Source organism: Malania oleifera, chromosome 1 (genome assembly GCF_029873635.1).
Source record: "Malania oleifera isolate guangnan ecotype guangnan chromosome 1, ASM2987363v1, whole genome shotgun sequence".
Lineage (NCBI taxonomy): Eukaryota > Viridiplantae > Streptophyta > Magnoliopsida > Santalales > Ximeniaceae > Malania > Malania oleifera.
In genome coordinates, this window is record NC_080417.1 from 71,105,227 (window position 1) to 71,249,405 (window position 144,179).

The window sequence follows — 144,179 nt, forward strand, 5'->3', positions numbered from 1 at the left end:
AGCTTGACAGACCCTAAACCCTAAACCCTAAATCCAAAAAAAAAAAACCCTAAACCTAAAACCATAAACCCTAAACCCTAAACCCTAAACCCTAAACCAAAAGCCCTAAACCCTAACCCAAAACCCTAAACCCTAAACACTAAACTCTAAACTCTAAACCCTAAAACAAAAAATTTAAATGCTAAACCCTAAACACTAAACCATAAACACTAAACCCTAAACCCCAAACCCTAAACACTAAACAACAAACTCTAAATCCTAAACCCTAAACCTTAAACGCTAAACCCTAAACCCTAAACCCTAAACCCTAAAACCTAACCCCAAAACCCTAAAACTCTAAACCCCTAAATCCAAAACACTAAAAGAAAAAACCCTAAAACCTAGACCATAAACCATAAACCCTAAAACCTAAACCCAAAACTTTAAAACCCTAAACCCTAAAACCAAAACCCTAAACCCTAAAAATTGAAACATTAAGCCCTAAACCCTAAACCCCAAATCCTAAACCCTAAACCATAAACCCTAAACCCTAAGCCCTGAACAACAAATCCAAAATCCTAAAGCCTAAAGCCTGAACCCTAGACCCTAAAAACTAAACAATAAACCCTGAACCCTAAACCATCGACCCTAAACCCTAAACCCTAAACCCTAGACCCTAAACCTTACACCCTAAACACTAAACAATAAACCTTAAACCCTAAACCCTAAACGCTAAACCCTAAAACCTAAACCCAGAACCCTAAAGCCTAAACCGAAAACACTAAAACATAAAACCCAAAAGCCTATAGCCTAAACCCTAAACCATAACCCTAAACCTTAAATGAAAAAACCTAAACCAAAAACCCTAAAACTCTAAACCCTAAACCCCAAACCCTAAACACTAAAACATAAAACCCTAAACCGTAAACCCTAAATCATAAACCCTAAACGCTAAACCCTAACACTAAACCCTAAACTGTAAACCCTAAACCCTAAACCCTAAACCCTAAACCTCAAAACCTAAACCCTAAACCCTAAACTCTAGACCCTAAACACTGAATAGTAAACCCTAAACCCTAAACCCTGAACCCTGAACCCTAAATCCTAAACCCTAAACTCTAAACCCTAAACCCTAGACCCTAAACACTGAACAATAAACCCTAAACCCTAAATCCTAAACCCTAAACTCTAAACCCTAAACCCTAAAACCCGAAGCCCTAAACCCTAAACCCTAAACCCTAAACCCTAAACATGAAACAATAAACCCTATACCTTAAACCGTAGACCCTAAACCTTAAACCCTAAACTCTGAACCCTATACCTTAAACCCTAAACCCTAAATGTTGAACACTACACCGTGAACCCTAAACACTAAACCCTAAAATCGTAAACCCTAAACCAAAAACCTTAAACCTTAAACCCTAAATCGAAAACCTTAAAAACTAAACCTTAAACCTTAGCCCCAAATCGTCTAAAAAAATGGAAGCCAATTGTACCATCGTTTAGGCATTTTCTACTACCCCAAAATAAAACAAAAATCATCCAAATCGAAGTTCAGAGGAAGAATCTATGCCTTCTTCGTTTTCTTGTAATCTTTAACGTTTGAAAGACCCTAAACCCTAAACCCCAAACCCAAAACCCAAAACCATAAATTGTAAACATTAAACCCTAAACCCAAAACCCTAAGCGCTAAACCCCAAAACTTAAACCCTAAACCCTAAAACCCCAAATTCTTAAACCCAAAACCCTAAACCCTAAACCCCAAACCCTGAAAACCATAAACCTTACCCAAACCCAAAACCCTAAACCTAAACCCAAAATAGTAAAACCTAAACCCTAAAACCTAAAACATAAAACCCTAAACGCTAAACCCTCAACCCTAAACCCGAAACCCAAAACTCTAAACCCTAAAACCTAAACCCTAAACCATTAAACCCTAAACCCAAAACCCAAAACCGTAAACCCTAAAACATAAAACCCTAAACCCTAAACCTGAAACCCTAAACCTTAAACCTTAGACCCTAAACATTAAACAAAAAACCCTAAACCCTAAAACCAAAAAAAAAAACCCTAAAACTCTAAACACTGAACCCTAAACCTTAAACCCTAAAACATAAAACTGTAAACCCTAAACCAAAAATCCTAACCCTAAACCCTAAATCCTAAAACCTAAACCCAAAACCCAAACCCAGAACCCTAAACCCTAAACCCCGAAACCTAAAACTAAATCCCTAAACCCTGGACCCTAAACACTAAACAATAAACCTTATACCCTAAACCCTATACCCTAACCCGTAAACCCTAAACTCTAAACCCTAAACCTTAAACCATAAAACCTAAATGCTAGACCCTATACCCCGAACCCTAAACACTAAACCCAAAAACCGTAACCCTTAAATCATAAACCTTAAACCTTAAACCCAAAACCCTAAAACCTAAACCCTAAACCCTAAACCCTAAACCCTAAAACCTTAAACCCAAAACACTAAACCCTAAACCACAAACCCTAAACCTTAAACCCAAAACGACGAACCCCAAACCCTAAAACATAAAACCCTAAACCCTAAACCCTAGACCCTTAACGCTAAACCCTAAACCCTAAACCCTAAACCCAAAACCCTAGACCCTAAAAAATAAATAATAAACCTGAAACACTAAATGCTAAAAACTAAACCCCAAACCCTAAACCCTAAACGCTAAACCCTAAGATCTAAACCCAAAACCATAAAACTCTAAACACTAAAACCTAAACTTAAAACACTAAAACATAAAAGCCTAAACTTTAAACCGTAAACCCTAACCCTAAACCCTAAAATTTAAAACCTAAACACAAAATCCTAAAAATCTAAACCCTAAACCCTAAACCCTAAAAACTAAAACATAAAACCGTAAACCGTAAACCTTAAATCCTAAACCCTAAACCCTAACCCTAAACCCTAAACCCTAAACCCTGAAACCTAAACCTATACCCTAAACCCTCGACCCCAAACACAAAACAATAAATGATAAACCCTAAACCCTAGACACTAAACATTAAACCCTAAACTCTAAACCCTAAACCTAAAACCGTAAACCCAAAAACCATAAACCCAAAATTGTAAACCATAAACCTTAAACTCTAAACCTAAAACCCAAAAAACCAAACCTTGAACCACAACCCCGAACAGACTCCAAAATCGGAAACCAATCGTACCATCGCTTTAGGAATCTTCACCTACACCAAAATAAAAAAAAATATCGTCCAAATCGTAGTTCAAACGAACAAGTTATGCCCTCTTCATTTTCTCATAATCTTTAAAGCTTGACGGACCCTAAACCCTAAACCCTGAAGCCTAAACCCTGAACCCTAACCCTAAACCCTAAACTCTAAACCCAAAACACTAAACCTTAAACCCTGACTCAAAACCATAAACCCTAAACCCAAAACCCAAAACCCCAAACCCTGAACCCTGAACCCTAAACCCTAAATCCTAAACCCTAAACTCTAAACCTTAAGCCCTAAAACCCTAAGCCCTAAACCCTAAACCCTAAACCTTAAACCCTAAACCCTAAACCCTAAACCTTAAACACTAAACAATAAACCCTAAACCCTAAACCATAGACACTAAACCTTAAGCCCTAAACTTTAAACCCTATACCTTAAACCCTAAACCCTAAATGTTGAACCCTATATCGTGAACCCTAAACACTAAACCCTAAAATCGTAAACCTTAAACCTTAAACCCTAAATATAAAACCCTAAAAACGAAACCTTAAAGCATAACCACTAACCGACTCGAAAACCGGAAGCCAATCGTACCATCGCTTCAGAAATTTTCTACTACCCAAAAATAAAATAAAAATCAACCAAATCGGAGTTCAGACGAAGAAGTTATGCCCTCTTCATTTTCCTGCAATCTTCAACGTTTGACAAACCCTAAACCCTAAATCCCAAACCCAAAACCCAAAACTGTAAACCGCAAACAGTAAACCACAAAGCCTAAACCCAAAACCCAAAGCGCTAAACCCTAAACCATAAACTCTAAACCCTAAACCCTAAAACCCTAAATACGTAAACCCTAAACCCTAAACCGTGAAAACCCTAAACCCTAAACCCTAACCCTAACTCTAAACCCTAAACTCTAAACCCTAAACCTAAAAATCTAAACCCTAAACCCCAAACATTAAACCCTAAAACATGATATGCTAAACGCTAAAACCTAAACCCTAAACCCTAAAACCTAAAACCTAAACCCAAACCCAAAACCCAAAATCCTAAACCCTAAACTCTAAATCCTAAACCTGAAAACTGAAACCCTAAACTGTTAAACCCTAAACCCTAAAGCTTAAACCCCAAACCCTAATATTAAAACCCTAAACCCTAAAACATGAAACCTAAACCCTAAACCCTAAACCTTAAACTCTAAACCCTAACTTAAACCCTAAACCTTAAACCCTAAACCCTAAACCCTAGACCCTAAACACTAAACAAAAAACCCTAAACCTTAAACCCTAAATGCTAAACCCTAAAACCTAAACCCTAAAACTAAAACACAAAACCCTAAAACTCTAAACCCTAGACCCTAAACCCTAAACACTAAAACATAAACCATAAACCCTAAACCCAAAACCCTAAACCATAACCCTAAACACTAAACCCTAAAACCAAAACACAAAACCCTAAAACTCTAAACCTTAAGCTCTGAACCCTAAAGACTAAAACATAAAACCCGTCAACCGTAAACCTTGAAACCCTAGACCCTGAACCCTTACCCTGAACCCTAAACCCTAAACCCTAAACCATGAAACCTAAAACCTAGACCCAAAACACAAAACAATAAACACCATACCCTAAACCCTAGACCCTAAACCATAAACCCTAAACTCTAAAACCTAAACCTTAAACTGTCAAGCCTAAAAGCAAGACCCTATACCATGAACCCCAAACACTAAACCCTAAAATCGTAAACCTTAAACCATAAACCTTAAACCTTAAACCCTAAACCCTAAACCCTAAACCCTAAACCATAAACCCTAAACCCTAAACCCAAAACCCAAAACCCTAAACCTTAAACTCTAAACCCTAAACCCTAAACCCTAAACCCTAAACCCCAAACACTAAACCCTAAAACATAAAACCCTAAACCCTAAACCCAAAACCCTAAAACACAAAACCCTAAAACCTAAACCCTATACTCAAAACCCTAAACCCAAAAACCTAAACCCTAAACCCCAAACCCTAAACGCTAAACCCTAAAACCTAAACCCTAAAACCTAAACCCAAAACCCTAAAACCCTAAACCCTAAACCCTAACCCTAAACCCTAAACCCTAAAACCAAAACACAAAACCATAAAACACTAAACCCTAAACCCTAAACCTTGAATACTAAAACATAAAATCGTAAACTGCAAACCCTAAATTCTAAACCCAAAACCCTAAACCATAAACCCAAAATAGTGAATCGTAAACCATAAACCCTAAACCCTAAGCGCTAAAACCTAAACCCTAAAACAAAAAATTCTGAAACCCTAAGCCCTAAACCTTAAACACTGGAAACCCTAAACCCTGTAAACCCTAAACCCTAAACCGTAGATCCTGAACATTAAATCCAAAACCTTATACGGTAAAACCTAAATGCTAGACCCCATACCATGAACCCTAAACACTAAAACTGTAAACCTTAAGTCGTAAACCTTAAACCTTAAACGCTAAACCTAAAACCCAAAAAAACTAAGCCTTGAACCACAACCCTAGACCCACTCCAAAATAGAAAACCAATTGTTCCATCGCTTTGGAAATCTCCACCAACCCCAAAATAAAAATAAAAATCATCCAAATCGTAGTTCAAACGAACAAGTTATGCCCTCTTCATTTTCCTACAATCTTTGAAGCTTGACGGACCCTAAACCCTAAACCCTAAACCCTAACCCTAACCCTAACCCTAAACCCTAAACCCTAAACCCTAAACCCTAAACCCTAAATCCTAACCCTAAACCCTAAACCCTAAACCCTAACTCTAAACCCTAAACCTTAATCCCGAACCCAAAACCCAAAACCCTGAACCCTAAACCCTAAATCCCAAATCCTAAACTCTAAACCCTAAACCCTAAAACCCTAAGCCCTAAACCCTAAAGCCAAAACCCTAAACCCTAAACCCTAAACCTTAAACACTAAAAAATAAACCCAAAACCGTAGACTCTAAACCTTCAACCCCAAACTCTAAACCCTATACCTTAAACCCTAAACCCTAAATGTTGAACCCTATACCGTGAACCCTAAACACTAAACCATAAAACCGTAAACCTTAAACCTTAAACCCTAAACCTAGAACCCTAAAAACTAAACCTTAAACCATAACCCAAAACTGACTCGAAAACCGGAAGCCAATCGTACCCTCGCTTTAGAAATTTTCTACTACCCAAAAATGAAACAAAAATCAACCAAATCAGAGTTCAGATGAAGAAGTTATGCCCACTTCATTTTCATGCATTCTTTAACGTTTGACAGACCCTAAACCCCAAACCCAAAACCCAAAAACCCTAAATTCCTAAATCCTAAACTGCAAACCCTAAACCCTGATAACCCTAAACCCTAACCTTAAACCCTAAACCCTAAACCTTAAACCTTACCCAAAACCCCAAACCAGAAACCCTAAACACAAAACACTAAACACTAAACCGTAAACCCTAAACACTAAAACATAAAACCTTAAACCCTAAAATCTAAGCCCTAAACCCTAAAACCTGAACCCTAAACCCTAAACCCAAACCCTAAACCAGAAACCCTAAACCCTAACCACTAAAACCTAAACCCTAAACCCTTAAACCCTAAACCCTAGACCCTAAACCCTAAACTCAAAACAGTAACCTAAACCCTAAACCCTAAACCCTTAACCTTAAACCCTAAACCCTAAACACTAAACAATAAACCCTAAACCCTAAACGCTAAACCCTAAACCCTAAACACTAAAACGAAAACACAAAACCCTAAAACTATAAACCTTAAACCCTAAACTCTAAACACTAAAACGTAAAACCATAAACCCTAAATCCTAAACCCCAAACCCTAAACCCTATACCCTTAAACCTAAACACAAAACCTTAAAACTCTAAACCCTAAACCCTAAACCCTAAACACTAAAACGTAAAACTGTAAACCATAAACCTTAAATCCTAAACCATAAACCCTAACCCTAACCCTAAACCCTAAACCCTGAAACCTAAACATAAACTCTAAACCCTAGACCCTAAAGACTAAACAAAAAACCCTAAACCCTATACCCTAAACATTAAACCCTAAACTCTAAACCCTAGACCCTAAACTGTAAAACCTAAAATCATAAACCCTAAAATCGTAAACCATAAACCGTAAACCTTAAACTTTAAACCCTAAACCTAAAACCCAAAAAACTAAACCTTGAACCACAACCCCAAACCGACTCTAGAGTCGGAAACCAATTGTACCACCGCTTTAGGAATCTCCTCCTACCCAACAAAAAAAATCATCCAAATCGTAGTTCAAACGAACAAGTTATGCGCTCTTCATTTTCCTATAATCCTTAAAGCTTGACGGACCCTAAATCCTAAACCCTGAACCCTAAACCCTAAGGCCTAACCCTAAACCCTAAACCCTAAACCCGAAACCCAAAACCCAAAACCTTGAACCCAAAACCCTAAACCCTAAATCCTAAACCTTAAACTCTAAACCCTAAACCTCTAAAACGCTAAGCCCTAACCCTAAACCTTAAACCCTAAACCCTAAACCCTAAGCGTCAAACACTAAACAATAAACCCTAAACCCAAAACCATAGAAACTAAACCTTAAGCCCTAAACTCTAAATCCTATACCTTAAACCCTAAACCCTAAATGTTGAATCCTATACCATGAACCCTAGACACTAAACCCTAAAATCGTAAACCTTAAACCCTAAACCCTAAACCAAAAAACCTAAAAAATAAACCTAAAATCATAACCTCTAACTGACTCAAAAACCGAAAGCCAATCATACCATCACTTCAGAAATTTTCTGCTACCCCAAAATAAAATAAAAATCAACTAAATCGAAGTTTAGACGAAGAAGTTATGCCCTCTTTTTCCTGCAATCTTTAATGTTTGATAGACCTTAAACCCTAAACCCCAAATCCAAAACCAAAAACCAAAACCTGAACCGTAAACCGTAAACCATAAACCCTAAACCCAAAACCCTAAGCGCTATACCCAAAACCCTAAACACTAAACCCTAAAACCCTAAATTCCAAAACACTAAATGCTCAACATAAAACCTCGAAAACCCAAAACCAAAAACCCAAAACCCTACCCCTAAACCCTAAACCCTAAACCATACCCAAAACCCAAAACCCTAAACCCTAAACCCAAAAACCTAAACCCAAAACCCTAAGCCCTGAACCCTAAACCCTAAACCCAATTCCTAAACCCGAAGCCCTAAACCCTAAACTCAAAACCCTAAACCCGAAAATCGAAACCCTAAACTGTTAAACCCTAAACCCTAAACCATAAACCTCAAACCCAAAACACTAAACCACAAACCCCAAACCCTAACCCTAAACCCTAAAACATGAAACCCTAGACCCTAAACCCTAAACTGTAAACCCTAACCTAAACCCTAAATCCTAAACCCTAAACCCTAGACTCTAAACACTAAACAACAAACCCTGAACCTTAAACCCTAAACGCTAAACCCTAAAACCAAAACACAAAACCCTAAAACTCTAAACCCTAAACCCTAAACCCTAAACACTAACACATAAAACCATAAACCCTAACCCTAAACCCTAAACCACAACCCCAAACCTTAAACCCTAAGCCCTAAACCCTAAACACTAAAACATTAAATTGTAAACCGTAAACCCTAAATCCTAAACCCAAAACCCTAAACCCTAACCCTGAACCCTAAACCCTAAACCCTAAACCCTAAACCCTAAACCCTAAACCTTGAAACCAATAACCTAAACCCTAAACCCTACACCCTAAACACTAAACAATAAACCCAAAATCTTAAACTGTAAAACCTAAATGCAAGACCCTATACCGTGAACCTCTAACACTAAACCTTAAAACCGTAAACCCTGAACTGTAAACCTTAAACCTTAAACCCTAAACCCAAAATCCAAGACCATAAATCACAAACCCTAAACCCTAAACCCCAAAAACTAAACCCTAAAACATAAAACCTTAAACCCTAAACCCTCAAACACAAAACCTTAAACCCGAAACCCTATACTTAAAACCCTAAACCCAAAAACCTAAACCCTAAACCCTAAACCCTAAACACTAAACCCTAAACCCTTAAACCCTAAACTCTAAACCCTAAACCCTCAACCCTAAACCCCAAACACTAAACCCTAAAACATAAAACCTTAAACCCTAAACCCTAAAACAGAAAACCCTAAACCCTAAACCCTATACTCAAAACCCTAAACCCAAAAACCTAAACCCTAAACCATAAACCCTAAACCCTAAACCCTAAACGCTAAACCCTAAAACCTAGACCCTAAAACCTAAACCCAAAACCCTAAAGCTCAAAACTCTAAACCCTAAACCAAAGCACTAAAACATAAAACCATAAACCCAAAACCGTAAACTATAAACCCTAAACCATAACCCTAAACCCTAAACCATAAAACCTAAACACAAAACCCTAAAACTTTAAACCCTAAATCCTAAACCCAGAACAATAAAACATAAAGCCGTAAACTGAAAACCCTAAATTCTAAACCCAAAACCCTAAACCGTAAACCGTAAATCGTAAACCCTAAACCCTAAGCGCTAAATCCTAAACTCTAAACCCTAAACCCTAAAACCAAAAATTCCAAAACCCCCAAACCCCAAACCCTAAACCCTGGAAACCCTAAACCCAAAACCCTAAACCCTAACCCTAAAACCTAAACCCTAAACCGTAGATCCTAAACATTAAACCCCTAACCTTAAACCATAAAACCTAAATGCTAGACCCAATACTGTGAACCCTAAACACTAAACCCTAAACCCTAAACCCTAAACCCTAAACCCTAAACCCTGACTCTAAACCCTAAACCTTAATCCCGAAACCCAAAACCATAAACCTTAAACCCTGAACCCTAAACCCTAAATCCTAAACCCTAAACTCTAAACCCTAAACCCTAAACCGTAGACCCTAAACCATAAACCCTAAACTCTAAACCCTATACCTTAAACCCTAACCCTAAATGTTGAACCCTATACCGTGAACCCTAAACCCTAAACCCTAAAACCGTAAACCTTAAACCTTAAACATAGAACCCTAAAGACTAAACCTTAAACCATAACCTCAAACCGAGTGGAAAATTGGAAGCGAAACGTACCCTCACTTCAAAAATTTTCTGCCACCCAAAACTAAACAAAATTCAACCAAATCGGAGTTCAGACGAAGCAGTTATGCCCTTTTCATTTTCATGCAATCTTTAAAGTTTGACAGACCCTAAACCCAAAACCCAAAACGATAAAACCAAAATCGTAAACCGTAAGTCGTAAACCCTAAACCCTAAGCGCTAAACCCTAAACCCTGAACCCTAAAACCTAAAACCCTAAATTCCTAAACGCCAAACCCCAAATCCTAAACCCTAAAAACCCTAAACTCAAAACCCTAAACCCTAATCAGAAACCCTAAACCCTAAACCTGAAACCCTAAAACCGTAAACCCTAAACCCTAAACCAAAACCACTAAACCAAAAATCCTAAACCCTAAAACAAAAAACCCTAAACTCTAAAACCTAAAACCTAAACCCTAAACCCTAAACCATAAACCCTAACCCTAAACATGAAACCCTAAACCCTAAACGCTAAAAACCTCAACCCTAAACCCTAAACCCTAAAACCTTAAACCCTAAACCCTAAACCCTAAACCCTAAACCCTAAAACATAAAACCCTAGACCCAAAACCCCAAACACTAAATAGTAAACTAAACCCTAAACCCTAAACCCTAAACCGTAGATCCTAAACACTAAACAATAAGCCCTAAACCCTAAACCCTAAACCCTAAACCCTAAACCCAAAAATGAAAACACAAAACCCGAAAACTCTAAACCCTGAACCCAAATTCTAAAACATAAGACCATAAACCAAAAACCCTAAACCCTAAACCCTAAAACAAAAACACATAACCCTAAAACTCTAAACCCTAAGACCTAAACCCTAAACACTAAAACACAAAACCGTAAATCGCAAACCCTAAACCCTAAATCCTAACGTTGAACCCTAAACCTTAAACCCTAAACCCTAAAACCTAAAACCTGAACCCTAAACCCTAGCCCCTAGACACTAAACAATAAACCCTATACCCTAAACCCCAGACCCTAAACATTAAACCCTAAACTCTAAACCCAAAACCTTAATCCGTAAAACCTAAATGCTAGACCTTAATACGTGAACCCAAAACACTAAACCCTAAAACTGTAAACCTTAAACTGTAAACCTTAAACCTTAAACCCTAAACCCTAAACGCCAAACCCTAAACCTTAAACCCTAAACCCTAAACCTTAAACCATAAACCCAAAACCCTAAACCCTAAACCCTAAACCCTAAACACTAAACCCTAAAAAATAAAACCTTAAACCCTTAACCCAAAAATATAAAACCGTAAACCTTAAACCCTAATCTTAAAACCCTAAGCCCAAAAAACGAAACCCTAAACCATAAACCCTAAACCCTAAACACTAAACCCTAAATCCTAAACAACAAACACTAAACCCTAAACCCTAAACCCTAAACCTAAACCCTAAACCCTAAAACCTAAACACAAAACCCTGTACCCTAAACCCTAAACCCTAAACTCTTACCCTAAACCGTAAACCCTAAAACCTAAACCCAAAACCCTGAAAATCGAAACCCTAAACCCTAAACACTGAACACTAAAACATAAAATCGTAAATTGTAAACCCTAAATCCTAAACCCAAAACCCAAAATCGTAAACCCTAAACCCTAAACCCTAAGCGCTAAATCGTAAATCTTTAAAGCTTGATGGCCCCTAAACCCTAAACCCTGAGCCCTAAATGCTAAAGCCAAACCCTAAACACTAAACCCTAAACCCTAAACCCAAAACTCTAAACCCTAAACTTAAACCCTATACCCTAACCCTAAACCCAAAACCCTAATCCTGAAACCCAAAACCCAAAACCCTAGACCCTGAACCCTAAAACCTAAATCCTAAACCCTAAACTCTAAACCCTAGACCCTAAAACGCTAAGCCCTAAACCCTAAACCCCAAACCCTAAACCCTAAACCCTAAACCCTAAACCCTAAACCTTAAGCACTAAACAATACACCCTAAACCCTAAACTGTAGACCCTAAACCTTAACCCCTAAACTCTAAACCCAATACCTTAAACCCTAAACCCAAAATGTTGAACCCTATACCATGAACCGTAAACACTAAACCCTAAACCTAAAACCTTAAAAAGTAAACCATAAACCATAACCTCAAAACGACTCGAAGACCCGAAGCCAATCGTACCAATTCGAAGTTCAAACGAAGAAGCTATACCCTCTTCATTTTCTTGCAATCTTTAACATTTGACAAATCCTTAACCTTAAACCCCAAACCCAAAACCCAAAACGGTAAATCGTAAACCATAAACCCTAAACCCTAAACCCTAAGCACTAAACCCTAAAACCCTAAATTCCTAAACCTTAAACCCCAAACCTTAAACCCGGAAAACCCTAAACCAAAAACCCTAAACCCTAAACCTTACCCAAAACCCTAAAAGATAAACCCTAAACCGAAAAAACTAAACCCCAAACCCTAAACCCTAAACTCTAAAAGATAAAACTCTAAACCCTAACACCTAAACCCTAAGCCCTGAACCCCAAACCCTAAACCCAAACCCTAAACCCGAAACCCTAAACCTTAAACTCTAAACCCTAGGCCTTAAAACCTAAACCCTAAACCCTAAACCCTAAACCCTAAACCCTAAACCCTAAACCCAAAAAAATAAAACCAGAGATCCTAAACCCTAAACTCTAAATCGTAACCTAAACCCTAAACCCTAAACCCTAGGCCCCAAACACTAAAGTATAAACCCTAAACCCTAAAACCTTAACACTAAACCCAAAAAGCTAAACCCTACACCCTAAAACAAAAACACAAAACCTTGAAACTTAAAACCCAAAACCAAAACCCAAAACTGTAAACCCTAAAACTCTAAACCCTAAACCTTAAACCCTAACCCTAAACCCTAAACCCTAACCCTAAACCCTAAACCCTAAAACCTAAACACAAAACCCTAAAACTCTAAACCCTAAACCCTAAACCCTAAACACTAAAACATAAAACTGTAAACCGTAAACCCTAAATCCTGAACCAAAAATCCTAAAGCCTAAAGCCTAAACCTTAAACCCTAAATGCTAAACCCTAAACCCAAAACCCTAAACCCTAAAACCTTAAATTCCTAAACCCTAAACCCTAAACCCTAAACCCGAAACCCTAAACCCTACACATTACCCAAAATTCTAAACCCTAAACCTAAAACACTAAAACCAAAACACAAAACCATAAACCCTAAACCCTAAAACATAAAACCCAAATCCCTAAAACCTAAGCCCTAAACCTTATACCATAAACCCTAAAACCTAAACATTAAACCCAAAACCCTAAACCCTAAATCTTAAACCCTAAACCCTAAAACCTAAAACATAAAACCCTAAACCATAAACCCTAAACCCTAAAACATAGAACCCAAAACCCTAAACCTTAAAATCTAAACCCTAAACCCAAAACCCTAAACCCTGACTCAAAACCCAAAACCCTAAACTTGAAACCCAAAACTCAAAACCCAAAACCCGAAACCCTAAACCGTAAATCCTAAACCCTAAACTCTAAACCCAAAACCCTAAACACTAAACAATAAACCCAAAACCGTTGACCCTAAACTCTAAACCCTATACCTTAAACCCTAAATCATAAGTGTTGAAACCTATACCGTAAACCATAAATACTAAACCCTAAAACCGTAAACCTTAAACCTTAAACCCTAAACCTAAAATCCTAAAAACTAAACCTTAAACCATAACCCCAAACCGACTCAAAAATTGGAAGCCAATCGTACCATTGCTTCAGAAATTTTCCATTACCCCAAAATAAACCAAAAATTATCCAAATCGGAGTTTAGACGAGGAAGTTGTGCCCTCTTCATTTTCCAGTAATCTTTAACGTTTGACAGACCCTAAACCCTAAACCCCAAACCCAAAACCCAAAACCCTAACCCCTAAACCGTAAATCGTAAATCCTAAACCCTAAACACTAAACCCTAAGCGCTAAACCCCAAACCCTAAACCCTAAACCCACCAAATTCCTAAACCCTAAACCAAAAACCCAAAAAACCCTACACCTAAAACCCCAAACCCAAACCCTAAACCGTAAACAATAAACCCTAAATCTTACCCAAAACCTGAGCTGTAAACCCTAAACCCAAAACACTAAACGCTAAACCTTAAACCCTAAACCCTAAAACATAAAAACATAAACCCAAAAACCTAATCCCTAAACCCTAAACCCAAACCCTAAACCCGAAACACTAAACCTTAAATTGAAAACCCTAAACCCAAAAACCTAAACCCTAAACCCTTAAATCTTAAACCCTAAACGTTAAATCCTAAACCCTAAACCGTAAACCCTAAACCCAAAAACATAATACCCTAAACACTAAACCATAGACCTTAAACCCTAAAACCTAAAACATCAAACCCTAGACCCTAAACCCTAAACTCTAAATCCTAACCTCAACCCTAAACCCCAAACCGTAAACCCTAAACTGTAAACCCTAAACCCTTGACCCTAAACACTAAGCAATAAACCTTAAAACCTAAACCTTAAACCCTAAACCCTAAACGCTAAACCCTAAACACTAAACCCTAATACAAAAATACAAAACCTTAAAACTCTAAACCCTAAATGCTAACCCTAAAACCTCAAACGTAAAACCCTAAACCCAAAACCCTAAACACTAAAACACAAAACCATAAACCCTAAACCCTAAACACTAAACCCTGACCCTAAACCCTAAACGCTAAAACCAAAACACAAAACCCTAAAACTCTAAACCCTAAACCATAAATCCTAAACAGTAAAACATAAAACCGTAAACCCTCACCCCTAAATCCAAAACCCTAAACACTAAACCCTAACCCTGAACACTAAACCCTAAACGCAAAACCCTGAAACCTAAAACCTAAAACCTAGACCCTAAACACTAAAACATAAAACCGTAAACCCTCACCCCTAAATCCAAAACCCTAAACACTAAACCCTAACCCTGAACGCTAAACCCTAAACGCAAAACCCTGAAACCTAAAACCTAAAACCTAGACCCTAAACACTAACCAATAAACCCCATACCCTAAAACCTAGACCCTAAACCTTAAACCCTAAACTCTAAAACCTAAACCTTAAATTGTAAAACCTAAATGCTAGATCCTATACCATGAACCCTAAACACAAAACCCTAAAACCGCAAACCCCAAACAGTAAACCTTAAACCGTAAACCATTAACCCTAAACCCTAAACCCTAAATGCTAAACCCTAAACACTAAAACCTAAACCCTAAACCCAAAGCACAAAACCCCAAAACATAAAACCCCAGACCCTAAAACCTAAGCACTAAACCCTAAACCCTAAACCCTAAACCATAAACCCTAAACCCTAAACCCCAAACCCTAAACACTAAACAATAAACCTTTAACCCTAAACCTTAAACCCTAAACGCTAAACGCTAAACCCTAAATCCTAAACCCTAAAAAAATAACACAAAACCCTAAAAATCTAAACCTTAAACGCTAAACACGAAACACTAAAACATAAACCATAAATCCTAAACCCTAAACACTAAACCCTAAACCTAAACCCTGTACCCTAAAACCAAAACACAAAACCCTAACACCCTAAAACTCTAAACCCTAAACCCTAAACACTAATACATAAAATCGTAAACCCTAAACACTAAATCCAAAACCCTAAACCCTAACCCTAAACCAAAAACCCAGAACCCGGAAGCCTTAAACCTAAAACCTAAACCCAAAACCCTAGACCCTAAACACTAAACAATAAAGCCTAGACCCTAAACCTTAAACCCTAAACTCTAAACCCTAAACCTTAAACTGTAAAACCTAAATGCTAGATCGTATAATGTGAACCCTAAACACAAAACCCTAAAATCATAAACCCTAAACTATAAACCTTAAACCATAAACCATAAATGCTAAACCCAAAACCCTAAATGCTAATCCCTAAACCTTAAACCCTAAACCCTAAACCCTAAACCTTAAACCTTAGAAACTAAACCCTAAAACATAAAACCCCAAACCCTAAACCCTAAAATACAAAACCCTAAACCCTAAACCCTAATCCCAAAACCCTAAACCCAAAAACCTAAACTCTAAACCATAAACCCTAAACCCTAAGCCCTAACCCCTAAACCCAACACCTTAAAAAACAACTAGTAAAACCTAAACCTTAAACCCTAAACCCTAAACCCTAAACCCTAAACACTAAACGCCAAACCCTAAACCTAAACCATGAAACATAAACCCAAAACCCTAAAACTTTAAACCCTAAACCCTAAACCCAAAGCACTAAAACATAAAACCATAAACGGTAAACACTAAACCCTAAACACTAAAACCTAAACACAAAACCCTAAAATTCTAAACCCCAAACCCTAAACCCTAAACACCAAAACATAAAACCGTAAACCCTAAATCCAAAACCCTAAAACCCAAACCCTAAAACGTAAACCATTAACCCTAAACCCCACACCCTAAGCGCTAAACCCTAAACCCTGGAAAACCTAAACCCAAAACCCAAAACCCTAACCCTCAACCCTAAATCGTAAACCCGAAATCATAAACCCTAAACCTTACCCAAAACCCAAAACCGTAAACCCTAAATCCTAAACCCCAACCCTGAACACCAAACCCTAAGCCCAAAACTCTAAAACCTAAAACCTAAAACCTAAACCCTAAACCCTAGACCCTAAACACTAAACTATAAATCCTATATCCTAAACCCTAGACCTTAAACCTTAAACCCTAAACTCTAAAACCTAAACCTTAAAGAGTAAAACCTAAATACTAGATCCTATACCATGAACCCTAAACACAAAACCCTAAAACCACAAATCCTAAACTGTAAACCTTAAACCTTAAACCATAGACGTTAACCCCTAAACCCTAAACCCTAAACCCTAAACTCTAAACCCTAAACCTTAAACCCTAAACCCTAAATCCTAAACCCAAAACCCAAAACCCTAAACACTAAACCCTAAAATATAAAACCCCAAACCCTAAACCTAAAATAAATAACCCAAAACCCTAAACCCAAATCCTAAAACCTTAAACCCAAAAACCTAAACCCTAAACCCTAAACCCTAAACCCAAATCCTAAAACCTTAAACCCAAAAACCTAAACCCTAAACCATATACCCTAAACCCTAAACCCTAAACCCAAGACCCTAAAAAAATAAATAGTAAAACCTAAACCCTAAACCCTAAACCCTAAAACCTAAACACAAAACCCTAAAATTCTAAACCCTAAAACCTAAATCCTGAACACTAAAACAAAAAATCGCAAATCGTAAACCAAAAATCCTAAACCCAAAACCCAAAACCCAAAACCCTAAACCCTAAACCCTTAGCGCTAAACACTAAACCCTAAACCATAAACCCTAAATCCTAAACACTAAACCCTAAAACCAAAACACAAAACCCAAAAACTCTAAACCGTAAACACTAAAAAAAAAAACCATACACCGTAAACCCTAAACCCAAAACCCTAACCCTGAACCCTAAACCCTAAACCCTAAACCCTAAACCCTAAACTCTAAACCCTCAAACCTAAAACCTAAAACCTAAACCCTAGACCCTAAACACTAAACAATAAAGCCTATACCCTAAACCCTAAACCCTAAACCCTAAACCTTAAACCCTAAACTCTAAACCCTAAACCTTAAATTGTAAAACCTAAATGCTCGAACCTATACCGTGAATCCTAAACACAAAACCCTAAAACTATGAACCCTAAACTGTAAACCTTACACCACAAACCATAAATGCTAAACCCTAAACCCTAAATGCGAAACCCAAATCCTTAAACCCTAAACCCTATACCCTAAACCCTAAACCCTAAAACTTAAAACCCCAAACCCTAAACCCTAAAATATATAACCCTAAACCATGAACCCTAATCCCAAAACCTTAAACCCAAAAACCTAAACTCTAAACCATAAACCCTAAACCCTAAACCCTAAGCCCAAGAGCCTAAAAAGTAAATAGTAAGACCTAAACCTTAAACCCTAAACCCAAAACCCTAATCCCTAAACTCTAAACCCTAAACGCTAAACCCTAAAACCTAAACCCTAAAACATAAACCCAAAACCCACCCTACACCCAAAGCACTAAAACATAAAACCGTAACGCTAAACGCTAAACCCTAACCCTAAACCCTAAACGCTAAAACCTAAACACAAAACCCTAAAAGTCTAAACCCTAAACCCTAAACCCCAAACCCTGAACACTAAAACATAAAACCATAAACTGTAAACCCTAAATCCTAAACCCAAAACCCAAAACCCAAAACCCTAAAACGTAAACCATAAACCGTAAACCCTAAGCGCTAAACCCTAAACGTTAAACCCTAAAATCCTAGATTCCAAAACCCTAAACCCTAAACCTTGGAAACCCAAAACCCTGGAAAACCTAAACCCAAAACCCAAAACCCTAACCCCAATCCCTAAATTGTAAACTTGAAACCCTAAACCCTAAACCTTACCTAAAACCCTAAACCATAAACCCTAAACTGTAAACCCTAGACCCTAAAACATAAAACCCTAAACCCTAAAACCTAAACTCTAAACCCTAAACCCTAACCCCTAAACCCCAAAACCTAAACACTAAACTAGAAACCCTAAACCCTAAAACCTAAATCCTAAACCCCAAACCCTAAAACCTAAAACGTAAAACCCTAAACCCGAAACCCTAAACCCTAAAACATAAAACCCTAAACCCTAAAATTTAAACCCTAAACTCTAAACCCTAAATCCTAAATGCTAAAACCAAAACACAACACCCTAAAACTCTAAACCCTAAACCATAAATCCTAAACACTAAAACATAAAACCGTAAACCCTCACCCCTAAATCCAAAACCCTAAACACTAAACCCTAACCCTGAACGCTAAACCCTAAACGCAAAACCCTGAAACCTAAAACCTAAAACCTAGACCCTAAACACTAAAACATAAAACCGTAAACCCTCACCCCTAAATCCAAAACCCTAAACACTAAACCCTAACCCTGAACGCTAAACCCTAAACGCAAAACCCTGAAACCTAAAACCTAAAACCTAGACCCTAAACACTAACCAATAAACCCCATACCCTAAAACCTAGACCCTAAACCTTAAACCCTAAACTCTAAAACCTAAACCTTAAATTGTAAAACCTAAATGCTAGATCCTATACCATGAACCCTAAACACAAAACCCTAAAACCGCAAACCCCAAACAGTAAACCTTAAACTGTAAACCATAAACCCTAAACCCTAAACCTTAAATGCTAAACCCTAAACCTTAAACCCTAAATACTAAAACCTAAACCCTAAACCCAAAGCACAAAACCCCAAAACATAAAAATTTACACCCTAAAACCTAAGCACTAAACCCTAAACCCTAAACCCTAAACCCCAAATCCTAAACACTAAACAATAAACCTTTAACCCTAAACCTTAAACCCTAAACGCTAAACACTAAACCCTAAATCCTAAACCCTAAAAAAATAACACAAAACCCTAAAAATCTAAACCTTAAACGCTAAACACGAAACACTAAAACATAAAACCATAAATCCTAAACCCTAAACACTAAACCCTAAACCTAAACCCTATACCCTAAAACCAAAACACAAAACCCTAAAACTCTAAACCATAAACCCTAAACCCAAAACCCTAAACACTAATACATAAAATCGTAAACCCTAAACACTAAATCAAAAACCCTAAACCCTAACCCTAAACCAAAAACCCTGAACCCGGAATCCTAAAACCTAAAACCTAAACCCAAAACCCTAGACCCTAAACACTAAACAATAAAGCCTAGACCCTAAACCTTAAACCCTAAACTCTAAACCCTAAACCTTAAACTGTAAAACCTAAATGCTAGATCCTATACTATGAACCCTAAACACAAAATCCTAAAATCGTAAACCTTAAACTATAAACCTTAAACCATAAACCATAAATGCTAAACCCAAAACCCTAAATGCTAATCCCTAAACCTTAAACCCTAAACCCTAAACCCTGAACCTTAAACATTAAAAACTAAACCCTAAAACATAAAACCCCAAACCCTAAACCCTAAAATACAAAACCCTAAACCCTAATCCCAAAACCCTAAACCCAAAAACCTAAACTCTAAACCATAAACCCTAAACCCTAAGCCCTAACCCCTAAACCCAACACCTCAAAAAACAACTAGTAAAACCTAAACCTTAAACCCTAAACCCTAAACCCTAAACCCTAAATTCTAAACACTAAACGCCAAACCCTAAACCTAAACCCTAAAACATAAATCCAAAACCCTAAAACTTTAAACCGTAAACCCTAAACCCAAAGCACTAAAACATAAAACCATAAACGGTAAACACTAAACACTCAACACTAAAACCTAAACACAAAACCCTAAAAATCAAAACCCCAAACCCTAAACCCTGAACACCAAAACATAATACCGTAAACCCTAAACTCTAAAACCTAAACCTTAAATTGTAAAACCTAAATGCTAGATCCTATACCATGAACCCTAAACACAAAACCCTAAAACCGCAAACCCCAAACAGTAAACCTTAAACCGTAAACCATAAACCCTAAACCCTAAACCCTAAATGCTAAACCCTAAACCTTAAACCCTAAACACTAAAACCTAAACCCTAAACCCAAAGCACAAAACCCCAAAACATAAAACCCCAGACCCTAAAACCTAAGCACTAAACCCTAAACCCTAAACCATAAACCCTAAACCCTAAACCCCAAACCCTAAACACTAAACAATAAACCTTCAACCCTAAACCTTAAACCCTAAACGCTAAACGCTAAACCCTAAATCCTAAACCCTAAAAAAATAACACAAAACCCTAAAAATCTAAACCTTAAACGCTAAACACGAAATACTAAAACATAAAACCACAAATCCTAAAACCTAAACACTAAACCCTAAACCTAAACCCTATACCCTAAAACCAAAACACAAAACCCTAAAAACCCTAAACCCTAAACCCTAAACCCTAAACACTAATACATAAAATCGTAAACCCTAAACACTAAATCCAAAACCCTAAACCCTAACCCTAAACCAAAAACCCTAAACCCGGAATCCTAAAACCTAAAACCTAAACCCAAAACCCTAGACCCTAAACACTAAACAATAAAGCCTAGACCCTAAACCTTAAACCCTAAACTCTAAACCCTAAACCTTAAACTATAAAACCTAAATGCTAGATCCTATACTGTGAACCCTAAACACAAAACCTTAAAATCGTAAACCCTAAACTATAAACCTTAAACCATAAACCATAAATGCTAAACCCAAAACCCTAAATTCTAATCCTTAAACCTTAAACCGTAAACCCTAAACCCTAAACCTTAAACCTTAAAAACTAAACCCTAAAACATAAAACCCCAAACCCTAAACCCTAAAATACAAAACCCTAAACCCAAAAACCTAAACTCTAAACCATAAACCCTAAACCCTAAGCCCTAACCCCTAAACCCAACACCTGAAAAAACAACTAGTAAAACCTAAACCTTAAACCCTAAACCCTAAACCCTAAACCCTAAATTCTAAACACTAAACGCCAAACCCTAAACCTAAACCCTAAAACATAAACCCAAAACCCTAAAACTTTAAACCGTAAGCCCTAAACCCAAAGCACTAAAACATAAAACCATAAACGGTAAACACTAAACACTCAACACTAAAACCTAAACACAAAACCCTAAAATTCTAAACCCCAAACCCTATACCCTGAACACCAAAACATAATACCGTAAACCCTAAATCCAAAACCCTAAAACCCAAACCCTAAAACGTAAACCATTAACCCTAAACCCCACACCCTAAGCGCTAAACCCTAAACCCTGGAAAACCTAAACCCAAAACCCAAAACCCTAACCCTCAACCCTAAATCGTAAACCCGAAATCGTAAACCCTAAACCTTACCCAAAACCCAAAACCGTAAACCCTAAATCCAAAACCCTAAATCCTAACCCTAACCCTGAACGCCAAACCCTAAGCCCAAAACTCTAAAACCTAAAACCTAAAACCTAAACCCTAAACCCTAGACCCTAAACACTAAACTATAAATCCTATACCCTAAACCCTAGACCTTAAACCTTAAACCCTAAACTCTAAAACCTAAACCTTAAAGAGTAAAACCTAAATACTAGATCCTATACCATGAACCCTAAACACAAAACCCTAAAACCGCAAACCCTAAACTATAAACCTAAAACCTTAAACAATAGACGCTAACCCCTAAACCCTAAACCCTAAACCCTAAACGCTAAACCCTAAACCTTAAACCCTAAACCCTAAACCCTAAACCCAAAACCCTAAACCCTAAACACTAAACCCTAAAATATAAAACCCCAAACCCTAAACCCTAAAATAAATAACCCAAAACCCTAAACCCAAATCCTAAAACCTTAAACCCAAAAACCTAAACCCTAAACCATAAACCCTAAACCCTAAACCCTAAACCCAAATCCTAAAACCTTAAACCCAAAAACCTAAACCCTAAACCCTAAACCATATACCCTAAACCCTAAACCCTAAACCCTAAACCCTAAACCCAAGACCCTAAAAAATAAATAGTAAAACCTAAACCCTAAACCCTAAACCCTAAAACCTAAACACAAAACCCTAAAATTCTAAACCCTAAAACCTAAATCCTGAACACTAAAACAAAAAATCGCAAATCGTAAACCCAAAATCCTAAACCCAAAATCCAAAACCCTAAACCCTAAACCCTAAACCCTTAGCGCTAAACACTAAACCCTAAACCATAAACCCTAAATCCTAAACACTAAACCCTAAAACCAAAACACAAAACCCTAAAAGTCTAAACCCTAAACACTAAAAAAAAAACCGTACACCGTAAACCCTAAACCCAAAACCCTAACCCTGAACCCTAAACCCTAAACCCTAAACCCTAAACTCTAAACCCTCAAACCTAAAACCTAAAACCTATACCCTAGACCCTAAACACTAAACAATAAAGCCTATACCCTAAACCCTGAACCCTAAACCTTAAACCCTAAACTCTAAACCCTAAACCTTAAATTGTAAAACCTAAATGCTCGAACCTATACCGTGAATCCTAAACACAAAACCCTAAACCTATGAACCCTAAACTGTAAACCTTACACCACAAACCATAAATGCTAAATCCTAAACCCTAAATGCGAAACCCTAATCCTTAAACCCTAAACCCTAAACCCTAAAACTTAAAACCCCAAACCCTAAACCCTAAAATATATAACCCTAAACCATGAACCCTAATCCCAAAACCTTAAACCCAAAAACCTAAACTCTAAACCATAAACCCTAAACCCTAAACCCTAAGCCCAAGATGCTAAAAAGTAAATAGTAAGACCTAAACCTTAAACCCTAAACCCAAAACCGTAAACCCTAAACTCTAAACCCTAAACGCTAAACCCTAAAACCTAAACCCTAAAACATAAACCCAAAACCTTAAACCCTACACCCGAAGCACTAAAACATAAAATCGTAACGCTAAACGCTAAACCCTAACCCTAAACCCTAAGCGCTAAAACCTAAACACAAAACCCTAAAAGTCTAAACCCTAAACCCCAAACCCTGAACACTAAAACATAAAACCATAAACTGTAAACCCTAAATCCTAAACCCAAAATCCAAAACCCAAAACCCTAAAACATAAACCATAAACCGTAAACCCTAAGCGCTAAACCCTAAACGTTAAACCCTAAAACCCTAGATTCCTAAACCCTAAACCCTAAACCTTGGAAACCCTAAACCCTGGAAAACCTAAACCCAAAACCCTAAACCCTAACCCCAATCCCTAAATTGTAAACTCGAAACCCTAAACCCTAAACCCTAAACCTTACCTAAAACCCTAAACCATAAACCCTAAACTGTAAACCCTAGACCCTAAAACATAAAACCCTAAACCCTAAAACCTAAACTCTAAACCCTAAACCCTAAACCCTAACCCCTAAACCCCAAAACCTAAACACTAAACTAGAAACCCTAAACCCTAAAACCTAAATCCTAAACTCCAAACCCTAAAACCTAAAACGTAAAACCCTAAAATTTAAACCCTAAACTCTAAACCCTAAACCCTAAACTCCGACCCAAAACCCTAAACCTTAAACACGAGACCCAAAACCCTAAACCCTAAACCCAGAACCCTAAACCCTAAATCCTAAACCCTAAAAAGTAAACCCCAAACCCTAAAACCCTAGGCCCTAAACTCTAAACCCAAAATCCTAAACCCCAAACCCTAAACCCGAAACCCTAGACACTAAACAATAAACCCTAAATCGTAGACCCTAAACCTTAAACCCTAAACTCTAAACCCTATACCTTAAACCCTAAACCCTATACCCTAAACCCTAAATTCTGAACCCTAAACCCTGACCCAAAAACCCTAAAACCTAACCTCGAAAACCCAAACCCTAAACCTTAAACCTGAAATCGTAAACCCTAAACCCTAAACCCTAAACTCTAAAACCCTAGGCCCTAAACTCTAAACCCTAAACCCTAAACCCTAAACCATAAACTCGAAACCCTAAATCATAAACCTTACCGAAAACCCTAAACCCTAAACCCTAAACACTAAACCCTAAACCTAAAATCGTAAAACATAGAACCCTAAACCCAAAAACCTAAGCCCTAAACCCTAAACCCTAAAACCTAGACCCCAAAACCTAAATCCTAAACCCTAAACCCTAAAACTTAAAACATAAAACCCTAAACCTTAAACCCTAAACTGTAAACCCTAATCCCTAAAAGATAAAACCTAAAATTACGATAGCTTCCCAAGTGGGGGGGTGAATTGGAATTTTAAAATTATTTCAACAACCCCAACAAGTAAATATAAAAACAATTCAATCAGAACCAATCAAGATAATCAAAAACTCAATCTTTGTTTCAATAGCCCTATAATGAATTGTAAAGCACGCTGAATTTATGTAAGCCCTGTGTTTATTCCAAACTCACAAGTCTTCTTTGTGTTTAGCTTTTAAACAAACTTTCAGATTAATAAGTTTAGGTTGATCAACCAACGTAGTCCCTTTCGGTTTCTGCAATCAATGCTGATCAAGCCAAAAAAAAATTTTCCTCCGGTCTATTTAACAACTATACACTCAGAATTAACAATTTAAAACATAGATGCAGATTGTAAGTCTTTGCTGAAAAAGTAAAGAGTAAGGAAGAAGAGAGACACAAGATTTTACGAGGTTTAGCTTATACCCAGCCTACGTCCTCACCTTTGGCAAACCACCAAAGGATTCACTAGTTCAATTCTGTTGACGGGTGTAACAATACCGATTACAAACACTCCTTCTGTTAGGCTAGAGCTCGCCTCTCCAAACGATATTCCCTCGTTTGGTCCAACGATTCTCAGCCCTGAATCATCTACGAATAAAAACTAAGATAAAGAAGATTTTGTGTACAAGAAAACACTCTCACAGCAGAGTAGGTTAGTACAACATTCAGCACAATAATACTTCAAAGTAATTCGAATATAAAAGAATTTGAAGCTCAATACTCAATATAGATCACCAAATATCTTCCAAAATATGAAAGTTTCTGACTTTGAAAGCTTTACTTCGGAGTTTGAATCAGTAGCAATTTAGTAGTTGAACACAAGAGAGTTTGAGAGCCTTTGAGAACTTTGATTGCTTGAAAATTTATTGGTGTCTCAAACCTTTGAAGTATGGGGCTATTTATAGATGTTTAAAAGTAATTCCTTACCCCCAATGTTTCCTTGAAGTAGTTTCCAAGTATTTCAAAATAATAGAGTCCAAAAACTTCATTTAAAAAATCTTCCCATTAAGAGTTTTTAAGCCAACGTTCGATTGGCAGTCGCCTGTCGTAGAACAAATTCACAACACAAAATACTGGCAGTCGCTTGCCAAAACCAAGGTAGTCACCTGGCATGTTCAGGTAGTCACCTGTCTTGCTATTATCTCTTTGAAATATCCTTCGCTTAATTTAGCAGTCGCTTGCCACAATAGGATAGTCACCTGGCCCTTCTGTTTTTCAAAAACTTTTCCTTTTCAAAACCCTTTCTTTTCATTGATTATAAAAGTATTCTCTAGAGTTTTCAAAAAATATTTTTCTAAATTTCTTGAGAGCTTCAAATCAATATATACTTGAAATTAACTTGAAGTACTTACATTTAGAACATCCTTAAAAATTTAATCCTTTGGTCTTCAATCTTGTTCTTCCATCATCTTTTAATTTTTGAAATATTCTTTGAACTTTCATCAAGTTATCTTTAATCCTCATGCTCTTCAAAATCCCCTTTTAATCCATAAGCTTTATCATCCTCTTAAGCTTTGTCACTTCCTTCAAGCTTTGCCTTTTTCCTAAAAAACTTTCACTTTGAACCACATTAAACATATCAGGATTTGTTATCATCAAAATAAGAATTGTAAGCCTTATTAGGCCAACAAAACCATAAATCCTAAACCCTAAACCCGAAACCCAAAACCCTAAACCCTAAACTCGGAACCATAAATCCTAAACTCTAAACCCTAGACCCTAAAACCCTAGGCTCTAAACTCTAAACCCTAAACCCTAAATACTAAACCCTAACACTAAACAATAAACCCTAAACCATAGACCCTAAACATTAAACCCTAAGCTCTAAACCCTATACCTTAAACCCTAAACCGTAAAGGTTGAACATTATACTATGAACCCTAAATACTAAACCCTAAAATCGTAAACCTTAAACCTTAAACCCTAATCCTAAAACCCCAAAAACTAAACCTTAAACCATAACCCCAAACCGAATCAACAAACCGAACCCAATCGTACCATCGCTTCGGAAATTTTCTACTACCCCAAAATAAAACAAAAATTATCCAAATTGGAGTTCAGACGAAGAAGTTGTGCCCTCTTGATTTTCCTGTAATCTTTAGCGTTTGACAGACCCTAAACCCCAAACCCCAAACCCAAAACCATAAACACTAAACCCAAAACTGTAAACCGTAAACCATAAACCCTAAACACTAAACCCTAACCGCTAAACACTAAACCCTAAACTCAAAAAACCCTAAACCCAAAATCCTAATCCCTAACCCTAAATCCTAAACCCTAAACATGAAACCTTAAACCCTAAACCTTACCCAAAAACCTAAACCCTAAAACCTAAACCCTAAAAAGAAAACACTAAACCCAAAACCCTAAATCCTAAACCCTAAACCCTAAACCCTAAACCAAACCCCTAAACCAGAAACCCTAAACCCTAAACTCTAAATCTTAAACCCTAAAACCTCAACCCTAAACTCAAAATCCTAAACCCTAAAACCTCAACCCTAAACCCTTAAACCCTAAACCCTAATCCTTAAACCCTAAACCCTAAACACTACGACCTAAACCCTAAACCCTAAAACATAATACCCTAAACCCTAAACCCTAGACCCTAAAACACAAACTCTAAACCCTAACCTTAACCCTAAAGCCTAGACCCTAAACACTAAACAATAAACCCCAAACCCTAAACCTTAAACCCTAAACCCAAAACACTAAACCCTAAATCCTAGACCCTCAAACAAAAACAACAAATCCTAAAACTCTAAACCCTAAACCCTAAACGCTAAACACTAAAACATAAAATCGCAAACACTAAACCCTAAATCCAAAACCCTAAACCCTAACCCTGAACGCTAAACCCTAAATAAACCCTAAACCCTAGACCCTAAACACTAAACAATAAACCCTATACCCTAAACTCTAGACCCTAAACCTTAAACCCAAAACTCTAAACCCTAAACCTTAAACGGTAAAACCTAAATGCTAGACCCTACACCACGAGCCCTAAACACTAAACCCTAAAACCGTAAACACTAAACCATAAACCTTAAACCTTAAACCCTAAACCCTAAACCCTAATCTCAAAACCCTAAATCCAAAAACATAAACACTATCTCATACCCTAAACCTAACCTCCTAAACCTAAACCCAGACCCGAAAAATACATCCTAGAACAATACCCTAAACCCTAAACCCTAAAACATAATACCCTGAACTTTACAACCAAGACCCCAAACCCTAAACCCTAAACCTTAAAACATAAAACCATAAGCCCTATAACCTAAACCCTAAACCCTAAACCCAAACCCTAAACAAGAAAACCTAAACCCTAAACTCTAAACCCTAAACCCTAAAACCCAAACCCCAAACCCTTAAATCCAGAACCCTAGACCTTAAATCCTACTCCCTAAACCCTAAACCCTAAACTTTAAATCCTAACCTTAAAACCAAAACCTTAAATATTTAAACCCTAAACCCTAATCCGTAAACCCTAAACCCTACACCCTAAAACCTGTAAATGCCCAAAACCTAATACCCCTGTGAATCTCTACAACCAAAGACCCCAAAAACCTAAACCCTAAAACGCCTTGTAAACAGAAAACACATAAAGCCCTATAAACTAAACCCATAAACCTAACCAAAACCTAACACCGAAACCTAAACCCTAAACTCTAAACCCTAAACCCTAAAACCCAAACCCCAAACCCTTAAATCCAGAACCCTAGACCTTAAACCCTAAACCCTAAACCCAAAACTTTAAAACATAATACCCTAAACACTAAACCCTAGACCCTAAACCCTAAAACCTAAAACACAAAACACTAGACCCTAAACCCGAAACTTTAAACCCTAACCTCAACCCTAAACCCTAAACACTAAACCCTAAATCGTAAACCCCAAACCCTAAACCCTAGACCCAAAACACTAAACAATAAATCTTAAACCCTAAAACCTAAAGCCCAAACCCTAAAACAAAAACAAAAAACCCTAAAACTATAAACCCTAAATAGTAAAACATAAAACCATAAACCCTAAACTCTAAACCCTAACCCTAAACCCTAAACCCTAAAACCAAAACACTAAAACATAAAATTGTAAACCCTAACCCCTAAATCCAAAACCTTAAACCCTGAAACCGAAACCCTAAACCCTAAACCCTGAAACATAATACCTATAACCTAAACCCTAAACCCTAGACCCTAAACACTAAACAATAAACCCTATACCCTAAACCCTAGACCCGAAACCTCAAACCCTAAACTCTAAACACTAAACCTTAAACCGTAAAATCTAAATGCTAGACCCTATACCGTGAACCCTAAACACTAAACCCTAAAACCGTAAACCCTAAATTGTAAACATTAAACCTTTAACCATAAACGCTAAACCCTAAACCCTAAACCCTAAGTGCTAAACCTTAAACCCTAAACACTAAACACTAAACCCTAAAACATAAAACCCTAAATCCTAAACCCTAAAATATAAAACCCTAAACCCTAAACCCAAATATGAAAACCATAAACCCAAAAACCTAAACCCTAAACCCTAAACACTAAACCCTAAACCCTAAACCTAAGACCCTAAAAAATAAATAGTAAAACCTAAACCTTAAACCCTAAACCATAAATCCTAAACGCTAAACCCTAAAACCTAAACCCAAAAACATAAACCCAAAACCCTAAAACTTCAAACCCTAAACCCAAAACCCAAAGCACTAAAACATAAAACCATAAACGCAAAACCCTAAACCCTAACCCTAAACCTTAAAACCTAAACACAAAACCCGAAAACTCTAAACCCTAAACGCTAAACCCTGAACACTAAAACATAAAACCGTAAACTGTCAACCCTAAATCCTAAACCCAAAACCCTAAACACTAAAACGTAAACCATAAATCCTAAATCCTAAACCCTAAACACTAAACCCTAAACCCTAAACCCTAACCCAAAAACCCTAAACTCGAAACCCTAAACCCTAGAAACCCAAAACCCTAGAAAAACTAAACCCAAAACCTTAAACCACACCCTAAACCCTAAATCGTAAAATCGAAACCCTAAACCCTAAACCTTACCCAAAACCATAAACCCTAAACCCAAAACACTAAACCCTAAAACCTAAACCGTAAACCCTAGACCCTAAAAAATAAAACCCTAAACCCTAAAACCTAAACCCAAAACCTTAAACCCTAAACCATAAACCCCAAAACCTAAACATTAAACCCTAAACCATAAACCCTATACCCTAAACCTTAAACCCTAAACTCTAAACCCTAAACCTTAAACCATATGCTAGACCCTATACCGTGAACCCTAAATACTAAACCCCAAAACCATAAACCCTAAATCGTAAACTGTAAACCTTAAACACTAAACCCTAAACCCATAACACTGAACCCTAAAATATAAAACCCTAAACCTTAAACCCTAAAATATAAAACCCTAAGCCCTAATCTCAAAACCCTAAACCCAAAAACAAGGATTAGCACTATAATGCTCTCTTAAATGGGTGGAGCAGCACCTATACAACCAGGTCAATTCGAGGGGCTGACCTCAACCGACATGCCTTAACAAGATGACGCACCTAGCTTTCCTAACCGAGTCTAAGTCAATCTGGGACTATTCCACAGGGCTAGTCTCCCTCTTTAGGACCATGCCTAGAATATAACCAATGTGTATAAAAATGTTTGTACATGGAAATGCGCTTCAACACAAGAAGATGTGTGCACCAATATAGCTCAATCAATAATGCAAGCATGAATGATATGTAAATATGCTCAGTGCTCTAATGTGTGCTAAACACTCAATCAAGTATATATTTTCAGTCTAGATCTAGAGTGTATATCTAAGCAAGATTTGAAACACACTATTTGAATATCACAAAATCAGATAAGGGTTACAAATATGCTAAGCAAGATAAATCAAATAAACTCAATAGGATATTTCAATGTATAAAGCACAATCGAGTTGTTTGAAAAACTAGCTTTTTGAGAAAAGATTTTTGCACACAAAATCTAAGTTTAGGTAACTTGCAACAATAATGCAAGAACCAAAAACCCTCAAAGTATTTCAACGCTAGATTTATCAAATGAAATTGGTGGATGAACTTTATGCTATACTCTCAGGTAAAATAAATTAATCAATATATCAAAAGAGAGCATAAGGTAGAGAGATTTAAGCACAATAGCCTTATAGAGATACTCACAATGCTTAGAGAAAGAGAATGAGGAGTATGTGAGTGTTTGCAAGAAATATTTGGTTAATATAGGGGTTTTTAGGGTTTTAAGAGTTGAGAGAATTTTTACCATAATCAAGTTTACTAATCCTTGTTAATTAAGACAAATGAACTAGTATATATAGGCAAGGAGGATTTTTTGACCATTGGGGATACAATGGGTATAATTAGAATTGTTTAAAACATCATTAAGAAAATTAACCCAGTTTACCCCATTTGAAAATCAGTAAAAATTATTTTAACACGCAAGGTTTGAGTGCCCGGCTTAAGGGTCGGATGCCCGAACAGACACAGTCAAGAATTCAATTTTAAGAGGTTCGGGTGCCCGAGTTGAGGATCGGTTGGCTGACACAAAGTCAATAGCCAAATGTCCGAGGTTCGGGTGCCCGAAGCTGAGTTTGGTTAACCGAACCAGGAAGTTTAGTCGCCTGAGCCTTTATTTGAAGGTAAATAGATAATCACCCGAGTAGTTGAAAAGTGCTCTGAAGAGCATTCGGGTGCTCGAGGAAGATACGTTCAAAAGAGGTTCGGTCGCCCAAAGCTAAGTCAACATGTTGACTTGTTCGGTCGCCCGAGCCGCCTTACACGGCATAGGTTTGGTCGCTCGAACCCTCTTAACTTTTTCAATTTTCAGTCCAATTTTAGTCAATTATAATTCCCCTGATATGAATATGATAATGGTGATGTTTTGTGCATTTGTTTAGAGACCTAAGGACTTTCTAAGGTTTGTGTAGGTACTTAAAGTCCAACTATGGTCGTTTTGAGCATACCTACCAACCATGCATGATGCAAGTTATTAAAAGCCATACATGCGCACAGTTCACAATAAATTATATCCCCGAATGAAGGAATAATCAAATGAATACAAAATACAACACATATATCTTCATTCCTCGGCACGAACACCTCACACCTCACACCATCACGATATGTCTTTTAGTCTTAAAGCGTGCATAAGGTGAATCTGCATGCAATCCTCAGTTTTATCGCGACGTCCCAGAGCGCGTGTGCCTCGGGCAGCGAAATAAAAATCAATTTAATTTTCAAGAAAAAATATGGAATGTTGGAGTCGCCACTAACCTTTAGTGTGGTTAGAACACATGATTACTACCCATTAGGGGTAGAATGGGTCTACATTACCAAAGTTGGGGTTGGGAGTTCGGTTACGCGAGGGGAAGGTACGAGCACCCCCTACGCGCCCGTTCTTACAAACGGTACCTAACTAATTCAAAATTATCCCTAAGTCAATCTAATAAGTCTCTCAAATTACCCCTCTATTAGTGAATTTACAAATATACATGTGGTATAAATAAATAAATAGATACATAATACAAAAATATATGTACAATATATATTCCCTCAGAACTAAAGGTACATGAAGCCCGAAGGCTTATACCCCAGCATTAAAATCATAGAGAGAAAATAAAAAATAATATATAGAATGCACTCCCAAAATTTAGAAATCTTATAGGGTTTTTCTAAGTATGAAAATACTAGCTTGGGAGGTTTTGGATCCTATTCGGGATGAAAAGTTAAAAAAAGATTTTCATGTCTCAAAATATTTTTCCAGCTTTTTCTATTTTATTTTATATTTTTCTATATATCCCGAATTTTGAACAATTAAATAATGAAAAGACAAATAATGAAAGTCAAGTCAAAAATATTTTTCGAATTTTTTCTAATTTCCTCCTTTTTATGGTTCTTTTCATAGCTTTCTTGAAAAAAAATAGTATAAAAATAAATAAAGAAAATAATACAATACCCATAACATTTTATAATACTACTATAGTAATAACATTATCAATATGTATATATATATACATATATATATATATATATATATATATATCATAGCACATAATTACTAATAATAAATGCTGCTAGAATAATAATGTGTATACATTATAATATTAATAACAATACAAGCCCTATACAACTTTAATCCGATCATAAACAATAATATACAATAATAAGGAAGTAATCAAACCCTAAAAAGAAATCAATGTGTAACAATATGGAAACAATAAATATAGATATGTGATAATATAGAAATAGTCGAACTATGGAAATCAATATGTAATTAAATGGAAACCCTAAAAATCCAAATAAGGAAACCCTAAAAATAAATATGAAATTTAATACATACCCTAAATACAACAAAAATATAAACTTGAACATTAAAACAAATTTTAACTGTGACACTTCTACAATAATAATAATGATCATTAAATAATATGAACAACCAAAATACAAACAAAAATATCAACTAACAAATGTTAAGAATCCTACAACAATATTATAGATACTTTAATGTGTAAAATAAGAATTTAAATATGAAAACTAAACATATATTACACTAAATAAAACATTATAAGAAGAAAACTCAAAATATTAAATATATCTGCATAAGAAAAACCCAAATATTATATATCAATATAAACCAAAATCAGCAATAAGAAGAAAGAAATAAAGTAAAATAAAATAAAATAGAATCGCATATCTGTGTGTGTGTGTGTGTGTGTTTGCGTGCCTGCATGCAGAAGGGCAGGGGAGTTACCAGAGAGAGGAACTGCTACCGGAGAGTTCACAGCTACCGCGGCTATACAGCAGAGGCCCGGCAGTGATAATTCGTTAGTGATGGAGGTCGTAGCTGGCGGTGATGCTATTGCCGTAGTTGGGCTATGATGATTTTGCCGGAGCTGGGCTGTGATGGTGTTGCCGGAGGCTTAAGAAAGGCTCGGATTGAGGCTGGAGCAGAGGGAGGAGTAGGAGAAGAGATAGAGGAGGATCCAAGTAGGAACGGAGAAGAGAAAGGGAGAACTGAGGGGAAGAACAGAGAGAGGGCTGAGGAGGGGCAGCGTGAGCGTAAGCAACTTGGGGCAGCTAGGTTTTTTTTTTTGTTTAGCTTTTGGGTCTTCGCGCCCCCCCCCCCCCCTCTCATATTCGTGTGAGAACAAGCCTATAAATAGGTTCTCCCCCAAAAACCCTAAACCAAATAATAATAATAATAATAATAATAATAATAATAATAATAATAATAATAATAATAATAAATAAAGTAATATTAATAATGATGAATATAGAAATAATAATAATAGTAAATGATAATAATAACAAGAGTAATAAAAATAATAATAATAATAATAATAGCCAAATAATAATAATAATAATAATAATAATAATAATAGTATATCAAAAATAATAATAATAGTAAAGTAATAGTAATAATACTACTAGTAATAAATAATAATAAATAATGAAAATAATTATAGGAAAGAAATAATAAAATAAATATAATAAAATACTAATAATAATAATAATAATAATAATAATAATAATAAAATAATAAATACTAAAAATAATAGTGATAATAAAATAATAATAATAATAATAATAATAATAATAATAAATAAGGTAATAATAATAATAATAATGAAAATAAGAATAGACCACTTGTTCTATCTGGCTAGGGCAAAAATAGGGTGTCTATAGCTGCCCCTCTTTATAGGCTTTGTTGCTTCAATGTAACGGTAGGAACTCTCCTATGTTTTTTGTAGCAATAAGCCTGCAAAGATAAAAGACACCTATTTTAGCCAAGCCATTCAACTCCCTATAGTTTTTCAGGTTAATCAAGAGTTGTTTATTTCCGCCAACCAGGGATGATTTGTACTGAATGTAAGAATCCAAGTTGAGGTACACATGGATGGCTTGCTTCGTATGTAAGAATCTGAGCTGTAGGGATACGATGATCCAAGCCATGGGATACAATGATGGCTTGCTTCAAATATAAGAATCCGAGTCGTAGGGATACGATGATCCAGCCATGAGACACAATAATGGCTTGCTTCAAATGTAGGAATCTGAGCCGTAGGGATACGATGATCCAGCCATGGGACACAATGATGGCTTGCTTCGAATGTAGGAATCCAAGCGGTAGGGATACGATGATCTAGCCATGGGAGACAATGATGTCTTGCTTTGAATGTAGGAATCCAAGCCATAGGGATACGATGATCCAGCCATGGGACACAATGATGGCTTGCTTCGAATATAGGAATCCAAGCTGTAGGGATACGATGATCCAGCCATGGGACACAATGGTGACTTGCTTCGAGTGTAGGGCGGATTGCTCAAGTGTAGGATCTCGAGGAATTCTCAGATGTAGGATTCTGAGAGTCTGATGATTGCTCGAGTGTAGGATCTCGAGGGCTTCTCAGATATAGGATTCTGAGAGTCTGCGAATTGCTTGAGTGTAGGATCTCGAGGACTTCTCATATGTAGGATTCTAAGAGTCTGCTAATTGCTTGAGTGTAGGATCTCGAGGACTTCTCAGATGTAGGATTCTAAGAGTTTGCTAATTGCTCGAGTGTAGGATCTCAAGGACTTCTCAAATGTAGGATTTTCTAATTGCTCGAGTGTAGAATCTCAAGGACTTCTTAGATGTAGGATTCTAAGAGTCTGTTGATTGCTTCGAGTGTAGGATCTCAAGGACTTCTCAGATGTAGGATTTGCTAATTGCTCGAGTGTAGAATCTCAAGAACTTCTTAGATGTAGGATTCTAAGAGTCTGTTGATTACTTCGAGTGTAGGATCTCAAGGACTTCTCAGATGTAGGATTTCAAGAGTCTGTGGATTGCTCGAGTGTAGGATCTCGAGGACTTCTCAGATGTAGGATTCTAAGAGTCTTATGATTGCTCGAGTGTAGGATCTCAAGGGCTTCTCAGATGTAGGATTCTGAGAGTCAGATTATTGCTCGAGTGTAGGATCTCGAGGGCTTCTCAAATGTAGGATTCTGAGAGTCTGATTACTATTCGATGGGAATTATGGACCAATGGTTAATGATGACTCGGGTGTAGAATCCCGGTTCGCAAGGCTTTTGAGAAGGACTTGTGCTGGGTGTGGATCCCGATGACTTAGGAGGGTGACTCGCACCGGGTGTAGGAACCTGAGTACTGAAGTATGAGGATGATGTGCATCAGGTGTAGGAACCCGAGTGCAGAAGTATGAGGATTATGTGCATCGGGTGTAGGAACCCTAGTGCGGGAGTATGAGGATGATCAATTGGGTGCAAGATCCCAAGACTCTTTGAATAATAAGCTCATATGGGTCTTAATTCTTGAAACATTGCTTCACTAGGGACGATTAATCAGGTGCCAAGTCTCGAGATCTTTTGGAAAGTCAGTATTTTGGAAAATGGTTACTCCGCTGAGGGTGATCAATCGGGTGCGAGACCATGAGATTCTTCTGGAAAGTGTCCACAAGTGTAGGGTTCAGAATTATTCCACCGGGGATTATCGACCGAAAACAAAATTCTGAGTTCCTTTGGCTGTCTTTAGATTACCCTCTTTAAAACTTAACAACCAATGCATCAATTGCTTCCTGGAGTCAACTGCCATAGTTTCAAAGTATGTCAATCTGTGCATGGGGGCCAGCTGCCCCAGTTTCAAAATATGTCTAGACAAGAATGGCTTAGTTAAGAATGCAAAAGAATTATTCAGAAGTTTATTCAACTAGGCAAGTATGAATGAATGGTGCTCTATTGCTATATGTATGCATGTTGCTACCTAAGATGCTAGAATGCAATGATATGTTGCTATGTGTGCATAATGATGCATGAATGCAAAGATGTATGCATGTTGAATGAGATGCCCTTTATATTTTCTTTCTTATGTAATGCATGAAATGCATGGTAATGCATGAATCTTTTCTCCTTCCAACATGCTTGTAATCGATAATCCAATCTCTGATCTTGGGTGTGCTTCCAAATTCCAAGTTGCCGCCAATTCTGGCCATGTTTCAAATTCCAAAAGGCACTCAAAATCTGCCCCAGTGTTTACATGCCACTGGTCACGGCTCTATTTTTGACTTTTATTCTATCCTGAAAGCTCATGAATTTGCTCCAATAGAACTTAAAAATTGCCCCAGTTTCGATCCTTGTCCACTGATCTTGGCTATGTTATCATTGTGCACTCCGATATGAAGGCATCGGGATTAGTCCAGACAAAACTCAAACCAACATCTGCCCCTGTTACCATCATTTGTTACTGATGTTGGCTTCAATTTTATTGACTCATCCAGCCATGGAGGTGATTGGCTTGGCTCAAATGAAACTCAATCACAAAATCTGCCTCAATTGAATGGATTTATAACTGATCTTGACCCTATTTTCATTTTCCAATCTGGTAAGAAGGTGCTCGAATGGGTCCACTGAAACTCAATTCTTTTTGATAAGTGGATCTTTGAAACCTGACATGACATTTTACCTAGTTAGACTGCTCTTTCTCTACATGGATCTTCTTTATATAAACTACTGGTGATTCTGAAACCCTTTGACTATCTATCCTCCTTTAAAACTTTGAAGGGCAAGGAGATTTTTTATTTATTTATATAATACATGATGACGTGCCAAAAAACCAATTCTAATCTTTGCCATATTTTCAAGTTCCCAACTGACATAGATGTCCCTGAATGTGTTCCTCTGAAACTCAGCATGACACCTGCCCTAGTAGATGCATTTGTAGCTGATCCTTTCCATCTTACATTTTCTCCACAAAGACATTCTTTGGAAAAAATTCTTTTTGAAATTTAAATGAATAAGCATGCAATCCGATACTCAATCTCAATGGGAATAAGGTTTGAATGCATAAACTTGCTTGTCTTTGTTTGATTTTCTATGCTTGTTAAATAGGAGACAAATTTTACCAGTACTTTGACGCTAATATAAGTTTGCTAGCTTAGAGAATCATATCAATGGGCAAAACCTTTTTTATTCTTTTTCTTTTTAGCCTCATAACCATAACTCCTCCACTGTATCGCCGCTTAGAGGTTTTTTCTTGCTTATTTCAAGCTTGTTTCAAACTCCCTGTCTTGAATTATAACTAGTATCTCATTAGGTAGTCTAATCAATATTCCGATCTCAAGGTGGACTTTAAGACATGGGATGAAATGTAGGCTTAGGATTGAGGTTTCACCAAGAATAAGGAAACTAAGGCTCAAAATTCCCATTCCATAATAAAAGTTTTAGCTCCAATTGTGGTGCCATATTCGCAGAGTTTTGACCGAACTTGTTATTTGAACAAGCTGCCTACGTACCTTTTCTGGATCAGGTCATTACGTAGTTCAGATTCAATATTGAGTCTGACAAATCATTTGAAACAATAACATATACCAATTTGGTCATGACTTTCATTTGGACCGTTATGTAGGCTAAAGGTATGGGTTGAAGAAAGAAATATTTAAATAAGCTCAAAATTTATCAATTTCATGAAGGGTAATTTGGTCAAAGATCACATATGTAGTATGTCCCACATTTTTCTTTCTTCTTCCTTTTCTTCTTCTTTCTCTTTCCTTTTGTTCTTTCATTTTTTCATTTTCTTCTTCTTTTACTTCAACTTTTGCTTTTCCTTTTACAAAGGAATCTCAACTTCATTTCCATTTGAACTTCATTTGGGATTGATCTTTTCAAAACTGCCCCAATGTGGGGTGTGATACTTTGACAGGTTAATCAAGAAATGAATTTTTTAGGCTCAAAAGGGCTTGCAAGGGATTTCTTTTTTTTTTTTTACTTTCTTTTGGATGGAAGAAAAATGGCCTGCCATCATTTTGGTAGTGATCATTGCCTCAAATGACTTGCCAAACACTAGAAAACCCAAACCCAGGTTGAATTTTTGGTGAACTGACTTTTAAGAAAAAAAATTGGTTTAACATTCAGGCTCAACTTGGTTAACAAATGGTAAATCATTGTTTGGTCCTTTATGGGAAAACTGGTCGATCAAAGATAGCCACCCCTCATTTGATCAGAATATAATCATCATACCTTTAAGATACCAATCATAACTTAGATAACAAAGATAAGAGACTTTTTCATTTATTTCATCAAATAAATGTAGGACAAAGATTGAGAAGTCATTTCTGTATATTTCTCTTACGACTCTTCTTCATTTTCAAATCCACATCCCACAAAGCTCCTTGACAACCCCTTGAAGTGACCTTCTTTACTAAACTTCATCTTGGAGGCTGTTTTTTTTTTTTTTTGTAGCCCCATTGAATAGACCCTTGAAATCAACTAATGGCTCTTAATCCTTTGTACTAATAAAATTATTTCCTATGTCACTTACAAGCAAAAAGGAACAAAATTTGGCACAAGGTAATGATTCAAGGGGGATGAAATAAGATAAGACTGAAAGACATTCTTACTTCATTCAATTTCAAATGATTTAAATGAAAAGCATGGGTGCATTCCCCTTGTTATCACCCTTAGGTGATCAAGCATATCATTTTGTATCATGTGAGCTCACTTAAGAAGTTGGATACCAATCAATCCTTCAACCTGATGACATTTGCAACATTTCAATTGTGATCAAGCAGTGGGTTCCCATGATTTTAACCTTTTGCCTAGAATAGAGAGATTGTTTTTGTTCAACTCAAATGATGGAACCTTGAATCTTTAACTTTGCCACCTTGGCACACCAATTTTACTGAAAATTGGGATGTGATTACCGACTCATTGGAGATGACTATGCATGCATGGTTATGAAATTGAACATGGAATGATTAGGTTATGCAATTAGTGTTTATGCAAGGGTGTACCTAGTGCACAAATACATACAAATAGGGATATGAACATATATGTAACCTATTGTGTATGGTTATGTGTGAAATGAAGTGCATGAATGCGATGTAACCTAAATGACTACTTAGCCAAAATTCTAAAAAAATTCCACTAATGAAAGATTTCCAGATTAAGATGACCATTGATAGGTCACAATTTCAATTCAATTCTTCCCTCAATCATTCTTTTCCTTGATGATGGTCCATGTACCTCAGATTTTATGAAGGGTCAGATTATGTTCTGAGGTTGGGGTTGACCCAGGCTAGTCAACTCGTGGGATTTGTTCAATGCAAGCTTATGGACTTTAGTGTGCACTTGGGCCTTGAGTATTTTAAAATATAGGTTTCGAGCTTTTTCATGATGGGATAAGGCCCTAGTTGAAAAGGAATTGGGTTTGGATTACTTGAAAAATGTTGGCCCAAATTTTTAAGCTATAGGATCGAGGCCCACTTTTGAAATCTGTGTTTTGGCCCCTCTTGAAAATCAGGCCTGGGCCGAGTTTTTTCTTAGGAAAAGGTCAGGCCCAAGTTCGTTTTTTAAAGAATTGGGCTCGAGTTATTTGAAAAGGGTTGGGCCGACCCATAGTTTAAAATGCTTGGGCCAAGTTCTTCATTCCTTGAAAGGATGGGTCATGGTCTCATTATTGGGCTTTTCCAGAATATTGGCTAAGTAGTATGTATATCTAAAGTGGATGCAAAATGAATGATATAATACAAAGTATCTCACAACATATATACCATATACTATACTGGGAAACGGATGTGGCTCCTGTCTCGACCTAGGGTAGGTACGTATATACAGGGTTCTTCATGGCTCTATCCTAGTTAAGGAAAACTATGTACAAGTATGTGTGGGTAGGTTCTAATTCCTATTGATAAAAGGTTCCCAATCTAACCTCCATCCTCGCCTAAAGGGGTTTGGACAAAGTTTAAACTGAGCAGAGTGGTTCGCGTGCCCCCAAGGACCTTGTCCCATGAGGGCTAACGGTAATGTGCTCCTTTCTAATCCTACAAGGTAAAGCCCAGGTAGAGGGCTAGTGAAAGTGTGTGAATCAAAGCTTAACCTAAACCCGCTACCCCACATGCCTGTCACATGCTTATTCAAACACCCATGGAAACAAATATTTTCATTAAAGTAATGATATTTTCAAACATGGAAACTAACCATTTACATTAAATCAAGAATATTTACAAATATAGTAACAAACTCTCACATTAATTAAAGGTATCTACCTACATGGCAATCACATATTTGCAGTATTAAAGACATCTACCTATATGGGAAGTAAATATTCACATTTATTAAAATATCTACCTTTATAGAAACTAAGTATTCACATAATTAAAGATACATACCTATATGGAAACTAAATATTCACATAATTAAGGATACATATCTATATGGAAACTAACTATTCATATTAACTCCTAGATATCTACAACTATGGAAATATATATATTTACATATTTACTAAGTCAAACATACTATAATTTTAACAAATTACTTTATTCAAATATAGGGGTATTTTATTTACAAAATAGAGTGGAGTAATTAAAAGACTTAATAAATTAAAATTGGGATAATTCCAAATTAATTATTGGCTCGACTCTCAAAAGTCCCCAGCGGAGTCGCCAAGCTGTCACGACGTCCTGGAGCGCGTGTGCCTCGGGCGGCGAAATAAAAATCAATTTTAATTTTCAAGGAAAAATATGGAATGTTGGAGTTGCCACTAACCTTTAGTGTGGTTAGAACACATGATTACTACCCCGTTAGGGGTAGAATGGGTCTACATTACCAGAGCTGGGGTCGGGAGTTCAGTTACGCGAGGGGAAGGCACGAGCACCCCCTACTTGCCTGTTCTTACGAACGGTACCTAACTAATTCAAAATTATCCCTAAGTCAATCTAATAAGTCTCTCAAATTACCCCTCTATTAGTGAATTTACAAATATACATGTGGTATAAATAAATAAATAGATAATACAAAAATATATGTACAATATATATTCCCACATAACTAAAGGTACGTGAAGCCCGAAGGCTTATACCCCAGCATTAAAATCATAGGGAGAAAATAAAAAATAATATATAAAATGCACTCCCAAAATTTAGAAATCTTATAGGGTTTTTCTAAGTATGAAAATACTAGCTTGGGAGGTTTTGGATCCTATTCGGGATGAAAAGTTAAAAAAAGATTTTCATGTCTCAAAATATTTTTCCAGCTTTTCTATTTTATTTTATATTTTTCTATATATCCCGAATTTTGTACAATTAAATAATGAAAAGACAAATAATGAAAGTCAAGTAAAAAATATTTTTCGAATTTTTTCTAATTTCCTCCTTTTTATGGTTCTTTTCATGGCTTTCTTGAAAAAAAATAGTATAAAAATAAATAAAGAAAATAATACAATACCCATAACATTTTATAATACTACTATAGTAATAACATTACCAATATGTATATATATATATATCATAGCACATAATTACTAATAATAAATTCTGCTAGAATAATAACATGAATACATTATAATATTAATAACAATACAAGCCCCATACAACTTTGATCCGATCATAAACAATAATATACAATAATAAGGAAGTAATCAAACCCTAAAAAGAAATCAATGTGTAACAATATGGAAACAATAAATATAGATATGTGATAATATAGAAATAGTCAAACTATGGAAATCAATATGTAATTAAATGGAAACCCTAAAAATCAAAATAAGGAAACCCTAAAAATGAATATGAAATTTAATACATACCCTAAATACAACAAAAATATAAACTTGAACATTAAAACAAATTTTAACTGTGACACTTCTACAATAATAATAATGATCATTAAATAATATGCACAACCAAAATACAAACAAAAATATCAACTAACAAATGTTAAGAATCCTACAACAATATTATAGATACTTTAATGTGTAAAATAAGAATTTAAATATGAAAACTAAATATATATTACACTAAATAAAACATTATAAGAAGAAAACTCAAAATATTAAATATATCTGCATAAGAAAAACCCAAATATTATATATCAATATAAACCAAAATCAGCAACAGAAGAAAGAAATAAAGTAAAATAAAATAAAATAGAATCGCATATCTGTGTGTGTGTGTGTTTGCATGGCTGCATGCAGAAGGGCAGGCAACTTACCAGAGAGAGGAACTGCTGCCGGAGAGTTCATGGCTATTGGGGCTATGCAGCAGAGGGCCGGCAGTGATAATTCGTCAGTGATGGAGGCCGTAGCTGGCGGTGATGGTGTTGCTGGAGCTGGGCTGTGATGGTTTTGCCGAAGTTGGGCTGTGATGGTGTTCCCGGAGGCTTAAGAAAGGCTCGGATGGAGGCTGGAGCAGAGGGAGGAGCAGGAGAAGAGATAGAGGAGGATCCAAGTAGGAACAGAGAAGAGAAAGGGAGAACTAAGGGGATGAACAGAGAGAGGGCAAAGGAGGGGCAGCGTGAGCGCAAGCGACTTGGGGCGGCTAAGTGTTGTTTTTTTGTTTAGCTTTTGGGTCTCCGCCGCCCCCCCCCCCCCCCTCTCTCATATTCGTGTGAGAATGAGCCAGTAAATAGGTTCTCCCCCAAAAACCCTGAACCAAATAATAATAATAATAATAATAATAATACTAAATAAAGTAATATTAATAATGATGAAAATAGAAATAATAATAATAGTAAATGATAATAATAATAAGAGTAATAAAATAATAATAATAATAATAATAATAATAATAGTATATCAAAAATAATAATAGTAAAGTAATAGTGATAGTACTACTAGTAATAAATAATAAAAATAATTATAAGAAAGTAATAATAAAATAAATATAATAAAAATACTAATAATAATAATAATAATAAAATAATAAATACTAAAAATAATAGTGATAACAAAATAATAATAATAATAATAATAATAACAATAATAATAATAATAATAATAATAATAATAATGAAAAAAATAAGGTAATAATAATAATAACGAAAATAAGAATAAACCGCTTGTTCTATCTGACTAGAGTGAAAATAGGGTGTCTATAAGTACAACCATCAGTACAAAGAGTATGTGTCAAAATCAAAACACAAAACCCTAAAACTCTAAACTCTAAACCCTAAACCCTAAAACTTACACCCAAAACCCGGACAACCCAAAACCCAAAACCATAAACCCTAACCCGAAACCCTAAACCTTACCCAAAACCCTAAACCCAAAACACTAAACCCCAAATCCTAAACCTTATACCCTAAACCCTAAAACATAAAACCATAAACACAAAAACCTAAACACTAAACCGTCAACCCTAAACCCTAAACCCTAAATTGGAAACCCTAAACCCTAAACCAGAAACCCTAAACCCTAAACTCTAAACCCTAAACCCTAAAACCTAAACCCTAAACCCTTAAACCCTAAACCCTAAACCTTAAACCCTAAACCCTAAACCTTAAAGCTTAAACCCTAAACCCTAAACCCTAAACCGTAAAACATATTACCCTAAACATTAAACCCTAGACCCTAAACCCTAAAACCTAAAACCTAAAACCCTAGACCCTAAACCCTAAACTCTAAACCCTAACCTCAACCCTAAACCCTAAACTGTAAGCCGTAAACCCTAAACCCTAAACCCTAGACCCTAAACACTAAATAATAAACCTTAAACCCTAAACCTTAAACTCTAAACTCTAAACCCTAAACCCTAAACCCTAAAATAAAAACACAAAACCCTAAAACTCTAAACCCTAAACCCTAAAACAAAAACACAAAACCCTAAAACTCTAAACCCTAAACACTAAAACATAAAACTGTAAACCCTAAACGCTAAATCCAAAACCCTAAACCTAAACCCTAAACCTGAACCCTAAACCCTAAACCCAAAACCTTGAAACCGAAAACCTAAAACCTAAACCCTAAACCCTGGACCCTAAACACTAAACAATAAACCCTATACCCTAAACCCTAGACCCTAAACCTAAAACCTTAAACTCTAAACCCTAAACCTTAAACCGTAAAACTTAAATGCTAGATCCTATACCGTGAACCCTAAACACTAAACCCTAAAACCGTAAATCCTAAACCATAAACCTTAAACATTAAACCATAAACCCTAAACCCTAAACCCTAAACCTAAAACTCTAAACCCTAAACCTGAAACCCTAAACTAGAAGCACTAAACCCTAAAACATAAAACCACAACCCCTAAACCCTAAAATATAAAACCCTAAACCCAAAACCCTAATCTCAAAACCCTAAACCCAAAAACCTAAACCCTAAATCATAAACCCTAAACCCTAAACCAAAAACCCTAAACCTAAGACACTAAAAAATAAATAATAAAACCTAAACCCTAAACCCTAAACACTAAACCCTAAACCCTAAACCCTAAACCCCAAATGCTAAAATCTAAAACCTAGACCCTAAAACCTAAACCCAAAACCCTAAAACTCTAAACCCTAAACCCTAAACCCAAAGCACTAAAACATAAAAGCATAAACGCTAAACCCTATACCCTAAACCCAAACCCTAAACCCTAAACCCTAAAACCTAAACACAAAATGATAGGAACCCCAAGAATAAATGTTCAGAGACCCCAAATCAGATTTATCAAAACCCTAAACCCAAAATAAGATTCGACGTGGTATAGGATCCTTGACCTATTGCTTGACGTGAAACACAAACCAAGAATATCAAATTAATGGATGAACACCACAAAGGTAGTACCTTTGATAAGTTCGGTGAAAGTTCAATGAAAAACTTGAAGAGAAATAAACCTCACTGGAATTGTATTCAACCAAAAATAATCATCCTTTAATACAATAGAGAGTTTACTACTTATAGAAAATAAAAGAAACCCATGACATCAGTTCGGCCAATAAAAATAAGCTATGACATTAATCTGGCCAATAAAATAATCCCACATAACCTTAAGCATGTCATGTCATTTAATGAAACATGTGCAAGTCACCTGCCAAAGTTACCTGCCATATGTCATTTAATGAAACATATGCAAGTCACATGCCATGTGTCATGTCATTTAATGAAACATGTGCGAGTCACATGTCATGCATAATCGACACAATTGGCCCACTATTTAATCCATAAAAATTCCCCAAACAGCCCTTATTGGCTTAAGGTTCTAGCTTCACATGCCTTTAGACAATTTAGCATCTTACGCTCTTCAAGAAAGTCTTTTTCTTTAGTGTTTATGGCCCTCATTAACTCTTGCTCAAGGAACTTCTCGATTAGTCCCTGCATAGCCTCCTTGACCTTCTTGGCTTTAGCTCTTGTGATGGGTTCGCTTGGCATGTGCAGATCATCGTGTACAATTGGAGCTTGTGGGTTCATATGACAAAACCCTACAAATCTAAACCCTAAACCCTAAACCACGAATACTAAAACACGAAACCATAAATTGTAAACCCTCAATCCTAAACCCAAAACCATAAACCCAAAATTGTAAAACGTAAACTGTAAGCCCTAAACCCTAAACCCTAAGTGCTATACCCTAAACCCTAAACCCTAAAACCCTAAAATCCTAAACACAAAACCTTAAACCCTAAACCCTAGAAAACATAAACCATGGAAAACCTAAACCCTAACCCTAAACCATAAATCGTAAACCCAAAACCCAAAACCCTAAACCTTACCCAAAACCCTAAACCCTAAACACTAAACCCTAAACCCTAAAACGTAAACCCTAAACCCAAAAATATAAAACCCTAAACCCTAAACCCTAAACCCTAAACCCTAAACCCTAAAACATAAAACCGTAAACAATAAACCCCAAAACCTAAACCCTAAACCCTAAACTCTAAAACCTAAACCCTAAACACAAAACCCTAAACCCCGACCCAAAACCCTAAACCCAAAACCCACAACCCAAAAACCCGGAACCCTAAACCCTAAATCCCAAACCCTAAACACTAAACCCTAAACCCTAAAACCCTAGGCCCTGAACTCTAAACCCTAATCCCTAAACCCTAAACCCTAAACCCTAAACACTAAACAGCAAACCCTAAAGATTAGACCTTAAACCGTAAACCCTTAACTCTAAACCTGCCACCTTAAACCCTAAACCCTAAACCCTAAACCCTAAACTCTAAACCCTTAACCCTAAACCCCAAACCCTAAACCCTGACCCAAAACCCTAAACCTAAAACCCAAAATTCTAAACGCTACACCTAGAACGCTAAACCCTAAACCCTAAACCCTAAAATCCGAGGCCCTAAACTCTAAACCCTAAACCCTAAACCATAAACCTGAAACCCTAAACTGTAAACCTTACCGAAAACCCAAAACCTAAAACCCTAAACCCTAAACCCAAATCACTAAACCTTAAACCTAAAACCATAAAACCTAAATAGTAAAACATAAAACCCTAAACCCAAAAACCTAAGCCCTAAACCCTAAACCTTGAACCCTAAAACCTAAAAAAAAAACCTAAAACCTTAAACCCCAAACCCTAAACCCTAAATCCTAAACCCTAAACCCCAAAACCTAAAAAATAAAAACCTAAATCCTAAACCCTAAACCCTAAACCTTAAACCCTAAAACATAAAACCCAAAACCCTAAACCCTAAAATTTAAACCCTAAACCCTAAACTCTAGACCCTAAACCCTAAAACCCTAGGCCCTAAACTCCAAACCCTAAACCCTAAACACTAAATAATAAACCCTAAACCGTAGACACAACCTTAAACCATAAACTCTAAACCCTTAACCTTAAACCCTAACCCACAAATTTACTAGAAAACCAGAAGCCAATCATACCATCGCTTCAAAATTTTCCTACCACCCCAAAATAAAACAAAAATTATCTAAATCGGAGTTCAGACGAAGAAGTTGTGCCCTATTCATTTTCCCGTAATCTTTAACGTTTGATTGACCTAAAACCCTAAACCTCGAACACAAAACCCTAAACCCTAAACCCTAAACCCTAAACTGATAACCGTAAACCATAAACCTTAAACACTAAACCCTAAGCGCTAAACCCTAAACCCTAAACCCCAAACCCCAAACCCTATAATTCCTATACCCTAAACCATAAACCCTAAAGCCTAAACCTTGAAATCCCAAAACACAAAATCCTAAACCCTAACCCTAAACCTTAAACCCTAAACCATACCCAAAACCTTAAACCCTAAACCCTAAACCCTAAACCCTAAACCCAAAATCCTAAACCCTAACCCAAACCCTAAACCGGAAACCCAAAACCCTAAACTCAAAAACCTAGACCCTAAAACCTAAATCGTAAACCCTTAAAGGCAAAACCCTAAACCTTAAACCTTAAACCCTAAACCCCAAATCCTAAACCCTGACCCTTATACATAATATCACAAACCTTAAACACTAGATCCTAAACCTTAAAACCTAAACCATAAAACCCTAGACCCTAAACCCTAAACTCTAAACCCTAACCTCAACCCTAAATCCTAAACACTAAACCCTAGACCCTAAACACTAAACAATAAACCCTAAAACCTAAACCTTAAACCCTAAACCCTAAACCCTAAATGCTAAACCCTAAACCCTAAACCCTAAACCCTAAAACAAAAACACAAAACCTTAAAACTCTAAACCCTAAACCCAAAACACTAAAACATAAAACCATAAACCCTAAACCCTAAACCCTAAACCCTAACACTAAACCCTAAACCCTAAAACCAAAACAAAAAACCGTAAAACTCTAAACCCTAAACCGTAAACCCTAAACACTAAAACATAAAACCCAAAACCCTAAACCCTAAACCCAAAACACTAAACCCTAAACCCAAACCCTAAACCCTAAACCCTAAACCCTAAACCCTAAAACCTAAAACCTAAACCCTAAAGCCTAAACCCTAAAACCTAAACCCAAAGCCCTAAAACTCTAAACTCCAAATCCAAAACGAAAAGCACTAAAACATAAACCATAAATGCTAAACCCTAAACCTTAAACCCTAAACCCTAACCCTAAACCTAAACCCTAAACCCTAATACCTAAACACAAAACCCTAACACTCTAAACCTTGAAAACTAAAACATAAAAACGTAAACCGTAAACCCTCAATCCTAAACCTAAAACCCTAAACCCAAAAACGTAAACCGTAAACCCTAAACCCTAAGCACTAAACCCTAAACCCTAAACCCTAAAACCCTAAATTCCTAAACCCTAAACCCTAAACCCTTAATCCAAAACCATAGAAAGCCTAAACACTAGAAAACCTAAACCCAAAACCCAAAACCTTAACCCTAAACCCTAAATCAAAAACCCGAAACCCTAAACCCTAAACCTTACACAAAACCCTAAACCGTAAACCCAAAACACTAAACCCTAAACCCTAAACTGTAAACCCTAAACCCTAAAACATAAAAAACTAAATCCTAAAACCTAAACCTTAAACCCTAAACCCCAAAATCTAAACACAAAACCCGAAACCCGAAACCCTAAACACTAAACCCAAAATCCTAAACCTTAAACCCTAAAACCTAAAACATAAAACCCTAAACCCGAAGCCCTAAACCCTAAAACATAAAACCCTAAACCCTAAACCCTAAACTCCAAATCCTAAACCCTGAACCCTGAACCCTAAACCTTCACCCAAAACCCTAAACTGTAAACATGAAACCCAAAACCCAAAACCCTAAACCCGGAACCCTAAACCCTAAATGTCAAACCCTAAACACTAAACCCTAAACCCTAAAACCCTAGGCCCTAAGCTCTAAACCCTAAACCCTAAACCTGAAACACTAAACACTAAACAATAAACCCTAAACCGTAGACTTTAAACCTTAAACCCTAAACACTAAACCCTATTCCTTAAACCCTAAACCCTAAATCGTAAATCGTCAACCCTAAACCCTAAACCCTAAACCCTGGCCCATAACCCTAAACCCAAAGCCCATAACCCGGAACCCTAAACCCTAAACCCTAAACCCTAAACTCTAAACCCTAAAGCCTAAAACCCTAGGCCCTAAACTCTAAACCCCAAACCCTAAACCACAAACCTTACCCAAAACCCAAAACCCTAAACCCAAATCAATAAATCCTAAACCTAAAATCGTAAAACCTAAATCGTAAAACATAAAACCCTAAACCAAAAAACCTAAGCCCTAAATCGTAAACCCTAAACACTAAACCCTAAAACCTAAACACAACCCGAAACCCTAAACCCTAAACATTAAACCCTAAATCCTAAACCCTAAACCCTAATACCTAAAACATAAAACCCTAAACCCTAAACCCTAAACCCTAAACCCTAAAACATAAAACACGAAACCCTAAACCCTAAACCCTAAACCCTAAACCCTAAACCTGAAACCCAAAACCCAAAACCCTAAACCCAAAACCCTAAACCCTAAATCCTAAAACCCTAAACCCTAAACCCTAAAACCCTAGGCCCCAAAGTCTAAACCCTAAACCATAAACCCTAAGCACTAAACAATAAACCCTAAACCGTAGAACCTCAACCTTAAACCCTAAACTCTAAACCCTTTACATTAAACCCTAAACCGTAAATGTTGAACCCTATGCCGTGAACCCCAATAACTAAACCATAAAATAGTAAACCTTAAACCTTAAACCCTAAACCCTAAACTTAAAACCCTAAAAACTAAACCTTAAACCATAACCCCAAACCGACTTAACAACAAGAAGCCAATCGTACCATCGCTTCAGAAATTTTCTGCTACCCCAAAATAAAACAAAAATTATCCACATCGGAGTTTAGATGAAGAAGTTGTGCCCTCTTCATTTTCCTGTAATCTTTAACATTTGACAGATTCAAAACCCCGAACCCAAAACCCAAAGCCCAAAATCGTAAACAGTAAATCATAAACCCTAAACACTAAACCCTAAGTGCAAAAGCTTAAACCCTAAACCCTAAATCCTAAACCCTAAAACCCTAAATTCCTATACCATAAACCATAAACCCTGAAAACCTAAACCCGAACCCAAAACCCAAAACCCTAATCCCCAAACCTTAAAATAAAAACACTAAACCCTAAACCCTAAACCTAAACGCTAAACCCCATAACATAAAACCATAAACCCTAAAACCTAAACCCTAGACCCAAACCCTAAACCAGAAACCCTAAACCCTAAACTCTAAACCATATACGCTAAAACCTAAACCCTAAACCCTTAAACCGAAAACCCTAAACATTAAACCCTAAAAAATAATACCACAAACCCTAAACCCTAGACGGTAAACCCTAAAAGCTAAAAACTAAAACCTTAGACCCTAAACCCTAAACTCTAAACCCTAATCTAAACCCTAAACCCTAAACCCTAATCCATCAACCCTAGACCCTAAACACTAAACAATAAGCCCTAAACCATAAACCTTAAACCCTGAATCGTAAATGCTAAACCCTAAAACAAAAATAGAAAACCCTAAAACTCTAAACCCTAAACCCTAAACACTTAAACATAAAATCATAAACCCTAAACCCTAAACCCTAAACCCTAACAGTAAACCCTAAATCCTAAAACCAAAACATAAAACCCTAAAACTCTAAGTCCTAAACCCTAAACCCTAAACACTAAAGCATAAAACCCTAAACCCTAAACTCCAAATTCAAAATCCTGAACCCTAAACCCTAACTCAGAACCCTAAACCCTAAACCCTAAACCTTGAAACCTAAAACCTAAAACCTAAACCATAAACACTAAACAATAAACCCTATACTCTAAACCCTAGACCCTAAACTGTAAAACCTAAACTCTAATCCCTAAACCTTAAACCGTAAAACCTAAATGCTAGGCCCTATACCATGAACCGTAAACACTAAATCCTAAAATCGTAAACCCTAAACCGTAAACCATATACCTTAAACTCTAAACCCCAAACCCTAAACCCTAAACCCTAAACCCTAACCCTGAACCCTAAACCCTAAACCCTAAACCCTAAACCCTGAAACCTAAAACCTAAAACCTAAACCCTAAACCCTGGACCATAAACACTAAACAATAAACCCTATACCCTAAACCCTAGACCCTAAATCAAAAAACCTAAACTCTAATCCCTAAACCTTAAACCGTAAAACCTAAATGCTAGACCCTATACCGTGAACCCTAAATAGTAAATCCTAAAATCGTAAACCCTAAACCGTAAACCATATACCTTAAACCCTAAACCCTAAAGCCTAAACCCAAAACACTAAACCCTAGAGCATAAAACCTAAACCCTAAACCCTAAAATATAAAACCTTAAACCCTAAACCCTAATCACAAAACCCTAAACCCAAAAACCTAAACCCTAAACCATAAACCCTAAATCCTAAACCCTAAACCCTAAACCCTAAACCCAAGACCCTAAAAAATAAATAGTAAAACCTAAACCCTAAACTCTAAAAACTAAACCCTGAACCCTAAATCCTAAACACTAAAGGCAAAACCCTAAAACCTAAACCCAAAACCCCAAAACTCTAAACCCTAAACAGTAAACCCAAAGCACTAAAACATAAAACTATAAACCCTAAACCCTAAACCCTAAACCCTAAATCCTAAAACCTAAAACCTAAACACAAAACCCTAAAACCCTAAACCCTAAACCTTGAACACTAAAACATAAAATCGTAAATTGTAAACCCTAAATTAAAAACCCAAAACCCAAAACCCAAAACCCTAAACCCTAAAACGTAAACCATAGACCCTAAACCCTAAACCCTAAGTGCTAAACCCTAAACCCTAAATTCCTAAACCTTAAACCCTAAACCCTAAACCCTGAAAACCCTAAACCCTAGAAACCCTAAACCCAAAACCTAAAACCCTAACCCAAAACCCTAAACCCTAAACCCTAAAGCCAAAACACTAAACCCTAAACCCTAAACCGTAAAGCCTAAACCCTAAAACATAAAACCCTAAACCCTAAAACCTAAACTCTAAACCCGAAACCCTAAACACTTAAACCTAAATCTTTGTGGCAATATTCATTAATCTTTATCTCTTTCTGAATACAATGACTAAATTTTCTTTTACAAACCAAATCTATACGTTGCTTAAGATTTATATGATTGAGATATTTAGCTAACTGAAATATTTTAGAGTTGATGTATATCTTTGTGTGAGCTGTTAGATTGAATACATATTGTGATACAAAGATCATATAGGTCTGCACTCTCAAGCACCAATTACATCGATAGAAAATACATTTGAGAGTTGATATACATTAAACAACATTAAGCATACTTATTATATCTTATTAGTGGTGTATGCAATTGCAATTGGGTGCATATCTACTTTACATGAAAGCATAATCACTGTACAATTTCATTGTGAGATATTCTATTGTATTTCTAGGGATAGGCCTGAAGAGGGAGACTAGCCCTTTGAAATAGTCCTGGATTGGCTTAGACCCGGATAGGAAAGTTAGGTGCACCATCCTGTTAAGGTGTAGGTTGAGTTGAGGCCCGCTAATTGACCTAGTTGTAAAGGTTGAGGTGAGCCCTGTGCTAATTGATCTGGTTGTATTAGGTGCCGCTCCACCCGTTAAGTGAGCCTTTAGTGGAATCCTAGGGCTTGCGAGCTAGAGGCGGGGACGTAAGCAAAGTTGGCCGAACCCCGATAACATATCATATGTTTGTTTATCTTTCCACACTTTATATTTACCGCACGTGTAAGTTATGGTGTGAATGATGCGTATGATTTAAATGTCTGTACATTATATCTACTTGCACATTTGGGATTGTATAGAAAGACCCTAGGTAACCAAATCATATTGATTTTTGATTTAACCTAGGAGAAAAGTTTAAAATTTCAATTCACCCCTCTCTTGGGAATACACCAATTCTAATAGGTTTAGGGTTTAAGGTTTAAAGTTTTATGTTTTACTATTTAGGGTTCAAGGTTTAGAGTTTTAGGGTTTTGGGTTTAGGTTTTAGGGTTTAGGGTTTAGGGTGAGGGTTTACGGTTTATAGTTTAGGGTTTAGGGTTTTATGTTTTATTGTTTAAGGTTTAGGGTTTAGGGTTTAGATTTTTAGGGTTTTGGGTTTAGGTTTTAGGGTTTATGGTTTAGGGTTTAGCGTTTAGGGTTTATGGTTTAGAGTTTAGTGGCTAGGATTTAGGGTTTGTTGTTTAGTGTTTAGGGTTTAGGGTTTAGGGTTTAGGCTTTAGGATTTAGGGTTTAGGGTTAGGGTTTTGGATTTTGGGTTTTGGGTTTAGGGTTTATGGTTTTATTTTTTAGGGTTTAGGGTTTAGGCTTTAGGATTTAGGATTTTATGTTTTAGGGTTTAGGGTTTATGGTTTAGGGTTTAGGGTTAGGGTTTAGGGTTTAGGGTTAAGGTTTAGGGTTTAGGGTTAGGCTTTGGGGTTTAGGGTTTAGGATTCGTCAAGCTTTAAAGATTATAGCAAAATGAAGAGGGCACAACAGCTTCATTTGAACTCCGATTTGCATGATTTTTTATTTTTGGGGTAGGAGAAAATTTCTGAAGTGATGGTACAATTGGTTTCCAGCTTTGGAGTCGGTTCGGGGTTATTGTTCAATGTTTAGTTTTTTGGGTTTTGGGTTTACAGTTCAAGGTTTAAGTTTTATGATTTAGTGTTTACGGTTTTATGGTTTAGTGTTTAGTGTTCACGGTATAGGGTCTAGCATTTAGGTTTTAGGGTTTAGCATTTAGAGTTTAGGCTTTGAGGTTTAGGTTTTAGGGTTTAGGGTTTAGGTTTTAGGGTTTAGGGTTAGGGTTTAAGGTTTAGGGTTTAGGATTTAGGGTTTAAGGTTTAAGGTTTTATGTTTTTGTGTTTATGGTATAGGTTTTAGGGTTTAGTGCTTTAGGGTTTTGGGTTTAGGTTTTAGGGTTTTGGATTTAGGGTTAGGGTTTAGGGTTTAGGGTTTTGGATTTTATATTTTATTGTTTAGGGTTTAGGGTTTAGGGTTTCAGGGTTTTGGGTGTAGATTTTAGGGTTTAGGGTTTGTTAGCTTTTGTGCAAGCTACACTCAACAAGATATGATTGTTAATATGCTCAATAAGATATGATTGTTAATATATGCAAGCTACACTCAACAAGATATGATTGTGTAATTTAGGGTTTAGGGTTTTGGGTTTAGGTGTTTAGGTTTTACGGTTTAGCTTTTGGGCTTTAGGCTTTAGGGTTTGGGGATTAGGGATTAAGGTTTTTGTTTTAGGGTTTAGGGTTTAGGATTTATGGTTTAGGTGTTTAGGTTTTAGGGTTTACATTTTAGGGTTTAGGGTATAGGGTTTAGGGTTTGGGATTTAGGGTTTAGGGTTTAGGGTTTAGGGTTTAGTGTTTAGTATTGAGGATTTAGGGTTTAGGGTTTAGGGTTTTGGGTTTGGGGTTTAAGGTTTAAGGTTTAGGGCTTAGGGCTTAGTGTTTAGGGTTTAGGGTTTTGGGTGTTTAGGATTTAGTGTTTAGGTTTTAGGGTTTAGGGTTTTGGGGTTTAGGGTTTTAGGGTCTCGGGTTTTGGGTTTAGGGTTTAGTGTTTTAGGGTTTAGGGTTTTGGTGTTTAGTGTTTTAGGGTTCAGGTTTTGGGTTTTGGGTTTAAGGTTTAGAATTAGGCTTTAGGGTTTAGGGCATATTATTTAGGGTTTTAGGGTTTAGGGTTTAAGGTTTAAAGTTTAGGGTTTAGGGTTTAGGATTTAGGGTTATAGAGTTTTGGGTTTAGGGTTTAGAGCGTAGGGTTTAGGGTTTTAGGGTTTAGGGTTTAGGGTTTAGGGTCTCAGGGTTTACGGTTTAGGGTTTAGGGTTTTTAGGGTCTAGGGTTTAGGTTTTAGAGTTTAGTGTTTTAGGGTTTATGGTTTCGTGTTTAGGGTTTAGGGTTTAGGATTTAGGGTTTAAGTTTTTTGGTTTTAGTGTTTAGATTTTAGGGTTTAGGGTTTAGGTTTTAGGGTTTCGGGCTTAGGGTTTAGGGTTTAGGGTTTAGGTTTTAGGGTTTAGTGTTTTGGGTTTATTGTTCAGCATTTAGGGTTTTGGGTTTACGGTTTAAGGTTTAGCTTTTAGGGTTTAGGGTTTAGGGATTAGAGTTTTTAGGGTCTAGGGTTTAGGGTTTAGGGTTTAGCGTTTTAGGGTTTAGGGTTTAGGGTTTAGGGTTAGGGTTTAGGGTTAAGTGTTTAGGATTTAGGGTTTAGGGTTTAGGGTTTAGGGTTTAGGTACTTAGGTTTTAAGGTTTAGGTTTTTTTAGGGTTTAGGGTTTAGGGTTTAAGGTTTTTAGTTTAGGGTTTGAGGTGTTGGTGTTTAGGTTTTAGGATTAGGGTTTAGGGTTTAGCGTTTAGTGTTTAGTGTTTAGTATTTATGGTTTAGGGTTTAGGGTTTAGTGTTTTGGGTTTTGAGTTTTGGATTTAGGGTTTAGGTGTTTAAGGTTAGAGTTTACTATTTTTTATTTAGGGTTTAGGGTTTAAGGTTAGGGTTCGGGGTTTAGGTGTTTTTGTTTTAGGGTTTAGGGTTTAGGGTTTTTAGGGTCTATGGTTTATGGTTTAGGGTTTAGGGTTTAGGATTTAGGGTTTAGGAATTGGGGTTTGGGTTTAGTGTTTAGGGTTTAGGGTTTAGGGTTTAGGGTTTAGGGCTTTGGGTTTAGGGTTTTGGGTTTAGGTGTTTTGGTTTTAGGGTTTAGCTTTCAGGCTTTAGGCTTTAGGGTGTGGGGATTAGGGTTTAAGGTTTGGGGATTAGGGTTTAGGGTTTTGGTTTTAGGGTTTAGGGTTTATGGTTTAGGGCTTTAGGATTTAGGGTTTTGGATCTGGGGTTAGGGCTTAGGGTTTAGTGTTTGGGGTTTAGGGTTTAGGATTTTGGACTTATTGTTTAGGTGTTTTCATTTTTGGGTATAGGGTTTGGAGTTTGGGATTTAGGGTTTAAGGTTTAGTGTTTTGTATTGAGGATTTAAAGTTTTGGGTTTTGGGTTTTGGGTTTGGGGATCAAGGTTTAGAGTTTGGGACATAAGGCTTAGGGTTTAGGGTTTAAGGTTTAGGGTTTAGGGTTTAGAGTTTGGGGTTAGGGTTTGAGGTTAGGGTTTAGGGTTTAGATTTTAGGGATTTTAGGGTCTAGGGTTTTAGGTGTTTAGGTTTTAATGTTTAGGTTTTAGGGTTTAGTGTTTAGGGTTTAGAGATTTTAGGATCTAGGGTACAGGATTTAGCGTTTAGGGTTTGTTGTTCAGTATTTAGGATTTATGGTTTAGGGTTTAGCATTTAGGGTTTAGGGTTTAGGTGTTTAGGTTTTAGTGTTTAGGGTTTAGGGTTTAGGGTTTAGGGTTTAGGGTCAATGGTTTAGGTGTTTAGGTTATAGGGGTTTTTTTTTTACGTTTTAGGGTTTAGGGTTTAGGGTTTAGGGTTTATGCTATAGGTTTTAGGGTTTTGGATTTACGGTTTAGGGCTTAGGGTTTAGGACTTTAGGGTTTAGGATTTTGGGTTTAGGGTTTGGGGTTAGAGTTTAGGGTTTAGTATTTAGGGTTTAGGGTTTAGGGTTTAGTTGTTTAGGTTTTAGGGTTTAGGGTCTTGAGCTTTTAGGGCCTCATGTTTGGGGTTTAGGGTTTAGGGTTTAGGGTTTAGGATTTGGGGTTAGGGTTTAGTGTTTAGGGTTTAGGGTTTTCGGTTTAGGTGTTTACGTTTTAGGGTTTAGCTTTTGGGCTGTAGGTTTTAGGGTTTGGGGATTATGGTTTTTGTTTTAGGGTTTAATGTTTAGGATTTGTGGTTTAGGTGTTTAGCTTTTAGGGTTTACGTTTTAGGGTTTAGGGTATGGGGTTTAGGGTTTAGGGTTTGGGATTTTGGGTTTAGGGTTTAGGGTTTAGGGTTTAGTGTTTAGTATTAAGGATTTAGGGTTTAGGGTTTATGGTTTTGGGTTTGGAGTTTAAGGTTTTGGGTTTAGGGCTTAGGGCTTAGTGTTATGGTTTTAGGGTTATATGGTTTAGGGTTTAGGGTTTCCGTTTTAGTGTTTAGAGTTCGGGGTTAGGGTTTGTGGTTAGTGTTTAGGGTTTAGGCTTTAGGGTTTTTAGGGTCCACGGTTTTGGGTATTGGGTTTTGGGTGTTCAGGATTTAATGTTTAGATTTTAGGGTTTTAGGTTTAGGATTTAGGGTTTTAGGGTCTTGGGTTTTGGGTTTAGGGTTTATTGTTTTAGGGTTTAGGGTTTTGGTGTTTAGTGTTTAGGGTTTAGGGTTCGTGTTTTGGGTTGTCGGTTTAGGGGTTAAGGTTTAGGGTTTAGGGTTTAGGGCATATTATTTAGGGTTTTAGGGTTTAGGGTGTAAGTTGTAAAGTTTTAGGTTTAGGGTTTAGGATTTAGGGTTATAGGGTTTTGGGTTTAGGGTTTAAGGTTTGAGGTTTTGTGTTTTGGGTTTTGGGTTTAGGTTTTTAGGATTAGGGTTTATCTTTTAGGGTTTAGGCTTTAGGGTTTGGGGTTTAGGGTCTAAGGTCTTAGGGTTTAGGGTTTTTAGGGCCTAGGGTTTAGGGTTTAGTGTTTTAGGGTTTAGGGTTTCGTCTTTAGGGTTTAGGGTTTAGCATGGATTTAGGGTTTAGGTGTTTTGGTTTTAGGGTTTAGGTTTTAAGGTTTAGCATTTAGGGTTTAGGGTTTTGGGTTTAGGGTTTAGAGTTTTGGATTTTAGGGTTTAGGGTTTTGGGTTTAGGGTGTAAGGTTTGGGGTTTTGGGTTTAGGGCATAGGGTTTAGGGTTTTAGGGTTTAGGTTTTAGGGTTTAGGGTTTAGTGTTTGTGGTTTAGGGTCTATGGTCTTAGGGTTTAAGGTTTAGGGTTTAGGGTTTGGTGTTTTAGGGTTTATGGTTTTGTGTTTAGGGTTTAGCGTTTAGGATTTAGGGTTTAGGATTTAGGGTTTAGGTGTTTTTGTTTTATGGTTTATGTTTTAGGGTTTAGGGTTTAGGGTTTAGAGTTTAAGGTTTTAGGGTTTAGGGTTTAGGGTTTATTGTTCAGCATTTAGAGTTTAGGGTTTAAGGTTTAGGTGTTTAGGTTTTAGGGTTTAACTTTTAGGGTTTAAGGTTTAGGGATTTGAGTTTTTAGGGTCTAGGGTTTAGGGTTTAGGGTTTGGTGTTTTTGGGGTTTAGGGTTATGGTTTAGGGTTAAGTTAGGATTTGGGGTCTTGGGTTTAGGGTTTAGGGTTTAGGGTTTAGGGTTTAGGGTTTAGGGTTTAGGGTTTAGGATTTAGGTACTTAGGTTTTAGGGTTTATGTTTTTGGGTTTAGGGTTTAGGGTTTTGGGTTTGTTTTTTTAGGGTTTAGGGTTTAGTGTTTTTTGTTTTGGGTTTTGGATTTTGGCTTTAGGTCTATAGGGTTAGAGTTTAGTGTTTAGTATTTAGGGTTTAGGGTTTAATGTTAGGGTTTAGGGTTTAGGTGTTTTTGTTTTAGGGTTTAGGGTTTAGGGTTTTTACGGTTTATGGTTTAGGGTTTAGGATTTGGGGTTTTGGGTTTTGGGCTTTGGGTTTAGGTTTTTAGGTTTAGGGTTTATCTTTTAGGCTTTAGGCTTTAGGGTTTGGGGATTAGGGTTTGGGTTTTAGGGTTTAGGGTTTTAGGGTTTAGGGTCTGGGGTTAGGGCTTAAGGGTTAGTGTTTAGTTTTAGGGTTTAGGGTTTAGGGTTTAGGATTTATTGTTTAGGTGTTTAGGTTTTAGGGTTTACATTTTAGGGTTTAGGGTATAGGGTATAGGGTTTAGGATTTGGGATTTAGGGTTTAGGATGTAGGGTTTAGTGTTTAGTATTGAGTATTTAGGGTTTAGGGGTTTGGGTTTTGGGTTTGGGGTTCAAGGTTTAGGGTTTAGGCTATAAGGCTTAGGGTTTAGGGTTTAGGGTTTAAGGTTTAGGGTTATAGGGTTTAGGGTTTAGGATTTTGGGTTTTGGGTTTAGGGTTTAGGTGTTTTGGTTTTAGGGTTTAACTTTTAGGGTTTAGGGTCTAGGGATTAGAATTTTTTGGTCTAGGGTTTAGGGTTTAGGGTTAAGTGTTTTGGGGTCTAGGGTTTAGGGTTTAAGGTTTAGGATTAAGTGTTATAGGGTCTAGGGTTTAGGGTTTAGGGTTAGGGTTTAGGTTTAAGTGTTTAGAATTTAGGGTTTAGGGTTTCGGGTTTAGGGTTAAGGGTTTAGGATTTAGGTACTTAGGTTTTAGGGTTTAGGGTTTTGGGTTTTGGGATTTTTTTTTGGGTTTAAGGTTTTGGGTTTAGGGTTTTTAGGGTCTAAGGTTTAGGGTTTATGGTTTAGGGTTTAGGGTTTGAGGTTTAGGTGTTTAGGTTTTACAGTTTAGGGTTTAACATTTAGGGTTTAGGGTTAAGGGTTTAGTGTTTAACATTTATGGTTTAGGGTTTAGGGTTTAGTGTTTTATGTTTTGGTTTTTGGATTTAGGGTTTAGGCCTATAGGGTTAGAGTTTCGTGTTTAGTATTTAGGGTTTAGGGTTTATGTGTTTTGGTTTTAGGGTTTAGGGTTTAGGGTTTAGGGTTTTGGGTTTAGGGTTTTTATGGTCTATGGTTTGTGGTTTAGGGTTTAGGGTTTTGGGTTTAGGTTTTTAGGTTTTAGGGTTTTGCTTTTAGGCTTTAGGCTTCAGGGTTTGGGGGTAAGGGTTTAGAGTTTAGGGTTTTGGGTTTTAGGGTTTAGGGTTTGGGGTCTGGGGTTAGGGCTTAAGGTTTAGTGTTTGGGGTTAGGGTTTATGCTTTCATGTTTAGGGTTTAGTATTTGGGGTTTAGGGTTTAGGGTTTAGGATTTTAGGGTTTAGGGTTTAGGGTTTAGGGTTTATTGTTCAGTATTTTGGGTTTAGGGTTCAGGGTTTAGGATTTAGGGGTTTAGGTGTTTATGTTTTAGGGTATAGGGTTTAGGGTTTAAGATTTAGGTTTTAGGGTTTAGGGTTTTTAGGGTCTAGGGCTTAGGGTTTAGGGTTTAGGGTTTAGTGTTAGGGTGTAGTGTTTAAGGTTTAGGTTTTAAGGTTGAGGGTTTAGGGATTAGGGTTTTTAGGGTCTACGATTTAGGGTTTAGGGTTTAGTGTTTTTGGGTTTAGGGTTTAGAATTAGGGTTAAGGTTTAGGGTTTAGTGTTTAGGATTCAGGGTTTAGGGTTTAGGGTTTAGGTACTTCGGTTTTAGGGTTTGGGATTTTGGGTTTAGGGTTTAGGGTTTTGGGTTTAATGTTTTGGTTTTAGTTTTTAGGGTTTAAGGTTTAGGGTTTTGCTCTTTTAGGGTCTACGGTTTAGGGTTTAGGATTTAGGGTTTTGGGTTAAGGGTTTGAGGTTTATTTGTTTAGGTTTTAGGGTTTAGTGTTTAGTGTTTAGCATTTAGGGTTTAGGGTTTAGTGTTTAACATTTATGGTTTAGGGTTTAGGGTTTAGTGTTTTGGGTTTTGGGTTTTGGATTTAGGGTTAAGGTGTTTAGGGTTAGAGTTTAGTGTTTATTATTTAGGGTTTAGGGTTTAAGGTTAGGGTTTAGGGTTTAGGTGTTTTTTCATTTTTGGGTTTAGGTTTTTGGGTTTATGGTTTAGGGTTTAGGGTTTAGGGTTTTTAAAGTCTAAGGTTTAGGGTTTTGGGTTTTGGATTTTGGGTTAGGGTTTAGTGTTTTGGTTTTAGGGTTCAGGGATTAGGGTTTAAGGTTTATGGTTTAGGGCTTAGGGCTTAGTGTTAAAGGTTTAGGGTTTTGGGTGTTTAGGATTTAGTGTTTAGGTTTTAGGGTTTAGGGTTTTGGGTTTTGAGTTTAGGGTTTCAGGGTTTCGGGTTTTGGGTTTAGGGTTTAGTGTTTTAGGGTTTAGGGTTTTGGTGTTTAGTGTTTTAGGGTTCAGGTTTTGGGTTTTGGGTTTAAGGTTTAGAATTAGGCTTTAGGGTTTAGGGCATATTATTTAGGGTTTTAGGGTTTAGGGTTTAAGGTTTAAAGTTTAGGGTTTAGGGTTTAGGATTTAGGGTTATAGTGTTTTGGGTTTATGGTTTAGAGCGTAGGGTTTAGGGTTTTAGGGTTTAGGGTCTCAGGGTTTACGGTTTAGGGTTTAGGGTTTTTAGGGTCTAGGGTTTAGGTTTTAGAGTTTAGTGTTTTAGGGTTTATGGTTTCGTGTTTAGGGTTTAGGGTTTAGGATTTAGGGTTTAAGTTTTTTGGTTTTAGTGTTTAGATTTTAGGGTTTAGGGTTTAGGTTTTAGGGTTTCGGGCTTAGGGTTTAGGGTTTCGGGTTTAGGTTTTAGGGTTTAGTGTTTTGGGTTTATTGTTCAGCATTTAGGGTTTTGGGTTTAGGGTTTAAGGTTTAGCTTTTAGGGTTTAGGGTTTAGGGATTAGAGTTTTTAGGGTCTAGGGTTTGGGGTTTAGGGTTTAGGGTTTAGTGTTTTAGGGTTTAGGGTTTAGGGTTAGGGTTTAGGGTTAAGTGTTTAGGATTTAGGGTTTAGGGTTTAGGGTTTAGGGTTTAGGTACTTAGGTTTTAAGGTTTAGGTTTTTTTAGGGTTTAGGGTTTAGGGTTTAGGGTTTTGCGTTTAGTTTTTAGGGTTTAAGGTTTAGGGTTTAGGGTTTTTTCGGTCTAAGGTTTAGGGTTTAGGGTTTAAGGTTTTTGGTTTAGGGTTTGAGGTGTTGGTGTTTAGGTTTTATGGTTAGGGTTTACGGTTTAGCGTTTTGTGTTTAGTGTTTAGTATTTATGGTTTAGGGTTTAGGGTTTAGTGTTTTGGGTTTTGAGTTTTGGATTTAGGGTTTAGGTGTTTAAGGTTAGAGTTTACTGTTTTTTATTTAGGGTTTAGGGTTTAAGGTTAGGGTTCGGGGTTTAGGTGTTTTTGTTTTAGGGTTTAGGGTTTAGGGTTTTTAGGGTCTATGGTTTATGGTTTAGGGTTTAGGGTTTAGGATTTTGGGTTTAGGAATTGGGGTTAGGGTTTAGTGTTTAGGGTTTAGGGTTTAGGGTTTAGGGTTTAGGGCTTTGGGTTTAGGGTTTTGGGTTTAGGTGTTTGGGTTTTAGGGTTTAGCTTTCAGGTTTTAGGCTTTAGGGTGTGGGGATTAGGGTTTAAGGTTTGGGGATTAGGGTTTAGGGTTTTGGTTTTAGGGTTTAGGGTTTATGGTTTAGGGCTTTAGGATTTAGGGTTTTGGATCTGGGGTTAGGGCTTAGGGTTTAGTGTTTGGGGTTTAGGGTTAAGGGTTTTGGACTTATTTTTTAGGTGTTTTCATTTTTGGGTATAGGGTTTGGGGTTTGGGATTTAGGGTTTAAGGTTTAGTGTTTAGTATTGAGGATTTAAAGTTTTGGGTTTTGGGTTTTGGGTTTGGGGATCAAGGTTTAGAGTTTAGGACATAAGGCTTAGGGTTTAGGGTTTAGGGTTTAGGGTTTAGAGTTTGGGGTTAGGGTTTGAGGTTAGGGTTTAGGGTTTAGAGTTTAGGGTTTTTAGGGTCCAGGGTTTTAGGTGTTTAGGTTTTAATGTTTAGGTTTTAGGGTTTAGTGTTTAGGGTTTAGAGATTTTAGGATCTAGGGTATAGGGTTTAGCGTTTAGGGTTTGTTGTTCAGTATTTAGGATTTATGGTTTAGGGTTTAGCATTTAGGGTTTAGGGTTTAGTGTTTAGGTTTTAGTGTTTAGGGTTTAGGGTTTAGGGTTTAGGGTCAAAGGTTTAGGTGTTTAGGTTTTAGGGTTTTTGTTTTACGTTTTGGGGTTTAGGGTTTAGGGTTTAGGGTTTATGCTATAGGTTTTAGGGTTTTGGATTTACGGTTTAGGGCTTAGGGTTTAGGACTTTAGGGTTTAGGATTTTGGGTTTAGGGTTTGGGGTTAGAGTTTAGGGTTTAGTATTTAGGGTTTAGGGTTTAGTTGCTTAGGTTTTAGGGTTTAGGGTCTTAGGTTTTTAGGGCCTCATGTTTGGGGTTTAGGGTTTAGGGTTTAGGGTTTAGGATTTGGGGTTAAGGTTTAGTGTTTAGGGTTTAGGGTTTTCGGTTTAGGTGTTTGGGTTTTAGGGTTTAGCTTTTGGGCTTTAGGCTTTAGGGTTTGGGGATTAAGGTTTTTTTTTTAGGGTTTAATGTTTAGGATTTGTGGTTTAGGTGTTTAGCTTTTAGGGTTTACGTTTTAGGGTTTAGGGTATGGGGTTTAGGGTTTAGGGTTTGAGATTTTGGGTTTATGGTTTAGGGTTTAGGGTTTAGTGTTTAGTATTAAGGATTTAGGGTTTAGGGTTTATGGTTTTGGGTTTGGAGTTTAAGGTTTTGGGTTTAGGGCTTAGGGCTTAGTGTTATGGTTTTAGGGTTATAGGGTTTAGGGTTTAGGGTTTCTGTTTTAGTGTTTAGAGTTCGGGGTTAGCGTTTGTGGTTAGTGTTTAGGGTTTAGGCTTTAGGGTTTTTAGGGTCCACGGTTTTGGGTATTGGGTTTTGGGTGTTCAGGATTTAATGTTTAGATTTTAGGGTTTTAGGTTTAGGATTTAGGGTTTTAGGGTCTTGGGTCTTGGGTTTAGGGTTTGTTGTTTTAGGGGTTAGGGTTTTGGTGTTTAGTGTTTAGGGTTTAGGGTTCGTGTTTTGGGTTGTCGGTTTAGGGGTTAAGGTTTAGGGTTTAGGGTTTAGGGCATATTATTTAGGGTTTTAGGGTTTAGGGTGTAAGTTGTAAAGTTTAAGGTTTAGGGTTTAGGATTTAAGGTTATAGGGTTTTGGGTTTAGGGTTTAAGGTTTGAGGTTTTTGGTTTAGGTCATAGGGTTTAGGATATTAGGGTTTAGGTTTTAGGGTTTAGGGTTTAGTGTTTGGGGTTTAGGGTCTAAGGTCTTAGGGTTTAGGGTTTTTAGGGTCTAGGGTTTAGGGTTTAGGGTTTAGTGTTTTAGGGTTTATGGTTTCGTCTTTAGGGTTTAGGGTTTAGCATGGATTTAGGGTTTAGGATTTAGGGTTTAGGTGTTTTGGTTTTAGGGTTTAAGTTTTAAGGTTTAGGGTTTAGGGTTTAGGGTTTTGGATTTTAGGGTTTAGGGTTTTAGGGTTTAGGGTTTAGGATTTTAGGGTTTATGGTTTTGGGTTTAGGGTTTAAGGTTTGGGCATAGGGTTTAGGGTTTTAGGGTTTAGGTTTTAGGGTTTAGGGTTTAGTGTTTGTGGTTTAGGGTCTATGGTCTTAGGGTTTAGGGTTTAGGGTTTAGGGTTTAGTGTTTTAGGGTTTATGGTTTTGTGTTTAGGGTTTAGCGTTTAGGATTTAGGGTTTAGGATTTAGGGTTTAGGTGTTTTTGTTTTATGGTTTATGTTTTAGGGTTTAGGGTTTAGGGTTTAGAGTTTAAGGTTTTAGGGTTTAGGGTTTAGGGTTTATTGTTCAGCATTTAGCGTTTAGGGTTTAGGGTTTAGGTGTTTTGGTTTTAGGGTTTAACTTTTAGGGTTTAGGGTTTAGGGATTTGAGTTTTTAGGGTCTAGGGTTTAGGGTTTAGGGTTTAGTGTTTTTGGGGTTTAGGGTTATGGTTTAGGGTTAAGTGTTTAGGATATAGGGTATTGGGTTTAGGGTTTCGGGTTTAGGGTTTAGGGTTTAGGATTTAGGCTTTAGGTCTATAGGGTTAGAGTTTAGTGTTTAGTATTTAGGGTTTAGGGTTTAATGTTAGGGTTTAGGGTTTAGGTGTTTTTGTTTTAGGGTTTATGTTTTAGGGTTTAGGGTTTAGGGTTTTTACGGTTTATGGTTTAGGGTTTAGGATTTGGGGTTTTGGGTTTTGGGTTTTGGGTTTAGGTTTTTAGGTTTAGGGTTTATCTTTTAGGCTTTAGGCTTTAGGGTTTGGGGTTTAGGGTCTAAGGTCTTAGGGTTTAGGGTTTTTAGGGTCTAGGGTTTAGGGTTTAGGGTTTAGTGTTTTAGGGTTTATGGTTTCGTCTTTAGGGTTTAGGGTTTAGCATGGATTTAGGGTTTAGGATTTAGGGTTTAGGTGTTTTGGTTTTAGGGTTTAGGTTTTAAGGTTTAGCATTTAGGGTTTAGGGTTTAGGGTTTAGGGTTTAGAGTTTTGGATTTTAGGGTTTAGGGTTTTAGGGTTTAGGGTTTTGGGTTTAGGGTGTAAGGTTTGGGGTTTTGGGTTTAGGGCATAGGGTTTAGGGTTTTAGGGTTTATGGTTTAGTGTTTGTGGTTTAGGGTCTATGGTCTTAGGGTTTAAGGTTTAGGGTTTAGGGTTTGGTGTTTTAGGGTTTATGGTTTTGTGTTTAGGGTTTAGCGTTTAGGATTTAGGGTTTAGGATTTAGGGTTTAGGTGTTTTTGTTTTATGGTTTATGTTTTAGGGTTTAGGGTTTAGAGCTTAAGGTTTTAGGGTTTAGGGTTTAGGGTTTATTGTTCAGCATTTAGCGTTTAGGGTTTAGAGTTTAGGTGTTTTGGTTTTAGGGTTTACGTTTTAGGGTTTAGGGTTTAGGGATTTGAGTTTTTAGGGTCTAGGGTTTAGGGTTTAGGGTTTAGTGTTTTTGGGGTTTAGGGTTATGGTTTAGGGTTAAGTGTTTAGGATTTAGGGTCTTGGGTTTAGGGTTTAGGGTTTAGGGTTTAGGGTTTAGGATTTAGGCTTTAGGTCTATAGGGTTAGAGTTTAGTGTTTAGTATTTAGGGTTTAGGGTTTAATGTTAGGGTTTAGGGTTTAGGTGTTTTTGTTTTAGGGTTTATGTTTTAGGGTTTAGGGTTTAGGGTTTTTACGGTTTATGGTTTAGGGTTTAGGATTTGGGGTTTTGGGTTTTTGGTTTAGGTTTTTAGGTTTAGGGTTTATCTTTTAGGCTTTAGGCTTTAGGGTTTGGGGTTTAGGGTCTAAGGCCTTAGGGTTTAGGGTTTTTAGGGTCTAGGGTTTAGGGTTTAGGGTTTAGGGTTTAGTGTTTTAGGGTTTATGGTTTCGTCTTTAGGGTTTAGGGTTTAGCATGGATTTAGGGTTTAGGATTTAGGGTTTAGGTGTTTTGGTTTTAGGGTTTAGGTTTTAAGGTTTAGCATTTAGGGTTTAGGGTTTAGGGTTTAGAGTTTTGGATTTTAGGGTTTAGGGTTTTAGGGTTTAGGGTTTAGGGTTTTAGGGTTTAGGGTTTTGGGTTTAGGGTGTAAGGTTTGGGGTTTTGGGTTTAGGGCATAGGGTTTAGGGTTTTAGGGTTTAGGTTTTAGGGTTTAGGGTTTAGTGTTTGTGGTTTAGGGTCTATGGTCTTAGGGTTTAAGGTTTAGGGTTTAGGGTTTGGTGTTTTAGGGTTTATGGTTTTGTGTTTAGGGTTTAGCGTTTAGGATTTAGGGTTTAGGTGTTTTTGTTTTATGGTTTATGTTTTAGGGTTTAGGGTTTAGGGTTTAGAGTTTAAGGTTTTAGGGTTTAGGGTTTAGGGTTTATTGTTCAGCATTTTGCGTTTAGGGTTTAGGGTTTAGGGTTTAGGTGTTTAAGTTTTAGGGTTTAACTTTTAGGGTTTAGGATTTAGGGATTTGAGTTTTTAGGGTCTAGGGTTTAGGGTTTAGGGTTTAGTGTTTTTGGGGTTTAGGGTTATGGTTTAGGGTTAAGTGTTTAGGATTTAGGGTCTTGGGTTTAGGGTTTAGGGTTTAGGATTTAGGTACTTAGGTTTTAGGGTTTATGTTTTTGGGTTTAGGGTTTAGGGTTTTGGATTTTTTTTTTTAGGGTTTAAGGTTTAGTGTTTAGGGTTTTTAGGGTCTAAGGTTTAGGGTTTAGGGTTTAGGATTTAGGGTTTGAGGTTTAGGTGTTTAGGTTTTACGGTTTAGGGTTTAGCGTTTAGGGTTTAGGGTTTAGTGTTTAGCATTTATGGTTTAGGGTTTAGGGTTTAGTGTTTTTTGTTTTGGGTTTTGGATTTAGGCTTTAGGTCTATAGGGTTAGAGTTTAGTGTTTAGTATTTAGGGTTTAGGGTTTAAGGTTAGGGTTTAGGGTTTAGGTGTTTTTGTTTTAGGGTTTATGTTTTAGGGTTTAGGGTTTAGGGTTTTTACGGTTTATGGTTTAGGGTTTAGAATTTGGGGTTTTGGGTTTTGGGTTTAGGTTTTTAGGTTTAGGGTTTATCTTTTAGGCTTTAGGCTTTAGGGTTTGGGGATTAGGGTTTGGGTTTTAGGGTTTAGGGTTTAGGGTTAGGGCTTAAGGGTTAGTGTTTAGTTTTAGGGTTTAGGATTTATTGTTTAGGTGTTTAGGTTTTAGGGTTTACATTTTAGGGTTTAGGGTATAGGGTATAGGGTTTAGGATTTGGGATTTAGGGTTTAGGATGTAGGGTTTAGTGTTTAGTATTGAGTATTTAGGGTTTAGGGTTTTGGGTTTTGGGTTTGGGGTTCAAGGTTTAGGGTTTAGGGTTTAGGGTTTAAGGTTTAGGGTTATAGGGTTTAGGGTTTAGGATTTTGGGTTTTGGGTTTAGGGTTTAGGTGTTTTGGTTTTAGGGTTTAACTTTTAGGGTTTAGGGTCTAGGGATTAGAGTTTTTTTGGTGTAGGGTTTAGGGTTTAGGGTTAAGTGTTTTGGGGTCTAGGGTTTAGGGTTTAAGGTTTAGGATTAAGTGTTATAGGGTCTAGGATTTAGGGTTTAGGGTTAGGGTTTAGGTTTAAGGGTTTATAATTTAGGGTTTAGGGTTTCGGGTTTAGGGTTAAGGGTTTAGGATTTAGGTACTTAGGTTTTAGGGTTTAGGGTTTAGGGTTTAGGGTTTTGGGATTTTTTTTTGGGTTTAAGGTTTTGGGTTTAGGGTTTTTAGGGTCTAAGGTTTAGGGTTTATGGTTTAGGGTTTAGGGTTTGAGGTTTAGGTGTTTAGGTTTTACGGTTTAGGGTTTAACATTTAGGGTTTAGGGTTAAGGGTTTAGTGTTTAACATTTATGGTTTAGGGTTTAGGTTTTAGTGTTTTATGTTTTGGTTTTTGGATTTAGGGTTTAGGCCTATAGGGTTAGAGTTTAGTGTTTAGTATTTAGGGTTTAGGGTTTACGTGTTTTGGTTTTAGGGTTTAGGGTTTAGGGTTTTTATGGTCTATGGTTTGGGGTTTAGGGTTTTGGGTTTTGGGTTTAGGTTTTTAGGTTTTAGGGTTCTGCTTTTAGGCTTTAGGCTTCAGGGTTTGGGGGTGAGGGTTTAGAGTTTAGGGTTTTGGGTTTTAGGGTTTTGGGTTTGGGGTCCGGGGTTAGGGCTTAAGGTTTACTGTTCGGGGTTAGGGTTTATGCTTTCATGTTTAGGGTTTAGGGTTTAAGATTTTAGGGTTTAGGGTTTAGGGTTTAGGGTTTAGGGTTTATTGTTCAGTATTTTGGGTTTAGGGTTCAGGGTTTAGGATTTAGGGGTTTAGGTGTTTAGGTTTTAGGGTATAGGGTTTAGTGTTTAAGATTTAGGCTTTAGGGTTTAGGGTTTTTAGGGTCTAGGGCTTAGGGTTTAGGGTTTAGTGTTAGGGTGTAGTGTTTAAGGTTTAGGTTTTAAGGTTGAGGGTTTAGGGATTAGGGTTTTTAGGGTCTACGATTTAGGGTTTAGGGTTTAGTGTTTTTGGGTTTAGGGTTTAGAATTAGGGTTAAGGTTTAGGGTTTAGTGTTTAGGATTTAGGGTTTAGGGTTTAGGGTTTAGGGTTTAGGTACTTAGGTTTTAGGGTTTGGGATTTTGGGTTTAGGGTTTAGGGTTTTGGGTTTAATGTTTTGGCTTTAATTTTTAGGGTTTAAGGTTTAGGGTTTTGCATTTTTAGGGTCTACGGTGTAGGGTTTAGGATTTAGGGTTTTGGGTTGAGGGTTTGAGGTTTATTTGTTTAGGTTTTAGTGTTTAGTGTTTAGTGTTTAGCATTTAGGGTTTAGGGTTTTGTGTTTAACATTTATGGTTTAGGGTTTAGGGTTTAGTGTTTTGGGTTTTGGCTTTTGGATTTAGGGTTAAGGTGTTTAGGGTTAGAGTTTAGTGTTTATTATTTAGTGTTTAGGGTTTAGGTGTTTTTTCATTTTAGGGTTTAGGTTTTTGGGTTTAGGGTTTAGGGTTTAGGGTTTTTAAAGTCTATGGTTTAGGGTTCTGGGTTTTAGATTTTGGGTTAGGGTTTAGTGTTTTGGTTTTAGGGTTCAGGGATTAGGGTTTAAGGTTTATGGTTTAGGGTTTTGGGTTTAGGTGTTTGGGTTTTAGGGTTTAGCTTTTTGGCTTTAGGCTTTAGTGTTTTGGTATTAGGGTTTAGGGTTTTGGTTTTAGGGTTTAGGGTTTAGGGTTTAGGGTTTTAGGATTTAGGGTTTAGGGTCTGGGGTTAGGGCTTAGGGTTTAATGTTTAGGGTTTATGGTTTTTGGGTTTAGTTTATAGGGTATTGGGTTTAGCGTTTGGGATTTAGGGTTTTGGGTTTGGGGTTTAGGGTTTAGTGTTTAGTATTGAAGATTTTAGGCTTAGAGTTTAGGGTTTTTGGTTTGGGGTTTAAGGTTTACGGTTTAGTGCATAAGGCTTAGGGTTTAGGGTTTAGTGTTTAGGAATTTGGGTTATAGGGTTTAGGGTTTAGAGTTTGGGGTTAGGGTTTGAGGTTAAGGCTTAGTGTTTAGGGTTTAGGGTTTTTATGGTCCAGGGTTTAGGGTTTTGGGTTTTGGGTGTTATGGTTTTAATTTTTAGGTTTTAGGGTTTAGCGTTTAGGGTTTTGGGTTTTTAGGGTCTAAGGTTTAGGGTTTAGGGTTTAGTATTTTAGGGTTTAGGGTTTTAGCGTTTAGGGTTTAGGGTTTAGGGTTCCGGTTTAGGGTTTGACGTTTAGGTGTTTAGGTTTTACGGTTTAGGGTTTAGCATTTTGGGTTTAGGGCTTAGTGTTTAGCATTTATGGTTTAGGGTTTAGGGTTTAGGGTTTAGTGTTTTATGTTTTGGGTTTTGGATTTAGGGTTTAGGCCTATAGGGTTAGAGTTTAGTGTTTAGTATTTAGGGTTTAGGGTTTAAGGTTAGGGTTTAGGGTTTAGGTGTTTTGGTTTTAGGGTTTAGAGTTTATAGTTTAGGGTTTTTATGGTCTATGGTTTGGGGTTTAGCGTTTAAGGTTTAGGGTTTAGGGTTTTGGGTTTTGGGTTTAGTTTTTTAGGTTTTAGGGTTTAGCTTTTTGGCTTTAGGCTTCAGTGTTTGGGGGTTAGGGTTTAGGGTTTTGGTTTTAGGGTTTGGGGCCTGGGGTTAGGGCTTAAGGTTTAGTGTTTAGGGTTAGGGTTTATGCTTTCGTGTTTAAAATTAAGGATTTGGGGTTTAGGGTTTAGGGTTTAGGATTTTAGGGTTTAGGGTTTAGGGTTTATTGTTCAGCATTTAGGGTTTAGGGTTTAGGTGTTTAGGTGTTTAGGTTTTAGGTTATCGGGTTTAGGGTTTAATGTTTAGCCTTTAGGCTTAAAGGTTTTCCGGGTCTAGGGTTTAGGGTTTAGGGTTTAGTGTTTAAGGTTTAGGTTTTAAGGTTAAGGGTTTAGGGATTAGGGTTTTTAGGGTCTACGGTTTAGGGTTTAGGGTTTAGTGTTTTATGGTTTAGGGTTTAGAATTAGGGTTATGGTTTAGGGTTTAGTGTTTAGGATTTAGGGTTTAGGGTTTAGGATTTAGCGTTTAGGTACTTAGGTTTTAGGGTTTAGGTTTTTGGGTTTAGAATTTAGGGTTTTGGGTTTAATGTTTTGGTTTTTGTTTTTAGGGTTTAAGGTTTAGGGTTTAGTGTTTTTAGGGTCTACGGTTTAGGGTTTAGGGTTTTGGGTTTAGGGTTTGAGGTTTATTTTTTTAGGTTTTAGGGTTTAGGATTTAGTGATTAGCATTTAGGGTTTAGGGTTTTAAAATTTATGGTTTAGGGTTTAGGGTTTAGTGTTTTGGGTTTTGGGTTTTGGATTTAGGGTTAAGGTGTTTGGGGTTAGAGTTTAGTGTTTAGTATTTAGGGTTTAGAGTTTAAGGTTAGGGTTTAGGGTTTAGGTGTTTTTTCATTTTAGGGTTTAGGGTTTTTAAAATCTATGGTTTAGGGTTTAGGGTTTAGGGTTCGGTGTTTAGGGTTTAGGGTTTAGGGTTTTAGGGTTTAGGGTTTAGGGTTTGGAAATTAGGGCTTACGGTTTAGTGTTAAGGGTTTAATGTTTAGGGTTTTGGATTTTTTATTTAGGTGTTTATGTTTTTGAGTTTATGTTTTTGGGTTTAGGGTATAGGGTATCGGGTTTAGCATTTCGGATTTAGGGTTTTGGGTTTAGGGTTTAGGGTTTAGTGTTTAGTATTGAGGATTTTGGGCTTAGGGTTTAGGGTTTTAGGTTTGGGGTTTAAGGTTTAGGGTTTCGTGCATAAGGCCTAGGGTTTAGGGTTTAGGGTTGAGGAATTTGGATTATAGGGTTTAGGGTTTAGCGTTTCAGGTTTAGGGTTTAGAGTTTGGGGTTAGGGTTTGAGGTTAGGGCTTAGGGTTTAGGGTTTTTATGATCTAGGTTTTGGGTTTTAGGGTTTGGGGTTTGGGGTTAGGGTTTAGTGTTTAGGGTTTAGGGTTTAGGGTTCTAAGGTTTAGGGTTTAGGGTTTAGGGTTTAGGGATCTAGGGTTTAGGGTTTAGGGTTTAGGGTTTAGGGTTTAGGGTTTAGGGTTAGGGTTTGAGGTTAGGGTTTAAGGTTTAGGGTTTAGGGTTTAGGGTTTTGGGTTTAGGGTTTAGGGTTTAGGGTTTAGGGTTTACTGTTTTGGGTTTAGGTATTTAGGTTTTAGGGTTTTGGGTTTAGGGTTTAGGGTTTAGGGTTTTGGATTTAGGGTTTAGTTTTTAGGGTTTAGGGTGTAGGGTTTGTGGTTTAGGGATTTAGGATTTAGGGTTTTGGGTTTAGGATTTAGGTTTTATTGTTTAGCATTTAGGGTTTGGGGTTTTCGATTTTTGGTTTTCGGTTTACGGTTTAGGTGTTTAAGTTTAGGGTTTAGGGTTTAAGGTTTAGGCATTTAGGTTTTAATGTTTTCGTTTTACGATTTAGGATTTAGGGTTTAGGGTTTAGGGTTTAGGGTTTAGGGCTTAGGGTTTAAGGTTTTAGGGTTTAGGGTTTTGGGTTTAGGGTTTAGGGTTAGAGTTTAGGGTTTAGTATTTAGGGTTTAAGGTTTAGGGTTTAGGGTTTAGGTGTTTAGGTTTTAGGGTTTAGGTTTTAGTGTTTATGGTTTACGGTTTATGGTTGTTAGGTTCTATGGTTTAGGGTTTATGGTTTGGGGTTTAGAGTTTTGGGTTTAGTGTTTAGGGTTTAGGATTTGGGGTTACAGTTTAGTGTTTAGGGTTTAGGGTTTAGCGTTTAGGGTTTAGGGTTTTGGATTTAGGTGTTTAGGTCTTTGGGTTTAGCTTTTAGGCTTCAGGCTTTAGGGTTTGAGGAATAGGGTTTAGGGTTTTGGTTTTAGGGCTTAGGGTTTAGGGTGTACGGTCTAGGGTTTGGGCTTATGGTTTAGTGTTTAGGGTTTCGGATTTATGGTTTAGGTGTTTAGGTTTTATGGTTTACGTTTCAAGGTTTATGGTGTAAGGTTTAGGGTTTTTCGTTTAGGGTTTTGGGTTTTGGGTTAGAGTTTAGGGTTTAGTATTTAGCGTTTAGGGTTTGGGGTTTAGGGTTTAGGTGTTAAGGTTTTAGGGTTTAGGGTTTAGGGTTTTTGGGGTCTATGGTTTAGGGTTTAGGGTTTAAGGTTTAGGATTTGGGGTTAGGGTTTAGTATTTAAGTGTTTATGTTTTTGGATTTAGGTGTTTAGGTTTTAGGGTTTAGCTTTTAGACTTCAGCCTTTCAGGTTTGGGGATTAGGGTTTAGGGTTTTGGTTTAAGGGTTTAGGGTTTAGGGTTTAGGGTCTGGGGTTTGCGCTTAGGGTTTCGTGTTTATGGTTTAGGATTTATGGTTTTGGTGTTTAGGTTTTAGGGTTTAGGGTATAGGGTTTGGGATTTTGGGTTTGGGGTTAGCGTTTAGGGTTTAGGGTACATTGTTTAGTATTGAGGATTTAGGGTTTGGTGTTTAGGGTTTTGGGTTTGGGGTTTTTGTCTTAGGGATTAGTGTTTAGGGTTTAAGGTTTAGGGTTTAGGGTTTTCGATTTAGGGTTTAGAGTTTGGGGTTAGGGTTTAGGGTTTATGGTTTTTAGGGTCCAGGGTTTAGGGTTTTGGGTTTTGGGTGTTTAGGTTTTAATGTTTGGGGTTTAGGGTTTAGGATTTTTAGGGTCTTGGGTTTAGGGTTTAGGGTTTAGTGTTTTAGGGTTTAGGGTGTAGGGTTTAGATTTAGGGTTTAAGGTTTAGTGTTTTGGGTTTAGGGTTTAGTGCTTAGGTCTTTAGGTTTTAGGGTATAGGGTTTAGGGTTTAGGCTTTCAGATTTAGGGTTTTGGATTTAGGGTTTAGGGTTTAGGGATTAGGGTTTTAGGGGGATAAGGTTTAGTGTTTTAGGATTTTGGGTTTTAGGTTTTAGGGTTTAGTGTTAGGGTTTAGGGTTTAATGTTTAGGGTTTAGGGTTTGGGGTTTAGGTTTTGGGGTTTAGGGTTTAGGGTTTAGGTGTTTAGGTTTTAGGGTTTAGTGTTTAAGGATTTAGGGTTTTCGATTTTGGGTTTTAAGGTTTACGGTTTAGAGTTTAGGGTTTAGGGTAAAGGGTTTAGGGTTTAGGGTTGTAGGGTTTAAGGTTTAGTGTTTCGGGTTTAGGGTTTAGTGTTTGGGTTTAGGATTTGGGGTTAGGGTTTAGGGTTTTTAGGGTCTAGAGTTTAGGTTTTCGGGTTTAGAGTTTAGGGTTTAGGGTTTGGGTGTTTAGATTTTAGGATTTAGGTTGTTGGGTTTAGGGTTTATGGTTTAGGGTTTAGGGTTTTGGATTTAGGGTGTAGGGTTTAGGATTTAGGATTTAGGGTTTTCATGTTTGAGGTTTAGGGTTTAAGGTTTGGGGTGAGGGTTTAAGGTTTAGGGTTTTGGGTTTAGCGTTTAGGGATTAGGTGTTTAGGTTTTTGGGTTTATCTTTTGGGGTTTAGGGTTTAGGTTTTGGGGTTTAGGGTTTATGGTTTAGAGTTTAGGGTTTAGGGTTTAGTGTTTTGGATTTAGGGTTCATGGTTTAGGGTTTAGGGTTTAAGGTTCAGGGCTTTGAATTTCAGGGTTTAGGGCTTAGGGTTTTGGGTTTTGGGTTTTAGGACTTAGGGTTTAGGGTTTTGAGTTTAGGGTTTAGTGTTTAGGGTTTAGGGTTTAGGGTTTAGTGTTTAGGGTTTGGTATTTAGGTTTTCGATTTAGGGTTCAGGGTTTAGGGTTGAGGGTTTAGGGTTTTGGATTTATGGTTTTAGTGTTTAGGGCTTTTAGGGTTTAGGGTGTGGGTTTGAGGTTTAGGGTCTAGTGTTTAAGGTTTAGGGTTTAGTTGTTTAGGTTTATGGGTTTAGGGTTTAGGGTTTAGGGTTTTAAGGTTTAAGTTTAGGGTTTTGAATTTTTGGATTTAGGGTTTAGGGTTTAGGGTTTTAGGACTTAGGGTTTAGGGTTTTGGGTTTAGGGTTTAGTGTTTAGGGTTTAGGGTTTAGGATTTAGGGTTTTGGGTTTAGGGTTTAGTGTTTAGCATTTAGGGTTTAGGGTTTAGGGTTTTGGGTTTAGAGTTTAGGTGTTTAGGTTTTATGGTTTAATGTTTGGGGTTTAGGGTTTTTATGGTCTAGGGTTTAGGGCTTAGGGTTTAGGGTTTAGGGTTTAGGGTTTAGGGTTTTGGATTTAGGGTTTAGTTTTTAGGGATTAGGGTGTATGGTTTGTGGTTTAGGTATTTAGGATTTAGGGTTTTGGGTTTAGGGTTTAGGTTTTAATGTTTAGCATTTAGGGTTTGGGGTTTAGGGTTTAGGGTTTTGGGTTTTTGGTTTTCGGTTTAGGGTTTAGGTGTTTAGGTTTAGGGTTTAGGGTTTAAGGTTTAGGTGTTTAGGTTTTAATGTTTTCGTTTTACGATTTAGGATTTAGGGTTTGGGGTTTAGGGTTTAGGGTTTAGGGCTTAGGGTTTAAGGTTTTAGTGTTTAGGGTTTTGGGTTTAGGGTTTAGGGTTAGAGTTTAGGGTTTAGTATTTAGGGTTTAAGGTTTAGGGTTTAGGGTTTAGGTGTTTAGGTTTTAGGGTTTAGGTTTTAGTGTTTATGGTTTACGGTTTATGGTTGTTAGGTTCTATGGTTTAGGGTTTATGGTTTGGGGTTTAGGGTTTTGGGTTTAGTGTTTAGGGTTTAGGATTTGGGGTTACAGTTTAGTGTTTAGGGTTTAGGGTTTTGGATTTAGGTGTTTAGGTCTTTGGGTTTAGCTTTTAGGCTTCAGGCTTTAGGGTTTGAGGAATAGGGTTTAGGGTTTTGGTTTTAGGGCTTAGGGTTTAGGGTTTACGGTCTAGGGTTTGGGCTTAGGGTTTAGTGTTTAGGGTTTAGGATTTATGGTTTAGGTGTTTAGGTTTTAGGGTTTACGTTTCAAGGTTTATGGTGTAGGGTTTAGGGTTTTGCATTTAGGGTTTTGGGTTTTAGGTTAGAGTTTTGGGTTTAGTATTTAGCGTTTAGGGTTTGGGGTTTAGGGTTTAGGTGTTAAGGTTTTAGGGTTTAGGGTTTAGGGTTTTTGGGGTCTATGGTTTGGGGTTTAGGGTTTGAGGTTTAGGATTTAGGGTTAGGGTTTAGTATTTAAGTGTTTATGTTTTTGGATTTAGGTGTTTAGGTTTTAGGGTTTAGCTTTTAGGCTTCAGCCTTTCAGGTTTGGGGATTAGGGTTTAGGGTTTTGGTTTAAGGGTTTAGGGTTTAGGGTTTAGGGTCTGGGGTTTACGCTTAAAGGCAAAACCCTAAACCTTAAACCTTAAGCCTTATACCCTAAACCCAAATCCTAAACCCTGAACCCTTAAACATAATACCACAAACCTTAAACACTAGATCCTAAACTTTAAAACCTAAAACATAAAACCCTAGACCCTAAACCCTAAACTCTAAACCCTAACCTCAACCCTAAATCCTAAACCTTAAACCCTAGACCCTAAACACTAAACAATAAACCCTAAAACCTAAACCTTAAACCCTAAATCCTAAACCCTAAATGCTAAACCCTAAACCCTAAAACAAAAACACAAAACCATAAACCCTGAACCCTAAACCCTAAACCCTAAACCCTAACACTAAACCCTAAACCCTAAAACCAAAACACAAAACCCTAAAACTCTAAACCCTAAACCGTAAACCCTAAACACTAAAACATAAAACCCTAAACCCTAAATCCTAAATCCAAAACACTAAACCCTAAACCCAAACCCTAAACCCTAAACCCTAAACCCTAAACCCTAAACCCTAAACCCTAAAACCTAAACCCAAAGCCCTAAAACTCTAAACTCCAAATCCTAAACGAAAAGCACTAAAACATAAACCATAAATGCTAAACCCTAAACCTTAAACCCTAAACCCTAACCCTAAACCTAAACCCTAAACCCTAATACCTAAACACAAAACCCTAACACTCTAAACCTTGAAAACTAAAACATAAAAACGTAAACCGTAAACCTTCAATCCTAAACCAAAGACCCTAAACCCAAAAACGTAAACCGTAAACCCTAAACCCTAAACCCTAAGCACTAAACCCTAAATCCTAAACCCTAAACCCTAAATTCCTAAACCCTAAAACCTAAACCCTTAATCCAAAACCATAGAAAGCCTAAACACTAGAAAACCTAAACCCAAAACCCAAAACCTTAACCCTAAACCCTAAATCAAAAACTCGAAACCCTAAACCCTAAACCTTACACAAAACCCTAAACCGTAAACCCAAAACACTAAACCCTAAACCCAAAACTGTAAACCCTAAACCCTAAAACATAAAAAACTAAATCCTAAAACCTAAACCCTAAACCCCAAAATCTAAACACAAAACCCGAAACCTGAAACCCTAAACACTAAACCCAAAATCCTAAACCTTAAACCCAAAAACCAAAAACATAAAATCCTAAACCCTAAGCCCTAAACCCTAAAACATAAAACCCTAAACCCTAAACCCTAAACTCCAAATCCTAAACCTTGAACCCTGAACCCTAAACCTTCACCCAAAACCCTAAACTGTAAACATGAAACCCAAAACCCAAAACCCTAAACCCGGAACCCTAAACCCTAAATGCCAAACTCAAACACTAAACCCTAAACCCTAAAACCCTAGGCCCTAAACTCTAAACCCTAAACCCTAAACCTGAAACCCTAAACGCTAAATAATAAACCCTAAACCGTAGACCTTAAACCTTAAACCCTAAACACTAAACCCTATTCCTTAAACCCTAAACCCTAAACCCTAAACCGTAAACCGTAAACCCTAAACCCTAAACACTAAACCCTAAATAGTAAACCCTAAACCCTAAACCCTGGCCCATAACCCAAAACCCAAAACCCAAAACCCAAAACCCGGAACCCTAAACCCTAAACCCTAAACTCTAAACCCTAAAGCCTAAAACCCTAGGCCCTAAACTCTAAACCCCAAACCCTAAACCGCAAACCTTACCCAAAACCCAAAACACTAAACCCAAATCAATAAATCCTAAACTTAAAATCGTAAAACCTAAATCGTAAAACATAAAACCCTAAACCAAAAAACCTAAGCCCTAAATCGTAAACCCTAAACACTAAACCCTAAAACCTAAACACAAAACCTGAAACCCTAAACCCTAAACATTAAACCCTAAACCCTAATACCTAAAACATAAAACCCTTAACCCTTAACCCTAAACCCTAAACCCTAAAACATAAAACACGAAACCCTTAACCCTAAACCCTAAACCCTAAACCTGAAACCCAAAACCCTAAACCCTGAACCCAGAACCCTAAACCCTAAATCCTAAACCTTAAACTCTAAACCCTAAACCCTAAAACCCTAGGCCCCAAAGTCTAAACCCTAAACCATAAACCCTAAGCACTAAACAATAAACCCTAAACCGTAGACCCTAAACCTTAAACCCAAACCTCAAAACCCTATACCTGAAACCCTAAACCGTAAATGTTGAACCCTATACTGTGAATCCTAAATACTAAACCCTAAAACCGTAAACCTTAAACCTTAAATCCTAAACCTAAAACCCTAAAAACTAAACCTTAAAACATAACCCCAAACCACATTGAAAATCGAAAGCCAATCGTACCATCACTTCAGAAATTTTCTGCTACCCCAAAATAAAACAAAAATTATCGAAATCGGAGTTCAGACGAAGAAGTTGTGCTTTCTTTATTTTCCTCTAATCTTTAACATTTCACAGATTCAAAACCCCAAACCCAAAACCCAAAGCCCAAAACCCTAAACAGTAAATCATAAACCCTAAACACTAAACCCTAAGTGCAAAAGCTTAAACCCTAAACCCTAAAACCCTAAATTCCTATACCATAAACCATAAACCCTAAAGCCTAAAGCCTAAACCCTGAAACCCTAAACTCGAACCCAAAACCCAAAACCCTAATCCCTAAACCCTAAAATAAAAACACTAAACCCTAAACCCTAAACCTAAATGCTAAACCCCATAACATAAAACCATAAACCCTAAAACCTAAACCCTAAACCCTAAACCCTAGACCCAAACCCTAAACCAGAAACCTTAAACCCTAAACTCTAAACCATATACGCTAAAACCTAAACCCTAAACCCTTAAACCGAAAACCCTAAACATTAAACCCTAAACCCTAAACCCTAAAACATAATACCACAAACCCTAAACCCTAGACGGTAAACCCTAAAACCTAAAAACTAAAACCTTAGACCCTAAACCCTAAACTCTAAACCCTAATCTAAACCCTAAACCCTAAACCCTAATCCATCAACCCAAGACCCTAAACACTAAACAATAAGCCCTAAACCATAAACCTTAAACCCTAAATCGTAAACGCTAAACCCTAAAACAAAAATAGAAAACCCTAAAACTCTAAACCCTAAACCCTAAACACAAAAACATAAAATCATAAACCCTAAACCCTAAACCCTAAACCCTAAACCCTAGAACCAAAACATAAAACCCTAAAACTCTAAGTCCTAAACCCTAAACACTAAAGCATAAAACCGTAAACCCTAAACTCCAAATCCAAAATCCTGAACCCCAAACCCTAACCCAGAACCCTAAACCCTAAACCCTGAAACCTAAAACCTAAAACCTAAACCATAAACACTAAACAATAAACCCTATACCCTAAACCCTAGACCCTAAACTGTAAAACCTAAACTCTAATCCCTAAACCTTAAACCGTAAAACCTAAATGCTAGGCCCTATACCGTGAACCGTAAACACTAAATCCTAAAATCATAAACCCTAAACCGTAAACCATATCCTTAAACTCTAAACCCTAAACCCTAAACCCTAAACCCTAAACCCTAACCCTGAACACTAAACCCTAAACCCTAAACCCTGAAACCTAAAACCTAAAACCTAAACCCTAAACCCTAAACCCTAAACACTAAACAATAAACCCTAAACCCTAAACCCTAGACCCTAAACCGTAAAACCTAAATTCTAATCCCTAAACCTTAAACCGTAAAACCTAAATGCCAGACCCTATACCGTGAACCCTAAATAGTAAATCCTAAAATCATAAACCCTAAACCATAAACCATATACCTTAAACCCTAAACCCTAAACCCTAAACCCTAAACATTAAACCCTAGAGCATAAAACCTAAACCCTAAACCCTAAAATATAAAACCTTAAACCCTAAACCCTAATCGCAAAACCCTAAACCCAAAACCTAAACCCTAAACCATAAACCCTAAATCCTAAACCCTAAACCCTAAACCCTAAACCCAAGACCCTAAAAAATAAATAGTAAAACCTAAACCCTAAACTCTAAAAACTAAACCCTGAACCCTAAATCCTAAACACTAAAGGCAAAACCCTAAAACCTAAACCCAAAACCCCAAAACTCTAAACCCTAAACCGTAAACCCAAAGCACTAAAACATAAAACTATAAACCCTAAACCCTAAATCCTAAAACCTAAAACCTAAACACAAAACCCTAAAACCCTAAACCCTAAACCCTGAACACTAAAACATAAAACCATAAATTGTAAACCCTAAATTAAAAACCCAAAACCCAAAACCCAAAACCCAAAACCCAAAACCCTAAAATGTAAACCATAGACCATACCGAAACCTAGAGCTTTAAACTAACCCTAACCTGTGAACCCTAAAATTCCTAACCTTAAAGCCAAAACCCTCAACCCTAGAAACCTAAAACCCATAAACACTTATGACAAATACTCATTGTATCTAATGAGTGTTTGAGGTTTTGTGCAGGAACTAAGACTATTAAGATCAAGATGTGCACAAAGCAAGCAAAGATTGAAGACCCAATTACTTTGTGTTGTAATATGGAATTCATTTGTGTAATTGATCTATAATATTAATTAGGGCCATTTGGTTTATAATAAGCTCACACACATCACATGTATGATTTATTACGTAAGCTCAAACAAACCATGAATGAGAAAGGACCTTAGAAAGATCTTAAGGTTTTCCCTTCGGTTGACCGACACTGGACTTTTTCGGTGTCTTCAAATTGGACCCCAAGTGACCCTAGGACACACACATTTGCACATATGTTTGTTAGGAACTTGAATAGGGTTTGTATGATTCGAAACGGGACTGAAATGCACACTTGGTGCACTTTCGGTCGACCGAACCAGGCAGTTCATTCTGCCCTGGTCGACCGAGCCAGGCCTGAGTCAACCGTTGACCAAGGCCCTGGTCGACCAAAGCCCTCCTTGGTCAACATTTTGACCATCTAGTCGATTGAACACTTTTGTTCTCCAACTACCTAGTCGACCAGAGGGTCCTCGAGAGAAATCCCAGCAGTCTGGTCGACCGAACCAACCAGTTCAAAATGGCCTGGTCGATCGAACCTCGGAAAATTGAGAAATCGCCCTCTCCTGGTCGATCGAGCCCTTAGTTCAATATTTTCTTGGTCGACCGAACTATATGAGTCCTAGTCGACCGAAACTGATCTGGTCGACCGGACCTCTCGGGTTGCCCTGATTTTTTTACCGCAATTAATAATTTTTAAACAGGGTTAAAATGTTTTAAACATCATTAAACTTTTCTAATAATACCCAATAGGTCCCCAACGGTCATATTTTCTCCTATGCCTATATATATGAGATCATTTGAGAAAAATATCATGGATTAGCCACTTTGATTAAGGGAAAAATCTCTGAAAATCCAAAAGCCTATACTACTCATTTTTTAGCCTCATTCACTTATGCTTACATTCTATTAGTGCCTACATCATTTGTAAGTAGATTGAGTGTGTGTGTGGAAGGGATTGCTCTCCTTGTTTTATTTGCTTGACACGATTTTATTTGAGAGCAAAACTTAAGGATTCTTAAGGGACTTTGTTGATAAGTCTATCCTAAGAAGACTCTGTTAGATCTTCTAAGCTTGCACCTTCATTGCACGATCTTGAGAAGATTGTGTTTGTTTTTGGTTGCAAAAACTTAACACTTTCAAATATCTATTGTGCTTTTATCTTGAAAAACATTTGAAGAAATATTTGTTTGTGTGATAAAATCTTTGTTGCAATATTCATCAACTCACATATCCTTTGCTGAATACAAAGATTGAATATCTTTTGCAAACTGAACATATATATTAGTGGAGCATCATATGATTGAGGAAACTTGCTCATTGAAATAAACATATTGTCTGGCTAGTATCTTTGTATGAACTATTATATTGAACATATATTGTGATACAAAGATTGTTTGTTTGACACTCTCACATGCGCATTACACTGATAGAAAATACCTTAAAGAGTTGAACCATCTAGACCACATTGAGCCTACATATTGAATCATATTTGTGGTGTATGTTATTACACGAATTTGGGTACATATCTTCTTTACACGAAAGCACAATCACTGTACCATTTGATTGTAATACACATTTGTTGTATTTCCAAGCACGGGCTTGAAGAGGGAGACTAGCCCTAGAATAGTCCCGGATTGGCTTAGACCCGGTTAGGAAAGCTAGGTGCGTCGTCCTGTTAAGGCGTGTAGGTTAAGGTCAACCCTGTGTTAATTTGACCTGGTTGTAAATGGTGCCGCTCCACCCTTAAATGAGCTATTAGTAGAATCCTCTAACTTGCGAGCTAGAGGCACCGAAATAGGCACAGTTGGCCAAACCCCGATAACATATCTTGTGCCTTGTTTATATTTCTGTACTTTATATTTACCGCACATGTATGTTATGGTGTGAATGATGCGTTTGATTTAATTTCCACATCATTTTTATATATGCATTTGGAATTGCATAGAAAGACCCTAGGTTTGTGTAATACTAATTGTAGGATTAGTTGAACCTCAGAAGAAAGTTTAAATTTCCAATTCACCCCTCCCCCCCCCCCCTTCTTGGGAATACACCTTTTCTAACACAGTGAGTTCATGTTGAAGAAATACGAGATTTGAAAAAAAACGAAGTTACTTTGGAGTACGGATTAAGGAGATATGGGTGCTGCATGAAATAAGTATGAAGGAGCAAAACTTTGAAATATGAATGTGAATGGACCCCAGCTTCTAGGAGGAAATTTTTTTTAAGAAAATATACGATTTGAAAGAAATAAAAGGTACGTCAGAGTACGGGGTGAGGAGATATAAATCCCACTAGAATAAAAACAAAGGAGAATAACTTTATAATATAAATGCAAATGGACCCCATCTTTGGAGAGTGAATTTGTGCTAAAAAAAATACTATTTTAAAAAATTAGAAGGTACGTTGGAGTACGGGGTGAGGAGATATAGGTCGTGTGTGGAATCGGTACGAAGGGGCATAACTTTGAAATATGAATGCAAATGGACCCCAGTTTCTAGGAGAAAAATTGTGTTGAGAAAGGATGTGATTTGAAAGAAAGAAGAGGTACGTCCGAGATCGGGGTAAGGAGATTTAGATCCCAATGGAAGAAAAGCGAAGGGGAATAACTTTGTAAAATGAATGGAGTTGGACCCCAACTTTTGAGAGTGAATTTCTTTTGAGAAAATATGTGATTTTTTTTTTAAAATAGAGGTATGCAAAATATCGGGGTGAGGAGATATAGGTCCCACTGGAAAAAGTACTACTAATATGAATACTAGGAGTTATGGTACTACTGTTATTACTACTATTATTTGTGCATGGGGTTGGGGTTCGGGGTCATGGGGTCGGATTCGGGGTCAAGTTCGGGTTGAAATTTTAGAGAGAGATAACTTTGTATTTTGAATGCAGTTGGAACCCAACTTTTGACAATGAATTTGTGTTGAGGAAATATGCAATTTAAGAAAAAGAACAAGCACATCGGAGCACGGGGTTAGGAGATATAGGACCCGCATGGAAGAAGTTTGAAGGGGCATAACTTTGCAAAATGAATGGAGTTGGACCCCAAATTTTAGCAGTGAGTTCATGTTGAAATATGAAATTTGAAAAAAAGTAGAAGGTACTTCAGAATACGGATTAAGGAGTTATAGGCACCGCATGAAATAAGTATGAAGGACCATAACTTTGAAATATGAATGCAAATGGACCCCAACTTCTGGGAGCAAATTTTTTTTGAGAAAATATGTGATTTGAAAGAAAGAAGAGATATGTCAGAGTATGGGATGAGGAGATATAGGTCCCGCTGGAAAAAAAGTATTACTAATATAACTACTAGGAGTTATGGTACCACTATTATTATTGCTATTATTTGTGCATGGGGTTAGGGTTTGAGTTTGGGATTGAGTTAGGGTTTGGGTTGAAATTTCATAGAGAGATAACTTTGTATTTTAAATGTAGTTGGACCCCAACTTTTGATAGTGAATTTGTGTTGAGAAAATATGCAATTTAAGAAAAAGAGCTGATACATCATAGCACGGGGTGAGGAGATATAGGACCCATGTCTAAGAAGTTTGAAGGGGAATAACTTTGCAAAATAAATGTGGTTGGACCCTAACTTTTGGCAGTGAGTTTGTGTTGAAGAAATATGTGATTTGACGACAACAAAAGGTACTTCAGAGCACGGATTAATAATAAATAGGTGCCACATGAAATAAGTATGAAGGAGCATAACTTTGAAATATGAATGCGAATGGACACCGATTTCTAGTTGCAAATTTTTATTAAGAAAATTTGCGATTTGAAAGAAAGAAGATACCATTGAAGTAGGAGGTGAGGAGATCTAGATCTCGTTGGTATAAAAACGAAGGAACATAACTTTATAATATGAATGCAGTTGGATCCCATCTTTGGGGAGTGAATTTGTGCTGAAAAAATATATGATTTGAAAAAAAAAAAAAAAAAAGGTACATTGAATTACGGGTTGAGGAGACATAAGCCATGTTTGGAATTAGTACGATGCGGCATAACTTTGAAATATGAATGCCAAAGGACCCTAGATTTTAGGAGCAAATTTGTGTTGACAAATTATGTGATTTAAAAGAAAGAAGTGTTATGTTAGAGATCGGGGCGAGGAGAACTAGATCCAATTAGAATAAAACGAAGGGGCATAACTTTGTAAAATGAATGAAGTTGGACCCCAAATTTTGAGAGTGAATTTCTTTTGAGAAAATATATGATTTTTAAAAAATAAAAGGCACGTTGGAGCTCAGGGGTGAGGAGATATAGGCTATGTGTGGAATCGGTACAAAGGGACATAACTTTGAAATATGAATACAAATGGACCCCAACTTCTGGGAGCAAATTTGTAATGGCCCGAAGAATAATGGTATTTAAATAATAAATAAAAATGGTAAAATGGAAATAGAACAGAAGGGTAAAATCACACCCTCGTCAACGAGAAGATACCGAGATGATGTTTTGGGTCTTTGAATTTCGTTGATGAATGGAAGAGTTCGTTGACAAATTGCCTCTTAACCTTGTCAACTAGGTGACGTGGCTCATTGATGAAGCTCATGGTATAAATAGTACAAACCTCGGATTTTTCACGCAGAAAATCAGAAAAATCTCTCTCTCTCCTCCCTACGGTTTCTCTCTCCTCTCTCTTCAATTTTGGCTCCGCTATTCGCCGGATCGTTGATCTAAGGCCATCACGACACTCCTAGGGTAGTTTTCTCCAAACCTGCTAGAGCGGATTGTTGGTAAAAGTGAGTTAAAATTCATCCCTGGGTTAAGGTATGACTTTTTATGCCAAATTTGGCCTTACCGTAGTTATAGGGAATGTTATTCACGGAAAAATACTGAAGTTTAGTTCTAGGGATTGTTGGATTCGGAGTGTTGAACGGGGAACCCTACGAGTGCAGGACCAGTGCATTTAGGGGGTTTCTTTTCAGTATCAGGTAAGGGAATAAACTAAAGCAGTTATTTTCCAAGCAATTTATTATTATTTATCACCAAATTAATTTTCAAGAAAACATGTATTATATTGGTATATTATGGTAAAAATGCATATTGGGAAAATACTGCTGTTATACAGGAAATATGATTTTAGGATGAAACGTATGGTTTTACTCAACATTGTGTGGAATAAATATTATTTTACATGATAAGTATACTATAGCAATTTTATGAATAAATTATGATTTTCAGAAGTTATGAAATATTGGGCGCAAGGCCGTGATTGATAGCTGGCGCAAGGTCATGTATATGTATGATTTTGGCGCAAGGCCACAGATATGAAAGTAAACGACGCAAGGCCATATGTATTTACATTATTACAAAAAACTCTATCAATCTATTTACGTTAAACTATATGTTATCATGTATTATGTATTATCAGAACCCGGATGATAGTTTAGTTCAGTTACAGGAGCACCGTACCGTAGCTATTCAGATCGGATTACTATGTTTAGATTTGTGCTAACCACCCCACGAGGGGGTGGGAGATGGATAGTTAATGTGGCTTTCAGTGTAGAGTGTAGATGTCCACCTGGCAGTCTGGACTAAGGTGTGGCGGGCTCATCATACTTACAGACATTTTTGACTTGGCAGTGGTCGGCCAGCCATTGTCGGGTCCTGCCTTCGGGCTACACAACCCGTCATGGGGGGTAATACATGACATCAGGTAGCTATTCATCCTGGGCAAATTTTTAGTATTATTAGCTATATCGGATATTTTATGAATTGTATGATTTATTAGAAAATACGGAAGTATATGATTATTTAGTATGTTATGATGAATGTTTTCAGGTGTATGAAATGTACTGTATATGTATAATTGCATCAAATATTCATGTTGTTGCATAACTGTATTTAGTTTATTTTCCCTTACTAAGAAGTGTCTCACCCCCGAACATTAAATAATTTTTAGGAAACCTAGAAAGGTCGGTAGATCGAGGCTGCCGTTGAGTCACTAGTGCTACCCCATTAGGAGGGTAAGTTTTGTACTAGGGTCAGGAGATTTTTATTGTGGGATCCTAGATGTGTTTGTGATATTTTGAGGTTGTATATGAATACAGTATCGCTATGGATTTTAGTTGGCTCTGGTATTTATATTTTATGGTTATGAATATGTGATTTATATTTACTACTGCTTAGGTTTCCGCTATGTATGACGGGTGTGTCCTCGGAACCCGCGGGTTCGAGTTGACTATTTTACTTATTATATTTTATTATATGTTAAGATAAGCAAGATGTTACAAAATTTGTTTTGATAAAATAAGCGATTTGAAAAAAAAGAAGAGGTATGTCCGAGCACGTGGTGAGGAGATATGAATCTTGATGGAAAAAAAAGGGGGGGGCATAACGTTGTAAAATGGAAAAAGTTGGATGCCAACTTTTGAGAGTGAATTTCTTTTAAGAAAATATTTGATTTTAAAAAAAGGGGGGTTACGTCGGAGATCGGGGTGGGGAGTTATAGGTCCCAATGGAAAAATTACTATTAATTTGACTACTAGGAGTTGTGGTACTACTATTATTACTGCTATTATTCATGCATGGGTTTGGGGTCAGGCCTGTGTTCATGTTCGGGGTCGGGTTCGAGTTGAAACTTCAGAGAGAGATAACTTTGTATTTTGAATGTGGTTGGACCCCAACCTTCGACAGTGAATTTTTATGGAGTTGATATGCAATTTAAGAAAGAGAATAAGTACGTTGGAACACGGGGTGAAGAGATATAGGACCCTCATAGAAGAAGTTTGAGGGGGCATATCTTTGCAAAATGAATGTAGTTTGACCCCAACTTTTGGCAGTGAGTTCATGTCGAAGAAATATGTGATTTGAAACAAATAAAAGGTTCTTAAGAGCATGGATTAAGGAGATATAGGTGCTACGTAAAATGAGTACGAAGGAGCATAAATTTGAAATATGAATGCAAATTGACCCCAGCTTCTAGGATCAATTTTTATTGAGAAAATATGCAATTTGAAAGAATGAAGGAGTACGTCGAAGTACGGTGTGAGGAGATCAAGATCCAGCTAGAATAAAAACGAAGGAGAATAACATTATAATATTAATGCAGTTGGAACCCATCTTCGAGAGTGAATTTGTGTTGAAAAAAATATACGATTTGAAAATTTTTTTTTTTAAAAATGGTGTATCAGAGTATGGGGTGAGGAGATGTAGGTCGTGTGTGGAATCAGTACGAAGGGGCATAACTTCGAAATATGAATGCAAATGGACCCTAGCTTCTGGGAGCAAATTTGTGTTGAGAAAGTATGTGATTTGAAAGAAAGAAAAAGTACGTTGGAGATCGGGGTGAGGAGATCTAGAACCCAATGGAATAAAAACGAAGGGGCATAACTTTGTAAAATGAATGGAGTGGGCATAACTTTGTAAAATGAATGGAGTTGGACCCCAAATTTTGCAAGTGAATTTATTTTGAGAAAATATATGATTTAAAAAAAAAAAAAAAAGGTACGTCCGAGATCAGGGTAAGGAGATATAGGTCGTGTGTGCAATCTGTACAAAGGAGCATAACTTTGAAATATGAATGCAAATGAACCCTAACTTTTGGGAGCAAATGTTTAGTGAGAAAATATGCGATTTGAAAGAAAGAAGAGGTACATTGGAGGACGGAGTCAGGAGATTTAAATCCCGCTTAAAAAAAAAAAAACAAAGGGGCATAACTTTGTAAAATGAATGGAGTTGGGCCCCAACTTTTGAGAGTGAATTTATTTTGAGAAAAAATATATGATTAAAAAAAGGTACGTAGGAGATTGGGGTGAGAAGATATAGGTCCCTCTAGAAAAGGTACTACTAATATGACTACTACGAGTTATGGCACTACTATTATTACTGCTATTATTCGTGCATGGGGTTGGGGTTCAAGTTCGGGTTGAAATTTTGGAGAGAGATAACTATATATTTTGAATGTGATTGGACCCCAACTTTTCACAGAGAATTTATTTTGAGGAAATATGTGATTTAAGGTAAAGAACATGTACATTAGAGCATAGGGTGAAGAGATATGTGACCCGCGTGGAAGAAGTTTGAAGGGCATAACTTTGCAAAATGAATGGAGTTAGACCCCAACTTTTGGTAGTGAGTTCATGTTGAAGAAATATGCAATTTGAAAAAAAAAAAAATAGAAGGTACTTCAAAGCGTGAATTAAAGAGTTATAGGTGCCCCATGAAATAAGCAAGAAAGGGTACAACATTGAAATATGAATGCAAATGGACACGAGCTTCTGGGAGCAAATTATTATTGAGAAAATATGCAATTTGAAAGAAAAAAGAGGTATGTCAATGTATGGTATGAGGAGATATAGTTCTGATGGAATAAAAATGAAGGAGAATAACTTTATAATATGAATGCAGTTGATCCCCATCTTTAGAGAGTGAATTTGTGTTGAAAAAATATGCGATTTGGAAAAAAAAAAAAAAAAGAAATAGAGAAGGTACAGTTGAGTACGTGGTGAGAAGATATAGGACGTGTGTGGAATCACTACGAAGGGGCATAACTTTGAAATATAAATGCAAATGAACCATAGCTTCTGGGAGCAATTTTTTTGTTGAGAAATTATGCGATTTAAAAGAAAGAAGAGGTACGTCGGAGACCAGGGTGAGGAGATCTTGATCCCACTAGAATATAAATAAAGGGGCATAGCTTTGTAAAATGAATGGAGATGGACCCCAACTTTTGAGAGTGAATTTCTTTTGAGAAAATATACTATTTCAAAAAAAAAAAGACAATTACAGATTGGGGTGAGTAGGGGTGGCAAAACAGGCAAGTGAGTATAGGCTGGGTTCGAGCGGGTTGCCAACGAGTTGGGTTCGAGCGTGTCGCCAACAGGCCAGGTCATAAACGAATCAATGTTAAATGGGTCACACACATGCTAGCCCTGACCCGCCCATTAATAAACGAGTGGGTCATGGGTCACTTGTTTAAAAAGTATAACTTATTTATTTTAAAATTTCTTAAAAATTTCATACAAAATGACATTTTTTTAAAAAAAATATTCCATTTTATTTTTAATATCTAAATAAAAACAACATAAAATGTAACATTGCTACAAATAGTATTGACTTTGGTGTATTCCCAAAAAGGGGGGTGAATTGGAAATTTAAAAATTTATCTCCTAGGTTAAATTATCCAACAACAATATATACACAACTTAGGATCTATCTGTGTAATTTCAAATGCGCAAATAAATATAATGTGCGGAAATTAAATCATGAGTAGTATTCACATACAATTGAGAATAACATGCACGTGTAGTAAATATAAAGTGTTGAAAAGTAAAGTGCACACACGATATGTTATCGGGGTTCGGTCAATACTACCTACGTCCCTGTCTCTTCTAGCTCACAAGTGAGAGAGTTTTCACTATGGCTCACTTAATGGGTTGAGCGGCACCGTTTATGACGACATCAATTAATGGGGCTGACCTTAACCTACAACTACACCTTATCAGGATGGTGCACCTAACTTTCCTAACTGAGTCATAGCCAATCTGGGACTTTTACCAGGGCACGTCTCCCTCTTTAGGCCCACGCCTGGAATACAATCAATCAACTCAAATTTGGCGTACAATGAAAAGTGCTTCTAACACAAGCAGATTTGTACAACGATTCAGCACAGTATAATCAATGCATACCAATAATGTAAGAACTATAAGCTCAATCGTATATATGTGCAATCAACACTCTAAGTAATGACTATCTCAATTCAAGCCCAAGAGTATATGAACAAGCTAATCTTTGAAACTATGTAAAGATTAAAATCTCAATCATTGTTTAGGGTTTCAAAGATTTGTACCAAGAATAATCTGAATATCTCAAAAATATTTTCTCAATATCAAAACACAGAGATATTCAAAAATAGGCTCATAAAAATGTTTTTGCACAAAAAAACAATACAAGCCCAATGAGTCTTGCAATGATAATGCAAAGACTCACTTATCTATAAGATTTTTCTCATATAAAGATTTATCAAATAAAATCGGGGAAAAGCCTAGCTAAACTCTCAACCCGAAAATTAAATATGCAATAGACAAATGAGGGTTTTTAGAACACTAGAACAATGAATAAAAACTCACAAGGCTCGATTTTTCAAAAGAATGGTAGTATATGAGTGTATAGTATGAAGAAATAAGGCTTAGGAAATTTCAGAGGATTTTTTTTTTTTTTTGCTTAATCAATGTGTTAATTACCCTCTAATCCAAGCAAATAAACCCCTATATATAAATAAAGTTAAAATTATAATTGTTGGGGATACATAGGGAATTATTAAATTTGTTTTAAAAACATTTAGGAAATTTAATCCTGTTTAACTTAAAATAACCACAGCAAAAATTAGGACAACCCGAGAGTTTCAGGCGCCTAACCCTTGGTTCAGTCACCCGAACAGACACAACTAGAAAAGTGACTTTTCAAGGTTCGGGTGCCTAAATAAGAAGATAGTTTGCTGAACCGAGGCGATTTTCCAAAAGACCGTAGTTTGGTCGCCCGGTAGCAAGTTTGGTTTACTGAACTTGAACATTTGGTAGCGCAAGGCAGTTTTGAACATGAAGGTTTAGGTTGTCGAGTTAGTGGAAAAAGTAAAAATGGACGTTCAGTTGACCGAGGACGGTGGTGCCCTTTTTGGTTCGATTGCCCGAAGTCTGGTCAACTATTTGACCCTTCAGTGGTTCGGTCGCCCGACATGTCTTTGAACATGAAAGTTTGGTCACCCGAAACCCATTCATTTTGCCTTTTAAGTCGTGTTTTAAGCCAGTTGATCCTCTGATATTATATGTGATCTTGGGGACTAACTTAAGTGTAAGTGCAAGAACCTAGAGTTTTTCTAAGGAATTTTTACTTAGCCCCAAAAATCTGGTGTCGATCGACCTTCGGTTGATCAAAGGGTGATCCCTAAGATCATTCTACGATCTTGAGCTTATAGTCCGTATATGCATGATATGGATCAACTATTACAAACCTTTTCTATTTAACTATTACAGACCCGAATAAAACATAATATAAAATTACGACAAGTGAATCTTCTGGGTCTTCTTTTGCTTCAAGATAACTTGTGCCATTATATGATCTTAATAATATGAACTTGCACACAAACTTGATAGACATTAAATACCTTGTATTTGTCATTATTAAAAATGAAATAAGACTCAAAAAGTCAACAATCTCCCCCTTTTTTATGATGACAAATACAATTGTAAAAAATGGGTAAAGAAAAATAAAGCTCCCCCTACGAATATATGCATACCAATTTTTGCAAGTGTATTTCTCCCCCTTTTGGCATAAGAAAAAAGGGTAAATTAAATATAATTATTTCTAAAAAATATGGCAATTAAGCACACAAATAGTACAACTAGTCATTTAAAGATTTAAATGACATGAAAACATAGTCAAACCAGAAATATCCTCAAACCATTGCAATTTAAGCATTTCATAAGCCCCGTAAAAAATTGGAATTTGAAGACATGCGACATATGATAGCAAATAGTTTGTTTGAGCACAAAAACATTCTACCACTATAAAAAACCTGGTTTTTAGTGATGAAACTATTAGTGATGGATTCAATTTCATCACTAAAAGTGGTATTAGTGACGATTTTAGCAACTGTCACTAATAGTGAAGTATTAATGACGGATTTTATACCATCAATAATACTTTCATTACTAAAACTGGAAAATGTCGCAAGAAAACATTTTTCGCACAGAAATTATCCTGGGAAAATATTAGCGATGATTTCTAACGTATTAGTGAAAAATTCAATCCATCACTAAAACAAATTTATTAGTGATGACTGATAACTGTTACTAATATTATTTTAAAAAATCAAGAAAAAATTATTTCATAATATTAGTGATGGATTTGCAAAACATCACTAATATTTCTTTTAATTAAAAAAATTGAAATATTTTATTTCATAGTTATTTCTTAGTATTAGTGACGGATTTGGTAATTCGTCACTATTATCCTCATATTAGTGACGGATTTGGGAACTGTCACTAATACTTTGATTATTTATAAAAAAAAATAGTTCATTGTATGAGTGACGAATGTAGAGATTCGTTACTATTATCTCATTATTAGTGACAAATTTACGAACTATCACTAATACTTCTTTTATTTAAAAAAAATAAAAAATTTTATTTCATAACATTAGTGATGGATTTGGTGATTCGTCACCATTATCCCCTTATTAGTGATGGATGCACGAACCATTACTAATACTTCTTTTATTAAAAAAAAAAAAAGTTCATTTCATAGTATTAGTAACGGATTTGGTGATTTGTCACCATTATCCCCTTATTAGTGAAGGATTTGGGAACCGTTACTAATACTTCTATTAGGTAAAAATAAATTAAAAAAAAAACTTATTTGATAGTATTAGTGACGGATTTGTTGATTTGTCACTATTAGCACCTTATTAGTGACGGATTTGGGAACCATCACTAATACTTTTTTATTTAAAAAAATAAAAAAAAAAATTTCATAGTATTAGTGATGGATTTGGTGATTTGTCACTATGAGCCCATTATTAGTGATGCATTTGGAATCGTCGGTAATATATCTTTTATTTAAAAATAAAATAAAACAAAATTGTTTCATGGTATTAGTGACGAATTTTCGCAGTTCGTCACTATTAGCCCGTTATTAGTGATGGTTCCTAAATTCATCACTAATACTTATGTTATTTTTAAAAAAAAAATTTATTAAACACTATTAGTGACAAATTTGAGGATTCATCACTAATAGTCTAACACTGAAAAGGCTGCACGCGGGTTCCCCAATCTCATTTCTTTCCCTCCGAGCCTCCCCATTTTCCCTCCATCTCTCTCTCTCTCTCTCTCTCTCTCTCTCTCTCTCTCTCTCTCTCTCTCTCTCTCTCTCTCGCCCTCCCCCATCTCTCAATCCTTCCGATCTCTCTCTCTCAGTCTCTCAATCTGAAACAAGGGTCGTCGCCGCCGCTGACGCTCTGATCCGTTCTCGTCACCTTTGCCGAGGAGATCACTCGCCAGAGGCCTTTGAGGTATTCTCAATCTCATCGGTTTGTCTCTCTTATTCTCTCCACATCTCTCAATCTCTCTGGTGTCTCTCTCTCAGTCTCTCCATTTGATCAGGGGTCGCCACCGCCGTTGACGTTCGAGTCTGTTCCCGTCGCCTTCACCGAGGAGATCAACCACCAGAGCAAGGTATTCTGGTTTTTCCTTGCTTTTAAGAGGTTAAGATTAGTTTGTTAGTTGATATTTTTTATTCTGAAAATTATAATTTGTATTAGCAAATATATACTTGAAAATTTTGCTTACAATATACAAGCAAATATTATATATATTTTTTTGTAATGATGTATATATTTGATACAAAATAATGGTGATTCATATGTATGCACTTGGAAACATTTGTAGAAATCACTAGAGGCACTTCCAAAATTGTGAGAGAGATGCTAAAATGAAAAAAAAAAATAGCGAAACAATAAACATTAACTAATAGGAAATAACAGAATTTGTAAAAACTTTTATAAGATAATTAAAGCATTAAAGACAGGTTTGGTATATAGGTGTAGAAAATTGAGAGGAATGGAATTGAATTCTTCACTTGGTTTTGTAACAATCCCTATTCAAGTTTTTATTGCATTCATTTCCTATCACATCTGATTCCATAAACCAAACATATCGAAAGTTCAACTTCTTGTAAGGTAGGAGTACTTCTCGAAACATGCAACTCAAATCCTCCTCCCTTACAAACTGTCCCCTTTATCTCTTCCTCCTCCATGAACACTCAACCTCCTCCCCTTTGTTATTGAGTGCCCCTTCTGATCTATCCTCCTTATAAAACATGAAAATGATCACTCCAATTAATATTTCAAAATAAAAGTGAATGAAAGATAAAATCAAAGTATTAGTCAATGTAAGTGCAAATGAATTTTTTTAAGTATTTCATTAGACTAATAAATTATTTTTCCAATTTTCATGGAATCTTTAGAATTTTAAATATTTTTGTATCTCTGTCATTTTTTAATAAATTGTACCATACACAACTCCTTCAAAAAACCTTTTTTATGAACTTACATTATCATTTTATCATTTCATTTTTTATGTTATTTTAATAAATATTATTATCAACTATCGTAGATCTCTATAAATTGTTACAACATAAGCATTCATGAAAAACCTATAACCTCACAAGCGTTCAAACCCAAAAAAAAAATAATGCTAGCCATTTCCATCTTCACTAGGTGTTGATTCAATTCCTAGTTGTTCAATTTCTCAACCCAATCTGATGCAAAATCTCATTGGCGGATGTCAAATGCAGCAATTTATCTTGGTAAATGTGAGTTTATTTAAGTTGGTTTTTAGTAACGAAACTATTAGTGACGGATTAAAAAAAATAGAAATAATTTATTTAAAAGTATTAGTGATGGTTTTGAAACCATCACTAATACTCAAAACCCTAAATCCCTTAACTCCCCCCAAATTCCCTCCTTCCTCTCCCACCTGCTCCTCCCTCCTTCTCCCAATCTAGCTCCTCGCTCATCCTCCCTCCTCCCTCTCGGCCTGCTCCTCCTTCTTTCTCGCCATCTCCTCCCTCCTCCTCTTGGCCCACTCCTACCTCCTTCTCCCTCCTGTTCCTCGCTCATCCTCCCTACACGTAGCGGCGTCCTCCCACCACTGAATCTCGCGCCACCGCCCACTACGTAGTCGCGTCACCGCTCGTATGTTTCCACTATCTTCCCCTCCTACCACCGCCGCCTCTACTGCTCTTAGGTAACCTCCTCCTCTTCTTCTTCTTTTTCCATAAAGGTCTACATGTGAGTGTGCGTGAGTGCATACGATTGTGTGTGTGTGCGTGTGTGTGACAGTGTGCATGCGCGCGCGTGTGTGTGTGTGTGAAATCTTGTGTGTCTGACTGTGTGTGTGTGTGTGTGTGTGTGTGATAGTGTGCATTTTTGTCTATGTGCGATAGTGTGCATGTGTTTGTGTGTGTGTGTGTGATAGTGTCTGTGTGTGTGTGTGTGTGTGGCAATGTTCGTGTGTGTGCAAAAAAATATTTGTGCATATGATTCATATATATGCAATATCCATTGATCCATATGAATTCTCTGGTCTGTCAACTGAGGAGATGAAATGATTTTTGTCCTGAACTGAGGTGGGATATTAGAGTTGCAATAAAGTGCTCAATGAGAATGGTTTGTGTCAATTCCTGGCATGATGTCTGGGATTAGTGTCCTTCAAATAACATGTTTGCCCCTTTAATAATGATTTGACGGTGGGTTTTACAAGCTTGTTCTAATCATTAGGGCTAAAACTAAAATCCTTTGTTGTACTGCTGCCTGCCTCTTTCGAATTGATGGAGACAACTTCTTTTTCTTTTTCTTTTTCTTTTTCTTTTTCTTTTTCTTTTTCTTGTTTAACGTAACAAAAAGTATGGCACTAGCACACACATATAAATTAGTACGCTACAAATAGGTATTGCAAAAGTGTCCCAGGTGTGATCATATTCATCACCAGAATTATTGTCATTGGATTCAAGATTTGTTTGTTGATTCATTTTTTCAAACCATGCTTTATAATTAAATTATAGTCTTAAAATGTTTATTATTCATAATGGGACTCTATAATGGATAAGCTTAAAAGATGCAGTTATTAATTTGATGAAAAGCTTCTAGAAAATTAGATTATAAATTCTAGTATGCGAGTTGTATTTCATACCTTATGAATAGTAGTTATACCATCATGTTCAAACTTAAATTTTACACTAAAAAGAACCCAAAACGTCCATCCTCCATTTATCACTACAAAAAAGGTTATTAAAGTATTAATAGCAAGCTAAAAATCGTTACTAATAATGTACTTTTAGTGACGAAAATTACATCTGTCACTAATAAAGCATTATTAGTGACGGTTTCTAGTTCATCACTAAAACTTTCGTTACTAAACGTACATTTTCCTGCTCTAATGATCACGTTAATATATTAGTAACAATTTTTCAATTATTAGTGATGAAATCTATTGGCCACTAATAGTCCACTTATATATATATATATATATATATATATATATGTGTGTGTGTGTGTGTGTGTGTGTGTGTGTGTGTGTGTGACAATGTGTGTGTGTGTGTGTGTGTGCTCAAGTTTGAATGTTGATAATTTAATAATGTGTGTGTGACGAAGTGTTATATATTATTTTTGTGATGTTGGAGTAGTGTTTGTATTTACTGAGAATATATTATCGTCTTAAGAAATCCATTTTTTCCATTGAAAATAAAGATTACTGTGAGAAGTATATGGATGATAGCTTTTAAACTTTTGAAATTTTGAGTAAAATTGAAATTTGAGATGTTAGACACAACATTTTATTATACGTCTTATGTCTAAATTAATTGTAGTTGTATAATGACTAATGCTCAATTGATTTATGAATTTCATTGATATTAATTGAATATGAATATTTAATATGACTAGTATATTATAGTAAAACCTTGGTTTTGTAAAAAATCATGAAGCCATATTAAATTGTCAACATTCAAACTTGAGCACACACCAAAGATTGTATAGACTCGAAGACAATATGAAACACTAGAGAAATTCTAGAGTAAATGGGTGAATATTTTCTTGTAATATTATTGTTAAGTATGCCCCTCTGAAAAAATTTTTGTTTTCAACATAAATCTTAGGGTTTCATCTTTCCTGGATAGTTTGAGAATACAAACTTATTTATATTGTGAATTGTCCCCATAATTTACTTTCTTTAGAATGCCCAGTCTGTATGGGCATGATTACAACCTCATGTTCCTACATCATAAAAAATGCCCAAAAATACACAATTAAGAAATAAAACTAGTACTAAACTTCAAATTTTGAACTTGAAATTCAAATATGTTGTTTTTGGTTAAATTATATTGAATTACGACATTTTTGACCCATCCATTTAATGAATAGGAAGCGAAGGTAAGTTTTATTTATAAATATGTGAACTTGAAATATTTTGAAAATTTAAATTGAAATGTTGAATGACTAAATCTTTTTGATGGATGGTATTATGTTATATGAATGGTAAATTGAACTACTAAAATACATGTTTGTGTTGAACTCCAACTGCATGGCTGATGCAGTACATTGTGAATTGTATGCTGGTAGTGGATTTAGGTTCTCGCATGCTCAAACTTAATGATATCTACATGATGCATATTATTGTGATTTGTTTGCTTGAATCTATCAAGTTTTAGTGCAGGAATTTTTTGGGAAATGTCCAATTTACAGACAACATGTTGCCGAAATTTCGTTAAAATTTTTCTAGAATAAAATCATATACTACTACAAAAAAACTGGTGTTTTTAGGCTAGTAGAGGGGGAGCCTAGGATTCTTTAACTTTATAGTTTAATTTCAACCATAATGAAATTCATGAACAAGCACTTAACAAAAATCAAAAGGTTAAATTTTGTTAATCTATCATAATTTAAATTTTAAGAAACGAATTACAATTTAATAAAACTTTAGAGAAATATTAAATAATTTATCCTTTTTTTTTTATTTATTGGGAGAATTATTAGGTTATACCAATCAGAATTTTTTACATTGTTGAATTACACCTCATATTTACTCAAATTGTTACAATCTTATGCAAAACCTCATTGGCGGATGTCAAATGCAGCAATTTCTCTTGGTAAATGTGAGTTTATTGAAGTCGTTTTAAAAATGTTTGGTCTCCTTGTGAAAAAGGAGCTACTAGAAAGAAAAAGCTAGATTTGAGTATTTGATGAAAAAATTTGTAAGGTGTTTAAAAGTATATAATAACTAGCAAGAATGTGGTCTTTTTAGAAAATATAATTAATACATTGACCATGTTATAGTGTTAGAAAAAATTAAGGACAACAACAGAAAAAATAATTTGTTTGTGAAAAAAATTAGCTTCTAGCTTTTCAATTTTTAATTTTGTAACTTCTAAAAAAGTAAAAGTTGATTTATAGAAACTAAAATAATTATACCTAAAGTCAGACCTATCTTTATCTTTTAAAAAGGACAAGACAAAAGAGGGACATCAAACTCACTCTAAACAGCTTAAATGTTTACTTTATTATTTATGAATTAATATATTATAGTCATATATATATATATATATATATATATATATCAAAATGAAGCGCTCACCTGAGCCATCGGTAATGATTTTATTTGGTTTAGTAAATAAGTTTTAAAATTATATTTATGTTGAACTTTTCTAATTTGTAGGTGTGAATATTTTATCGTAATGTTATTGTTAAATATGCCCCTCTAGAAAAAAAAATTTGTTTTGGCCATAAATCGTAGGGTTTCATCTTTATTGGTTAATGCTTCCACGAACAAAGCCTCTAGCTACCTCAAAGCACGGCCACTCGTCACAATGCGCTGCCAAGCGGCAGAGGGTTCAGGACCCGCCAAAGGGAGAGTCTTCTTCCAGGGCTCAAGCTATATTGAGTGAGCACGAAAGGGTTTCGGATGAGACGAGAGCACCAAGGGTGACTCTTGAGGATGTGCAGTTGCCCTCTGGCACGTTTTGCTACGCCACCCATTGGAGAGCAGTCCTCAAATGTTACCTTAGTGCTTACAGAGGACATGTCTGCTCATCTAGTACTCCGTACTATTAGGCCGACCATGTTATATGATTGTGAGGCTCTGCCTCCAGTTGACATTCCTGCCGAGTTGCTTCCTCGAGTCCTCAAGCCACGCAAACCACCACCCTCCCTTCTTACCCCTAAATTGCATCGTCTCCTTTAGGAAATGGCACGGGACCAAGACGCCACTAAAGCAGCAACCACCTCACCTGCTTGTGTAGTTCCGATTCTGATTCTAACCCTGACCCTGATTAGGATAGATTAGATGCTTCGGATCTTTTTATGAGCTTTCTTTTTTGCTTATGTACTGTGCTCATGCACCCTTTGTTTTTATTTTTATTTTTTTCTTTTATTTATTTTTTCCTGTATTCTGTTTTACCATGCTTTTGAATGGCTATACGCGTGCTTCGATGTGTCTATCTATATTGTATTACCTTTGAAATTAATGAAAATACATGGTGCTTTTGGTTTCTACCTGTATTTTGTGCTTCACTATATGATTATGTTTTTCTACATATTTCTGAAATTTATGTGGATGTTACTATAACGACCTACTATTATTTTGCAGTTCTGTTTTCTTTTATACTTTGAAATTTATAATGCTCTGATACCTACTATATTAAACCAAACCATCAACCTAAGCAGCAAGAAGCAGAATTCATATAAACACAATCAAGAAAATATATATTACCAGAGTGCTAAAATGTTCTCAAAATATATATATATATATATATGACTGTTTCCCAAAATACCCTCAAATGAGTAACCTTCCTAAAATACTCACTCTACTGATAGGCATGAACTATAACCTCCTCTATCTACTAGCCTGATCTGTTCGCCTAACTGGATCACCTGAAAAATATTAATTTAATGGGGTGAGACGATGTTCAGTAAGACGAAATATGCCATTTCTAGTATGTGGCAAATGAGTTACAATACTATGAAGATCTGTTTCTATAGAATCATGTATAATTGAATCTGTAAATATAGTACAAATAATATAACCACCACCTTTCCCATGTTGCTTAACATATCTGTACTTTAGGTTTCTATACATAATACTTTTAATATATATATATATATATATATTTATATATATACATATATTCTCTGTTTCTGTGAAACTATATATACATAATAATAACTGAAAACTTCCCTAGATGAATAACTGCATGTCATGATATAACCCCTCATGATAGGGTTGTGCGGCCCGTAGGCGGGATCTAACCTAGCTAGCCAACCAAGTTAAACCACTATACTCCGTCAGTCTGATCAGCCCTCCTCAACCCATATCTAATGGGGAGCCTGTCCACATGTGGGCATGATCGACCTACCTACCACATATTATCTAAATAGGTGGTTGCACTCTATTTTATATATAGCAACAGTACCGTGTTTTGTAAACTGTATCTATAATGGTCCATCAAGGTTTGATACTATATAATACATCTCTATATACAACTATATGTTTTACCATGATTCTGTAATAACTGTATTAACCATGATGTTGTAGTAAACTATATTTATATCAACTGTGTTTTTGAAATTAATTGTAAATTTGTGTGTCATGGTACTGTAAAACTGTATAATCATAGTATTCTATCATTGCTATAAAACATATCCACTGTCTGTATATTCTATAAAACATAACTCTAAAAAATATTGTAAAGCATATTTCTGTACTATATTTATATTCTCAAGCCACACAGTAATTTAAAACATATTAAACATAATTGATAAACAGTATAAATTTCTACTGTGAACAATAATTTGGTAAAAACGTATAATTTATACTAAAAACATACTAGAATTGTCTAGCATAGCATATTTTCCTTACCTGAATCCTGCTAAAAATCCTTTACTATGACGGCTCCTACACCCGCAAGGTTCTCCATTCAACACCCTGAAAATCATATATCCTAGAATGAAACATCATTATTTCTACGTCTACTACATTTCCTACAACTACTAGAAAGCCAAATTTTGCTTAAAAGACCCTAAATCTAGGATGAAATCCAACTTCGTCCCACCGATGATCCGCTCCAGTAAACTTGGAGAGAACTTTCCCAGGAGTGTCGTGGTGGCCTCAGATCGTTAATCTGGCGACTAACGAGGCCGAAATCAAAGAGAGAGAAGGGAGAGACCATAGAGAGAGAAAAGAGAGGGTTTCGGTGAGTTTTTTGCATGCAAGAAAACTGAGTTTAGCACTATTTATACTGCAAACTTCGTCGATGAGGCCAAGAAGAAGGTTCATCGATGAACACCATCTCCTCATCGACGAAATTCAAAACTTAAAATAACCTCTCGGTATCTTCTTGCCAACAAAACTTGTCTTCATCGATGAGGCCCTCTTGTATCCTCGTCGACGAATCCCCTGTGTTCGTCGACGAGGACCTAATAAATTTTATTGGGTCATTGCATCCCAAAGTACAACGTCGTCGACGAACACAAAGTGTTTGTTGACGAAGTTAGCTACCTCCTTCTGTTACTGTTTCCATTTCCCTCCCTCTTTATTATTTAAATACTATTATTCTTCAGGTCATTACAGTTACTTACACAGATAAGGTAGACAGATAAGTGTTCACTTTTTTTTATCCTTATTGTGCATTCATTTGAGATTGTGCACAGTTATAAAATCGTTGGAACAACAAAATATAGAGTTTAGGAAAAGCCAACTAAATGTCATATGAAGTAAACTATCAAATTAATTACTGTCATTTCTTATGTTCATTGAAGTTTAGACCCATTCAAGAATGGTTACTACACATTCATGCATCATCCTACATATGGAACAAAACAATTATTGAAATTCAATTAATTGTCATACTATGTTGACTAATAATCAATTGAACATGTTAATTATTTGTTTCACTTACAATTAGTAATGTTTGTATTTCAACCATTCTTGGATTGTCTAACGTGGACAGTTCAGGAAGTTATATTTACATTTTTGTCATCATTCACACTTTGTCAATTGTCATTATATATTTCGAGTACATCTCTACTAGTGTTCTCTGGGTGCATAGTGGGGTGTTATGATAATTTGGTAGTGACGAAAAACTAGCAACATGTTCACTTTCCCCATCTTGTGTACTTGGAGAGCCATGGTGATACGGAACCCCAAGAATAAACGTCCAGAGACCCCAAATCAGATTTATCAAAACCCCAAACCCAAAATAAGATTCGACATGGTATAGGATCCTTGACCTATTGCTTGACGTGAAGCACAAACCAAGAATATCAAATTAATGGATGAACGCCACAAAGGTAGCACCTTTGATAAGTTCGGTGAAAGTTCAATGAAGAACTTGAAGAGAAATAAACCTCACTGGAATTGTATTCAGCCAAAAATAATCATCCTTTAATACAATAGAGAGTTGACTACTTATTGAAAATAAAGAAACCCATGACATCAGTTCAGCCAATAGAAATAAGCTATAACATCAATCTGGCCAATAAAATAATCCCACATAACCTTAAGCATGCCATGTCATTTAATGAAACATGTGCAAGTCACATGCCATGTGTCATTTAATGAAACATGTGCAACTCACATGTCATGTGTCATGTCATTTAATGAAACATGTGCGAGTCACATGTCATGCTTAATCGACATAATTGGCCCACTATTTAATACATAAAAATTCCCCAAACAGCCCTTATTGACTTAAGGTTCCTGCTTCACATGCCTTCAGACAATTTAGCATCTTAGGCTCTTCAAGAAAGTCTTTTTCTTTAGTGTCCATGGCCCTCATTGACTCTTGCTCAAACAACTTCTCGATTAGTCCTTACATAGCCTCCTTGACCTTCTTGGCTCTAGATCTTGTGATGGGTCCGCTTGGCATGTGCAGATCATCGTGTGCAATCGGAGCTTGTGGGTTCATATCATTCCCCCTTTCTTCAAAAAGATTTGTCCTTGAATCATCACCAACATCAAAAAAGGATAAATCAGAAACGTTGAAAGTTGCATTGACCGTATACTCACCCTGTAGGTCCAACTTGTATGCATTATCATTGATTTTTTCTACCACTTGAAAAGGTCCATCACCCCTCGGGTGTAGCTTTGTTTTCCTTTTAGTAGGAAACCTCTCTTTCTCATATGCACCCATACCCAATCTCCCGGTTCAAAAGTAACGAACTTGCGCCCCTTATTAGCTTGAGATGAATATTGTCGGTTCTTCTTTTCGATGTGCTATCGTGCTTGTTCATGGATCCTCTTCACCAAGTCAGCCTTGTGTCGGCCATCCAAGCTAGCTATCTCATTCATAGGTAGTGGCATCAAATCCAATGGAGTCAAAGGATTAAAACCATAGACTATTTCAAATGGAGAAAAATTAGTAGATGCATGCACAGTTATATTATAAGCAAACTCAACAAATGGTATGCATTCTTCCCAAGATTTTAAATTCCCTTGAATGACCACACGCAATAAGGTTGCTAGAGTCTGATTAACTACTTCAATTTGACCATTAGTTTGAGGATGACAAGTAGTAGAAAACAATAGCTTAGTTCCTAACTTTCCCCTAAAAAACCTTCCAAAAGTAGCTAAGGAATTTAACATCCCTATCACTCACAATTGTCCTAGGAATGCCATGCAATCACACAATATCCCTAAAAAATAAATTGGCTATATTTGTGGCATCATCAATTTTATGGCAAGGAATAAAATGTGCCATTTTAGAAAATCTATCAACCACCACAAATATAGAGTCCCTACCCCCTTTGGACCTAGGCAAACCTAATATGAAATCCATTGAAATGTCTACCCAAGGTTTACTAGGTATATGCAAAGAAGTATAAAGGCCATGAGGTAAGACCTTAGACTTAGCTTGTTTACATGAAATGCATCTAGAACACACTCTCTCTACATCTCTACGCATATGTGGCCAAAAGAAGTGTTCATGTAGAATATCTAAAGTCTTATGTACCCCAAAATGTCCCATCAAACCCCCGCTATATGACTCTCGCATAAGTAATTCTCTTAGGGAGCAGTTAGGCACACAAAGTCTATTCTCCCTAAACAAATATCCATCATTCCTATAGAATTTATGAAACGCAACTTTATCACATGCCTCATACACATTAGAAAAATCAAAATCTTTAGCATATAAATCCTTTATGTACTCAAAACCCAATAGCTTAGTGATAAGTGTAGTAATTAAGGCATACCTGCGAGAAAGTGCATCAGCCATGACATTTTCTTTCCCCTGCTTGTACTGAATGACATATGGGAAGGTTTTGATGAACTCTACCCATTTGGCATGGCGGCAATTTAGCTTACCTTGCCCTTTCAAATGCTTTAATGATTCATGATCAGAGTGGATCACAAATTCTTTAGGCCACAATTAGTGTTGCCATGTCTCCAATGCCCTCACCAAGGCATACAATTCTTTATCATACGTGGAGTAGTTCAATGCTGCCCCATTGAGCTTTTCACTAAAATATGTAATGGGACGCTTATCCTGCATCAAAACAACTCTAATACCAAGCCCGGAGGCACCACATTCAATCTCAAAAGTTTTAGTGAAATCAGGTAAAAGCAACAATGGAGCAGAACATAGCCTATCTTTAAGAATTTTAAAGGAATGTTCTTGTGCAGTACCCCATTTAAACCCCACGTTCTTTTTTATTACTTCAGTTAAAGGTGCAGCAATGGTGCTAAAATCTCTCACAAACCGCCTATAAAAACTAGCCAACCCATGAAAACTATGTACATCGGTCACAGATTTAGGTGTTGGCCAAACTTTTATGGCTTTCACTTTTTCCTCATCCACTTCTACGCCTTTAGCACTCACCATATAACCCAAGAAAATAACCTTTTCCATGTAGAAATCACATTTCTTTAGGTTAGCAAACAATTTTTCTTTTTTAAGAACATCTAGTACACCTTTCAAATGATCCAAGTGATCATCAAGATTCTTGCTATACACTAGGATGTTGTCAAAGTAGACAACAACAAATCTGCCTATAAATGCACGCAACACATGATTCATCAAGCGCATGAAAGTACTAGGTGCATTGGTCAGACCAAAGGGCATAACCATCCATTCATACAAACTGTACTTTGTCTTAAATGCAGTTTTCCATTCATCACCTGGTTTCATTCTTATGTGATGCTAGCCACTTTTTAAATCAATTTTAGAAAAGATGCAAGAGCCATGCAGTTCATCTAACATATCATCTAGTCTAGGGATAGGATGGTGATACTATACAGTGATTTTATTGATGGCTCTACAGTCGACGCACATCCTCCATGATCCATCTTTCTTTGGTACCAGTAGCACGGGTATCGCACACGAACTCATGCTCTCCCTCACATGCCCCTTGGCAAGCAGCTCCTCAACTTGTCTTTGAAGTTCCTTAGTTTATTCGAGGCTACTCCTATTGGCTAGACGGTTGGGAATTGTAGCCCCGGGGATGAAGTCAATCTGATGCTCAATTCCTCTAATTCGTGGCAAACCATTGGGCACGTCCACAGGAAAGACATCTTTGTATTCCTGCAGCAAAGAAACAACAGCACTAGGCAAGGAAGAGGTGAGTTCGTTAGTGCTCAAATATGCCTCCTTGTACACAAGTACAACTAGAGGTCTTTGTGCATAAAAAGCTTCCATACACTCTTTTTATTTTGCATACAAACTCACTTTTTCCTCTCTCATTTTTACCACTCTTTTTTTTTTTTTTTCTAATTTCAATGCTCTCTTCCTCTCCTTTTGTTTTATTCTCAACCTCTTTTTTGTTTTTCTCATCATTTGCTCTTTTCAATCTCACTTGATCTTCATACACTTGCTTAGGAGTCAATGGTACAAGGGTCACACTCCTTCCATCTTTTAGAAAAGAATACCTATTCTTGAACCCATCATAAGTGACACGTCGATCATATTGCCATGGCCTGTCCAATAAGATGTGACTAGCATGCATAGGGACCACATCACATAAAATCTTGTCAGAATATTTTCCAATTGAAAATACAATCAGCACTTGCTTATTCACCCTAACCTCCCCACACTCATTCAACCATTGAAGTTTGTAAGGCCTAGGATGTTTTATGCATTGCAACCCCAACTTCTCTACTAATGTGGTACTAGCTACGTTAGTGCAGCTCCCTCCATCGATGATCATGCTACACACCTTATCATGGATGTAACATCGAGTATGAAATATATTCTCACACTGCTCTTCATTTTCATCTTTCACCACATGCATGTTTAAAGCTCTCCGAGTTACTAATGCCTCGCCATGGATAGCATACTCAACATCACTAGAATCTTCTAGTGAAGGCATGGACTCATAATCACTCTCTTCATCATCAGTCTCAATAGTACCATCATCTATCATAATCATTGCTCTTTTATTTGGGCATTGTGATGCAATATGGCCAGTCCCCAAACACCTAAAACACTTGGTATTTCTGTACCTACTAGATTGAGAAGAAGTTATACCTTTTTCATGGCTGCCCACTTTGTCTTTGCTTTTCTCCTTTTCTTCCTTGGATTTAGAAACAACCATTTCTTCTTTTGATTTCCCCCAATTTGGTTTCCATGTGGAATGGGAAGCCGAAGTTGTTGTAGCATGCTTGCTTCCACCCTTGTGTTTGAGTTGCCTCTCTACTTTCATTGCCATATGCACCATATCCTCTAACTCCACATAGTGCTGCAGCTCCACTATGTTAGAAATTTCCCGGTTCAACCAACATATGAATCGTGCCATTGTAGCTTCTCTATCTTCCTCAATATTTGCCTGAATCATAGCTATCTCCGTCTCCTTGTGGTAGTCCTCCACACTTTTGGTACCTTGGGTAAGGCTTTGAAGATATTGGTGTAAGTCTCGGTAGTAGTGGTTTGGTACAAATCGCTTCCTCATCACCGCCTTCATTTCAACCCATGTTTGGATAGGTCTTTCCATGTTTCTACGCCTACTAAGAAGAATTTGATCCCACCATACCAGTGTGTAGTCAGTGAACTCCACAGCTGCCAATTTCACCTTCTTTTCTTTGGAGTAGTTATGACACTCAAAAATGAGCTCAACCTTCCTCTCCCATTCAAGGTATACATCCAGGTTATTTTTCCCTCGAAAAGGAGGAATCTTCATTTTGATGCTTTCGATGTTTCTATCGATGTTATCTCAACCCCTTAGCTCTCATCGAGGTTGTCCCTCTTGCCTAGCACCTCGATAAGCAAATCTGCCCATACCGTCATGTTCATCATCACTTGCTTCATTGCTACCTATATCATGTTCAAATTCAGCAATCGGAGGAGTATGTGGCCTTCGCCACCTTTCATTGGATTGCCCTCTTCTCAGTCCATCAATTGCAGCGTCTTGTCTATCCAATCTATCTCTGAACTCCCCAAAAACTGTATTGAGTCTTTCAAACTGCTGTTGAATGGCTTACAAGGTGAAGAATGAGTCTTGTGGAGGGTTCTCATTCTCACTACCTTTGTTGGAAGTTTCAGCGCCAACCACCTTTCTACTCATAATTTCAAACCTGCAAAAAGGATATTAGAGAGAAAAAAAAAATTCCACACTCACTCCCTCACGTGTTTACTCTCCAAATAATGACACTCAACGCTCGTGTTTTTGACACAAAATTTTTTTTTGGCTTTTTCCATCTAATACACTCACACACTCGTGCCTCTTACCACTCATGATTTCTCTTTTAGTTCTTTAATGAACTAATCCCAAACAAATCAAATGCAACTAAATCAATGAAAACAACTAAATCAAGACACGAAACAACGAAGGAAAGACAATAAGAAGTCAAGAAAACAATAATGACGCAAACGAAATAAAAAGAAATTCAACAAAACAAAATAACCAACTCGGCCAAGGATATATTCAAACACAAATTAGAATAATAAGTTGCTACCTCCTCTTTTTTTTTTTTTTTAATGCAAAATACTGCCTTTTCTCTTTCTTTTTTTTTTTTTGAATGCACAAAATGGTTTTTTTTTTTTTTTTTTAATGTGCTCTAATCGGCCTTGCTGTATTTCTTGCAATTTCCAGCCACAAAAGATTCAATCTTGATGATGGACGATATTAAAGAAGAGATAAAAAATTTCGAAAACAAGATAACAAGATAGGTAGATCGGATGATAGAAGAATATGAAATAAGGATAAATGATTATAAGATAAAAGAATTTTCCAAAGCAATCAAGAAAAATAAGATGGATAGAACCTGATTTGAACCAAAGCTCTGATACCAAATGATACGGAACCCCAAGAATAAACGACCCCAAATCAGATTTATCAAAACCCCAAACCCAAAATAAGATTCGACATGGTATAGGATCCTTGACCTATTGCTTGATGTGAAGCATAAACCAAGAATATCAAATTAATGGATGAACGCCACAAAGGTAGCACCTTTGATAAGTTCGGTGAAAGTTCAATGAAGAACTTGAAAAGAAATAAACCTCACTGGAATTGTATTCAGCCAAAAATAATCATCCTTTAATACAATAGAGAGTTGACTACTTATAGAAAATAAAAGAAACCCATGACATTAATTCGGCCAATAGAACTAAGCTATGACATCAATCTAGCTAATAAAATAATCCCACATAACCTTAAGCATGCCATGTCATTTAATGAAACATGTGCAAGTCACATGTCATGTGTCATTTAATGAAACATGTGCAAGTCACATGTCATGTGTCATGTCATTTAATGAAACATGTGCGAGTCACATGTCATGCTTAATCGACACAATTGACCCACTATTTAATCCATAAAAATTCCCCAAACAGCCCTTATTGACTTAAGGTTCCACCTTCACACGCCTTTAAACAATTTAGCATCTTAGGCTTTTCAAGAAAGTCTTTTTCTTTAGTGTCCATGGCCCTCATTGACTCTTGCTCAAACAACTTCTCGATTAGTTCTTGCATAGCCTCCTTGACCTTCTTGGCTCTAGCTCTTGTGATGGGTCCGCTTGCATGTGTATATCATCGTGTGCAATTAGAGCTTGTGGGTTCATATCATGGGGAGATGTTGCTAAAATTTATAATGACTACGACAAAGGAATTTAAGCGATTGATCACAATATAAATGCAACATTCCTGAATGTGATAGGATCCATACCCTTTAGACGAAAGGTGGTCGATTATAGGATTCACGATGCATGCGTCATAAACATTATGAGAATGTAATTAACACCATTTACTTGCACATGTTATAGGGTAATTAATGAGCATGGACAGGAGTTGGATGAACGCTTGGGGTAGGTTTTTGCTAGAATACGCGAAAGGGGTACATGATTTCAAAGAGTTTGCGCGTCCTCACACAGACAAAGCCAGCAGAATAAAGTGTCCTTGCAAGAAATTTCAAAACATAACATTCAAACACATTGATTTGGTTCATACACATTTATTAGACTTTGGAATGAAGAAAAGTTACACAACATGGGTGTTCCACGGTGAAGATTATGCAGTTCAGAGCGATAATGATGACGATGCAGATGAGGGGGCAAATATAGCATGTGGTGATACACGTTCGGAAGGGTTATTATGAAATATTAGGTGACTTGCAAAGGGGAATTGTAGTGGACATAGACGATGTCAGTGTGTCGCATACTGGTGATGAATCTACTTCAGTAGGAACCATACCTTACGATCTTAGTACGTTGAATCAAATCGGTAAACCATTTGCTAATCTCATGAGAGATGCATAGGTGCCCTTATATCCAAACTATAAAAATTTCTCAAAATTAGAGTTTCTGATAAAGTTGCTTCATGCATTGACAATGCATGAGTTATCTCAGAGTGCATTCAACATGCATTTAAGCCTCATTAAGGTGGCACTGCCTGATGGTGAAACAATTCTAAAGTCCTTTTATGAGGCGAAGACATACATGCGTGAATTGGGTCTCAGTTACACTCTAATACATGTGTGTAGGTATAATTGTGCACTCTTTTATGGTGAACATGAAAATGGAACAAGTGCTCAGAATATGGTGAACCAAGGTATACAACTAATCAGAAGAAGGGTAAAAAGATCCCCCAAAATGTTTTGTGATATTGTTCATTAATCCCACAGCTGCAACGATTGTACATGTACAGAAAGACTGCTGCCGATATGAGATGGCATCAAGAGAAACGTCTTCAAGATGGAAACACCCTTAGCCATCCAGTGAACTCTGATGCTTGGGCCGATTTTGATAAAATGCATTCGTGGTTTGCTAGTGATCCTTGCAACATCAGACTTAGCCTTACTTCATATGGGTTCAATCCATTCAGTAACATGAATAACCCGTATAGCATGTGACCAGTTATGATGATGTCATACAATATGTCGTCATGGCCATGTGTGAAAGAATCCTTTATTTATATGTCTTTGCCTATTCCCGGATAAAGGGCACCTAGTCATGATATTGATGTGTACCTGCATCCATTAGTTGACGAATTGAAAGAACTATGGGAAAAAAGGAGTGAAGACATTCAATGTGGAAATTGAGACAACATTTAGGATACGTGCTGCACTGTTGTGGTCAATTAACAATTTCCCCGCTTATGGCAACCTGTCGAGTTGGAGCACAAAAGGTTACTTAGCATGCCCAATCTGTAATAAGGATGTTGGGTCCTTATCCTTGAAGCATGGATGCAAGTTAGGCTTTATGTGTCATCTTCATTTTCTATGACCTGTACATCCTTGGAGGACTCGTGGCATCAAAAACTTTAATGGAAAACCTGAACGAGGGTTGCAGCCAAAACGGCTAAGTGGGAATGAGATATTAAACCAGCTCAGGTTGATCAGATATGTGACACTTGGGAAACCACCAACCAGTAGAAAAATAAAATGTACTGAGTGGGAGTTGAATTGGATAAAGCGAAGCATCTTCTTCGATTTGCCATATTGGAAAAATCTTCCACTACGCTACAACTTGGATGTCATGCACATCGAAAAGAACATTTGTGAAAATGTCATTTGTACATTGTTGGATATGAATGAGAAGAAAAAGGACATAGAAAATGCTCACTGGGATATGGAATACATAGGAATACGGCCTGAGTTGCACCTGTTTCATGATAGGGACAAACTTCTTATGTCATCCGCTTGTTACACATTTTCAAAGGCTGAGAAGAATAAATTCTCTGAATGGTTGAAATCAGTGAAGTTCCCAATGGATATGCATTGAACATAGCTCGATGCATAAACACGAAGGAAGGGAAGATGTTAGGAATGAAAGGTCATGACTATCACATCCTTCTTCAATAGGTTCTACCCATTTTCCTTCGAGGACACTTAACCGAAGATGTTCGCTCGGTGCTGATTGCACTGGGGATTTTTTTTGACATTTGTGTTCCAAAAAATTGAGCGTAAACATACTTGAACGATTAAAGGATGACATCATGATCATACTATACAAGCTAGAGAAAATATTTTCGCCAGCATTTTTCGATGTGATGGTTCACCTAGCCATCCATTTACCAAGGGAGGCCATAATTGGAGGACTGGTACAATATTGTTGGATGTATCCTTTTGAGAAGTAAATCATAAAGTCCTTCTATAAGGGTCACGTGATTTTTTCATTCTTTTTTTTTCCTTTTGGTGTCTATAAGTTAATAATGCTATGCAAAATGCACAGGTTCTTGTCCACTTTGAAGGGGTATGTGCACAATAAGGCACGAGTGGAAGGTTCAATCATTGAGGCATACATTCACAATGAATGCTTGCATTTTGCTCAATGTATCTACATGATATTGACACAAGGTTAACTCACGAGGAGCAAAATGCAGTCGTTCATGCTATTAATGCCAAAGATGAAGAACTGAGGAGCACTATATTTCGAGAAAATGTTTGTCTGTTCGGTGCACGAGTTTACGATTTCATGGATATGGCCGACCTACAAAAGGCCCATTTTTACGTCCTCAAGAATTGTGATGAAATTGTTCCATATATCGAGTACGTGGTTCGAAACCCCTTACTTTGTATTGTATTTACATATGCATATTTATATACTTACTTGACATGAACATGTACTATTGTTGCATATAGCAAGCATAAAGCTAAACGTCTGACCCAAAATGAAAGGAATGTCAAATTTGTCAAATAGTTTGGGAGTTGACTAAGTAACAAATACTACCCGAGTACGAAGCAATGCACATTGTCAATGTTGACGGTTTACTCATCTAAACTCTTGTTTATTTAATAGATGAAAGTCATGTATTACAATAAAGAACTAATGGCAAGTAAAGATTTGTATGCGATCAACGAGTTAACTGCTATAGTGGTTGCATTATCAACGGGTTACGATTTCATACAAAGTCTCTCGAACTGAATAGAAGAACCCAAAATTGTGGGGTTGCGATGTTACACACGGAAGGAGATGAATAAATTGACTACTTGGTGTCGTGGATGACATCATAGAGCTTAACTATGGAGCCAACAGACTCGTCCACCTATTCAAGTGTACCAGGTGGGACATTGGTAATAAAAAAAAAGGGATAAACATGGATGCCTACTTTACTGGTGTCAATTTTACAAGACATGGTATCAAAATAACCCTTTTGTGTGCTAGCAAAGTAGGCAAAACAAGTGTTTCACTTTAAAGGCACAAAATTGAAGGGTGCATGGCATGTAACCTAAAAAGATTCCTCCCCGAAGTTTTTATGCTATTATAGAAGTTGCAAATGGGAAGAAGAGTGCCAGTGAGGCTGCATTCCAAGAAGATAAGCCATCTGTCAATGCAGCAGTGCAATCTTCTTTTGTTGACTCTATGAGTCCAATCCAGTTTTGATAATGAAAAATCACTTGGTATTTGATCTGTGCATTGAGATTGTGAATAAAAACTATGTTAAGCATGCATAGAAGGATAACAAGCTATGGAAGCCATGAAGATTAAAGCATACATATCTTGGCACAATCCATGGAACTCAAAGAGTACAAGAATGAAGATGCAAGCAACAAGTTCAAGAACGTCATGGGAATGGGTACTTAGAACCAGTGTATTTACATTTCATATGATTTAATTTGAGGCTTAACATATACCCTAGAATGACCTTAGGACTCATGCATCTCATGAATATCATTAGGGGAAATTCATCGACTTAGAAATATTTTTAAAACCCCGAAAATTATTTTTATAAAAGAGCCAAGAAAGAGAGCAAAGCAGAATTTTAAACTAGAAAGAAAAAAATTCAGGAAATGGGAACTTCAGAAGATCGAACTCAGCGTTCAGTCGTCTGAAGTTGTAACTTCAGAAGACCGAAGATAAGTTCAATCATTTGAAGAATTATTTTAGAATACCAAAGATTAAGTTCAGTCATCTGAAGAATTAATGGTGAAACATAGAACCTGACAGAAGCACCTCAAAAGACTGAACTCAGAGTTCAGTCAGCTAAACCCGACACTTTAGACGTCTGGGCCTTTAACCTCAGTCATCTGACCCTGTGTCCAAGTTATTTTTTTAAATTTCTAAGGAACTTCAGTCTTCTGGGACTTCAACCTCAGCCATCTGAACTTGTAGGAAAGTTTAAAAAATCTAATTTTTAACGAGAGAACACGCAAGCTAATCTTTGATCCAATGGTTGAGATTTATCCTAAGGGAAAAATACCTATTTATACACCATCTAAACCCTAGTGCTAGAGCTAAGAGTTTTGGAAGAGAAGAGAACAAACCTTTTGCATAGAATTGAAGAGATTACATGTTTAGCACAATTTTGAACGCACAATTGAAACCTTTGCCTAAGATTTTAAAGTTTTTACATTGAATTTGAGTTAAGGCTATCTCGGTTTTCAAAAAGCACTTTAGCTATCATTGTGGAATCATTTTGGTATTGAGGTTTCATAAATCTATCTACACGTTGATATTTCTTCTCATAGAGTTCTTCATATAAACTGATTTGCTTGATTGATATATATTTTTCAAAGAACTTCTCATTTCAAAATCTATTGTTGAAATAAGCTAAGTGATTGATAGTGAGTATACTTTCATATAGATTATTTAGATAACATCACTACTTGATAAAGGGTTTCGTCATTGGTTAAATAGTTTTGATTCAAGTGTATATTCAGTTAAAGGATCTATATTTTAGATATATTAAAACACTTGATTAAACATCCTTGGTGTTCATAAATATTTATTTTATTGAGGGATATTCTTTTGGAAAATCTTATATTCAGTGTTTTGATCTTTGGAATACATATCGTATATATATTTACATATTACAAAGATCGTGTTGTGATTGAATATTTGAAAGAAAGTTTTTTTGATTTTGATTGATCTAATATTCAAGATAGAGCTTTTGATAAGTTCTCATTAGATATTCATGCAATTTCACAAAGTGAACTAAAACCCAAATTTTCTCCAAAACTTTTAATTATATCATTACTTGGGAGTTTTGGTAAAAAGGGAAATTGTATGTTGAAGCATTTCATTCATAAAATGATTGTATAGTTTCATACATATTGAGTTTTAAGTTTCATCATATGATTATGTATTAGGAATTTCAGTTGTAGCCACTAGCTTTGTTAGAAGCAACATTGAGTGTTTTGCAGATTTGATATTTTATTGTAATTAAGGTTCCGGTTGTGAACTCGGTTTGAGGAGAGAGTTGTATCTCTTGTAAGCAGCAGATTATGAGGAAGTTGTACCTCTTGTAAGCAGTGGATGTAAGGGAAGCTCTGTCCCAATTTAAGGAGTAGGAATTATAATTGAATCCTTGAGTGGGTTGCTCAAGGCGAGGATGTAGGCTAGGTTGGCTGAACCTTATAAAATCGTATTTGTATTCTCTCTTCCCTTATCTTTTTACTTTCCGCATCACATTTCAATATCTAGCTTGCATGTGTATCTTGAATAACTCCACACACACTTAATTGGTTAAAAAAGATTCATTGAGTAAATAAATAAATATAAATCAGCCTCAAACTCTTGCATCTAATTAGTTAAATATAGAAATAGGGATTAATTGGTAAATAAGTTTGAAAGAGTTTTAAAATACCCAATTCACCTCCCCTCTTAAGATTACACCTAAATCAACATTTGGTATCAGAGTGGATTTACATAGACTTAATTATTCATTTGTAAAAAGATCACATGGCACACATTGGTGTAACACCGTTCGGTGAGGGACACTCATCCACTAGACCACCAATCTTTTATGGTGTAAATTACACCTATTGGAAATGTAGGATGAGCATACACCTATTCAATGCAAATTGGAAAATATGGAAAATAGTTACTAAGGGAAACCATGTTCCCATGAAAGTAATTGATAAGATAAATGTACCTAAAACTGAAATGAGTATACTGAAGAGGACTAGAAATCAGTGCAAATAAATGCTACTGCAATGAACTTGCTTTTCTATGCATTATATGTAAATGAATTTAATAGGGTAATGGCATGTAACTCTGCTAAAGAAATTTGGAAAAAATTAGAAGTTACATATGAAGGCCCTAAGGAAGTAAAAGATAGTAGGATAGACATGCTCACCAGTGAATATGAAGCATTTAAAATGACGGCAGGTGAATATATTCAATCCATGTGCACTAGATTCACACACATCACAAATTCTTTAAATGCTCTTGGAAAAACTTACCCTACTTATGAGTTGATCAGGAAAATACTCAGGGGATTACCTCCAATCTAGGAAGCGAAATCTATAATAATAGCAAAAGGGAGAAATCTCAAGGTGATGTCTGTTGACAAACTCATTGGATTGCTCATCACCTATAAGCTTGCAATAAATGAGAGGAGGAATGAGCAAAGCAAAGAAAAGAAAGCCACGGCACTTAAGGCATCGTCTCACTGCTTCAGTGAGGAAAGTGATTCAGAATTAGATGATGGCATGGCCTTGCTAACAAAAAAAGTTCAGGAAGTTCTTGAAGAAAATAAGAAGTTCAACAAAAAATTCCGCAACTCAAAATCAGAAAGAGGTGAGTCAAGCATGAAGAAAAGTAAGGAAGATCCACCAACATTCTACAACTACATAGAGGTTGGACACATCAAGCCTGAGTGTCCCAAACTAATGAAAGCCTCCAAGAAAAAGAAGAATGCGCTGAAAGTCGGTTGGGATACGCACAGCACAAGCTATTCAAGATCTGAATCCAATGATGACGAGATTTCCAACCTGTTTCTAATGGCACATGATGACCTTGAGGTACAATCATCATTCTCATCATCTTCTTATTATTCTAGTGATTCTAAAAAATGAGAATGACATGCTTTCATATGATGAATTGAAACAAGAATATTTGTACACTATTAAAATACTTGAGAAGAAAACTAAGAAAATCTCTAATTTGAAAAATAATGTCAAAACTTTTAAGTTTAGTTTAACGCCAAAATGAATCTCATGCATCTCTCATGAAAGACAAGGATTTGAAAATTGAGGAGTTAGAAAAGAATTTGAAAGATAAATCTGAGATTATTTGCAAATTTATTAAAGGACAACAATTTTTAAAAACTCTTAGGAGCTCAAAGAAATTCCCTAGAAAAGGAAAGGCTTGATTTTAAAACAGAGACATCTTTACATGGGATATTTTATAAGAGAGTCAAAATCATATGTTCCAACTAAAGATTATCATAGAAATATTACATGTTTTAAATGTAAGAAGTTGGGCCACATAAAATTTGACTGTCCTTTCAAAAATAAAGTTGTCAAAATTAAGAAAGTATGGAAGGTCAAAGGAGAATCTAGTACTAACCCCCATGGACCCAAGAAAATCTGGGTACCAAAGCTAGTTTTCTGATTGTGTCTTACAGATATGCTTAAGATCATCATCCTCAAAAGACAGATGGTATATGGATAACAGATGTTCACGTCACATGACCGGGGATAAAGCGAAGTTCACATCCATCACACCCAAGGATGAAGGATTTGTCACTTTTGGAGATAATACTAAGGGAAGGATCACAGGTGTAGGCAAAGTTGGTAATGATTCATCACTAATTACAGATGATGTTTTATTGGTTGATGGTTTAAAGCACAACTTATTGAGTATAAGCCAAATGTATGAATAAAGTTACAAAGTGTCTTTTGAACATGACAAGTGCATTGTTGAACACAAAGCTGATAATAAGATATTGTTGATTGTTAAGCATCATCAAAATGTATATACCACAAGTTTTGATAACTTAACCTCACAGAGTGTGACATGCTTCTCTTCCATGAATGAAATTAGTTGGATTTGGCATAGGAGACTAGGATACGCAAACATGGACTTAATATCTAAACTAGTTAAAGGAGACTTAGTTAAGGGATTGCCTAAGACAAAATTCATCAAAGATAAAATTTGTAAGCCTTGTCAACTAGGAAAACAAGTAAGAACAAGCTTTAAGAAGAAGAAAGAAATCTCCACTACTAGGCCATTTCAAATGCTACACTTAGATTTATTTGGTCCAAACCCAATTCAGAGTTTAGGAGGAAAATCTTACGCATTCGTCATAGTTGATGATTTTTCAAGATATACATGGGTACTATTCTTAAGTCACAAAGACGAAGCGTATGAACAATTCATAAACCTGTGCAAGAAAATCCAAAATGAAAAGGGATATACTGTCACTAAAATTCGAAGTGATAGGGGTAGAGAATTTAAAAATCAAGGCATGGAAGACTATTGCAATTCATTAGGAATAACTCATAACTTTTCGGCTCCTAGAACACCACAACAGAATGTTGTAGTTGAAAGGAAAAATAGGTCTATACAAGAAATGGCTAGAACTATGCTTAACGAACATAAATTACCTAAGTATTTCTAGGCTGAGGTAGTGAATACCGCCTGTTATGTTCTAAATAGAGTATTGATTAGACATCACTTAATAAAACTCCATACAAATTATGGAATAGCCATAGACCAAAAATATCATATTTTCATGTCATCGGCTGTAAATGTTTTGTTCTTAGAGATAATGAACATTTAGGAAAGTCTGATGTGAAATCAGATGAAGGTATCTTCCTAGGGTATGCCTTAGATAGTAAAGGCTATAGAGTATATAACAAAAGAACATTAATGGTTATAGAATCTATTCATGTAGTGTTCGATGAGTCAAATCCCTTCTCCAAAAGAACTGATGAAGATGAAATTGAGATAATCAAAGAATTTGAGAAACTATCCATTGAGAATGATTCAGAAAAGAAAAATGAAATTAAGGAACCATCCACTGAAACTAATCAAATTGAAAATGAGGTTAATGAACCACCTAGAGAATAGAAATACATAAAGAATCATCACATTGATCAAATAATAGGTGAACCATTACGTGGAGTAGCCACACAATCCTCACTTAGGAATGTGATTAGTCATTTTGCCTTTCTATCTCTATTAAGAAGAACCAAGGAGTGTGAGTGAAGCAATTGAGGATGAATCGTGGGTGTTGTCCATGCAAGAAGAGTTAACCAGTTTAAGAGAAACAAAGTATGGACACTAGTTCCTAGACCTGAGGATAAGACAATCATTGGTACAAATGGGATATATAAGAACAATAAATATGAACATGGGATAGTTGTTAGAAATAAGGCTAGACTAGTAGCTCAGGGACATAACCAAGAAGAAGGAATATATTTTGAAGAAACCTTTGCACCTGCAGCTAGAATGGAAGTCATTCAAATGCTTTTAACCTATGTAGCTTTTAAGGATTTCAAGCTATATCAAATGGATGTCAAAAGCGCATTTTTAAATGGCTACACAAGTGAAAAAGTATATGTAAAACAACCCCCAGGTCTTGAAAACCATAAGAATCTAGATCATGTGTATAGATTGACAAAAGTCTTGTACAGTTTAAAGCAAGCTCCTAGAGCTTGGTATGAAAGGCTAAGCGGTTTTCTACTAGAAAATGGATTTATTGGATGAAAGATAGATACAACTCTATTCATAAAGTCTAAGAAAGATGACATTCTCCTAATTCAAGTATATGTATCATATTTCGTGCTACAAATAAAGAATTGTGTAATGAATTTTCTAGTACTATGCAAAATGAATTTGAAATGAGCATGATGGGTGAACTAAATTTCTTCCTAGGACTTCAGATCAAATAAGCGAAACATGGAGTATTTGTAAATCAATCGAAGTATATTAGAGATCTACTCAAAAAGTTTAATATGGAGGATGGAAAGATACTAGGTACACCTATGAGCACTTCTTTGAAATTAAATAAAGATGAACAAGGTATATCAGTAGATGTCAAGCTCTATCATGGAATGATCGGTAGCTTACTTTATCTTACTGCTAGCCAACCTGACATAATGTTTAGCATATGTTTGTGCGCAAGATTTTAGGTTGCACCAAAAGAGTCGCATTTGTTAGCTATCAAACGAATACTTAGATACCTGATAGGAACCGTTGAACTTGGGTTATGGTATCCTAAGTATACATATTTTGAGATTATCAGCTATTTAGATGCTGATTTTGTGGGTAGCAAAGTGGATAGGAATAGCACAAGTGGCACATGTCATTTCTTAGGACATTCGTTACTCTCTTGGTTTTCCAAGAAGCAGAATTCAGTAGCTCTTTCCATAGCTGAGGCAGAATACATAGCGGCAAGTAGTTGTTGTGCTCAAATGCTATACATGAAGCAACAACTGACAGATTTTGGATTAAGCTATGAAACAATATAAGATGCGACAATACGAGTGCAATAAACATCTCAAAGAATCCCATATTACATTAATGAACTAAACATATAGAAATAAGACATCATTTTCTTTGTGATCATGTGCAAAAAGGAGATGTGACACTTAAGTTTGTATGCACGGATGAACAATGGGCAGAAATATTCACGAAACCACTTGCGAAGGATAGATTTATCCAAATTAGGCTTGAATTAGGTTTGATGCATAGTCAAGAGGTTGCCTAGAATTATATTAGATGACATAATTCAATGGGAGCAACGTCGCTTAATATTCACAATTGGTTAAAATTTTCAAATTCAGCTCATTTATTCTCAATTGATATCACATTTGTTAACATTTGGAATCACATGTTAATCCTCACATAATCAATGAAGTTTAATGACTATGTCCACTTATACACTTATATGACATTTATCACATTGTGTATGTTCACATTGAAATTTAAATTTAGTAACACAGATGTTTGCACTAGCAAAGGGGAGAAGTAAATTAAAGTAACATAGGGAGACATGTTTCGTAGTACAATCCTTTCATAAATGCTGATTGAATAAGTTCAAAACTCTAAGAGTTAAAGGGGAGAAAAATATAAGACTATGTCCACTCTTGTATTAACATTATACACCTTTTTGTTGATGTCAAAAGGGGGAGAAGAATCAGGATTTAGGAAAAAATGGGCAAAAATGGCTGACAACACTAATTGTGTAAAGGGGAAGAAGAATCAGGTTATAAGATGAATCAGGTTATAAGAATCGGGCTATAGCAAAAATTGTCATGAGCATATTTCATTTGGAATCAGGCTAAACAACGTGTGTATGAACATGAGCAGAATTCATTTGGCATGAGCATATTTCACTTACTGAATATTTAAGGCATTATTTGGGGGGGAGCCTTGTTAGGCATAACCCATTCTATTCTATATTTTTGCTCATGTATTTGTCATCAAAAAAGGGGAGATTGTTGACTCTATGAGTCCAATCCAGTTTTGATAATGACAAATCACTTGGTATTTGATCTGTGCATTGAGATTATGAACAAGAACTATATTAGCATGCATGGAAGGATAACAAGTCATGGAAGCCATGAAAATTAAAGCATACATATCTTGGCACAATCCATGGAACTCAAAGAGTACAAGAATGAAGATGCAAGCAACAAGTTCAAGAACATCATGGGAATGAGTACTTAGAGCTAATGTATTTACATTTCATATGATTTAATTTGAGGCTCAAAATATACCCTAGAATGACCTTAGGACTCATGCATCTCATAAACATCATTAGGGGACATTCATACACTTAGAAATATTTTTAAAACCCTGAAAAATATTTTTATAAAAGAGCTAAGAAAGAGAGTAAAGCAAAATTTTAAACTAGAAAGAAAAAAATTCAGGAAATGGGAACTTCAAAAAATCGAACTCAGCGTTCAATCATCTGAAGTTGTAACTTCAGAAGACCGAAGATAAGTTCAGTCATTTAACGAATTTCTTCAAAAGACCGAAGATTAAGTTCATACGTCTGAAGAATTAATGGTGAAACACAGAACCTAGCAGAATCACCTCAAAAGACTAAACTCACACTTCAGTCGTCTTAACCCGACACTTCAATCGTCTGGGCCTTTAACCTCAGTCGTCTGACCTTGTATCCAAGTTATTTTTTTGAAGCTCTAAGGAACTTCAGTCATCTGGGCCTTCAACCTTAGCCGTTTGAACTTGCAAGAAAGTTTAAAAATCTAATTTGTAATGAGAGAACACGCAAGCTAATCTTTGATCCAATGGTTGCAATTTATCCTATGGGAAAAATACCTATTTATACATCATCTAAACCCTAGTGCTGGAGCTACGACATTTGGAAGAGAAGGGAACAAACATTTTGCATACAATTGAAGAGATTGCACAATTTTGAACATACAACTGAAACCTTTTCCTGAGATTTCAAAGTTCTTACATCAAATCTGAGCTAAGGCTATCTTGGTTTTCAAAAAGGAATCTAGCTATCATTGTGGAATCATTTTGGTATTGAGGTTTCGTAAATCTATCTACACATTGATATTTCTTCTCATAGAGTTCTTCATATAAACTGATTTTCTTGATTGATATATATTTTTCAAAGAACTTCTCATTTCAAAATCTATTGTTGAAATAAGCCAAGTGATTGATAGTGAGTATACTTTCATGTAGATTATTTAGATAACATCACTACTTGATAGAGGGTTTCTTCATTGTTTAAATAGTTTTGATTCAAGTGTATATTCAGTTAAAGGACCTATATTTTAGATATATTAAAACACTTGATTAAACATCCTTGGTGTTCATAAATATTTATTTTATTGAGGGATATTCTTTTGGAAAATCTTATATTTAGTGTTTTGATCTTTGGAATACATATCGTATATATATTTACATATTACAAAGATCGTGTTGTGATTGAATATTTGAAAGAAAGCTTTTTTATTTTGATTGATCTAATATTCAAGATAAAGCTTTTGATAAGTTCTCATTAGATATTCATGCATTTTCACAAAGTGAACTAGAACCCAAATTTTCTCCAAAACTTTTAATTACATCATTACTTGGGAGTTTTGGTAAAAAGGGAAATTGTGTGTTGAAGCATTTCATTCATAAAACAATTGTATCATTTTATACATATTGAGCTTCAAGTTTCATCATATGATTATGTATTAGGAATTTCAGTTGTAGTCACTAGCTTTGTTAGAAGCAACATTTAGTGTTTTGTAGATTTGATATTTTATTGTAATCAAGGTTTCAGTTGTGAACCGGGTTTGAGGAGAGAGTTGTATCTCTTGTAAGCAACGGATTAGGAGGAAGTTGTACCTCTTGTAAGCAGCGGATGTAAGGGAAGCTCTATCCCAATTTAAGGAGCAGGGATTATAGTGGGATCCTTGAATGGGTTGCTCAATGCGAGGACGTAGGTCGGGTTGGCTAAACCTTGTAAAATCACGTTTGCATTCTCTTTTCCCTTATCTTTTTACTTTCTGCATCACATTTCAATATCTAGCTTGCATGTGTATGTTGAGTAACTCCACACACACTTAATTGGGTAAAAATGATTCATTGAGTAAATAAATAAATAAAAATCAGTCTCAAACTCTTGCATCTAATTAGTTAAATATAGAAATAGGGATTAATTGGTAAATAAGTTTGAAAGAGTTTTAAAATACCCAATTCACCCCTCCCCCCCTCTTGGGGTTACACCTAAATCAACAGCTTTCAATGTTGCCAAAGAAGGAGCCGATCCTATACCGTTGAATAGGGTTGGTGCCACAACAGAACACGTAGGGACTGCTAATATTACAATTGAACCTTATGTTGACGTTCACTTCATCGACAATGAGGAAACTGATGAGGGAAGATGAAACAGGGGTCGAGTACTGTAGTGAAGAGGAACTCACTTTAGAAAGTGAGGATGATACATATATTGAGGACGTACAGGGAGTACGCATGTTTTATTTGTCACCATCTATCTGACATATGTAAATAACTAAAAATATATTTATTATGCATCCATCTAATATGCGTACTTCTTATATTTACTTTTCTAATATTTTGTAGACATGGTACCAGGAGGTCGACGTGGCCGACTTCCTTTCAAGCACTCGACGACATCGCATGAGGATGATTCGACATCCTTGAGACCGGCAGAGCCTATCAGTCCTGATGTGGCAGCACCATTGTCTAAGTTATCGACACCTCGGCCAGATGTGGATACCTCAGCTCGAGATGACACGCAGAGTGTGTTACCTACCATGATCAGTAGCGTTGGTAAGGTTTCTTTTATTTATTTTGATGTAAACTATTGATTTTTATTCACGTGTATGATTAAAATATTGTTCTTAATTTAACTCTTCTTTCAGCATCAACATCCATGGTTAGGTCAGGCCGTGGTGTCGCGAAGAACACGGCACTAAAGAAGCACCTACAGAGGACGGGGTAGCGCATTAGGATTGATATTCCTTCAAGCTTCACCGCCTCGTGTGATGATTGGTGTCTATCGTGGACGGGAGAGCTTGACATTATATGCCTACACTATGCTCCAGTCACCACCTTCTGCTAGCCGCAAGTGACTGAGGCACAGCACATGGTTCTTTGCATGCGCATCTTGGTAATTAATTTCAAACCTTTTTATTTTTTTATTTTTTTACTTTTAATATACTAGACAAACAAATGTCTAAAATTCTAAATGTATTACCTATGTAGGAGGAGTTTGATATGGACATTCTCCACGCGGACCATGTGAAGAAGGCGGTGGACATCCAACTTTGCAATTAATTTAAGTCCTATCGTTCCAAAATGTGCGAACATTTTCACGCGATGGGAGATGAAGCAGAAACCCACCCATACAATAAGATATCCCAAGAGGATTGGGAGGTGGTGTGTCACCATTTCCACGACCCACACTATCAGGTGATGTGTTTGTATTATAATATCTACTTTAAGCTTTCTTGTGGCTAATAAGAAGTCATTACATCTTTTTTGTAGGTTATATATGTAAAAAATGCTGCGAACCACAGCAAACTCCCTACAACGCATTGCGGTGGGCTGAGGTTATTCTTAAATCATTGATGGATAATTACTATATATAACACTATTTGACGATTACCTGAATTAATATTAATGATATTTTGTATGATAATGGAGCATGATCCCGAGACTGGCACCAAGTAGCCGCTGCTAGATTTTTATCAAAAAACGCACCAAAGGTGATCGAGGGAGTGGCGTGACGGTGCGCAAAGCAAACATGTAAGTCAAATTAAACATGTAGTTTATAATTTGATTCAAAACATCGAAGTTGTATTCTTATTTCTTCTTTTCTTATCATTTTTATGACTGAAAATAGGCGCGGATGATCGAGCTGAGAGATGCACCTTGTTGAAGAGGGGAGCCATCAAATGATGGATTACCAGATAACCATTCAGGTGCTTGGGGAATGAGCAGGGGGACTGGGTGAAAGGGTTTGGAAGTGGATACATCACTCCAACAGCATCATCTTCGATGGGTGCGGCGGCTTATGCTAAGATAGAACGAGCGCGTCGAGAGGCTGAGGCTCGGGCAGACGAGATGGTTCAGCGGGTGCATATGGTGGAGTTGGAGAACTAGGAATTAAGACACATGGTGTCTAACGTCATGGTGGAGAACCAGAGTTTGAAAGAAAAGGTGTCCACCGTTGAAGCCATGCTTGCAGCAGTTACGAACAGGCAAGCACAGTTCGATGAAATGATGCACAAATGTCGATCAGATGATGCAGGTGGCTCCTCTCATTAGAAGGTATGTCATTGTTCTATTCTTGTGGATTGAAAATTCAGTATCTATACCTCATAGAGTAGGAATTTTTAGAGAATTCTGGAAAATATGGATGTTTGAATTGATAGGTAAATCCGTCCAGAAGCATGTTTTGCTTTTATTTTTTTATTTTAGCCAAAGTTTTAAAAAGTGAAGGCCTAAGGCAAGATGTTTTAAGAGGCAAGGTGTAAGCCTTAAGGCATTGGGACATAAGTCTTTTGAGAATTTTGTTTTAGATAAAAATATATAAGTAAATTATATAATTTTACAAGTAAATAAAATTTTAAAAAACACAAATATATAAAAAAAAATCAAATATAATTTCCAAACTACTTGTTGCAACTCAAAAATTGCTAACTTGAATTCTTTGCATACATCATGATGAGATAGCTATAGCATTACAAAGCTCAAATTATTTTCAAGATCTAAGATATAGCTTTCAATTATTTTGAAAAATTTGAGGAACAAAAGTTATACAATTCAACCCATGGACATTCCTTTTATATAATCATGGAGTTAAATTTTCTAATCAAATCTAACTTGAGAGTCGCACACCCAAAGAGAATATGCCTCAATTAAAGACACACAAAAGGCGTGTCTTCTGTATAAACGCATAAGCCTCATCTTGTAATGTATTAGTCTTGGGAGTTAGCATTTGGTATTTTAGGTTGAATCTCAAGGTGTCATACACATGCCCTGCCATCAAGTAATATATATTTTAAAAATGTGCACGTATGTGCTTGTTTAATTCTATTCATATATATATGCTGAATTTTGTTAAAACATTCTCAAAAATGAAATCAGAAATAATTTTGTTAAAACTACTTTTGAAAGGATGAGTGAAAACCCTTTATAGAGTGTTGCCTGCTTGAAAGGGAATAGTTTCTTGTTTGATTCTATTCATACATATGTTGAATTGTGTCGAGTTGTGAATATACTAGATTGACTTGACACTGGTAGTATAAATGTCATCTGCATGACTGATATAGATTTGTATATTGCATGCTGGTAGTGAATCTAGGATTCTCGCATGCCCTTCTATATATATATATATATATGAACTCATTTTCAGGTCAAAATTTTTTTTGGGAAGTTGTTCAAATTACAGTCGGTATGCTGTTGAAATTTTGTTAAAACTTTCTCAATAATGAAATCAGAAATGATTTTTCTAAAACTCTTTTTGAAAGGATAAGTAAAAATCATTTATAGAATGTTGCATGCTTGAAAAGGAATACTTACTTGTTTGATCCTATTCATATATATATGTTGAATTGTGTCGGGTTGTGAATATACTAGATTGACTTGATACTGATAGTATAAATGTCATCTGCATGGCTGATGCAAATTTGTGTATTGCATACGGGTAGTGAATCTATTCTCCCATGCCCTTATATATATATGTGAACTCCTTTTCACGTAAAATTTTTTTGGAAAATTGTTCAAATTACAATTGACAGGCTGCTAAAATTTTGTTAAAACCTTCTCAAAAATGAAATCAAAAATGATTTCAATAAAAATGTTTTTGAAAGGATGAGTGAAAATCCTTTATAGAATGTTGCATTCTTGAAAGGAAATACTTGTTTGTTTGATTCTATTCATATATATGTGGAACTATGTCGGGTTGTGAATATACTAGATTAAGTTGACACTGGTAGTATAAATATCATCTGCATGGCTCATGCAGATTTGTGTATTGCATGCTGATAGTGAATTTAGGATTCTCGCATGCCCTTCTATATATATATATATACGAACTCCGTTTCAGGTCAATTTTTTTTTTTGGAAAATTGATCAAATTACAGTCGCTATGCTACCGTAGTTTTGTTAAAACTTTCTCAAAAATGAAATCAAAAATGATTTTTTCTAAAACTATTTTTGAAAGGATGAGTGAAAATCTTTTATAGAATGTTGCATGCTTGAAAGGGAATATGTGCTTGTTTGATTCTATTCATATATATGCTAAATTATGTCGGGTTGTGAATATACTAAATTGACTTGACACTAATAATATAAGTACCATCTGTATGGCTGATGTAGATTTATGTATTGCATGCTGGTAGTGAATCTAAGATTCTCACATTTCCATATATATATATAAACTCCTTCTTAGGCAAAAAATTTTTGGGAAATTGTCCAAACTACAGTCGGCATGTTACTTCTACTGAAATTTTGATAAAACTTTCCCAAAAAAGAAATCAGAAATGATTTTGCTACAACTGTTTTTGAAAGAATGAGTGAAAATCCTTTATAAAATGTTGCATGCTTAAAGGAAATAATTGCTTGCTTGATTCGATTTATATATATGCTGAATTGTGTCGGGTTGTGAATATGCTAGATCGACTTAACACTGGTAGTATAAATGTCATCTGCCTAGTTGATACAGATTTGTGTATTTCATGCTAGTAGTGAATCTAGGATTCTCACATGTCCTTCTATATATATATGAACTCCTTTTCTAGTAAAAATATTTTGGGAAATTGTTCAAATTACAGTCAGCATGCTGTCACTGCCTAAATTTTGATAAAACTTTTTCAAAGAGGAAATCAGAAATGATTTTGCTACAACTGTTTTTGAAAGGATGAGTGAAAATCCATTATAGAATGTTGCCTGCTTGAAAGTAAATAGTTTCTTGTTTGATTCTATTCATATGTATGTTGAATTATGTCAGGTTGTGAATATGCCAAATTGACTTAACACTGATAGCATAAATGTCATCTGCATGGTTGATGTAGATTTGTGTATTGCATGCTGGTAGTGAATTTAGGATTCTCGCATGCCCTTATACACACACACACACACACACACACACATATATATATATATATGAACTTTTTTTTAGGTCAAATTTTTTTGGAAAATTGTTCAAATTACAGTTGTCGTGCTGTCGAAATTTTATTAAAACTTTCTCAAAAATAAAATCAGAAATGATTTTGTTAAAACTATTTTTGAAAGGATGAGTGAAAATCCTTCATAAAATGTTGCATGCTTGAAAGGAAATACTTGCTTGTTTGATTCTATTCATATATATGTTGAATTGTGTCAGGTTGTAAATATACTAGATTGACTTGACACTGGTAGTACAAATGTCATCTGCATGGCTCATGCAGATTTGTGTATTGCATGTTGGTAGTGAATTTAGGATTCTCGCATGCCCTTATATATATGAACTCCTTTTCAGCTCTTTTTCTTTTTTTTTTTTGAATTGTTTAAATTACGGTCTGCATGCTGTTGAAATTTTGTTAAATTTTTTTCAAAAATGCAATCAGAAATTATTTTACTAACACTATTTTTGAAAGGATGAGTGAAAATCTTTTAGAGAATGTTGCATGCTTGAAAGGGAATACTTGTTTATTTGATTCTATTCATGTATATGCTGAATTGTATCGGGTTGTGAATATACTAGATTGACTTGACACTGGTAGTATATATGCCATTTGCATGGCTCATGCAGATTTGTGTATTCCATTCTAGTAGTGAATCTAGGATTCTTGCATGCCCTTATATATATATATATATATATGAACTCCTTTTAAGGTCAAACTTTTTTGGGAAAATGTTTGAATTACAATCGTCATGCTACCGAAATTTTGTTAAAACTTTCTCAAAAATGAAATCTGAAATGATTTTGTTAAAACTTTTTTTTGAAATGACAAGTGAAAATCCTTTATAAAATGTTGCATGTTTGAAAGGAAATACTTGCTTGTTCGATTCTATTCATATATATGCTAAATTGTGTCGGGTTGTGAATATACTAAATTGACTTGACACTGGTAGTATAAATGTCATCTACATAGTTGATGTAGATTTGTGTATTGCATGCTAGTAGCGGGTCTAGGATTCTCACATGCCCTTCTATATATATATAAACTCTTTTTCAGGTCAAATGTTTTTGGAAAATTGTCCATATTATAGTCGACATACTACCAAAATTTTGATTAAACTTTCTCAAAAATGAAATTAGAAATGATTTTGTTAAAACTGTTTTTGAAAGGATGAGTAAAAATCCTTTCTAGAATGTTGCATGCTTGAAAGAAAATACTTGCTTGCTTAAATCTATTCATATATATGTTGAATTGTGTTGGGTTTTGAATATAATAGATTGACTGACACTGGTAGTATAAATGTCATATGCATGATTCATGCAAATTTGTGTATTGCATGCTGGTAGTGAATTTAGGATTCTCGCATGCCCTTTTATACATATATATATATATATATATATATATATAATCTCCTTTTTAGGTCAAATTTTTTTTAAGAAATCTTTCAAATCACAGTGGTCATGCTATCGAAATTTTGTTTAAACGTTCTCAAAAATGATTTTGCTAAAACTTTTTTTTAAATGGTGAGTGAAAATCTTTTATAGAATTTTGCATAATTGAAAGGGAATACTTGCTTGTTTGATTCTATTCATATATATGTTGAATTGTGTCGGGTTGTGAATATACTAAATTGACTTGACACTGGTAGTTTAAATGTCATTTGCATGGCTTATGCAGATTTGTGTATTGCATGCTGGTAGTGAATTTAAGATTCTCGTATGCCCTTCTATATATATATATGAACTCCTTTTTAAGTCAAATTCTTTTTGGAAATTGTTCAAATTACAGTCACAATGCTACAAAATTTTGTTAAAACTTTTTCAAAAATGAAATTAGAAATGATTTTGCCAAAACTATTTTTTAAAGGATGAGTAAAAATCCTTTATAGAATGTTGCATTCTTGAAAGGAAATACTTGCTTGTTTGATTCTGTTCATATATATATGTTGAATTGTGTCGGGTTGTGAATATACTAGATTAACTTGACACTGGTAATATAAATGTTATCTGCATGGCTCATGCAAATTTGTGTATTGCATGCTGGTAGTGAATTTATGATTCTCACATGCCCTTCTATATATATATATATATATATATATATATATATATATATATAATGTTTTTGGAAAATTGTTTAATTACAGTCGTCATGCTGCTGAAATTTTGTTAAAACTTTCTCAAAAATTAAATCAGAAATGATTTTCCTAAAACTTTTCTTGAAAGGATGAGTGAAAATCCTTTATTGAATGTTGCATACTTGAAAGGGAATACTTTCTTGTTTGATTCTATTCCTATATATGCTGAATTGTGTCGGGTTGTGCATATATTAGATTGACTTGATACTTGTAGTATAAATGTCATTTGCATGACTGATGCAGATTTGTCTATTGTATGCTAGTAGTGAATCTAGGATTCTCGCATGCCTTTCTCTCTCTCTCTTCCTCTCTCTCTCTCTCTCTATACATATATATATATATATAAACTCCTTTTCAGGTATCATTTTTTTGGAAAATTATTCATTAAAACTTTCTCAAAAATGAATCAAAAATGATTTTGTTAAAACTATTTTTGAAAGGATTAGTGATAATCATTTATAAAATGTTGCATGCTTGAAAGGAAATACTTGCTTGTTTGATTCTATTCATATATATATTGAATTGTGTCAGATTATGAATATACTAGATTAACTTGACACTGGTAGTATAAATGTCATCTGCATGGCTCATGTCGATTTGTGTATTGCATGCTAGTAGTGAATTTATGATTCTCGCATGCCCTTCTATATATATTGATTCATTTTCAAGTTTTTTTTTTTTTTGGGAAAATTTTCAAATTACAGTCAGCATGCTGCCGAAATTTAGTTAAAACATTCTTAAAAATGAAATTAGAAATGATTTTGGTAAAACTGTTTTTGAAATGATGAGTGAAAATCCCTTATAGAATGTTACATGCTTGAAAGGAAATACTTACTTGTTTGATTCTCTTCATATATATGTTGAATTGTGTCGAATTGTGAATATACTAGATTGACTTGACACTAGCAATATAAATGTCATCTGCATGGCTCATGCAGATTTGTGTGTTGCATGCTGGTAGTGAATCTAGGATTCTCGCATGCCCTTATATTTATATATATATGAACTCTTTTTCAGGTCAAATTTATGAATTGTGAATTTTTGGGAGATACTGGAACTGTATTGCTTATGCTGTTAGGACTTGATTTAGCTTTTCTGCAATTTCATACATGCATAGACATAGACAAACCTTAGGTTGTGTTCTACTGCTGCTGGCTTAGCTAAACTTAGGAGGAACTTTTGTGATTTGCAGGTTTGGGAAATATTCTATTTATAGACGACATGCTTCCAAAAATTTGTTAAATTCCAATTCTTTTTTAACCTCCTCCCAAATAAATCTTCCAAACACTAGACGAACTGGCAAAAGCAGCAAATCCAAAGGAGTTAGTGGATTAAAACCATAAATAATCTCAAATGTTGAAAATTCAGTAGTAGAATGAACACTATGATTATATGCAAACTCAATGAATGGCAAACAATCCTTCCTTGTAATGGTCAGCCTTTTAAATAGTATATATAGCTAGCATAGGGGACAAGGATATTAAACACTTAACAATTCCCACACAAGCATGGGAGACAAGGACATTCAATACTTAGCAATTCTCACACAAGGACATTAGATACACCAACTTACTAGACACATTAATGACTCTCACAACTTACTAAAAACACGTGCAAGCTAAGTTGTCTTGCAAATTACAAATTAAATGTAAATACAAAATGCTAAAAAGTCAAATCCCATAATTGAATAGCACACCATTAATAAGGAGATTACAACCATTAAGCAAGATTAGCTCCATCAAAAACTTAAATTAAGTTTATTAAGCCTTCATCTTTCTTTGGGCCAAGTCTAGAGTGCCCCATTTTTTAAGAAGCCGAAATATCTTGAATTAGACCATGAAGTGCTTCTTTGATCTTTTTGGATCTCGCTCTTGTGATAGGCACAACATGAACATGCAATGGATCCTTTAATGGTGCTTGTTGATTCTCATCATATGGAGATTGCTATTATCCGGGCTAATGTAGAGGAAGATCTCTCGACTACAATGGCTAGGTTTTTATTTGGATTAAATCGGGAAATCCAAGATAAAGCAGAGATGCAGCATTATGTGGAGATGGAAGACCTGGTGCACATGACCATCAAAGTGGTGCAACAACTCAAGAAGGGGGGTGGGTCACGTGCAGCTCATAACTCCAGTTCTACCTCTTGGAAACCAAGTTATACCAAGCAAATGGATAAGTCAAAAACGTCCAAAGCCGAGCCCAAATCCCTGAACACCCACCACATTCCTCAAGGTAAAACTAACACTTCTACCTCTAGGAATCATGACATTAAATGTTTTAAATGTCAAGGTTGGGGACACATAGTAAGTCAATGTCCAAACAAATAGGTCATGGCGTTGCAAGACAATGGTGAAATTGTGACCGACAATGAAGATTCTGACACTGACGACATGCCACCATTAGAGGACATTTCCAAGGAGGAATATCTTGCCCCTGATGCATTGACATTGGTCGCGAGGAGAGCATTGAGCTTGCAAGCAAAAGGAGTTGATGAAGTGCAACGGGAGAACATCTTTCACACTAGGTGCTACATTAAAGACAAGGTATGCAGTGTGATTATTAACGGAGGTAGTTGTACTAATGTTGCAAGCACAATTATGGTGGGAAAATTGGGATTGGTGTGTTGAAGCATCCTAGACTGTACAAGTTGCAATGGTTAAATAATAGTGGTGAGATAAGGGTGAACAAGCAAGTGTTAGTTGCATTTTGAATCGGTAAATACGAAGATGAAGTGTTGTGTGATGTAGTACTGATGCAAGCGGGACACTTATTGCTAGGGCGTCCATGCCAATTTGATAGGCATGTGAAGCATGATGGCTTTACGAACAAATACTCCTTTGTATTTAGTCAGCAATCAATCACTCTTGTACCATTGACACCGCAACAAGTATATAAGGATCGAGTGAGATTGCAAAAAGTAAGTGATCAAAAGAAAGAGAGTGAACGAAAAAAAAAAGAGTGAAAATCAGAGGGAGGCTTAGAAAAATAAGAGAGAGAAAGAAAATCAAAATTCGTCCATTAAGAGAAATCAGATAGAAAACAAAAGAATTTCTATGCAAAAGTGAGTGAAATAAAGTGAGCAATGTTTTCAAATTAGCCGATGATTGTACTTTTGTACAAAGAGGCATGTCTAAACACTAACGAACTTGACCTTGCTTGAAACACCTCAAGAAAGACATCCTCATACTCCTGCAAAAGAGAAACAATAGAATTAGGCAAAGCAAGGTCAAGCCCATTAGTGTTTAGACATGCCTCTTTGTACAAAAGTACAATCATCAACTGATTTGAAAACATTACTCACTTAATTTCACTCACTTTTGCATAGAAATTCTTTTGTTTTCTCTCTAATTTTCTCTCAATGGCCAAATTTTGATTTTCTTTTTCTCTTTCATTTTTCTCGGACTCTCTCTTATTTTCACTTTTTTCTTTGGTTCAATCTCTTTCTTTTGATCACTCTCCTTTTGCAATCTCACTTGATCCTCATATATTTGCTGCAGTGTCAATGGTACAAGAGTGATTGATCGTTGATTTAGTACAAAGGAGTATTTGTTCATAAAGCAATCATGCTTCACATGCCTATCAAATTGTCATGGATGCCCTAGCAATAAGTGTCCCGCTTGCATCTGTACTACATCACACAACACTTCATCTTCGTACTTACTGATTTGAAATGCAACTAACACCTACTTGTTCACCACTATCATTTAACCATTACAACATGTACGGCCTATGGTGCTTCAACATAGGTAGTTCCAATTTTTCCACCATAATTGTTTTTGCAACAATGTGCAACTACCACCATTAATAATCACACTCCATACCTTATCTTTGACGTAGCACCTAGTGTGAAAGATGTTCTCCCATTGTGCTTTATCAACTCCTTTTGCTTGCAAGTTCAATGCTCTCCTCGCCACCATTGTCAATGCATTAGGGGCTAAATATTCATTCTCGGAAACGTCCTCCAATGGTGGCATGTCATCAGTCTTGGAATCTTCATTGTCAGTCACAATTTCATGATTGTCTTGAAACACCATGACCTGCTTGTTTGGACATTGACTTGCAATGTGTCCCCTACCTTGACATTTAAAACATTTATTGTCACGATTCCTAGAGGTAGAAGTGTCGATTTTACCTTGAGGAATGTGACGGGTGTTCGCGAACCTGGGCTCCTCTTTGGATGTTTGTGACTTGTCCATCTTCTTGGTATAACTTGGTTTCCAAGAAGTAGAACTAGAGTTATGGGCTGCAGGTGACCCACCCCCCTTCTTGAGTTGTTGCTCAACTTGGATGGCCATGTGCACCATATCTTCCAACTCCATATAATGATGTATTTCTACCTTGTCTTGGATTTCTTAATTTAATCCAAATAAAAACCTAGCCATTGTAGCCTCTCGAACTTCCTCTACATTAGCCTGGATCATAGCAATCTCCATCTCCTTGTAGTAATCCTCTACGTTCCAGCTTCCCTGTCTAAACCTTGTTGCTTTTTGTACAACTCTTGGTAGTAGTAACTTGCAATAAACCACTTTCTCATCACTGTTTTCATCTCCTACCATGTCTCTATTAGTCGTTCTCTATTCCGCCTCCTGTTTATAACAAGTTGATCCCATCAAGTAATAGCATAGTTAGAAAATTCAATCACTGCTAATTTTACCTTCTTTGTTATGGAATAGTTGTGGCAGTCAAATACGAAATCCATCTTCTTCTCCCACTCAAGGTATGCTTTAGGGTCGGATCTACCTTGAAATGATGGAATCTTCATCTTAATACTACCCAAGTTGTTATCTTCCTGGTTCCTAGCTTCTCCAAACTTCCCTCCATGTCTCCTAACTAACAACAGAATCCCAATCATTTTCTTCATCAAAACCAGCCTCGTAAGGCTCTTCATCTTCAACCCTCACTTCCCTCGGTTGAACTCTTTCCCTTCTACGCACATTAGGGCCATTTTGTGGCTACTTCTCATGTGTATTCTCCATCTGATCTATCCGTTTGTGAACCTGCTCCAATTCCAACTTCATCCACTCATCATGGCCTCCATAAACACTTTTGGATCAGCCAATTCCTTAGCATCTTCGGTAACGCTCTTAGCACTGTTGTGAGACATGATTGCAGCAAAGCAAAGTTAGAAAGAAAAAAATAACACCACAATTCTCTCCCTTACGTGTTTACACTCAAGAATGTGAGTCACTCCACACTCGTGTTTCACTAAAAAAAAATACGTGGCTTTTAACCCTCTAATGTTCTCACCACTCAGCCTTTTTCCACTCGATAAATTCTCTTCCAGTTCTTTTGAAACTAAACAATACTTCAAAATTTCCAGCAAAAATTCACCAAGAACTCATCAAGGAATTTCAGGTTTTAAAAGCAAGAATACAAGGAACACGACTGATTAGATTCTCGAAAACACAAAATAGCAATACTTCCACGGAAAAAAAAAAAATACATGATTTTGGGGTGAGGTGATTTTTGGGCTTTTTGGAACCCAAAATGAATGAAAACAAACCATTTTTTTTTTCTTCTTTTTCTTCTTCTTTATTTATTTTATTTTATTTTTTTCTTCTTTTTTTTTTTTTTATTTTTATCAACAACTAGCTTTGGCTAATAACAGAATAAGATTTCGAAATAAACTAAAACAAACAAAATACAAGTGGAATTGGGTAAAGGAAATTCGGGGAAACTAGGGTATATGAACTGAATTTGGAAACTACAAGAACACAGAATAAAGAAACAAAATAAAGGTTTTTAAGAGATAGGCACACCCAAGATCGTTCTTCATTCAGAATTGAATGATAGACCTCGACCCGTTGTTTACGACAAATAAGAACCTTGGTATATATTACCTCAACCCATTGTTTATTACAAAACAAGAACCTTGGTATAAGGATGAAGCCACAAACGGTGGTGGAAAAAACCGTTTGACAAGTCGTTGGTGAACGCCATGGGAAATACCGATAAGTTCATTAGTTCTTCAAAGAACCGCAGAGAACTCTCACAATTTACTGAATAATGATCTACGTCCTTTCATTGCTTAGACGCCTATTTATAGGCTAGCCATTACAAGGAAAATTCCTAAAATAGTTATCCTAATTAGGGCTAAAATCTAGTAAAGAAATAACTCTTACTTTCCTAAAAGAAAAAAAGACAATCAACCCTTTAATTGGTTGATCACATGCCTAAAATACAAAAAGGAAAGTGGGGAGCTTTAAATGGTTGTGTTATCACCCATATACACCCATAAAATTCAAAACAAATAAAAAGAAAATAAATGGCATACAAGCCTTACAATCAGGCCCAAAAAGGAGTATTCTTAAACATGTCAATTTTAAGCTTAGCCTTGGCCAGATTCTTCTAAAACTTGAATCATTAAGTTGGGCCATGATTTGCATCACATCTCGCCATCTCGGATCTCTTTGAAAACCTCTACCACGCCTTTCTCCCCTTGGCACAAACCTGCCCTCATCTTTCAATGAAGCAATGAAGCTTGATCCTCTTCATCTTCAAACTCATCCTCGTGGTTGCCATCAGAATCATAAACGTGCATACGCCTTTCTTGCCTTCTAGCATTAGGGACTCTTTGGGGATGCCTCTCACACCAAGTAGCAATAACAGCTTCTTGCCTATCCATCCAATCTCAAATCTCATTAAACACCACGTTCATATGTTCAAATTGTTGTTGTATAGCCTGCAACATGAAAGGCGACTCATCCCTTCCTTCTTTGTTTGATGTGTCACCTCTGGAAGACATATTTTTGAATATAGAAAAAAAAAATGTTAGAAATAATTCCTCACAACACTCCCTCACGTGTTTGCACTCAAATTATGTCACTCACACTCGTGGTTCACTCTTAAATTGGATTTTTTCCGATATTAGTCTCACACTCTCTTGCCTTTTTCCACTCGTAGTTTCCCCTTTTCAGTTCTTTATTGAACTAATAAACATGATCAAGAAATGCAACTTGTAGTATTTCAACCAACATCAACGACAAGAAAAATATTATAGAAATAACGAACCAAAGGGAGAGGACAAAAATCAATTTTTTTGAGAGAAATGAAACTACAAAAGTCACGAGGAAAAAAATTAACTTTGATAAGTACCAAATGATAATATCTGTTGCTTCAATATCACCTTCTTTTTTCTTTTTTTTCTTTTTTGCTTTCTTTTCTTTTTTGATCGTCTCTTTTTTATTTTTTTTTCCTTTTATAATGTCTTTTTTTTTTTCTTCTCAACGTGGTGCATGCCACAAAACAAGAAAAATAAATAATGAACATGAACGGAACAAGATAGGATGATAATAAGAAACAAAAGAAAAAATATAGTAAACCTAATTTTAGAGCCTAAGCTCTGATACCAAATGGTGTGAACCTCAACCAACATGCATTGAGACCCAACAAACAATATTGGAATGCTTGCCCAAGAAAGCTAAAATTTAGATTTTTGATAGGAAACGTGAACCGAAAGTATAAAGTAACAAACCCCAACCCAATGATTATATAACTTAATCATGAACCGAAGGTATAAAATTTGAACGCCACAAGGAAGAATCCTTGATAAGATTGCAAGTTCTCTGAAGAACCAAAAGAAGAAACAAATCCTTACTTTTTCTTGATTTCTATTCAATGAATTTAGCTCTTACAATGGTGAGATATATATATAGCTAGCATGGGGGACGAGGACATTAAACACTTAGCAATTCCCACACAAGCATGGGAGACAATAACATTAAACTCTTAATGATTCCCACATAAGCATAGGAGACACAAATAATAAATAAACCAACTTACTAGACCCATTAATGACTCTCAAAACTTACTAAAAACTCATGCAAGTTAAGTTGTCTTGCAAAATTACAAATTAAATGTAAAGACAAAAGCCAAAAAGTCAAATCCCATAATTGAATAACACACCATTAATAACAAGGAGATTATAGCCATTAAGCAAGATTAGCTCCATCAAAAACTTGGATTAAGTTTATTAAGCCTTTATCTTTCTTTGGACCAAGCTTGGAGTGCCCCAATTTTGAAAAAGCCCAAATATCTTGAATCAACCCATGAAATGCTTCTTTGATCTTCTTGAATCTCGCTCTAGTGATAGGCCCAACAAGAACATGCTATGGATCCTTTAATGGTGCTTGTTGAATCTCATCATAAATTGTGCACCGGAGTGGTTTAGACCCGGTTAGGACAACTAGAAGCACCATCTTGTAAGGTGTAGGTAGTTGGGGTCAGCCCTGTGAATGTGACCTGGGGTATTCTTCGCCCAGTAAGGAGAGGAGCTTGTAACTAGTGTTGCTCCACCCATAAGCGAGCACTTAGTGGAATCCTCTTGCTTGAGATCTTGAGGCAGGGACGTAGGCAGTGTTGGTCGAACCCCGATATCATATCTTGTATCATTCTCTTTTTTGCGCATTTTATTTTCAGCATTTTAAATTCAGCTCATGTATGTTTGATGCTTTACATACATGTTTTAAATAATTGTGAGAATTGTGATTGATTTGATTGTGCAATATTGTTGTTATCTGATTTAACCTATGAAGAAAATTTAAAATCTTTAATTCACCCCCCTTTGGGGAATACACCAATTCCAACAATTGGTATTAGAGTCTCGTTGCACTAGACTTAAATGTTTTTGAAAAAGTTCGTAATGACTCACATTGGTGTGTCCCCATTCGGTGAGGGACAATCACTTACTAGTCCTCCTGTATTTTGTGGTGTAAATTACACCCATTGGAAAATTAAAATGAGCGTATTTATAAAATCGATGGACTGGAGGGCCAGGCAAGTTTTGGGATGATAAATTTTAAAGCCATGGATATTTTATATTGTGCTTTAGAATCTAATGTTTTTTTTCAGGAGATCATGGCTTGTTTTGGTGCACAGGAAATGATGAGCTGAGAAGAAATATAGAGAGACCCAAGTGAAAAAGAGCACCACTCCAAAAGCTCTAGACTCAAATGATTAGGTAGTGGCAATTCATGAGCAAATAACTTTAGTAGAAGAAGAGGTATATGATCCTCTATATATTTTTCTTGAGGATTCATGTGTTGAATATTACTCTACATTATGTGCTGAATCATCTAATGCCTCTTGTGAAATTTATGCTATATCTAGTGCTAGTTGTGATACATGCATTGATTCATCTGATATTTACTATGACAAAACTTATAATGAATTATGTGATGAGTTTTGTGATGAAAGCATGCCATTGAATAGAAAACTAGAAAAAGATTCATTTAAAATACATAGGTTTCTAGTTAGGATATCTAAGCAGAAAATCTTTTTGAAAAACGAAAGTAAAAAGTTGGCAGCATAGTTAGAAAATCTAAAAGATTATCATGTCATTTTGGAAAAGAAAAAGATTGAGAAGATTGTAAAAATCATGATGCTTGGAAGAAGATTCTAGAATGTAGGCTAAAAGTGAGAAGAACATGTCAAAGAAACTCTTAGGAATTAAAAGAAATAAATCATTCAGAAAGGGTTCATCTTTTAAAACCCATATTCATCTGCATGCCTCATCTAGAGTAAATAAGCATAATCTTCCACGTACATATAAAACTTGCTTACTTTGTAAAAGAAAAGAGCACATTAGAAATATTTTCTCATTTAGAGGTGCCAGAGGCATAAACAAGGAAATGATGTGAGTGATCATGAAGGCAAATAAATGCTTAATCCTTCTTTACTCCAATAGAAAAACTACAGGCTCGAGAAGTAGTATGTGATTAAAATTTTAAAATCTTAGTACATGCCTTCACTACACACTATTTGTATGCTAATAACTTCAAAGAAATCATACCAATTTGGAAATTCAAAGTAAATTATCCAATCCAAACTTAGTGCATTTATATTACAATGATTGGGTAAAATATGAAAACATTGGCATACTTGTATGAAATCCACTTCCAAAAGGACAAGGCAACTATGCCTAATATAAAATTCTTAATGTTTAATCCATTCTTAAATGTACAAATCTTAAGTTAAGCATACGATGTCCATTGCATAAGTTTGAATTTAATGAAATGTATCATATATTAAGTATCATCTTCTCCTAAGCTCATCTTAGAGACCTAAATGCTAAATGAAAATTTTGTCATCACTCTAGCCGTAAGCACCAATGATCGTTAAATCCTATCCTATAGGTGCTTATCGAAAGACATCCTTCGTGAATCAAATTAGGGGCATCCTTTAAGGGATTCAAGTTTTTTTTTTTTTGTCATATTAAATTATTCCCTTTGTGATTAAATTGTAAAGTTCTCTAATTTTGGTTCTTTTCTTAAGAAATCGTTACCATACCACGATCACATCAGGTAAAGATTTTGCCTATTCCTTAGGTTGTATCTTTGCTCAAAATAGTGATCATATTTAAAGGATATTTTCCAATCTCCAAAGAGTTATGTTCAAGAAATTCGTATACTCCATATTGCTCTTTGCCCAAGCTTGGGCATGATTACCATCACGAAAAATATCTTGAAAAATGTCCTGTTTTCTCCAAAATACTCTTCGGAACTCAATAGTGATTTATTATATCTTTAAGAGTATTTATCCTATTTCCTTTCACAAGCTCTCAAAACTTAAGTCATATCATTTAGAGCTTCATTTCCTTTGAATGTCTAAAATGACAGCTATAGGTTTCAATCTATATGAAAATACAAATGTCTAGGGAGCCGATGCACGGGTAGTTGAAATAAAGAATTCACATCTCAAGCCTGTTATGCATTAAGATCCATAAGAAAAAAGGCAGCAATAGGCTTATGACATTGAAAAAATATTCATTGTGACTTTTTGGTCATCTAAACCTAAGTCTTCAAAGCCAGGTTTTAAATCATTAAAAATTTAGAACACTTGGCTAAAGAATTTGAATAATAAATGCAAAAGATGGAAATGAGTTGTAGTGCATAACTCAGGGGGAGCATCTATCTTTCATGGAATAAATTGAAAAGCTCTCACAATCATACTCTATGTTTATATGCCTTTATGAATAGCATTGCAGCATACTATCCATGATGTGTTAAATGATTAAATCTCTTTTGTTGACCTAATAGGTCACACCCGGTCTTGATAATGACAAATACTCTTGCTATTTAATGTTTGCCAAGTTTGTGTGCAGGACCATATTAGGAAGATCATATTGATGGCACATGACAACTTGAAGAAAATGAAGACCCGAAATGTTTTTTATTTGTTGTAATTTTAATGGGTCTGTAATAATTTCATTTATATCGGTCTGTAATAATCTCTACATGCCATGCTTGTAGGTATGTGTAAGCTCAAAATGACCGTAAAATGGTCATAGGAACCAAATGGCTTTAGGACACCCTTCGGTCGACCAACGTTGGATTTTTGGGACTATCTCAAAATGGCCTCCGTAAAGACCCTAGTATGACCTTAGGTTCCAACACTTAAACACATATTATATAAAATATAGGAGTGTTAAAAATGTGCTCAAATTGAATATTTATAAGAAATTTGAGAGAGCTCGGGCGACCGAACCCCAGGTGAACAAATCACCTGGGGTGCCTGAACTGTTGAGAAGTCAACAGTTTGACCAGACTTCGGGCAACTGAACCTATTTTGTGCACATCTCCCTCAGGCGCCCGAACCCTTTGAAAGGGACATTTCACCAACTCGGGCCACCGACCTTTTTAGTTCAAATTAAGCCTCGGGCGACCGAACACATGAGTTCGGGCTACTGAACCTCTGACCGGGCACCCGAAAGTCCGAAGCAAAACTCTCTGTCTTTGATTCGGACCACCAAACCTGAACTCGGGTTGCCAAACCTATTTAAAGACCATTATTCATTGTATTTGTTCGGGCGACTGAACCTCGGTTCAGCCACCCGAACCTCGGCGGGTTAAAAATATTTTAACCATGGTAAATTTAGGTTAAGTTGGGTTAATTGTGTTTAAACTATTTGAAACTTTTCTAATAATACCCAACAGGTCCCAAATGGTTATATTTTTAACCTTGTCTATATATATATGGGTTCATTTGTGAGGATTAGTGTGAGATTAGTAGAAAATCATTTACAAAATCCTCTCTACTTAAAAAATCCTATTCTTGCCCAAATACTCTCAAATTTCTATTCCCTTGATACATTCTAATATTGTGAGAGTATATTGGTTGTGCTCGTATTACTAATACTCCCAGTGTGCTTGTGTGATTGAGATATTGTTTTTGGGGAGTTTAGCTTAGGTTTATCCCACAGATTTTCATACTATAAATCTTGTGTTGGGATAACCTAGTAAGCTTAGGATATTTGCATTGTTATTGCAAGTGTCCAATAGATATGTTTTTGGTTGTGCAAAAATATTTTCAAACAAGCAAAATATTTTCAAACTAGTAGTGTGCCTATTTCATTGAAGAAAATCTCCTTGAACTAGTTTGAATATCTAATTGATATCTTTGGAATACTGATGTGCTATTGATCTGTGTTTTGCTTAAATTCCAAAGTATTGCTTGTTTAGAACACTTTTGAACATTATTGTGATCATATCTTGTTGAGTGTTATTTGTACGTATATACACATTACTGAACTTATATCTACCTACATTGTTGATGTGTATATGATTGATTAAGTATATTGCACGTATTGGGGTACATATCTACTTTACATGAAAGCATAATCACTATACCAGTTTATTGTAAAAAATACTATTGTATTTCTAGGCATGGGCCTGAAGAGGGAAACTAGCCCTAGAATAGTCCCGGATTGGCTTAGACTCGATTATGAAAGTTAGGTGCGCCATCCTGTTAAGGCGTGTAGGTTGAGGTCAGCCCTGCTAATTGACCTGGTTAAGATTGAGGTCAACCCTGTGGTAATTGACCTAGTTGTATTCGGTGCCGCTCCACCCGTTAAGTGAGCCATTAGTGGAATCTTCGGGCTTGCGAGCTAGAGGTGGGGACCTAGGCATAGTTGGCCGAACCCCGATAACATATCGTGTGTCTGTTTATATTTCTACACTTTAAATTTACCGCACGTGTATGTTATGGTGTGAATGATGTGTATGATTTAATTTCCACAACATATTTATTTGTGCATTTGGAAATTGCATAAACAGACCCTAGGTTGTGTAAATACTGCTTCTAGATAGATTAGTTTAACCTAGGCAATAAATTTTTGAATACCAATTCACCCTCCCCCCCCCCCCCCTCTTGGCAATACACCAAAGCTAACATCTTTGATGGATGGTTTTATTTTATTGATTAAACTACTAGAATGCATGCTTGAATTGAATGTCTCCTGCATGGCGGATGCAGTGATGTGAATTGCATGCTGGTAGTGCATTTTAGGTTGTTGCATGCCAAATATGAATTATTTGTTAAAAACAACCAGACTTTAGGTACAAGTTTTATAGGAAAATGTCCAATTTACATACAGTATGCTGCCGAAATTTCGTTAGAATTTTTCTAAAATAAAATCGTATACAAAGATGGCTATGATAAAATATTTTTGAAAGGATGAGTGAAAATTAAATGAATATTAAATTCCATCCTTACATAATCATCACATATTTAGGGGAGCTGAGTTCCATCCTTAGAGAAAGAGTATAAAAGACTCATGTGTATCATGTCTTAGTTTTTGGATACTGAGGCTCTTCTTAATACCTTGAACATCATATTTGGCTCTTAAAGTTTTATATATATGGATTGTTCTCTGGTTTATGATATCATGCCTTAATATCACTTTTTTTATGCATGTGTGAATTATAGGGATAATTATACTAGTTGCACTATTTAGTAAATGAATCTTTTATCCAGTATTTAAGAAAATTAAAATGATTGCCTATACCGCTTGATAATCTTAATGGAAATAATCTCTTATTGGTATAAGCAGCTCTTTGCATCTAAGCATGTATTCAATTTCATAAGGAGAGCTCTTGAAATAACCTTTCTATCCTGTTTGAGCTCACCTATTCTTATGCTTAGATATCTGATGAGAATCAATAAGCACCATTAAAGGATTCATTGCATGTTCAAGATGGGCCTA